At 40.7% G+C, this 144,179-nt stretch overlaps 1 protein-coding gene across 1 annotated transcript; it reads left to right on the plus strand.

Moving 5' to 3' along the window:
- Positions 1 to 17,769: 17,769 nt before the first annotated feature.
- Positions 17,770 to 117,116, plus strand: tafa5a (TAFA chemokine like family member 5a; the record flags this gene model as incomplete). The annotated part of the gene is made up of 4 exons (XM_083906799.1): positions 17,770 to 17,860; positions 70,863 to 71,012; positions 115,523 to 115,681; positions 117,046 to 117,116. 4 exons carry the CDS (start codon positions 17,770 to 17,772, stop codon positions 117,114 to 117,116), a joined length of 471 nt encoding a protein of 156 aa, XP_083762925.1.
- Positions 117,117 to 144,179: the final 27,063 nt, after the last annotated feature.

Here is a 144,179-nt window from a genome sequence, read left to right on the forward strand (position 1 = left end):
AACACAGCTGATGGAGTGGAGGCTTATTCTGCATTGCGTGAACTGATTTGACACCGGTTCGAATGGGACATTTGTTTTATTTTTGCATCCATATAGATTCTTCTTCGTTCTTTATAATAACCTCTTTGTTTCTTGTGTATTTTCTGACCTGGGCGATGATGTATATGTGTGTGTGTGTACTCATTGCCGACGTCGCAGGGACAAACAAGGCCGTATCATATTAAAGTGAATTACGTGGCTATGAGCGGGGGAAACAATGGATGCATTAAGTGCGTGAAAATGTATTTCAATTTCTAAAACACAACAGTAATGCTCACAGCTAAATGGGATGTAACGTGTATGTGATTTGTGGTAAATGGGCCAAAACGTGCAAAAATCACCGCAGCCTATTAAATTTGTCTTAAAGCTGCACTAATGAATTCTTTTATATTACCAGTGGATCAAATGACTGCGCGCAGTGTGAAAGGTCTTGTCAGTTAGTGCAAACCCCTGGAGAATGATCATACTTGGCTTCACAGCTCATGGAGCTTCTTTTTTTTTTTTGCATGTTTCAGCTCATTGTTTTGGTTTTATGGTCCATAGCTTTAGCAGAAACATATATATTCCAGATGCAGCAGGCAGCTGTTTTACTGCTCCATGGCTCTAATGCTTCATGCGTGCAAAGTTCAAAGCTATAGGTGACGAAATTAGTTGTTCACCGGCTTTATCATGAAACTATTACTCCGTTAATTGATTATTAGTCGGTTATTAAATTGATCGCCGAGTATTGTGATAAGCGATTCATTGGTTTGAGGTGATTTATGAATTTTCAGCTTCTTAAATGTGAATTTCCTGGTTTCTTTGCTCCATATGCTCCATAGACCATCATCATTTCCAGGTTTGAGAAACAACTGATCAACATGTTTCTACATTTTCCTGGCATTTCATGGACCAAAAACGATTACTCAATAAATCGAGGAAATACAAAAATAAATTAGTTGCCGCCCTGATGTGATGCTGTAACATCAGTGTTGAAGTTGAAATCTTCAGTCGCTGTCTTTTAACATCACCACAGACAAGATTATGAGGGTAGAAATGGGAATTAAAAATGATTTCGGTAGGTTTTTTGACAGAAATTGTATATCTTCTCAATGAGTACATTTGTATAAGTGTATAATCACTTCAGAATACATTTTATATGGTTTTCTGTAGCCTAAGAATAAGCCTTTTTATGTGCGTTAAACACTACCGTGTTTCTACAAGCCGGTGCATGACCTTCATCGTTTAAAGCTGAAATTACTAAGCAAATGGAAAAGGAAGATATAATTTCTGCAATGCAAACACTTCCTTAATTTATGTTCGTAAAAGGAGCGGCAAGCAGAGAGGTCCTCCATTTTGTGCAATCTGCCATTACATGTCACAGGTTTTGTCCTGGTGCTCTAGAGTAGGGATGGGAATCGTTATTGGTCAGTATCGGTCAGATACTGGTCAAAATCGCTGGGTAGGATATCAGATGTTGATGTTGAAATGTTGAAATCTGATACAATCCAAAATGCCTATGTATCGCATGTTTCACTATGTGTTATTTACTGTGAAAATGTAAACAAAAATCAGCAAATGCATTTTGGCTGAGTCGTGTTTGTGCTGTAGATACTCGAGTTTGGGATATCGATATCAGACACAAAAAAGAAGATATCATCCCATCCCTACTTACAACTCATTTCACATTCCAAACCTCCAGATTTTTCGTTACAGCATGGATGACTTCATCGTCACTCTGAAAAAAAATGGCGACCATGCACGTGTACATGATAACCAGAGGCGATTCTAGAGTCTGTAGGGGCCCTAAGCAAAAATTCCCAGGGGGCCCTTCCAACCAGTGTTCATCACCATTATGTTATAAATAATCTGACACCAACGAAAAATGTATGATTTCAAAATAATATTTTTTTTTTCGAAATGAATGAAATAACATGGAAAAACCTTGTGATTAAAAAGTATGTGAAAATACAAATGTAAAGAACAATAAAATACTGTAAATAGCATTTAAAAAACTATATAAACCCACATTATGAAACAATATAAATATATAGAACAATAAAATACTGTAAAAAAAAAACTGAATAACTGAAAAAAAACATATATAAACTGAGTAAAAAACACATGCATTACACTGTAAATAATCCTCTTCATTTTCCAACTTGCAGAACGATAACTAACACACAGGTTTACGTGAGGTGGGGCCCCTTTAGGGAGGTTTCCTACTGAGATGTCATTGCAAATCGCCCATTGTTTTTTAAGGGGGACGGGGGAGGTGGCTGGTCACTGCACATTTCAGTTAAAACAGCCTTCAGGCTCCGTGTGTTGGGGGCCCCCTATCAGCTCGGGGCCCCGAGCAGTTGCTTGCCCTGCCTGTTCACAAACTGCGCCCCTGATGATAACATACAGTTCCTGTTTCCAAGTGAGGCTGAAAACTTTTTCATGCATTACCCACACAGGCTAAAGGGATCCACAGAGCTGCTCTCACAACCAGCATTTATCTCATACACACAACCCTTTAATCCTCCATTTCGGTAATTATATTGATTGAAGCCGTTTACCCTTGATTCACAAGTGTCTACTTAAGAATTCAAATTTTGTCATATTGTTAGTTTCAGTGCTGATTTATTTATTTTTTTCTCTCACTGCACTACAAATTATAATTTTTGATTAGATCCACTTAATCTTGTGGGTTGCGTACAGTGAGACAACTACTAAGGCACGAGTAGAGTGCTATGCTAAAATGTAAACAAACTCAGCAAAAGTATTTTCGATGAGTCATGTTTAAGGGTGTTTATTTCTTCTATGGAGAACGACGTCTTTGAAATGACTCATATTAGTATCGGTATTTGATTTTGTGATATCATTATAGGACAAAAAATGGTATTGTCCCTTACGCTAAAGCCCCAGTACAGTGTGGTACAGTTTGGTACTGTTAATACCTCATACAATTGTTTATCTGTGAGTGTACCAAAATGACCAATTGGTACCTTCCAGTTTTTTGGCATCCCTCTGTTGGCTTACCAAGAAGAGTGGTGTGTCTTCATTAGTTTGTCATTGGAGAACTGTCACATACGTATGAGTGAAGAAGAAAATATGGAAGACCTCCTCCACTCTTGTTCTTTGTGGAATTTATTTGTTGAGCTACATTGGTTGAGCCACTACTACCACTTGGTGGTACAATGCACTTTCAATCCACTCGTAGTGTTGCTTCTTTAGTGGAGTGGTTGTTATGGAACCTCTGGAGTCAGTGATGATTTGAGTGGGAAAGATTTCATTGAAGACGGCTAAGATCGATCTGAGGAGAACTGAGTCTGACATCTGAACATTGAGGCGTCATCGCAGATTCTGGCGAGCAACATCCCAAGGTTCTGATACATCAAGTAAGACGAGAGACTGTATTAGGTCAAGACGCCTTCAGCCAACTTTAAGTTGAATTACTCACATATTCTTATAGTCAGACCATGGGCCAACACTTACAATAAGGCATCTTGAGCTAATTGTACAAATCTCAAGTCTTACGAACTACACTCTTAGAAATAAAAGGGCTAAGTAGAACCATATAAGGCTCTTCGGCTTGTTGGGTGGAACCAATCCTTAGTGTTACCAAGAACCCTTTATTCAGGAAAGGGGTTTTAAAGGGTTCTCAGGAACCATTAGTGTTACCAAGAACCCTTGAAAAACGCTTTCTTCGTGAAAAGGGTTTTTCAGATGCAAAATGGTTCCAGGTAGAACCTCAACCCTTGTAGAAGGACCCTTTTGGAACCCTTATTTCTAAGAGTGTATATATCAGACCTGGCATGCTGCTTGCCAGAATCTGCGATGACGCCTCACTCTTCAGATGTCAGACATTGTCTCAGTTCTCCTTGGATCTGAGCCGTCTTCAATGAAATTGTTCGACTTTGGCTCAGCACTGACTCCAGACTTCAATCAAAAGTCACGGTATCTAGGGAGGGAGGGAACCTTGAAAGGCACCTAGTTTGTGTTATATCATAGTAGAAGTTGTGGTGACAGACTCTGTGTGTGTGTGTGCGTGGGGGGGTGTGTGTGTGCGTGTGAGTGTGTGTGTGTTCTTGTACTTGCGGCATACTGAGGACCAGTGAGGGTTTTTAACCAACAAAGTGAGGTCATTTTTACAAAGTGAGGACATTTTGGTCGGTGCTCACTTTGTTTTCATTGAAATCACTTCCTTAGGTTGCTATAACATGCTACTCAATTTGTCAAAAAATATAATTCATATTTTGGGTAAAGTAAGGTATGATGTTTTTGTCAAATTTTGGACCAAAAACTTTTTTGTCAAAGATTTTTTCAAATTTTGGACGACATAGTATATAGTGTGACATTTTTGTCAAATTTTGGACCAAAAATTTTTTGTCAAAGATTTTTTCAAATTTTGGACGACATAGTATATAGTGTGACGTTTTTGTCATATTTTGGACCAAAAATTTTTTGGGTAAATATTTCTTTCAAATTTTGGATGACATAGTATAGTATGACGTTTTTGTCAAATTTTGGACAAAAAATAAATAAAAAAAAAAACAATAAAAAAAGTTTTCCAGCCCTTTTTGCTCTGGGGCTCCACCTGCAGTCATTTTATGGTACTGCAACCAGTAGTTCTTTGTAGATGTCAGTCATGAAGTAGATATTTGTAATTGTGTTGATTTATGAAGTGGAAATGCTGGTCCTCACTTTGTCAGCAACCCAGTCCTCAGTATGCAGCAAGTACAAGAATGTGCGTGTGTGTGTGCGTGTGTGTGACTCTTCGTGGCTGAAGCGTTGGCGCAAAAATTGTGAATCATTTTGCCCTTCGTGTCACTCAGTGCACTATATATCTGTCCCTTATGCTCTGAGAGACAAAAATGAGTCTGCTCATGTCTGAACCACTCCACCGCCGCCGCCACATTTCTGTTTTCCTCTATGACTCTCGTATTCCATTCTGCCACTTTCTTCTTTCTCTACATGCCCTCATTTAATAATCACATTTCTTTTTTTTCTCTCTCTCCCAGATGAATGCAGGCATGACAGGGTGACTCAAGGTTATAGCAATCTAAAAGGGGAGCCTTTTTTTTTTTTATATATATACCCCCCTCTTATTCTTCTTTCTATCTTGCGCCAGACAATGTTGCGAGCGAATATTATCATCATCTACTCGATTTTCACAATTGAATTCCATTTTAGCCACGGAAGGGCCGCAGCCTCCGCTGCTTAAGAGCTATTGCTGCTTTTCAATTTCCACCGTATTGCTTTTCATCCCGTGGCAGGTACACAGACGCAGTGCATTATTTATTTCGAGAAAAAAAAAAAGGGCTTAAAGGGCACAAAGAAATATCTACAAAGCGTGCTGTAAGTGGCTCGTTTGCTCTGTTTTCTGATTCCATCTGTCAAAATATCGAATAATAAAGTGGAATTGCTCCCGCTTAAACCGTGATTAATGTGTTTGCGCTCCAACGCAGTTGCATATAATGTTTTAATTACAAAATAAGCATGCAAGGAAAACCACAACTCGTAATCAGACTGTAAGATGCAAACAGACATTTTTTTTATTTTTGTTTTAAAGGAACAGTTCAGCATTTTGAGATTTTTCTTCCCAATGGTGTTACCAAATGCTCGCTAACATGAACATGTTTTCAGTAAAGCCACCATATAAGCATTCGAGTCTCCTTCAGCACCACACACACACACACACACACACACAACACTGTCACGTGTTTGCGTGAAGCGCCGAGCTGAAATATTTCACACACTGTGTTGTGTAATGTCCTATTTTTATTCCGGATTAATCATTGCAAAGGGACATGGTATCACCTGTTTTCCTGTTTTCTCTTCTCGCCACCTCCCTTCATTTCTCTCATCCTTACATTCCTCCACCTGCTGTGTGGCGCATTGTGTTCATTCTACACTTCTCTACTGTCAGTGTCTGTAATTGCTACCCCAATATGCGCCTGGATACGAGATTTTACTCACCGAAGTGAGGGCGTTCGCAACGAAAATTAAGTCAATTAACGCTCTTTCGGTCAATTCAGAGTGGAGTAGAAACTGTGGCTCGTTGCATGTTGATGGGATATTGATTTTCAATTACTCGTCAACAGATTGAATATGACACCGTCATTATAACGTAGATCAGTATTTAAATGAAGTCAGCGTTTTTCCCCCCCCTGAATTGCTTGTGTCAAACGTAAAAAAAAAACCAAGAGACTTTCATGTTGACACTAATACAAGATGATTTTTCTGGACTCTGATCAAGGCAGTTTTTCAGTGTTGGCAAAAAAAAAAAAAGGTCTTGACAAGGAAAACAAGAGCGAATGAGTGAGTAATATTGTGTGTATTCATTGTAATTAGACACACAAAACACTGTCATTTCTTAATTTGTGAAGTAATGCCATGTTGCCAGTTTAGAAAACATGATTTCAGACTGCTTTAAAGGGGTCATATTATGCAAAATGAAATTTTTAATCATTTTAATCCTCATATTTGGGACTCTGGAGGCCCCATCAGTTGGCAAAGTGTGAAAAAGATCACTCACTCATGTTTTTGTGATGCTCCTCAGTCTGAGTACAGGAGATAAACACGATTGTGACTTCCGTGCTCATTGGGATGACAAAAACACACGTACAACACAAGAGTGTTGAGGGCAATATCCGAAAAAAACGTAAGTCTGCAAAGTCCGCAAAAAGTTCTATTCTTGGCTCCACAGTTGCAGCACAGAGTTCTACACAAACTCACAGCCTCAGAGGATTTATCTGTCCAGTGGATACATGTTATATATGACGGCAATGTGCCTGCTAGAGCCTGCAAATGATCACTTTTCCAAATGCTAACGGCTGTTAGGTCCCAGTAGCCTCTTTGGCTGATGTAATTTCCTGTCCCTTAAGTTTTCGTTTCTTAAGGTGGACCTTTAAGGTGGCCCTAAAGAGATATTACTAAAGTGAGCGTTCTGAACAGGGCTGTTTTGGCAGGGTGATTGAACTGCTGTGGTGCTTCATCCTTATGGTATTTTGACCAAAGCATGCCTTTAATGTCTGTTTATGTTTTTTTATCATATTTAAACATTGTGTGTCCTCTGGGTGCTAATTCCAATAACTGTCCCAGGAGACGTAGGAGATACTTGGTAGTTAAGCTTGTGTTTGCCGTTGCTAAGACCTTTCTTTTTTAAAATATATCCATGGTACTGCTGGTGTTTGTTTTGGTTTTGCGTCCACTGAGATGGGGGATAAACATTGAGTGGAGGAAGCAGCATAAGCTAATGTCATATTCACTTTGGTCCTCGTTTTATACGTTTAACGCCTTTGTGTTCGCTTGACACATTTTTGCGAAGACATCGTGCAAATGTGATGCCAGGCACACTGAAAAAAGGAGTTGATTAAACTATCTACCTTAATTTCAAATTGACTAAAATGTATTTCTTTCTTTTAACCTACAAAGTTGGAGTAAATGTATTCCAATTACAGATGTCCATGAAATGCTGTAGAGGGAGTGGACTCAACACAAGAAGTTTGGAGCATATTTGGATTAATAGTCAGATTCTGATTGGTTCTAACTGTTTAATACTGTCAGTCAGTGTCAAGTTTTTACAGCTTTTGTTGCATTAGTATCTGAATTGGTTATATGACTGGAAAGTGTGATACTGGCAACTCTCCGTTGAGCTTTAAAATAGATAAACAGGATATCTTATGGAGAATTTGGTGAATGTGCCTGTTATTCTAATTTGTTGGACTCATAATCATCAGCCCTGAATGTTATAACTGGGGAATTTAAGTTGAACAAAGTCATTGTTCAATCAATTTTGTAGAGCAGAGGTTCTCAAGTGGATCACTGTTACAGCAAGATTATTCCCTGAATAAAATTTGTGTATCAAATAGCAAGACATTGTGAGTTTTAAGAAGTTCACCAGCTTGGTTTGTTCGCACAACTTGTTTTTTTCTAAAAATGCTGCAGAAAACATATCGTTTTCCACCAGCAGGGAATATCCCATTTTTTCAACCGCTGTTGCTTCCGTGCTTTATGTGCGACTCGCTTGGTAAAAGCAGAAGAAAATGAAGTTAATAATTAATCAAGTGAGATCAATAAAGTGCACGACATAGCACTGAGCAAGTTGAGCAGGCACTCCAGGCGAGGCCCGATAGATGGATGGAGGGGCCACACAGTTGGTGTAGTGTAGGGGTCTGCAACCTGTGGCTCTTCAGCCCCTCTGTGGTGGCTCCTTCTAACTTTGAAAAAGTTTTTTTGTCAAGTTCAAGGCATAAATCGAAGTGTTTTTGATATTTTAAACATCACATCCAATTGAAAAACCTCCCCCGAAAGCATATAAATGAATGTGTACATGAAGAAGTACACATTTGGAGTCCTGTCCATCTTTAGATCCATGTACTTGGGCCAGGCAGGTTTACACAAATCGTTGTTTTTCTACACTTTAGACAACTTGAGACAAACTGTAGTGCTTTAAATATAGTATATATGTGTTAAAAAAATGCTATTTTAGCTTCATTTTAAGGATCAAATAGGTTTTGCGGCTCCCATATTAATTTTATTTGGGTGGAGAGGGGACAAAAATGGCTCTTTTCATTCTAAAGGTTGCAGACCCCTGGTGTAGTGGTTAGAAAGAACACCCAGGTGCATGACCCAGTTGTAACAACTTGGGCCTTTCTGCATTGAGTTTGCATGTCCTCCATTAGGTAGCAACATTGTCTGGCATGAGTGCGCATGGTTTCTTCCCACAGTCCAAAAACATGCACACTTGGGGATTAGGCAAATTGTTCTTGGCTACCTTTCCAGGGTGTACCCCCGCCTTTCGCCCCGTGTGTCAGCTGAGATTGGCACCCCCCCCCACATGACCCTCATGTGGAGGATAAAGTGTTAGAAGATGGATGGATAACGATCATGAATATGTAGAGGAAGCTCCCGTATGTGTGTGTGCACGCATGTTTGTTTTTGCTCCGTCTACACAGGAAATAGAAGAAGCTTAGTGGAAACCTCAGGAGGATGAGTCTGTTGGTAGTGTTTGCCGGCTCAGTATATTGCCTATAATAAGGCTTGATTAAATGTGCGTCGTGTGTGTGTGTATGTGTGTGTGTGTGTGTGTGTGTGTGTGTGCAGAGTTAATAATAAGTAATACAATAACTTTGTAGCTTTACTCACTGTGTGGCACTGCTTTCAATTAAAATGAACAGGATCTATAAACATTTAAAATGTTTAAATTAAGTGAAGAAATGCATTTTATGTGGGCCGTATAAAAGAGTCAGTGTTTGTTTACAACAGAGGTTTTTTTGAATCACATTCCTGTGTTTTTTTTACACATAGTTCTTGGATATTTAAAATCTGTCAGTGGGATGAAATTCCAAATTGATTGATTGATGCATTTCTGACACGTCATTTTTCTTTTGACCGGAAAGGGAAAACCACACAGAAGCCTCCAAAAACACTAAAAAAAATTCAAATTAGCCCCAAGATGTTCTGTTTTAGGCTAACAATAAGCTATATTGATGGAACTAAATGGGCTCTAAATGACACAGGTAGGTTCGTCATAGCTCATATACTTCTGTCTTTCAATTTCCCGCGGTCATTTTTGTTTAGTATAATGTGTGACACTAGATAGAGTCGGTAAAAACACACAAAACTTTATGGCGTGGGAAATAAACTCATGTCCCGACTAATAAAAAGCGTTTCCCAAAATAAATACAAAGACGGTGAAGTTGACAGATGTCTCGGGTGATGTGTTTCTGATGGATTGTTTTGCCCGGCGGATACTTTTATTTCTTTCCTGTGGCTGTCAGGTGATTGACTCTGAGCAAAGAGTAAAGTCAAAGCCCACGCTGACATGGACAAACTCAGCCGGAGAGAGTCATGATTGAAAAGAAAGTCTTAGCAAAGTAGTACTTTGTGTTTACTGTGATGGATCATTTCACTATATTTACTGCTGGATGGTGAGCTCGACGTGCTACACTGAGGTTGTGTTTGTGGCTCAGCGGCAACGGCAATAATGTTTCTTGACTAAGATGGATCCATGATGCTCCGAGGTGTAGTGGCTTTTATGCAGATATGTACAGGAGAAGAGAATCTAATTTCTGTCAGGGCGATCCATCTTAGCCACAGGAGTGAGCCATTGTGCAGCAGTTTACTTGGACAGCGACATCAAACTCAATGTAATGTTTCCTTTTTCTTCTTTTTTTTGCCCATATTTTGCTTTTATATTTTACGTTCTGGCCATTATTTCCAGTTGGACTCATAAGTCAGAACTCTCAGAAGTCTTCTACCAATTTCCTACAGTTAGTTACCCTAGTTTTCCATTATTGCACTTATCTGATACTTCCATGTCATTAAATAAATAAGGACCACCTACCGCTGTTTGAGCGGCTAGGCTACACTCAAAATTGAATGTAATAAGAGGACATCAACATACATTAGTATTACGTTAATGACATTGCTCCCAGTGATGAACATGTGAAGACAAATTTGACAAGCAAGTTTAACAAAGCAGAACATTTAACCTCTATAGACGCAGAGGTTTGCCTCAGGAGATGGTGGAGACCAAAAATAGAGCTAAAAGACAGCTGCACTTAGATCTGTCAACTGAGAATAAGTATCAAAGTAAAGGAAAACCATATTTTGTTTATGCTGATGTACCACTACAGCTTTAAACAAGGTTGCAGCCTGATCTTATTGACGAAGGGTTTCAAATCAAATCAGCCCCGAGAATCGAGTGTTTTACACCATGTAGTTTCGTCATTTGGAAAACCTAACAACCTCCTGAACTTATGTTCTGTCACATCAGAACTAAAAAAGTACCAGGTACAAGGTACTATCCCTAATGGAAAAGCAAAAAAACCCAAGCAGAGTGCTAGAACTGTGTAGTGGAAAAGTGCCAATAGTGACTCTCTAGAAAGGTAATCAGCCCACAGAGGCTAAATACATGGAGCTTCCCACCTATTTGTAACTGAAGAAGCCTCTTGTATGAGCTGAAACAAGTCCATTTTCCTGAGGTTCTCTGAGGTAACGATGACCTTGATGACTAAAGGCGGATTTCCACTGGGGCGCGCTACAGCCACGGCACGTCAGCGGCGCGGTTTTGCTTCGTCCTCTGCCCGGTGTCCATTACCCACCGGGCGCGTTACGGCAGTGCAGCGGTGCCTTGGGAGCCAGCGGTATTCACGGAAGATCGCGCGATAATCCTGAAGGGACGTGAGTTCGCGAGATCCCGCGTTAGACTGCGTGTATAAAGGAACCAACAACAAAACACAGCTTCTTTTCATTCTCCGACGTGGAAGAACTGTTGATCTGGGGTCCGAGTCTAACCCTGAACTCTGAGTTGATCTACTCTGAGATAAGAAACTCTGAGTTTTCGGTTCCACGACAGCCGATTTAAGTTAGTTTGTTCAACTCGGAGTAGTTTCACCTGAAGTTAAGCGCGTGCACCACAAGTAAAAAAAAAGACAGCATTAATGGAGCCCCGTTTCGACGAGTCACCATGAAAACGGGGAAGCGGAGGGCGACGTTTTTCACCCACTGGAGTTGGAAAAGTTTTTAGAAGGAAGTGCAACGCCACTGCAGCAGCAAAAGAGTGGGAGATGGCTTCGGAGAACACTGCTGCTGATGCGAAAGCTTAAATGTCGTCCTTTGCACAATCACAATAATATTACGTGGGGAAACTGCTTGAGTGGTGGAAAGGGCTGTAACGATACACAATCCCACGATTCGATACATTCCAGGCTAAATGACCTGCGTAAGTGTTTTACTTTGATTCTGTGTCGGACTTGCTGTCTGGTGCGATCTTCTCTGTTGAGCTGTGCGTGACTCAGCAGCGGCAAAGGCAAAAATAGAACTGCACCCGCGACTGGTGGAAATGCTCACATTGATTAGAATGGAAGCGATCGGCAACAGCGACCGTGCCGCTGACGTGCCGCGGCTGTAGCGCGCCCCAGTGGAAATCCGCCTTCAGAATGTTCATAGATAGACATGATAGTTTTAACTTAACATCATAAACTTTATCGGAGCAACCAACTTCCATTGTTCCTTGAAACTCGGATTCCTTGGCGGCCTAATTTATGGATTTTGAGCAATTCATTCCATTATCTGTCTATTAGGTTTTTTTTAAGGACATTATTTACAGTCAACCTTGTCTTAGCGGCGCAACGGCAGCCATTGTTTCTCAACCGACAGGAGCGGTGTGTTCATCTGTCCAAATAATAATGGCTCCGCCTGTCGGAAGACAAAGTGGGTCACAAGGAAAGCCACATTGGTGGCTGACACCTCAACTTTTATCTCTGATTAAACTGTAAGAATCTCAGTGTCGGACACCCTACTGGACATAGGCCATATGTCCTGGCTTTTCCCTCTGATTAAGCCCTTCTTCAGATTTATTGACCATGGGAAATAATGGGAAACACAGCGAATGTAGAAGTTTTAGCCCATTACTCATGGCTTTTATTGGCATGGGCTCTGTCTGGCGCACAGCCAGTGACCTGCACAGAGGACAAAGCAAGTAACGCCTCTCCTGGCTTCTGGCAAGGAAAAGGATAGCGGTGAGTGGGTGGCATTTCAGAGGATGAGATGGTGCGAAAGGAGACGTGGCAGCAGCAGCAGCAGCAGCAGCAGCAGCAGCGTAGGTGGGTGGTGTGAGGATAGAGTGAAAGGAAATATTTTAATAATAAAAAAAAAGAAGACATAAAAGACGAGCGATAAAAAAAAAAAAAAAAACAGCATTCCTCAGTGCTCAAAAAAAAAAAACTTTTGTCGAAGCATTTTTGTTGTTTGCTTGTAATACAAAAGAGAGGTTACAAGCGAAATTAAAGAAAGCTTCTTTTTCGAGGTTTATAATGGAGTCTAGACAGGAACGAACGAGCAGAGCCCTTGTGAAAGTATACGATGTAAAAAACTGAGATATGGTAACTGTGTACGTATATCTATCTTCAATAAGTCCATTGATCATGCTGCTGATCATGACGTCAACCTATGTGCTGTCCGTAAGTGGTCTTCCTCGGCCCTTTGGTGACAAGTATTGATTCATTTGTCAAAAGAAAAAACATCCTTGTTACCCTTCTGCGCCACAGCAGTCCCAAAATTAAAAAAAAAAAACAAGGAATCGGCGGGTGAAAGGAATCTGTCTCTTACAGTTCAAGTGACTGAAATATGGCAAAGAAACAGGACATATTGTACAGCTTGTGCTGCCCCATGATAACTTGACCCTACAGCAGCACGATGCATTAATTGCACGGTGATGAAAGCTGCTTCTTCTTGGTCGACACGAACAGAAACAGGGCGGCATTATTTGTAATGCGGGGAAGAGGTGGCTCGTCATCAGTAGGGGGCGCTAGGGCGCCACCCCCACCTTTCCCACACGGAGTAAGGTCTTAAAGCCAGGATAGGCAACATTATGTATGTTTGGTGTTATTGATCCATACATTCATTACAGCCTTTCAGCATAATCTAAATGTTAATGTAAATTAATTAATTCATTCTTGTCATTGATAATATGAATATGTGACATGGAGCAACACATGGAGTCATTCGCGTACACACCGTGTCTAACTCAGGAGTGCAGATTTTTTTATTACGATTATTTTTTTATGCACCTTTATGACTCAGGACATCTGCCTGTTTTGAACCAAAAGTCAAGATGTGGGTCATAAAAATCTCATCAGTGAACTGAGAAATACTATAAAATGCTCTATAAAGCTTAGAGGAACTAGAAGGTCTGGTGGTGATAATGGGGTTCAGCCTCTTTCACATTATTGTAAATTTAATCAAATGAAATTGCAACAAACAAAATATCACAAATAAACACAATGATTATGGCCACTGAATAGATCTTAAATCTGAGAGCAGTGGGAATTGCTGTGACTGGAACATTCACGTTCATCTGCTTTTTTTGGCTTTTATATTTGCTCATTGTGATACTTAAACTGTAACAGCAGAGGGATATTATAGGTACAGTGGACGGCGGCAGCATTCATCCCTTTTTCCCGCAATCTGCACTTGAGTTTATATCTGTGTACTAATGGCTGCGCTGCTTTCAGAGGTTGTTCTGTGCCGAGTGGAGCTCGGAGGCATCTGACCTAAGAGTGGAGCCAATTTTGATCCAAAAAGCATAAACTGAATATGAAAATGGACACAGCCTTTCCAGTTCCAAAACAAATCCAAAAGCCCTGACAGTATTTGCGGGTTAGGATTTGACTCGTGTCATGACATCGTCACTTGCACGTTACATGAACTGCTGTCTGTTCGTGGAGTTTGGGTGCTGTGAGTGTGTGTAGTGAGGACACAATGCATAACAATGGCATCTTTGTGAATAGGAATAATAATGTAACCAGCTCCTCCTGCATTCACTGGAATGCTGTCATTGTTTCTTAACCGTTTCCTAATTATGCTCTACACATGATGCGCACGGTTATATTTTGCTAACCGTGCTATTGAGTGGAGTAGGCACATGCAGCAGATGATGATGTCAGACAAGCACACACACACACACACACACACACACACTTACACCGTCGCAAGCACACATGCAGTCATCCCACCCTAAATCCTTGTAGAGGTCAAGTCTTTAATTGCTTTCTGTGCCGTAGACGGATGGATCACACAAGCATTGGAGAGGACGACAGGTGGTGTCAGTTTAGAGAAAAGGTCTCTCTCTCTCTCTCTCTCTCTCTCTCTCTTGCTCTCTCTCACACACGCACGCTTGCACTTGCATTCTTAGTGAGGACACTCGAAGACTTAATGCATTCCCGAGCCCCTTATCCTCACCTTAACCATCACAAGTGAATACCTAACCATTAAAGGTGCCATATGTAAGAATGTGGCCAAAAACGGTTTCTACATTCAAATTCAAAATACAAAGGTCTTTAAGGTTTCGTTTTTTGACGTAACTGGCAACCCGCGGTTGCTCTGCAGCTGAGACTCTACTGACTGCAATGATTTGGTAGACGGCGGTAGGTGGCGCCACATGCCTAAACATGATTTCAAAACATAAAAATGATTTGCAGTCTGCAAAATGTTTTTTTTAATGCAAATATTTAGGCTGTACTGTTGTTGTTGGTGAGTTCAGTTTGTTATATGAACATTATTCCTGAGTCTCTGTGACATATTAGGAGGATTTTATGGCCAGTTGCTTTAGATTTATTACATAATGCACCTTTAACCGAATCCTAATAATCCTATAACCATGCATTAACCCATAAACGCGTCGTATATATCGCAGACCCTGGTGTACTCGCGTGTCAGGGTCCTGTCGTATCCCACTTCACCATCCGGTGGCGGTACAAGTCTGGACGCAGGGAATAGGACGTATTCCTACCAAATAAGAAGAGAACGATGCTACAGCTCCCTCGGCCACGTCTGGTTCACAAATTAAAAGCCCGTCAGACAGGCGAGTCGGAGTGTCAGTCAGGTCGAGGCTCAGATGACTATATCCTCCACTTCCTCTGCTGTTGTTGAAATTGTTTTTTCTGCTTGGTGCTCTTTGTGCAAAATATGGGCTGCCTGCGCGTTGATGGCGCAAATATTGTCATGCATTGGTCAACGCACCGTGCGTACGTATGTTAAAGGACTCATATTATCTCCTATTTCGACAAGTTAACCTAGTTCCCCGGGGTGTCCTACTAAACACGTCTGTGATATGCTTTGGTCAAAATACCTGAAGGATGAATCACCACAGCAGTTCAATCACCCTGTGGACCTGTCAGAATGTCCTCACTTTAAAAAAAAAAAATGTCCTCACAAAGATTTGTACAAGTACACACACGCATGCACACACATGGTGACATGCAAAAAGAAAGGCATGGAGATTTATTGCAGACGCACAGGCAGTCTGGCATGCACGCCAGCCAGTAAAGACTGTTATCAGCTAATTAGGCCTGGTAGCTGCAGGGGCCAACCTTATTGACACCGCAATGACAGTTCTCCGGTTTGAGTGGCACCATCAGTCGTCCAGCCATATCATTCGGATTCAATTATAAAAGCACAGACGCAGGAATAAAAACCACAAGTACCCCCAAGGAGGAAATGCTGGGCTTTCATATGCTGCCATCACTTGGACAGACCATATGGCTTATTGTGTGCAAAACTGACCGACCGCTTCCAAACGACTGATGACGGACGAATTAAGTGAACAATTCTGCGTCGCGCGAGCGCTAAGCAGCATGCGAATACACACATAAAACTGGAACAATGGCTGTGTTGGCACTCGGGGAAAAAAAAACCAGCGTGGAAGGGATTACACAGACTATTGTTTTGCCATTCAGTGTTGGTCCTACTCCAGCCGGATTGTTTTCACTCACTGGATCCCGACATCCGTTAAAAGATCACACGGAACTGGGCTTCACGTGTAATCACTTCCATGATTGCTGAGCCTCGGGCATGGGCTCTACCCAAAGCCTTCTCCCAATAACTGGGAGGCTTGGCCAATGGGCAGGATTTCTTTTTTTTTTGGAGGTGTGGGGGGGTGGGGGGGTTTTTGCAATTTGTTGGGATAATGTATGGACAATTTCGTTCCACAAAAAGAAAGAGAGACTAAAATAACACTGACATACTGTGTTTGAATTCGCCTTTATTTAGTTTTGCCATCTGATGATCACTTGCAGCCCACAGATTGCTCACTTTTGTTTATCAGTGTGAACATCCTGTTATAGCAGCTCTATCTCAGGCTTTGGAGCTGAAGGAGATTATTTGGGGGGGGGGGGGGGAGTTGTGACGTAACCTCGAAGTGGGGGGGGGTCGTCGATTTGGTTTGAGGAACACACACACACACACATACACACAGAGTGAGGGAGAGAGATGTGCTGACATGCATCTCTCGGATCTTTGGTACATGATCGGAGACCAAAACAGGACAAAATAAAGGAACTGCAGCATCCATTCGTCATTGCTATGTTTGATTTGCCTTTAGAGAAAAGACGGGTGGATTTGTGGGACACAGAGAATCTATTCGCCCCCCCCCCCCCCCCCCGTCCCCCCCGCAATGTTTCCAAGATGTGCGAGGCGCATGGAGATGCATAGTTTATGAAACTGGCTGTTGACGTGCGTAAATGGCGAGAGTTGCTTTGGATTGATTTTAGAGAGACAGGGAGAGAAGGAAAGAGAGAGAGAGAGGGAGGGAGAGGGAGAGACGGTGTGTGTGTGTGTGTGTGTGTGCCACGGAGAGAGAGAGAGAGAGAGAGAGAGTAAGGGAGGGAAACGAGAACTGCGAGGAGTCCTGGCTGGCAGTGTTTGCCTCTGCCTCTCCAGCAATGGGAGAGATGTGCGTAACGTGCAGCGGGCAGCGGTGATCATCATCTGCGCGCCGCATCGCAGTGGACCCCCTGTGCGCACTTGCAGACGGGGAGCAGCGCCGACACTGAGGGAGGCTTCAGCGCAGCGCGTTGGATCCAACCGAGGCGACGACAGACTCTTGACAGAAGAGAAGAAGAAGAAGGAAAAAAAAAAAAAAACACAGGGGAAGAGAGGAGGGAGAAGTGTTGCGAGGGAAGGATGTCAACCCTTCAGTCTGTGATCGGGGGTTAATCGCCGCTGCGTTTGGAGTCACTCTGACGCACCGGCGGCGAAGAAAGCGCGCATATTTTCCCTGTTGTTCCACGGATCCTATTGCTCTTTATCACTCCTAAAGCGGACTATCAAGTGAGGATTTTTTTTGTTTGCATGGAGAGGATGATTAATTTAGTGTCTGAGAGCTGAGGTGGAGCGTCTCTCTCTCTCTCTCTCTCTCCACCCCGCTGCAAGGCTCCCACGGTCCGCCACGGTTAGACCCCCCTCTCCAACGCCAGGATGCAGCTGCTCAGAGTTGCGTGGGCACTGACCGGAGCAGCGATGTGCTGCTTTCTCCTTCTCCTCATTCACTCCCGCTTGTTCAAAGAAGGTAATCACTTACAAGTCCACGCGGTTCACGTTGTCGTTTCAATGCGCCACCACATTTTCCTTGACTCTAATGAAGTTTTTCTGCTGCAATAATCCCAATGCGGAGTGTGCCACAGTGGCTCAGTCGCATTTAAATATCGACCCTATCATTACATAAATCATCTAAAAAAAATGAAGATTTATTTGCGAGAAGCATGTCTTGTTCTGCTTTTCTTATACTGATCTGTGCGTTTTCTTTATTTCCATAATCAACAAGTCATCTTGCAGAGGATAATCGATTGATTATATATATATAATGGCATGCGTAAATCCAAGATGTGTGCCATGTGAGAACAAGACTCATCCAAACCGTCGGGGCTCACTGTTTGCATAGAACACTGATCTGTTGTAAACGTTCTCAATAGATGGCACTAGAGTCTAGCTTTAGGGTAACATTGAGGTCAAGCGGTTCTAATGTCTCCCCCCATTTACCTTCTATTGTGTTTCCTGCCCCCTTTTGTGTTCAAGCCGACTTCATCCCAATCCCCACTCATCATCACACGCCTCCCTGTGAGAGCCTCACTGATTTAATACTCTGTCCACAACTGTCAAGATTGTCATGCTGTATGATGGTGCACAGCCTGTGGACATGGCTGCTCTCTCTCTCTCTCTGTGTGTGTGTAAAGGTGTTCATTCATGGAGTTGCACTTGGAGCTAAGTATATGACGTGTGGCCTCATGATGATACAGTCTATCATCAACTGCTTAAACTTCCACATACAGTGCAACATCATAAACACCAAACCGTGCCGCTCTCTCCTCGTGTGGCAACTGAAGGATTTACTGTACTGAATGAACCTGGTACACACGCAACCAGCAGTTTAATATACAGTGTATGCCCTGCAGCAAACATACTTGTGGAATGGTTGTGGGTAATTTTTTTTTTTTTTTAAAGAAGTGTGGCTTGGAATGGCCTGCCACACTCCCTCCCTGCCTCTAGCCCTATGGGTAAATATTCAGGTCAAGTGGGAAACTCCTTCCGCACTGTGGTGCGCCCATGATCAGCCAAAATGGGAGACAAAGGAGAGTTCAGGTTTTTTTTTTTTTTGGTTTTTTTTTAAATGGCACATGTCCTGAAGCCTTCCTCAGATTTTTAATTTACCATGGCATGCTGGCCTCTTCCAGAGAGGTCAAAAAGAGGATTGTGTGTGTGTGTGTGTGTGTGTGTGTGTGTGTGTGTGTGTGTGTGTGTGTGTCCACCTAACGGTACACAACGAACGCTGCTCATGGCTATGTTAATGCGAGCTGCTCTCATTAGATTTAGTCTGTCAGCACAGTCCGGACTTGTTGACTGGCAAGGCAATATTTTTGACCTTCACAGCCGTGTTGATTGTCTGTATCGTGTTTTGCTTTTACACCGAGTGGGGTGGGTTTTTTTTTTCCCTAAGCCTGCATTTTCTGTGCTTTCGGACCTGACACCCTATAGCCTTCGACTTTCGGGGGAAAAACCTGCCACCGGGTCGCTCAGCGGCAATGATGGTTTATAAGGTGCCTATAAGGGAGCTGCGGGGAGGTGGGTGAGAATGTGTCCACGTTCGGGGCCGCGGGAATGACCAAGGTCATAGCCAGCTGTAGGGGGCTAATAGCACAAACTGATGAACTGAATTCAAAGGGCCGTGTTAGTGACTGTCTTTTGGGAGGGGGGGGGGGGGGGGGGGCGAGGATAATGAAAGGCAGACGCAAGGGGCCTAAAAAGAACAGACCTCCTTTAACCCATTTAATCTAACCTCGCAAATGCCTTAATAAGAACACCAGTGTTGTGCAAACGCAACTCACTCTGTTGTAATAGGGAAAAAAAGGACCTTTCCATGTATTTACCTCCATGTCTTAGCCTGTTAGCACAGATTCTTCAATTATTATCATATTGGCATTGGCTTGTTAGCCGTATACGCCCGGTCAGTATGCCACATCGCATCAGACTTCCTCTGCGTAATATGACACGAGATCGCAGGCGCGCCGAGAAACGAGGATGAGGCGCCCGTGGCATCGGTAATGGAAACATATTAAAACATAATGCATAAGGAATGTGGATGAATTTTGCACCATCAATTTCTCGCACTGTCCACTTCAATAATTCAGGCAACGGAGCAAAATCCCATTTTGCCTCTTCATTGGCCGAGAGATTTGTCACAGGGAGGCAATAGGGAGCTTGACGAGTTCATTGAATAGTTTTTTTTTTTTTAGTGTTTGAATCAACTGGGCAACGCCTGGGCAATCTGGGTAAGAAAATGAAGAGATAACCATTTTTTTCACCCCCCCCCCCACAGTTAGAAAATAATATGGAGCAAAAAAAAATTGAGACACCCCATGGATATGCAATTAAAATGATGACAAGCAGCGGCTTTAAAACCTCAATATCCTGTAGTTATTTATTTATACAGCAATGAAATTGAAGAGTTATGTGAAGATTACCTTCACTTTTATTTATTGCGAAAGTGTTGAAATATTCAGAATGTTTTCCTCTCGGTGAACAACACCGTTTTTGGATAGAAAGCGTTATTCTTAAGTGCTGTAAATTATAAGGAAACAGGCCCACAGCCACAGAAAAGATAAAGTCAATAATCCTGCATGATTGATTTCCGTCTGCTTGATTGTAAGTTGCATTTTCAGCCTCGTCTTTATTTTGGATCAAAAAAAGAATTCGGTGCTTTTACCAGTGAACAGTCACGTTTGAATGGATGATTTCCGTGCTTTTCAGTGCTTAGGGAAATAATTTAGAGCGAGCGCTGGCCTAAAAAGACAAATTCTGTATTTTGATCTAAAGTGGATTTAAAGTAAGGAGGCACTTTTCGACACGTGACGTTCTAAAGAGAATCCCCGGGTTTATCCTTCCGCTGAACTCATTTCGCTGGAAGACACCATTGCTATTTCTTGCTCGAGAGAGAGAGGCAGATTGCCTATAATGCCTCTCTAACAATTACAAGTTAATTTGGAATTCAGACTGGGTTTTCTCTTTTTTTTTGCTCATTCACAAAACTACTGCCTGCGCACCCTGGTTGCTCTCTTGTCATCCTTTACCAGCAGTTTGCTGAAAAAAGAGTGCAGTTATCGATCCTCAGGTAAAACCACGGAGTGAGTGAGCTGTAATAGGCCAAAATGACAGAGATGTGTGTATTCACACACTGCTCCTGACACCGGGAGCTTTTGGATTGGAACGATGTTACTGAAAGTGGATCAATGAGTTTAACTGATGCATCACGTGCTATTACTTAATCATGTCTTGAATAAACCTGACATTTATTTATTGTATTTTTTGACTTTTTGAATAATTGGGGCCAATTCCAATTCCGATCTTAACCCTCAAGCTCAACCCTTAATCTTAACTGGCCCTCACAACCAAGTGTTGAGGGTTATTTTGTCACTTAGAAATGGGACACCCCTTAAATGCAGATACGTCTTCAGACTGTGGGGGGCAGAATAACGCGAAAGCTGCGTCCAGTCTGTCAACTCCAAAAAAGAAGAAGAGGAAGAACCCATTCATGTCACGATTATTTATTACGATCCGTTTGTCAGTCAAGTTATTAGGTTGTCAGTTAGTTATAAGATGATACTCATACAAATACCACAACTATGGACATATTCAGCTGACAGTTATCGCACACCACGACTTATTGAAAAGTAAACCATAGCAAACGATCGCTTGTCCCGCACCGGCCGGCTATCGACAAAAGATCGTAAAATAAAAATAAATGTTACGCAAAACAATGACGTCAGTAATCCATAATATGGGCCAAAACTAAGATAATACAATGGTTTTCAATGATTTTTATATCTCTATTAACAAAGACAATACTTAATTTGTAGTGTGCTCGTTTCGCTGCTTTCGGCGCCATATTTGTTATGTGAAAACACGCAATGCATTCTGGGAAAGCCCTTGCTCCCAAGGGTGGTCTCAGAAAATCTCAATATTGAGGGCGATACAGCCCTTAAAACTTTCCCCTCAACTTAACTTTTCTGAGAATCGGGACAGCACTTGCACTAGAGGGAGCGCGCATTTTTGAGATTGAGGGTTAAGCAAGGAATTGACAAACACAGGGGTTTTTTTGCCAGTTTTGTGCTATTGGAGAACCGGTGGCCAATTACCAACTCTGGAGTCACAGTTTGAGTTCCTCCATAGGACAGCTTGTTTGTGAGCGGCAATGCAGGCTATACTTCGCTGCTTACCATTCACAGCAGAGGTCATCAGGTGCGGGGCTTATTTTAAGAGCTACCTTGTGGGAACGACGCCTAATCAGGTCACCTTTACGAAGCTCTCGACTCAAAGCCCAGGCCACAGCAAGACAAAGGCCACTGCACTCACACAATGTCTCCAAATTGACGTGGCCTTTGTTTGCAGCCTTCGAGACGTGACCCCATTGCCCACCAGTGACCATTAGCCGCGTTACAGTACTGCGACTGTGGGTTTATGGGATGCGCCGGAGTTGACAAATAATGGTCAGTTATGTAAGACATTCAGAGACAGCGGGCGATGTTTATGGCGACAGCTCTTTGTGTTTGTCCTCGCGGTGCTATATTGTTTGCTTTTTTTTCTCCCCCTCGTCGCAGACGTTTTCCCTCTCCCTTTTTTTTTTTGTCATCGTGCCCTCAGTGAATGTTGTTTCATTTTTTTCCGGCAGAGCATTAATTCAGTTTGTGCTAAAGAAGCAGAATGCCGAATGTACCCCAGGCACAGTTGTTAAAAGGCGTAGCTGTCTGTCTGTCAGCCGTCACCTGCGTCTAAAAGATGTAGTTTTGTTTAATTACAAAGAAGGTCCAGACTGACGCTGCAGCATGAGGTCTGACTTGAATATGACTCCGAGTAACAGCAGCAGAGGTGTAATCATTAAGCATTTCTTCCCTTCTTAAGCGTCTATTATTAACCTGAAGAAAGGAGGGATTTTAGGGGGAAGTCGCCCCCCGTAGCACAGCTTTAGGCTCGGGTGACATGAAAATAATATGCACGTGTTTAATGCCGCAGTAATACTCCTTTAGCATACACAAGCGATGTCACGATCGCTGTGTTTTACTCAGCAAATCCTCGGCGATGTCAAATCCCTCGCAGCGATAACGCACGCAGGTAAGCGGAGCGTACCTCTAGCGCGTGATCTGATTTAAATTTAGCACAGTTTATCTTTAATGGTCAGCTATATCCCAGAGGGGTAAAATGCTCATTAATCAATCGCTTTAACTGATTCATTAGTTAAGGGCTTCGTTAATTAATTCACTTCGATGAATCAATCACAGTTGCAGCCGGTAAAACCTGTGGTGTTTTTTTTTCGAGGTAATCCAAGTCGACCCACTTGTGTCCTGTGTCCAGAGGCCCTTTTAATCTGTGCGTGTGTGTTTGCGCGTGCACACGTGCACGTACGTGAAATCCTCAATGTTTTCTCATGCCACTGTTTTTCACAGTTCTTATTGATTGTGGGACAGTAAAAAAAAAAGTGTGCACTATTGCACCCAGTTTTCCTAAAGTCCTATTGATTGCGTTTTGGCAGCGCAGAGGGACAATAAAAAAAAAAGGCAGTGGTTGGACTCTGATGAAAACCTGGCTGTGAGGATCGTCTCTAGCCTCCAGTTTGTTTGTTGTTTTTTTCCGCGGAGAGAGTCACTGGCCTTTGGAAATAGTGATGTCAGAGAGACATCGACCTACCACACTTCATTCCCGCCCTTCCGCCCGTGAAGTGCTTTCTGAAACTCCCCGAGGCCCTACTAAACCAAGCCTGAAGACACAGGATTGAGCTACTCCGCAAAAACCTTGAATCAGCAAGGACATGCAATGCTACGTCTTCCATCGTCTGGACCCATTAACGCAGTACAGATGCTGGTGATAAAATGTGTAACGCATGCAGTAAAGACGTGGTACAGGTCAGCGAGGTAGCGTCGATCGCTAGATCTGGTTCCTCCTGAATGTGCGGCGTGAGGAATCAAGGCCTGCATGATTTCAATAACCGCAGCTCTATCTTTAATTAAAGCCTCAAGCGTCAGCTCGGGAATGTGTTCTGGTCACCGTATAAATAAGTCATGTACACACATACACAGGATTGAATGAAGGAGGAGGGTTTGGCAGAAGACGCACACGAGAAGTAGTACAAGAAGAAGGAGGGCCTGCAGTTTGAAAGGTTAGAGAGTAGCAGGGCCATTTGTCTATCGGCTTGTCAGCTGGTGGGAGGGAGATCCTCTCAGATCAGCGTTTTTTTCCCTCTGTGGAAGGGCAGATTCCTCTGGGACCATTCTTGCAACACCGGCAACATGTCCGTCAGGACCATCTCTCAAAGAGAAGACTGTGTTCCCTCCCCTCGCTTGGTCCAGCCCAAGCTTACAGAACATTCATCTTTTTTTATACAAGCAGGAAGAGTGCTGATTTAAGTCGGAACTGAATCTTATTCATAAACAACTCCTCCAGATTATTGATTCCATGACCACCGGGGTGCTTGGGTGTGATACATTCACGCGTTCTCGAGGAAATGACAAGCGCGAAGTGTGCTTACCCCGCTGTGGTTTCAATTTGTGCTTTTTTCCCGGCGGTGTCAAAGGTAGAGACGAGGTCATCGGCGCGTTCGATCAATCGCCGTTTCTCCCTCTGTTCATCTCGCTGATCAATAGCTACTTAAGAAGTTTGATCTTCCTCGTGCGTCGGGGATGGGATGGGGCCGCAGTCATCTGAATGGATTTAAAGAAGACAATTTTTTTTTTCCCCTTTTCCGTCTTCACAAAGAAATGGCCCAGAGGCCAGCTGTGACTCGGATGTGGTGTCTGTGAAAACAGGCTTGGTCATGCTTTATTCCGATCCGACAGAAATGTAGGGTTTAATCTGACATTAGGTTGGCCACAGTGCATTAGCTTCCTGTGTCAAAGGGGCAGAATATTACCGATGCTATGCTGCTCCGCACTGAAACAAATTGCATGTTACTCTTCAGAAAAGTAATGGAGGCTTTATCGATTTCAAACAAGGCAAGCCACTTGCTTTGTCTCGGCTGTCAGAATGTGTCCAAAGTAATTTCATAAGGATCATTATTTTATTTCTCAGGATGTCCTGCAGCCAAACAAGATCCCCCTTTCGCCCGCGCCCGCCTCATGCACCGCTGTTCTCATGGTCCAATTGAAAAGAAATTAGAATAGAATGACACATAATGAAAATCACTAAAAAACATTGGCATGTCACATCCCCTTAGCTCATTGCACCCTTGAATAGATTGCTTGTGGGGTTCCAGTTCCTGTTCCTCAATCCTGAGCTGGGAGAAAATAGGTTTAGCTCACTGTAAAAGGCCAAGCCATAACATTATGGGTCATAACAAGCGTCATTTATCTCATAATGCCATTACAGGGCGGGGAAGCGAAGGTGCTGACATGGATGTTAGTCACGCAACAAAGCGAGATAACTCGACGCATTTGTGGCGCACTTGCGGAGATCATCGTTGACATAATTGACATAGCTGTCACATCATCGTTTATGAATTGGGTTCCAACAGGCTGCTGGAATTACAATACCGTGCATGTTTTCATCGATTGCGAGGCCTCGTTATGGGACGAAGGGCCAATTCCAATTCCTGTCTTAACCCTCAAGCTCAACCCTTAATCTTAACTGGCCCTCAAAACCAAGTGTTGAGGGTTATTTTGTCACTTAGAAATGGGACACCCCTTAAATGCAGATACGTCTTCAGACTGTGGGGGGCAGAATAACGCGAAAGCTGCGTCCAGTCTGTCAACTCCAAAAAGGAAGAAGAAGAACACATTTACGTCATGATTATTTATCAGTCAAGTTATTAGATTGTCAGTTAGTTATAAGATGATACTCATACAAATACCACAACCACAGACATATTCAGCTGACAGTTACCACACACCACGACTTATTGAAAAGTAAACCATAGCAAACGATTGATTGTCCCGCACCGCTCGGCTATTGACAAAAGAAAAAAAAAATCTTACGCAACAATGACGTAAGTAATCCATAATATGGGCCTAAACTAAGATAATACAATGGTTTTCATCATTTTTATATCTCTATTAACAAAGAAAATACTTAATTTGTAGCGTACTCGTTTCGCTGCTTTCGGCGCCATCTCTGTTATGTCAAAACACGCAAAGCATTCTGGGTAGCCCTTGCTCCCAAGGATGATCTCGGAAAATCTCGCGCATTTTTGAGATTAAGGGTTAAGCAAGGAATTGGAATTGACCTGAAGATTAATGCAATCCAAGTTTTAAGATATGTGAAACAGGAATTGCTGACTTTTGCATACCCATTTGTTTTTTTTCTTTGTGTTTGCTGCAGTTCTCAAGTTGGACTTTCCTCTCGTACAACAGGCCGACCCTTTCTTTCTTTCTTTCTTTCTTTCTTTCTTTCTTTCTTTCTTTCTTTCTTTCTTTCTTTCTTTCTTTCTTTCTTTCTTTCTTTCTTTCTTTCTCTCTCTCTCTCTCTCTCTCTCTCTGCAGTTGTTAATTGCTTTTTGTTTTTTTTCTTCCCCACAGCTACATTGTTGCTACATATAGTTTTATGCTCATGTTTACAGCTCTGTCGATACCACAGCAGGGCAGAGGAGTTAAAAAAGAAAGGAAGGGGGGGGGGGGGGGGGGGAAACAGTGGGCAATTCTGCTTCATCATAATCATCACGGTCTATTCCGCACGGGGAAAGAAACTTCATTATTGCACCTGCAGGGAGTGTTAAAAACCAAACTCATGAATACAGAAAGCTTTCATCCATGGTGTGTTGTTTCTTAACAGTGTTGCTGTTTGGGGTTTTTAAAGTCCCATTCTTCACTTGCAAAATAATACATATGCACGGGGTTACGTACTGCATATGAATTCACAAGTCACGCTCTGTGTTTAATAAACACGGGTGCTTTGTTTAAAGCTAGAGAAAAGAAATTGAGAGACCGATAAAAGTCTGTGTATAAGGGGGCCAACGGGTCACTGCTTTTTACATTTGATGAGTCTGGCGTACGTCTTCCACCCTTTCATAACAGCGGCTTATCTGTCCTCTCCTCTTGACACACGCAGTGCTGCTTCCTGTACTGGGTTATCATCGCCAAGAAATGTACAGCAGAGCCCCCCCCCGAATCAGACGCATATACACACACACACACAGAATCATATTATTATATAATGATATGTATTCAGCAAATGAAATGTGCCAGCTTTGCACATTTGCCTTGCTGAACAGACAATAAATTATACCTTGCTCACCGGCTCGTAAGCCCGAGGATAACACCACATCTGACGAGTCGAAGGGGGAAATGGGACTTATGGGATGCAGGTAACAGTCGGGTCCCCTCGCTTAAATGGAAATTGCGGGGAGACGAGACGTTGACGCGTGGCTCTTATTTACCTTCCGTGCATGTGTGTGTGTGTTTTCCGGCACGTTCTTACGACAATGCTGGCATGTAAACACACGTAGCTTTCTCGCTTCTCTCTCCAGATGAAGCGTTGGCCGCAGACATCCGTAGCATGTGTAGCGACAAATACAAATGCCGGCGAAAAGCACACGCAGACGGAGCTTGACAGGCTGTATACGCGCTTGTATCTTGTGTTTGCTTTAGTGCACTGCAAAATTCCTGTAGCTCCTAGAATAATTTATCAAACAGATTGTGTGTGTGTGTGTGTTGTGTTGTGCTGCACACGAACACACTCTTCAAGAGAAATAAATGTTGCGAGTGCAGATGTGCACTCACACAGGCACAGGGGGGAGCCATGTATGCATACACACAGAGCAACAGAGGGTCACGCGCGCGCACGCAAACACACGGGGCGCGACAGGTTCTTGTGGGACTGTGCGAGGAGGGTGATATATTGCTGCAGAGGCCACACACGTGCACACGGTCCACAGTGAAACACACAAAAAACACACACACATGCAAAGGGGTCATTGAAGCAACCTTAATAGATACGTCTTCTACTATGTCAGCAGCTTGATGAAACTGACAGGCATAAACACCCACTCTCACACGACATCCGTAACACCAGCTGTCATTTGGTTGCCGCTCATCGACCGATACAACACACACACACTTACATAGACGCATATTACACGTACACATCAGACATGTAAAGCAGACAAGGACGCCATGACTATAGGAGGCAGACTGGACGTGAAACTTGTGACATCTCAGCCTTAATAGTGTCTGATAGGTAAACAGAGCATAGCCACCCACCTGCCTTTGGCCCAGGTGGAACCACTTGAGCAAATTGCCTTCTTAATTGATGGACTTGAACTGGTTGGTGTGTGTGCGAGCTTGAGAGTGTGTGTGTGTGTGTGCGTGTGTGTGTGTGTGTTACTGCTGGGGCCTCTGCCGGTGCCTGTGGCTAGGGGAGCAGTAATAGCGGAAAGAGAAATCTGTCAGCCGGTAATGAAATAATTGGCACAAATGGTTACACATGCAGGCCACCGTACACACACACACAAACACACACACTTACACACACACACACACAGAGAGAGAGAGAGATAGAGAGGACGATGCATGCATTTTTTTAAATCACATATTCACAGACACAGTCTCGCAGATTTGCACATTCTTCATTGTGCACTTAAAGCTATACTTACCTCTCTCTTGCGTGTCTCACAGCACTTGAAAAAAAAAATTGGAACGTGAACACCTCCGCCTCCCTCAAAGTCCCACCCTCCGGCGGGCGGTGCGCATGCGCGATTCATTTGCAGCCTGGACACAGAGTGCACAGGTTTTTCCGTCTCTACTCCGACTGTAGGCTGGGACTGCGGAGGTTTCCGTTTCTTTGGGAGGTGATCCGGGGGACAACACGCGCTGCTCGTTGAGCACAGTAGCTGCAGAGCGATACGTGCATTGACGCGAGAGTCTCCGAACGCCACAGAAAGTCAGCCGATTTAGCGACAGGTCAAGTCAGTCGCCACGTCAGGTGGCGCACTTCTCTGTCAGAGATTGCGCGCGACTCGCAAGCCGTGACAGCGATCGTCGAGGCACGCGACAGATGACAGACAGGCGGCTCTGCGAATTATTTTATTCCGTCCGAATTTTATAATTGGTCATACTTTTATCATTATAATATGAGAATTAAATAATGATGAGTTTCAAAACCTGGTGGGTTTATCTTATGTTTCAAAGTGCCGTACGCTTATTAGGAGCAATTTAAGATTACAAAAAGAAAAGTGTAAAAATGCAAGAAAGGTAACGCGTCCCTCAGTCTTCCCCTAACCCTGACCTCGACTGTACCAACTAAAGTCTTAATCCTTAAGCTCCTTTAAAGTTGTGAACAGCCAGACCCTTGTCCCCGCAAGGTCAAAATGTCCTCACAAGGTCAAAATGTCCCCACATGGATTTGCAAATCTAAATTTGTTCTCACGACCTTTGACAGACACACACACACGCACGCATGCACAGGTTCACCCAGGAGTACAGGTAACAGACTTAGCAAAGGAGCCCCGGTGCACCGTTCCCTCTGGTTGTAGCTACAAATGAACTAACCCAGTGGGCGACGATGGACAGATTGTGACAGTAAATGAGGCGGAAAGAAACAGACGGATAAAGTGAGGCGATAAAGGAAGAGTGGGGAATATAAGACAAGGACACCATCTATACACCTATATGTATATATACGTGCACATATATAAATAAATATATGTACATATGTATATATATATATAGACACACACAGGAGTAAAAAGTGCAAGAGCGACTTGAAAAACACAATGATGACTGAGCACGAACGAGACAGACAGACACACAGAGAGAGAGAGAGAGTCACAGGTTGTTGCCGATGGGTTGCTTCTTGAAATAAATTCTTTTTGGGGGAGGGTTACCATGGCAACTCAGGTAACGGCAGACAAGACATTGCTTGTGCTAGTAACCCGCAACAGTGCAAAGAGGGAAAGAGAGGGAAATCATCTTCGTTCTAAGTGCAGCTTGTTTCCCCCTTAAGATTCGGTGCAACTTCTTGACTTAATCGGCACAATTTGGACTAAGAGTTCTATTAATTTACACTCTGATCGAGGATATGCTGAGAGCTAATAACTTTGTCGCGATCATGCTTTTGAGAGTGACGTAGCGGAGGTCATGAGTTGCATCTATTTCCTGCATCACCTGAGAGAGTTGAACTCCGTTATCCAAGAATAATCTTCAGCTGGCTCCTTTGAGTATGAATGGGAAACATTGCCTGTGGGGCATCACTGTAATGCAAAGCTATTCCATTATAAAATAGAATTTTGGCATTTAATAAATCACCTGAGTGAAATTATGGACACCATTTTCTGATAAGTCCCCGTTTAAAGCCATATTGAATAGCTTTATAGATGGTTCAGAAATCAATGCTGCATAGGTCAGTTTTGAGTCATTAATCAGGAAAGCTTTTGGGCTGCCAGGTTCTGGAAAATCACCCTCCAGCAGGACACTTTCCTCGTCTTTGAAACCACCTCTTAAACTCATCAGGGAGGCCCCTCCAACAGACTGTTCGACTGCTTTGCTTTTTTGAATAACGCTGCAGGACAGTCGGACCCCTAAAAATCTATTTAAAACCTGCAGAATGTAATTTAAGACTGAAACGGCCAACTTGTGCTCAGAGTTTGACTGCTTATTGACATGTGTTTCAAACAGGAAAAGCAGAAATGTAAAGGAATCGATACAGAAGTTGCATCAACTACAGACTCTTAACTCTTTCTCACCTAGGCCTCAAAATATCCGTCTGCACTTCTTTTTAAGTTATTATTTTAATCTTAAAAAGTGCCAGAAATGTGCTTTTGCTAATTTTTACAGAATAACATTCAGTATTTGGCAGTTATTTACAATTTACTGCATGTTAAAATAGTGTATTAAAGGTGCCATATGTAAGAATGTGGCCAAAAAACGGTTACTACATTCAAATTCAAATTCATTTTAGGTTTCGTTTTCTGACGTAACTGGCAACCCGTGGTTGCTCGGCAGCTGAGACTCTACCGACTGCAATGATTGGTAGACGGCGGTAGGTGGCGCCACTTGCCAAAACATGATTTCAAAACATAAACATGATTTGCAGTCTGCAAATTATTTTTTTTAATGCAAATATTTTGGCTGTACTGTTGTTGTTGGTGAGTTCAGTTTGTTATATGAATTTTTCAGCGGCTACGAGTTGCATTCAGTGACCCTCGCGCATTTTGTTACTTTAGTTGCTGCTACCTTTTGTTAATATGCACCACTAATTAGTTATAGCCCGTTGGACAGAGGTGTAAATAGGTTTCACCTTTTTCATCACTGTAATAATTGTTAAATCTTTATTCAGGCTTGTGTCAATAATCAATAATGTCATTTTGGAGATAGCACAAACCGTCAGTAATGTAAAATGTGCTCGTGCGTGTCGTCTGTGATAGATTTTTCCCGTGTTAAAGGGTTAAAGCCGCATTGTCTGTTGAAATCAGAGCATTTGGTAGAAACACAGGTAATGATATAAAGATGGTAAGGGCTTTTGTGTGTGTGTGTGTGTGTGTGTGTGTGTGTGTGTGTGTGTGTGTGTGTGTGTGTGTGTGTGTGTGTGTGTGTGTGTGTGTGTGTGTGTGTGTGTGTGTGTGTGTGTGTGTGTGTGTGTGTGTGTGTGTGTGTGTGTGTGTGTGTGTGTGTGTAGGTGGGTTTTCTCCTTGTTCTCCGTTTTCCTCCCACAGTCCAAAAACACGCAGAGGTTAATTGGACGCTCTAAATTGCCCGTAGGTGTGAATGTGAGAATTAATGGTTGTTCGTCTCTGTATGTTGGCCCTGCGATGAACAGGCCATGCTTTTTGCCCTATTTTCCAGCTGGGATTGAATAAATATTAGTAAAGCATTAAAAAACGGACGTCATTTTGTCATTTACGTGCATTTAGGTCATCTTAACGCAATCTAGCAACCCAAATAATCTAAAAAAAAATACTGATCTATATAGTAAATTGTGTATAATATAATAATCATAACAAATTCACTAATACCTTTTAATCCGCATGTTCTTTCTTTTATTGTCCGTTTGTTGTGAGGAAAGTCATCGTATAGCTATTTTTTTTCCACTTATCTGTAGGTGCTTATGCTTAATTTTTCCAATTAAAGGTGCATTATGTGATAAATCTAAAGCAACTGGCCATAAAATCCTCCTTATATGTCACACAGACTCAGGAATAATGTTCATATAACAAACTGAACTCACCAACAACAGCAGTACAGCAAAAATATTTGCATTGAAAAAAATATTTTGCAGACTGCAAATCATTTTTATGTTTTGAAATCATGTTTTGGCATGTGGCGCCACCTACCGCCGTCTACCAATCATTGCAATCAGTAGAGTCTCAGCTGCCGAGCAACCACGGGTTGCCAGTTACGTCAAAAAACGAAACCTAAAAGACCTCGGTATTTTGAATTTGAATGTAGAAACAGTTTATGGCCACATTTTTAAGATATGGCACCTTTAACATCTGGAAAACTTGCAATATCCTGTCGTTGTGGAATATTATAAAGCCTTCTGTCAAAAACAAAAATGATCCAAACTTCAAAAACATAAAGCTCTAATCACATGTCATTAGTGGTATCTCTGGGTGATATTGCTGAGCAATAAATCTCAGTGTGACATCAATTGTTTCCCTTCATTAAAATGGCCCCAGCATCACAGTAATCGTCATAAAAACATGCCGTTAACCACATTAAAGATGCATTGCTCCCAGTGCCTGCCTGCGTTTCCAGGGTCTGCCTGGTTATCTGAAAACTTCATCGTAGAGAAAAGTTTGATTCGATTGGAACTACAACGTTAATTTGAAAGCCTTTGTGGCATCCTTGTGTTCGCATGATTAGTAGCACAGAACAAATGTGCGCTTCAAAGCTTTAATTAATCTGCTTACTGTTTTCCCGATCGCTGATAAGTCCTGTCCCTTATGGCGCTACTTGTTCGGCTTTAAAGGCAATATATAAATAGTTACCTTGATGAATTCTCCTCCAAGCCCTTGTCACATTGTAAATTGCGTGTAGCCGCAGCAGTTGTAGTCAAGAGCCAGTCGCGTTCACACGGCATCCTCAAAATAGCCCAGTAATGGAGCTACACGAGTGAATCTGTCTTGCAGTGTGGCCCTCTGCAAGTGAGAGGAGACAGAAGAGACGACTGTGTGTTTGTTACAAGTGTGCTGTGGATGCAGATGTGAGGAAGCCGCACCAGTGGAAGTCTCCGCAGGGGTTGTTGTGTGAGGATGTGTCACATGCGAGTGAGTGTTTGCGAGTGTGCAGGCAGGTGTTCTGCCATGCTTTGTGTACACCTGTCTCCGTACAGTTGTGTGTTAGTATAGACGAGAGGTCCGTGATTCATTGTTTTAGCCAATTATTTGGCCCTAATTGCCTTTAAAGGTACCATATGTAAGAATGTGGCCAAAAACGGTTACTACATTTAAATTCAAAATACCGAGGTTTTTTAGGTTTGGTTTTCTGACGTAACTGGCAACCCGTGGTTGCTCGGCAGCTGAGACTCTACCGGCTGCAATGATTGGTAGACGGGGGTAGGTGGCGCCACATGCCCAAACATGATTTCAAAACATAAACATGATTTGCAGTCTGCAAAATATTTTTTTTAATGCAAATATTTCTGGCTGCACTGTTGTTGTTGGTGAGTTCAGTTTGTTATATGAACATTATTCCTGAGTCTCTGTGACATATTTGGAGGATTTTATGGCCAGTTGCTTTAGATTTATTACATAATGCACATTTAAACATTAATGTTCTCTCAATAACCAAAACAAGTGTTTGGGAAAAGCTAGTGTTATTAATGCAGGGTCCACAGTAGGGCTGAACAATTTAATCTAAATTGCAATAGAGCCTACTGCAATTTTCATCTTACAATATTGCTTAAAGCCAAAATGTGTGTCCAATTACCATTTTAGATTAAATATTGTCCTGACCTATACACATGATATTCTACAGACTGAATATGAATTTTTTTTAACAATCTGCACAAATATCACACCGTAATCATTTTTAAATATGTTGATGAAAAGTGACAATATTTACGTAAAAACAACCCTTTCATGTCAGGAATCATATCGCAATCACAAGCTCAGTCAAAATAATAGCAATTGTTAACTTCAGAGGAGCTGCTACGAGTTGCATTCAGTGACCCTCGCACATTTCGTGACTTCTGCTTGCTGCTGTTGCTGCTACCTTTTGTAAATATGCGCCGCTAATTAGTTATAGTCCATTGAACAGAGGTGGAAATAGGTGTAATCTCTTTCATCACTGTAATAATTGTTAAATCTTTATTCAGTCTTGTGTCAATAATCAATAATGTCATTTTTATTACAAATGTTCTTACTGCTATTTTTTGTTCCTTTGGGAATCGGCAGTTGGAGCCCTTTTGGATAATGAATCAACTATTGGCTTTTTTTTTACGAGTCACACTATTGTTAATCCATCAGCCCTTAAAAATACACTAGTGGTCGACCTCTGATATACACTCCAGTCAATGTGCGCAGCCACCGAGTCCGTGTGCATGTGCACACTCAGTTCGTCGATAATTAGCACATGCAGCAGGGGGAACACGATGAGAGGAATGAAGGGGAAACAACACATGGAAAATGGAAAAATAATAAGAGCAGCAAGTGCAGCCGAGTCCCCCAACCGACCCACCCACTCTCTCTGGTTACCGTGGAAATCCAGATAAGGATGTTTCCCCTCTCTCATTCTGCTAACAGGGCTCTGCATTGGCTCCGACAGAGCTTGAATACCAATTACACTAGCCTGGCACCTCCTCCACTGAAGATAGAGACCGAAATAGGGGTTTGTGGGAGCGACGGTGGGGGGTGGCGAGGTGGCGGGACAGAGAGCGACATACAGAGAGGGAGACGGAGGGTGGAGATAAATGCAAGGACAGAGGGACGCAGTGAAGGTACAGCTGACTATATAAAATGACGATAAATGGGAGTGCGCGGAGAAGGGGGGGAGAGAGAGAGAGAGAGCACAGCATGTGTCTGGGAATGAGTGAGAGGAGAGGGATAAAAGGAGGAAAACAGGGGGGTATGTGAGAGTTTGGGGAGCTTTAAACAAGTGACACTTAACTCTATCAACCCTCCCCTTTGCCCGCAACTTTTCACCCTCGGAGGTGGTTGAGGTAGCATAACAAGGCGTCCCCCCTCGCCCTTTACTGTCAGTGACCGTTCCCTTTATTCCCCCCCCCCCCCCCCCGCTCTCTCCTTCCGCGTCTGGAAAAGTGACGGCTGCCTATCGGCTGGTAATAATAGCGGAGGCCCCGACGACGATAGCTCTGGTGTTGAAGCCGCTGAATAATTTATCATTTATGCCGCGCTGCAGTGAGCACATAGTCTCCATTAAAACACATTGACTCTCTGAGCTCCAGCTCTGGCCCCTGGCTTTATTACCAATGCACACACACACACACACACACACACACACACAACAGAGAGACGCATTTGAATGCTTTCATAAATGGAGAACTTCCTCTACATGCTTGACATGCTCCTGTTTTTTTTTTTTTTTACCCCCCTTTACTCCCTATTTCCTCTTCTTTTGTTATGCAAAACGCCCGCCGCTACAGGAGGCATCGCCGCTTCCTCTGCAGGAGCAGGAGGGCCCGTGTTGAGTGAGGGATGAGAATAAAAAAAAAAAGAGAAAGAAACCTGGACGCGAGCACGCTCGGCTCCTCTGAGACGATCGACAATGAAGGAGGCAGTGCGACTCTTTAACTCCCGGCGCGCTAACACTGTGTCACCGCGTAGCACTGTGTGATATACAGTGCATTTTTTTTCCTTTGCCGTCGAGCGCTTCCCTCCTTGTTCCTTGTTCCCCACTCTCCTACGCTTTACTTATTTATTTACTTGCTCGATTGCAGGAGTCAATTGCCACGGCGCTACCCTTTGTGACTGGCACAAAGACCGAGTTTGCTTTGAGATACAGCGACCGCGTTGCGCCATCGCCTCCTGCTCCATTCTGTTATTATAGAACACTGTGTTTGCCGTGGAAAGTCCTCCTCCTCCTCCTCCTATGTGTTTGACCACGAACACTGTGTTGTTTTGTTGAATGAAACGGTGTATTTTTACACTGCGGTGCCGCATAGACGCGGCGGGATTAGGGTTGGAACAGCGGTGCTCTGTGGAGCTGAATGATTTGTATTCAGACTTTTTAAGTGTCTCTGTGGAGTATTACTGTCTAACATCTCTGTGGCGGCGGAAAAACAAGTGCGATCGTTAATTGCCTGTAAAATATTTAGCGCAGTTGCTTAAGCCATTCGCAATACATAATAACTTTAACTGACAGTGACATTTAAAAAAATAAATAATAATACATTTAAAAAAAAATGATTTGTGATTGGGGAATAGCCAGGACAGATGCTACATGCAGATAGATAGATAGATAGATAGATAGATAGATAGATAGATAGATAGATAGATAGATAGATAGATAGATAGATAGATAGATAGATAGATAAGGAGAGTATTAAAGGCCCTGGTACACCCTGGTATACTGTACGCATTAGTATCACACTTCACCATCAGGTGGCGGTACATGTCTGGATGCATTCCTATATTTCTACCAAAGAAGAAGAGAACAATGCCACAGCTCCCTTGGACACATCTGGTTCACAGATGAAAGGACCCGTTGGGCAGGGGAGTTGGGGTGTCAGCCTGTTCGTGGGTTGCCAGGTCAGGGCTCAGATGACTATCCTTGGCGATAGAGCTGCTACTAACAATTATTTTGATAATCGATCAAGTTTCTCGATTATTTTTTGGTCTATAAAATGTCAGGACATGTTGGAAAATGATGATCGGTGTTTGTCAAACCTGGAAATGATGATATTATACATACCAAAATGATTCAATGATCGAGTGATCGTTTTAGCTCTACTTGGCGACTACTTCTTCTGTTGCCGAAATGTTTTTTTCTGCTCGCTGAGCGGGACTTAATACTCAACCCGGCTTTGGGCGGAAGTCTACCAGTTCCTTTAAGAGACTTAAAGGTCCCATATTATGCAAAATCAACTTTTTAATCAATTAAAATCCTTATATCTGGGACTCTGGAGGCCCTACCAGTCACCAAAGTGTGAAAAAAGATGACTTTTTGTGGTCCTCCTCAGTCTAAGTGCAGGAGCGGAAACACGCGATGTTGACTTCCGCGCTCACTGGGCGGTCACAAGATGATAAATTCCTGGAATTGTTGTCTCGCGGAGCTCCTCTTTGTCCGTAAAACACACGAGAGTGCCGGCGAGGGCATCGGCATCCGAAAAGACCGGAAGTCTGCGAAAAGTTCTATTCTTGGCTCCACAGTGCAGCACAGAGTCCTAGACAAACTTTCAGCCTCAGAGGATCTATCTGTCCAGTGGATACATGTCATATATGACGGCAATGTGCCTGCTAGAGCGTGCAAATTATCACTTTTCCAAATGCTAACTGCCTCCCTAGCCTCTGTGGCTGATGTCATTTCCTGTCCCTTAAGTTTCGTTTTACTTAACTTGGAGAAAATAGGGTATAATATGGGACCTTTAATGCAGCAGCTTCACATTGTTTGTAAAATTGCGAAAAAGAACCCTCAAATACTTTTAAATGAGCATTGAGTGCTTTACCCTAAACCCAGTCAATGTATTCAATGCACCTTAGCACTTTTGCAACACCAGAAAATTACAGCTGCACACAACAAGACCTTCCCCCTCAAACTGAAATTGTGTCTCGGAGGCTTCAACATGGCGTCAATGCCAATCTGCTCCTCCTTCCTGCAGGGGAAATTCCAAACCATTTCACAGTACCCCCCGCCACCCCCCCTCTATACATCTCTCTCGCCCCGCCTGTCCTGCACCTGAGGCAAAAGTTTTGCGAGTTATCTCTGCAACCACAGGGTTGGTGGCAGTGTGTGTTATCAGCGCGGCACACTTAAAGAGGCACCACACATGCTCAAATGACACATACACATACAGTGAGCACTGCATTGCACAGATATAAAAAAAACAAAAAAAACAGATTGTGACATTCTCCCTTTCGTGGTGGACCTCAGGAGCAGAGGGGAAACAAACCGCTGTCATGCAGCAGCAGGTAATCGCCCCCCCCAAAATATAGTATCTGGATCTTTTTTCAATCTGAAATGTATTTTTTAAAATGTCTAGTATTTCACATATTTGTTGGTCTTATGCAGAAGCAAATTTTGTAAATGATGTTGCCAGTAAGAGGGAAGTAGATGGTAAAATACAGTACATATTAGTGTTGTTGACAGGATTGATGGGTTGCATTTGAGGTCTGCACTCTTAGAAATAAAGGTGCTAAGTAGAACCATATAAGGTTCTTCGGCCTGTCCTCATAGGAGAACCCTTTTTGGCTCCTGGTAGAACCTTTTTATAAAGGTTGCACCTGGAATCCTTTTGGAGGGTTCTACCAAGAACCCTTTAAAAACCCTTTCTTCTGGAAAGGGTTTTTCAGAAGACAATGGTTCCAGGTAGCACCTCAGCCCTTGTAAAAGGACCCCTTTGGGAACCCTTATTTCTAAGAGTGCGGTTTCAAAAATAGGTCAAATCGCAAAATCTCGAGCCTTTAAAGCGACTACGTGCACATGTATGCGGTCTATGAGTGTGTGTGCGAGTGTCTTAGATCCCACTGCTCTCCACAGCGGTATATCCTTAAGCAGACGGAGCTCGAGAATCTCCGTCTCCTCTCGCCATCGCTCGCCATCACTTTTATCGCATCCTCCTTCAGCTGATCTTCGTGCATCAGTCGGCGGATAACCCGCTAATGTTTCTGAGATACAGATGAGCGAGGTCGCTGTTCCAACTTTCGAGTCGAAAAACACTCTCGCCTTTCTGCGTCACCTCCAGAGGTGGCGAGCGTTGTCTGATAAAGTCGAAAACGTCTTAAAATATTTGACTGTGCAGAATCAAACCACTTCTATCTACACTGCTGTGCTTTCTTTTTTTTGGCCCTACTTCTTCATCTACACCTCACGCTGTATTGTTGTGCAAGAGCACACGAAAAATGAAACGATGAAAGAGGCCCGCACAATTTATTTTGGCCAAAAGGCACAGTTGTGAATCATTATGCTCAGTGAATGTTAATGTTTTAGGGGAAATGTCATAAAAAAAAAAATCTCTACGATTTGTTTGATAATAGTCAAGTTTGTTCAGGGGATAAACATCTTGGCAGATATTTAATATTCCAACATTTACTTGCATTCATGCTTTTTTCTCAGGCACGTGTTCCCCTCCGTTTTGCTCTGGGCATTCTCTCCATCTTACCAGTAGCCAGGTTATCTCCTCCTTTATCATTATCTCCTACACTAGCTCATAAATCTATGCGCTGATAGCCCTGCTCCAGCGCTCTAATGCATATTCATAACGCCACCGTCTAAATATTCATGAGCAAACGTCTGGCCAAACAGCCTTTCCCCACCAGAACAGTGAAATATAAGACACAGTTTGCCTTTTATGTGCTTGTTTTCACTGCTGTTTGTGGCAATGGGAGGTGGCGTTTTGTGGGAAAGGTGATGTATTCGCACGTCTAAAGGAGAATTATGGGGGAGCGCAGAAATTTTCCCCTCCAACTATGCAGATGACTTCACCGTGGTAGTTCCCATTTGATTTTTTTTTTTTTTTTCTTTTCCCTCCCTCTGTTCAGAAATCGTCCACAGGCTGGTAGTTGGTGGTGAAAAATGAGCGGAGTAACAACTTTTGAAAGGTTTATTTTCCCAAGATGGTGCACATACATCACGGCTACAGCAATAAATGACATATTACAATGCAAATTAGAGATGCATCAGCACCACTTTTTTACTGTCAAAACAGTAAACCGTGAAACGCAGTTTTAGCAGGTAAAAAAAAAAAGTTTATTTCACCGGGTGGAAACAGTATGTCTTTGTAGATCAGTTGCAAACCATTCATATATATGTTTTTGCATATATACTGTTTCATTCAGAACCTCCTACCATGTATAGTCTTCTCTAAAGTGCTTGTAGGTGTGAGCGCGAATGGTCGTTGGTGTATTGGCTCTGTAATCAGCCGACGACCTGCTGCCTCTTACACAATGTCAGCTTTCCCGGAAAACCCTCGGGGGAAGCAGAATAGATTAAGGCTGGACAATTATCTGGTTTGAGTCAAAATCTTAATTTGAATGAATGCAGCTAGTGAATCACATAGGCTGCAATATATAGCACACACAGAAGCACATCCATCCCAGATTATACTGAATATACAAGTCCTCAACTATAAGTTAATGCATTTTCAAATTGTTCTATACTATTTTGGAAATCTATGAAGCAGTGCATATATTTCAATTCTCATACACTACCGGTCAAAAGTTTAGGGTCACTTAGAAATGTCCTTATTTTTGAAGGAAAATCACTTTTATATTCAAAGAATATAACAATCAATTGATCAGAAATACACTATTTACATTGTTAATGTGGTAAACGACTATTCTAGCTGCAACCATCTGGTTTTTAATGGAATATGTACATAGGTGTATAGAGGCCCATTTCCAGCGACCATCTCTCCAGTGTTCTAATGGTACATTGTGTTTTGCGTTAGAAGGCTATTGGATGATTAGGAAACCTTTGAAAACCCTTGTGCAATGATGTTAGCACAGCTGAAAACTGTTTGGCTGGTTCTTTGACGAAAGGGCAAAATTATTATTTTGAATAGAAATCATTATTTCTAATATTGTCGATGTCTTGACAATATTTTATATTCATTTTGCAACTCTTTTAATGAATAAAATAGTGACTTTTAATGGAAAACACAAACAAATGGTATAGGTGACCCCAAACTTTTGAATGGTAGGGTAAATGCATGAAAATATAGTTAACTTTTAATTTTAAGATGTTTCTGAAAGCTGAAAAGTTGCACGATTCATTTTAGATTGTTAATACACTATTATTATGCAGTAAATTGTAAATAACTGCCAGGAGTATATTGTCTAGCCCTTTTATGGTTAAAATCAGCAGCAACAAGAAAACAGATGGACATTTTCAAGGCTTAGGTTTCAAAGGGTTAAAATTTGGATGGTGTCTCATGTAGTGATGCTCCAGCAAGTTATAGAATATAAATAAATAAATAAAATACACAGTGAGATATTTTCCCCAAATTGCTCAGCTCATGTATAAATGATAAATGTACCTGGCCGTTGCTGCTATGACATTTCCCATGTAGACAGTAATCGTAGACAAATTTGATCCTCGTAAAAATCTGAGACAGGAGAAGTTTTTTTCTTTTTTTCTTTTTTTTTTGTTCATTTATTCACCCACACTGTAATAAATTTCAAGGTGGTTTAACTTAGAAACTTAAGTTCAATTGCTGCCTTAAAAACGTGAGTAAACTCAACTTCATGATAAGTTTTGTTTCAACTCACAAACCAAAGTATGGCAAGTTGTTCAATTAATGTTCATGTATTGTTTAAACGTGTTACTTTGAGTTAAAACAACTAATAATGTTGCATTATCCATTGAAGAAAACTTACTTTCTCTTGTCAAATAAACACACAACTCTACACCATGTCAACTCACAAAGGTAAGTTATTGTCATTGTTCAACTAACGTTGATTTAATGATTAAACTAGATACTTTGAGTTAAAACAACTAATTATGTTACATTATCCATTGAAGAAAACTTACTTTCTCTTGTCAAATAAACATACAATTCCACACCATGTCAACTCACATTTTCAAGTCCAGATAATTAACTACATTCATACCAGTTAACTTCGTAAGTGATGTTAACTCATGTTTTTAAGGCAGCAATTGAACTTGCGTTTATAAATTAAGTAGACTTATTGAATTTAGTTTTTCATTTTTAACCCTTACATCAACTAAAAATTACAAGTTCACCAGTTTCCTTAAAGATCACATTTAAAACAACTCCTCTGTTCAAAGAATATTTATTTGAACAATTGTCTCAACTTGCAGCTTCCATGTCCTTTGAGTACACGCAGATGACTGAGAGAAAACACATTTTAAACGGTTATTACCTGGAGAAAAGTTGACCCCATCAACTCTTACTACAAGTGGTCCATCAACAATAACCACTTTAAATCCTGAGACTGTTTGCACAAGTGTATTTAACAAACAAAAACATTTCAATGTATGTAAGAAAATCATCTGCCTGAGAACAGTCAAGACCAGCTCTAATGAACCCAAAATTAAGTGCATCAGTAACAGTGATTCAAATCCTGTGCTAAACATTTGCATAAAGGCATTTAACATTCCTTAAACGTGCAATGTGTTAAATAAAAATCTACATGAGCAGAGAACAGTAAGATCACCACCCCTCAAAGTACATTACAATGGACCGTTTTTCCATGCATTTTGTCCTATTTTATTATTTACTTTTGTAATACTCAATTCTTGATTGATTTTTTTTTTTATTATATATTTTTGTAGTTCCTTTGAATACTGCCAGTTTTGTGTGTGAAAATGCATTGTTCTTTGAAACTAAAAAAAAATAAAATAAATTACATTACAGCAATGACAGAATACCATAAAAGAACAGTAAGCAACATGCTTGACAGGGAACTCTTTCCATATGAGAAGCTAAGTTAGAAAATGTAGACATGTTACAGTTTGTACCTCAGGATGCGGTTTCTTAACCCGTGTACTCGGGCAGAGGCTTGGTCTGGTTTGATTTTCATCACCACTCTCTGAAGAAACTCAAACGAATATTTCATGGCCTCTGGATACTCAAGATTCACACAGTAGATGATTCCCATAAGCATGGCAAAGCTCAATGGCACATCTTTAATGTTGTGAAGCACAATGGTCTCCTCAATTACAACAGCCACATCAAAAACCTCACGTGGAAAGGCATCCCGTTCAGCACCTTCATAGCCGATCAGTAGGCCGATTTGCATCCCCTTCATGGCTTCATCAAGAGTCTCACCATGAGCCTTGAAAAGCAAAAATAAGATGGTGAGATGATTTTTGTTGACAAGTACAGTACTTGACAACTAAAATGAACCAATACATAGCAAAATATTAATTAATTCTCAAAATGTCAACCCTTAAAATATAAATTGCAAAATCTAATTGCATTACAAAGAAAGTGATGGTCTTACATCACACATCCTGATGATGTCTGATGGATCTTCGCCTGATATGTAGCATGGTAGACCAAGCAGAGCCGCAGTCCTTCTCCTCTCATTTGTGTCCTACAAGACAAAGCTGCAGTAAGATGGAAATATTTTAATAAACAGTGCCTAATTTTGTGGACATCAGCTTCTCCACTTATGTCTTTCTCAAGGCAGTCCAAAATGTCTTTGAGTGGCTGCTTCTTTCCAGACCTAGTTGCTGTTTTGTACAGCTCCAGCAGTCTCGGGACCAGACCATCGAGTCCATCGAAAAAAGAATCCAGAAGGTCTATAGTGACGATTCTCTTGAATTCTGAGCTAATCTGAGGAGACGTATATAAAAAACATTAGTCAAACATATTTGTTAATAAGAGTATAAATTATCTGGCACAACATGCTTTCTGCCTCTGTGGAATGTACAATTGTGACTCAGTACCTGTCTCTCATGGAACAGAGCTGGCCATCTAGATATGACTTCTGTGATGAGTGGTTGATCTCCAATAATCTCTTTTCTGCGCTGAGAAAACGTAGCGACCATCAAGTCTTCCACCAACTGGTGATCAGGGTCCTTTTTCAGCATTTCAACCTCCATCAACTTACGCTTTACCTCCATGTTTTCAGTACTCTGTCCTTCAGGCGGATCTGGGCAGTAGTTGACCTCACCCTTCTTTGATTTCTTAACACCTTTGCCCTTTGTATGTCCTCTTCTTTTGTTAATTACCACTTCAGGGCATCCTGCTGCACTTAACTTTTGCCGGTAGTTTCCGAGCTTAAATTTCAGGCTGTGAAACCAGCAGTACCATCCCTTTTCAGACCCTGGCTCCTTCAGACTGGGATGCTTCGCCACGAGTGCTTTGGCTACACTCTCATAGTGATGCCTCTCAGGATAAGCACTTAGTTTTGACATACGGTCTGCAAGTGTGTCAAGGATATCAGTCTTTAAACCTTTAGTAATCACCATAACAGATCCATCTTTAGCATACTGACAATTTGCTTCTGCCAGCTGGAGCTCAACATCATGTGAGAACTCTGGAATTGGGAAGGGGTCAGGCCATTCGACAGAATCCCCACTACTGACAGATGGCAAGCTGCATGTATCCAATGTATAATCTGAGCTGTTATCAGCTGTGAACAGGACTTTTAAAGTTGCTCGGTCCACAGGAAGGTCTTTGATGTTTGACAGGTTGCACAACTGATTGTTGAAATCAGGATCCTCAAATTGCAAAATGAATCCACCTCTCAGGCCAAGGTTTGACCGCAACACCTGGTACAGCTCCTCAACGCTTGTGGGGATGTCTTCAATTGAAAGACGTCGGATTTCATTTTCTGATATGATGACTCGTAGCAGCATTGTTGACCACGTTTACCTGAAAAGAGAGAAAAACAAATACCTTTAAGGATAATATTCAGTATATAAACTGTTCAGATCAGTCTCCCAATCACACACATCTGTCTTTACACATTTTTAATCACAAAATAGGATTTATCCAAACTTCTCCTAGGCCAGACAGGCCAATATCAATGCACACTTTTCAATTTCATTCAGCCTTTACATGAATAATTACTTACAGCTCTTTATTTCAGCAAGAATGTCCTGGGAGTGACTAAAAGGCAGCCCTGAATGGAGTATGACACCAGTGGCATGCCAATTAAAATTGTTTTGGTTTTCGGTAATAAGAGATTAAACACCCTCAAATCCTCCATTTCAGCGAAGCTGGCTAGCAATACAGCATGGGCCATGTGGCTAGTTGCCGACACAACGCCCCACACACGCACCAAACGGGCCATGGCTAGTTGCTGACACGACGCCACACACGCATTTAACGGGCCATGTTTAGTTGCTGACATGACGCCACACACACACGCATTAAACGGGCCATGGCTAGTTGCTGACACGACGCCACACACGCATTAAACGGGCCATGTTTAGTTGCTGACATGACGCCACACACACACGCATTAAACGGGCCATGGCTAGTTGCTGAGACGACGCCACACACACGCATTAAACGGGCCACGGTTCATTGCTGACACGATGCCACACATGCGCATAGAACGGGCTACGGCTAATAACTTATACTCTTTCATATCGCTAACGCGGCTACAAATAGCACAGTAACTTCTCACACAAAACTTTTTCAAACCGCCATCAATGTGCTTTAGGAGAGGTTAATGAGTTATACTGCTAGTATTTTATTCTTAATGAAAGCAAAAATACTTAAAACACTGTAACTTTAGCTTAGCATCCACCACTTGCATTAACATGCATAGTTTACAGACCTTATAGTAATAGCTACTTATAATTTACAAAGTAAGTTTGCTTAAAAGTTCAATAAATGCAATAACTCACCTTGTTTCACCTGTGTCCTAACTGAAGTACACCGCAGTTGTCCCCGCCAATTGAAGTAAGTGAACAGATTTCAAATGGTCTCGCTGACAAAAGTAGTCATCCGCCACCTGCCTTTTCTGTTGATATCAACCTGCTCCGTCAACGTTTCTCCTCTCCTGTTAATGGGGAATAGCAGCGGAGGGGAGCGGCTGCTTTAATATTATAAAATTCTCATATCACTTTTCTCAATTCCTTATCAGATCCAGACCAAATTTCAGGACTATTTGCACCCACCGCGCATTGATATTGCCGCCACGCCAGAGAGATAGAGAGCGAGATCCGGTTCTCGTATTATAACTCAATATGTTAAGTTGAGTTGACACTCTGAAATTTATATTAAACTGAACTGACTTGCAAACCTGCATTTTAATACTTACAACTCACAAAATTCAGTTGAAAAGGCATAACCTATTATATTAAGTGGAAGTAAATTATTGCAATAAGTCATTATGGCTTATTGAGCCAATCCCTTTTTACAGTGCAGGTATGTTCAGCATAAATGGTTTGATAGTGGAATGATGGCAGGCGTCGAGAAAAGGAGGGAGATGAGGAATTATAAGTTGCCATGTACAGAGAGAGAGAGAGAGGCTGTCACAATCCCATCATTTCCCAACAAAAGAAAAGGGAAAATCATACCACAGTCAGTCACAGCACACTGACAGACCACATTTCAAACCTTACTTTATACTTAATACTCCACTTTTTCAACTTTGTGACTTTAACTTTCAGAGTAATGATCGGGGAAACGGTGTAGTTTGTCAGCACGCCGCATGTTGCCGAGGGAGCCGTCTCTTCTCCGAGTGTTGCCCTCCCGCTGACATCAAACGCAAAGTGATAACTCACTGGTCTGCTCCCTTTGTTTAACACTTAACTGCCTCCTTCGGCTCTCCCTCTTTGATTAGAGCACTTGAGACAATTACATCCTGGATATTGATAAATGAGCATCTTCTATATAAAAAAAAAACCTGATGATTCAAGCTTGGCTGAATGAAATGGCGCTGGTCTTATAAGATTGGGGAAACCGCTAAGAAGCGCGACCCAATTAACGATGCTCCGACAAGGGGGAGAAAAAAAGTCCTTAGGGGAATTCTTCTATTAATGAACAATTCTCGATTGATGTTTAATGTGCCCCGAGCTTTGTAACATCGAAAATTTATATCACATACTTGTGGTCATTCTATATGTTTATGATACATTAAAGGTGCCATATGTAAGAATGTGTTACTACATTCAAATTCAAAATACCGAGGTATTTTAGGTTTCTTTTTCTGACGTAACTGGCAACCCGTGGTGGCTCGGCAGCTGAGACTCTACCGACTGCAATGATTGGTAGACTGCGGTAGGTGGCGCCACATGCCAAAACATGATTTCAAAACATAAACATGATTTGCACATATGAACTATTTATATGAACATTATTCCTGGAGGATTTTATGACCAGTTGCTTTAGATTTATTACATAATGCACCTTTAAGTATAATTAAATTAGCAGTACATATTTTCCAAGGAGAAGAACAAGAGGACAAATGAGAATCCAACCCCCGCCAAATGTTCCAACAAATCCCAATACGTCACCAAAATGAATAATAAAACATATGATTTTTCAATTTACATTTTATATTCAGATTCAGAGTGTATTTAATAGCTCGCAGTCCTTAAGTCTGCCCATTTGTGACGTTTTCCTAATGCCTATTCAAAGCTGTCTGGAACCAGGACTGGGAGACCATGTTCCCGCTTGAGCGACTACATCACAGGTAGCAGCTTCGTCGTCTTGTCAGACGTGCGTTCTCATTTCTCAAGGGACTGTCCTGCAGGGAATGCAATGTTTGAACACTCCCGACTTTCTCCTCTTACTCTCCCGTCAGCTTCCTCGCCCAATCTCAGGGTAGCGTCGGCGTAATCTCGTGTGAGATCGCAGCAGGAGAAACGCTGAATAATCCAATAGCAAGTCAACCCCCCCACCACCACCTCCATCACCACCTCGCCTGGATAATATCTTTCTGTGTCATTTACAATAGCAAACTTCAGAGAACGTCTGGACCCTATTCTCCAATCAATTAAATCTTAGATTGTGCGCGTGTTTCATGTTACGTGTGTCTATTTAAGAATACTGTATACTGTATGTCCGGCATTAAATATGCATGGCTGGAATTCTGAATTATTAAAGGCCACATGGGGCGCCAAAAATACTTTCTAACGTAAACTCTGCCTGACCCTAACCTTAACCTAACCATAACCTCAGAATCAACTCGAAGGTCCCATATTATGCATATAAACTTTTTAAACATTTTAATACTTATTATTTAGGACTCTGGAGGCCCTACCAGAAGCCAAAGTGTGAAAAAAGATGACTCACTCATGTTTTTGTGGTCCTCCTCAGTCTAAGTACAGGAGAGAAAACACGCGATGTTGACGTCCGCGCTCATTGGGACGAAACAACGCGCTAAATTCCCTGGAATTGTTGTCTCGCGGAGCTCCGCTTTGTACGTTAAAACACGGGAGAGTGCTAGCGAGGGCAACGGCATCCGAAAATACCGGAAGTCCCCGAATTCTGCGAAAAAGTTCTGTTCTTGCAGCACAGAGTTCTACACAAACTTCCAGCCTCAGAGGATGTATCTGTCCAGTGGATACATGTTATATATGACAGCAATGTGCCTGCTAGGATAAGATATAATATGGGCGCCTTTAAACTTAAAATGTACCGTATTGTGTAATGTAATTTGACTGTGCATTCAGATTTAGGTTGCCACAACATAAGGAATACCAGGTACACACAAAAAGCGTTGTTTCTCCTTGCTTCACATGGACCTTGTGTCTGCAGAGTTCATCACAACAGGTTTTTTTTTTTTTTTAAATCTGCAGCAGCTTCATTTAAATTCAAGACGTATATTTCGAAGTGAGTTTGGAAGCCACTCAGGTCTAGTTTTTGTGCCCAGCAGTTAAACAACTGAAATTAACAATATTTGCATATTCACAGATATTCCATAGAGGTGGGGAAAGGAGCATATTTAATTTTGAGAGACTCTTCTCATGGAAAACAGAAACAAATTATCATTCAAAGCAGCATATTTTTTTTGGATGTCTTAAGACGTGCCTGTAGGGGAAATTCAAAAAGCCAACTTTCTGTATGGAAATAACACATGTAAAAATAGCAAATCAACATCTGTAAAGTGCAATGGAGATTTGCACGGTTGAATTGTGTCCTCTGTGCTCTCATTTCTTGAGGGTACGGCGGGTAAGAGTGTGAAGGTGATTCAACTATTTATTGTTCTTGAGAAGTTATAAATGCGGTAATTATTTAAGTTCATTATTTTTAAACAGAAATAGTTCAGCTCAATTTAACATCTCTAATAGAAAGATGCACGCCCTCTTTTTTTTTTTTAATATTAAGCTTTCCAGTACAGCACATCCTATTATTCTTCATGCCAAATACGAAAGCACTGACTAAGCAACACAGTTGTTGGTTATGGATTATTACGTCCCAACAGTTTAAACAACATTTTTCTTGTTTTTCTTATTTATCTATTATTAACTTAGTGTGGCTCAAATTATGACATTTCTGTTGATTAGATTAGCACAGACTGTTCAGTCTTGCTGCCTGGATCAGCCAGAGTATGTATTACAGCGTCATAAACTGTATACATAGATTGATTTTATGGTGTGTATTGACTTTCATTTACATAGCATGAAGTGTTCTAGCTAGGGGTGGGGGGAAAAAATCGATTCACATAGGAATCGCAATTCTAATCATCCACGATTCTGAATCAATTCATACATTTCAAAAATTGATTTAAAAATATATATATATATATATATATTTATTTATTTTTTTCAAGTTTCTACTTGAAAAACCACACAAAACACTCGTTTGTGTTATTTGTGTACAGTTTATTTTTGTAATTTCTGGTAAAAAAAAAAAAAGGCAGCTAGCCTAAGCTTTTATTCATGCAAGTTATTTTTTTGTTATTTGTTTTAAATTAATAAATGTTAACTTTTGTCTTAAGTTTTGATGTCATAATTTGCCTTAACACACTATGCATTGAATACATTTTTTAATCGAGAATCGTTTGAATCGAGATATTGTATGAATCGAATCGGTTGAATCGGTTTTGAATCGAATCGCGAGCCTGAGAATCGAATTGAATCGTGAGCCACCCAAAGATTCACATCCCTAGTTCTAGCTAGCGCATGGTAGCGCAGCGCCCCGTTACGCTAGGATTAGCGGCCAACCGTGCAAAATTGAGGACGCTATGCTAATTTTCAATCAGCATGCACATTAGCAGCACGTCAAATCTCCCACCCACCCTAAGTTTTCCCTACGAGCTATCGGAAACCTAGTTAATGTATGCTAACTTCATGATTAGCTGCACCCCCGCTCTTTGAAAGATGTCAAATTCACCAGCGCAGTTCTGCCGCGTCCTTTGTGAAGGTTACGCATCAAGAATATACGGTGTAAAAAGAACAATGTTCCCCATTGGGTACCCTTAGAATGGCCAATTTTCACCTTAAATTTTCAAAGGCTCCGCTTCTTTCTCCTTTCCCCTTTTTCATCTAACAAGCCCAAACTAGTCGACGGTGTGACGCGCAGCTCTGGCGGAGCGTGATATGTGTTGCGAGCGTATACACGGTATACATGAATGTGTACATGAATGAAAGCCACCGTTAACAATGGTGTGACATGAGATGAGCCGGGAGCTTTCGCGCTCTGGCGTCTCAGTCGTCTCATTGTCAGTCAGCTGTCGGCGGCATTATTGCGATGATTAGGAAAAAAAGGCCTTTTCGTTCAGACCGGAGAATCATGTCGTCTTAGCTCATTTGGAGGAGAGGAGAGGATGATAAATCCTGCTGAATAACTTAGGTCACTGCACAAGACCACTCAGTTATTTTTACTGGATTTCTCCCAATCTCTCTTTTGTCTTTTTGCCAACACCCCCCCCCCCCTCTAATTTCCCTCTGCCACATTTCTCACTTCCTTTCTCCCTGTCTTTGTCCATCATCTCTCTTTCTCTCCTCTTACCCCCAGACACTGTGACATCCACACGCAATAAAATAAATTGCAAAACTTTGAAGTCTCAATGAAGTGTCAGCTGCACGCTTCCTCGCTGTCTGCTTTGGCTTTTATTGGTGCCCTAACGTTGCACGATGGTAATTGAGTGAGCTGCTAATCAGGCACAGAATAGAATTTTTCTTCTTTTTTTTTTTTGGTACTATGACAGTTCTTCAGCATGAAAACAGAAGAAGACATATGGTAAATCACAGTGTCACTCCCACTCCCATATAGCTTCTGTTTCTGTGCTTGTTAAGATTTCAGTTTTTATGCAAAACAAATGCAGTTTTCAAGGATAACAGCGCTGGAGGTGTTTTCTGAGACTTTGTATATTGTGAAACGGCAGGACCTTGATTTTAGACGGGGATGCACTAAAGCACGTTGGTCTATTCTGGCCATCGACTATCAGTTTTGACAGCTGGAGTGATGATGACGCTTGACAGGTTGGCTTCGTTGAGTTGATAATGCTGAACTCACGAGGTTGACTGCATGAGCTCTGGCTGATCCTTTACAGTTTCAAGAGTTGTTTATATGAACATAGACTGACATAGACATCGACTTCCACATCTTTATCAGCTGATACCGACACTGAATTGTGAGCGGCCTGTATTTCACTTTTAATAGGCTACGTGCACAATGGAACTTCCGCCTAGCAACCGTGGCCTCCGGTGAGCTGGGCTGCTTCCGGGTACGTCGCGTTGTCGTTGTGATTTCCCCGGAGAGGCTAGTGAAGTGCTAAGTCGTAGAGTCAATTTTATTCGTAATAATTAGCAGATTTATAGATATTTGTGCAAATATGTCTTGGTACAATAGTACGATAAGCTTTAATAGGTGTGAGCCGAATGGATGGTGAGGGTACGGATACGTCCTCGTCCTCAAACTAAATGTTTCTGCTTTTTTAAAAGTCGTACCGCTATACAAGTAATTAATAAGCGCAAGTCACAAGCCTGAGCGCAGAATTTGTTGTTCGCTGTCTGGATCTCCGCTCCCACACGCTCGCCCTCGGTGTTGGGAATTATTCCAAGTATAAAGAGCAGACATGTATTGTATGAAAATGATGGCAAACATAGCTCATGCTACCCCAGGATAGTCGCAACTATGCAGTCCATTTTGCCGTTTTGATGATCTTATTCCTATACTAAAAAAAGTACCAGGTACCAGGTACTGTTGCTAATGGAAATGCAAAATAACTGCATCATGCTATGGCGAGGTGATTCAGGCTAATGGAAAAGGGGCTTTAGGTATGCTATAATGTTTGGTATGTTCGTAATCGCTTTAAAGTCAAATTTGTTTGTGTTTTGTAGCTTTAGAAAAGGCCTTTTATGTGTATTTTTAGGCCGGCATCTTTGTGCATGCCGTGTTTCTGGAGCGGACTGAGCCAACAAAACAGCTGGAGTCCACATTTCATGTTCTGAAGCATAAGCCTGATTCGCAAATGAAAAAGGAGCAGTTCTGCCCACACAAACCTGATGCATAAACTAAGAAAGAAGACGTGTCAGAGTGGAAGAGTGTTGAGACACTTTTCTAGTACGCAAAGACGACTGTCGTTCACTGAAGTGGGCGGGAAAATGAAGGGGCTGGCGCACGATTCTGCAGTCCTACCATTAGATGTCATCAGTTCTTACACACAGGACCTTTAAACTTCTGCAACAGTTCTATGAGATGCAACAGAGAGATTGGGGACTATCTACAGAACACAAAGGTATTCACATCCCTCGTCGTGAAAGCTTCCAATTTCCCGTGTCCCATTGTCCAGCCTCCATCATGGGGACTACTTTAGATCAGCATCTCCTGGCTTGTGGCAGTATTAACCAAAGTTGCACGTGTGTGATACACCGAACCTTTTGGAATCATTTAGTCTCCTCCTCTGACAACACAGACACACTTTTTCCATGTATCACAATGTTGAACTCTACTGCAGCTCATGCTGAGACTGCAGTTATGCAAAGGTCCTTGCATTCCCATTGCCTACTGCGTTGTTTTGTGCTTCTACTGCACCTAACACATAAGGACCATTATCCTTTCCTTTTGTGTGCTTTTGGGTTCCCGTGTTCATTCAAATGCATTTTCACAAACATCCTCTGGCTAACACCTGTTGAGTCCGCTTTTCTTTACTTTGAAAGATCAAATCATTTTAGTGATGCACAATATTATTGTCAAATAATGGCTTTAGCCCTTTAACACCTGAAAATGACCGCCTGGATACGCTCCATGTGTATTATCGGATATTGCCAAACACACCAAGATCTGCTGATATGACTAATGACTACAACCTTTATTCATTTTGCTCAATGCGACATAAATATGAAAAATATTATGTTTATTTTAGAGACTAAATGACCTTTGCAATTGGGTGCTGGGAAACAAACTTGTAAATATCGGCATCTGTATTGGTTATAGGCCCAAGCATATATCGGTATATCCGAGTCCAATATCCCAAGATCCCATTTCGTGCTAATCCTGAAAAATGTGGCCATCTTGTACTCGAGGAGATTTCTGTGAAAGCTTGCCGTGTCTATGTTGTTCAAGTTCCACTTTGTTAGCTTTATCATCGCAGGCAGTAATATACGCACACAATTGAGCAGCGCTCCAGGGTTTTTTCCCCCACTGCTTATCTCACTGCAATGAATTGGGTTCAAATGCTAATGGGATTTGCTAACTTCTGTGTAAAAATACAGCAAAAAAAATAAAGGGTTACCAACGCATCAGCAGAATTGAAATGGTGAAGGGAGAAGCTGTGGAGGCTGAAGAAAAGATGACATCTTATTTTCTCAAAGGCCTCAAACATACAAGGACGGGGGGGGCAATAAAAACAGACTAAAAAAGCCTTTTTGCTGCAGGTGTTTTCGTTTGATTTTAATTCCTTTCTGGAATCCTCATTTTGAGGATAAAGCTCTTAGAGCATAACTCCAACATTTAAAGAGAAACTGATGCGTACGATCGTCTTTCTAATTTTGCAAAAAAAAGTCTCCAACGGAATCTGGCAGTTCCACGATGAATGGTGGTTTTGAAGGTGTCAAAGAAATTACCAGATTTCAGGAGCGAGGATGCAGCAATAAGATGATCACATAACATGCTATAAAAGAATGTTTTATTGCTAAAGATAACTGCGACTACAACCCAACCCCCAGACCCACAACTGATCTTATTATATGCAGCCAGCAATGCTCCCCTTTGGCTAATAAAATAAAATGAATCACACGCTCAAATTGGAATTGACATGCACTAAAGTGACATATCATGAGGGGGGGGGAACCCAATCATTGCACTAAGGACACCTGTCTGTGTCATTGTAGATAATTAGGCGTCCCGTTTTTGTTTTTTTTCCCCGAATAGATTTTAAATTGGGTTTATTTAACCTTCTAAAACACACACAGACGATGGAGGACAAACTCCAAAAAGCAAATGAGAAGGAAAAAACAGCCAATCACGGACGGACAGAACGATGGGATGGGGGGGGAGGGTGGGCACGCACCAAACAGAAGGATGGACAGATCAGAGGACAGATAGGACCGGGAGACGCTGGCAGGCGAAGCAATGTGTATGTGTGTGTGTCTTTATGCCCCAGCTGAGCCTCAGCCTAGAGCAGCAGCACAGAGGCCAAGTTAAATGGGAAAGGGAGATTAAAGGCAGTGCCGGGGCCTGCAGCCTCAGTATTCAATCACCGCTCTCCCTCCCCCCCCTCCCCTCCACACCTCAGCCTGCATGCTGATCAAGCTGCAGTGAAAGGAGCCATGCACCCTGCCACTCCCATACACAAGTGCAAAGACTATACACTTATGATTACCAAAAACAAAAGAAAAGATAACCTTTAGTAATCTCAGCAGCCAGTGGCCACCTTGAGAAGCTGATCTCTTTGGTTTGATTTAGGGCTGTCAAAAGATTCAAATAAATTAACTATGTCATATTTAGAATTTAATCTAGATTAATCACCATTAAAAGTTTTTTTCTAATGACTAAATTAGTGGAGCCTGGTGACCCTCAAACCGGCTGACACCCAGACTCCCCTGCCCGACAGGCCTTTCAGCTGAACCAGACGCGTCCGAAGGAGCTGTAGCATCATTCTCGTCGTCTTTTGGTAGGAATGTGTCCTATTCCAGACTTGTACCACCACCCGACAGTGAAGTCAGATACTACCGGACCCTGACGCGCGAGGATACCGGGGTAGAACTTAGATTCTCTGCCCGAGCCCGACCCGAGATTTGGTGATATTTCCCGCTCTATCCTGGGGCCCTTGATCAAGCATTTGGGTTTTTTCTCCCTCGTCGTGTTTGCGTGGTATGGTATAGCACGTTGCATTGTGTGAATGTGTAAAAACATGCGGCCATGATCGCATCATTTAAAAACCAGGAAGTGTATCGTCATTAGCAACATATGGCTTCATGGAAGCGGATCTCAGCGGCTCTGTTGTTGTTGTAAATTTGACTGTGGCAGCAAGTGCAACAAGCTCCCACTGTGGGGAGGACGTGGACGTACGTGTACATTTACGGCTCACGTATTAAAAAATTGTCGAGTTTAAATCGGGCTCGTAATCACAGTTAATGTGTCGGGCCGGGCCAGGCTCAGACACAACGTGCACGAGTGTGGGTAGGGTCGGGCTTGATCTTTTTTGGGGCCCAAACTAAGCCCAAGACCAGGGTCCACGATACCTGAGATGTAATGCGACGTCCACTCCGGCATGAGTGGGGAAGTATACCTTTAGAAAAAGCCTTTTGTGTGTATTTTAGGCGAGGCATTGCTTCGTGGAGACCAGCGTCTTGTGCTTGACAGGTGTAGAAAACATGGCACATTTCATGTTTAGAAGCGTAAGCCTGATTCGCGAATGAAAAAGGAACTGTTCTGCCCACACAAACCTGATGCATAAACTACAGTAAGAAAGAAGACAGAAAAGGTGGCAGAGAGAGAGAGAGAGAGAGAGAGCTAGTGGAAGTGTTTAGACATTGTCTAGTATGCAAAGACGACCGTAGTTCCCTGAAGTGCGCGGTAATTGCATTCTAAATTAATGAGTGATCAGACGGTGTTCATTTCACACACCATTGTGAAATTGTATCTTTCTTTTAAAACAAAGAACTACACATACAACTATATGATTTCAAAGAGACTCAGGCCAAGTGTCAACCAGGTCGCCATAAAATAAAGGCTCAACATGAATGACTGCTGTCCTGTATGCAAGAACACTAGTGCAGTGCCCGTAGGAAGTATGTATTCCTATAGTGGGAGCTGAAGAAGATTTTTCAGTTATGGTAATGCATGATAAGGAACGTAAAGGCTAACATTTGTGTTGTGCCTCATGAGGTTGCACAGTGTTTGTATTATGTTAGCCCTACGCTAATGCTAACCGCAAGCTTACCTTTGGCAACAGTATCGCCAAGTTAGCCGCAAAGTAGTAGCATGCTAATGCAAAATAAATATGTGCCCCGCATATTGGTCCATGTTCTGTTGCGAATCGTGTGAAAATGTCTCACCCGCCATGAGGACAGCCTCTTCACTCCCACCTCCCCGCCCCAGACAGCGCAGCTGCTGCTGATGAGCCGCTGCCTGCCTGGTGTAGTGTGATCAGCGAAAATTAAAAGTGTGAAAATCAAGGATGCACACCATTGACACCAACGGTCACAGAAGGACAGACGGTCAGACGCAACTTAATTTATAGAAAGATGCGTTTACATCACAAAAAAGGGGGCACTACTATATAACTATTTTTTCCCAGCAGAATAGTCCTTTTCTTTTCTTTCATTCTTTTTTTTCATGGTTTGTGGGCAAGTCTGATCATAAGTGTAGTCCTGGTTTAAACGAACGTCCTTTGCATGCATTCTGAGTACTTTGTTGTACTTACCACATTAATTGCATTACCGTAATTGCGCGACGGTTTGTGCAATTCCAACGGCTTCTGAAAGCTGGGAAGTTGCAAGTCAAAGCCAACGTGTGGTTATTACACTAATTTCACTCACGCTGTTTCAGGAAGCCGGTGAATCGGAGTCTTAGTCACCAGAGAGGAGAGAGTTGGAAAAAAAACCACCTGTACATTGGGACAAAAACTCAAACAAATGTTATTTTAAAATATGTTTTATACTGTGCAAATTTCAATCTGGTCAACTAACATGCAGTAAATTGTAAATAACTGCCAGGTATTGAAAGTTAGTCTGGAAAATAGGCAAAAGCACTTTACAGGACATTTTCTGGCCTGTTTGTGGTTAAAAATGAGCAAAGAAGTCCAGATGGCTTAGGTGTTAAAGGTTTAGTTACAAGTTACATTTTGCCATTTATTCAAATGTCAATTGATTGATTTCTTCCACAGCTGAATTGCAATTGCTTTAGAATGTAAAGAAACACTGTAGGTCAAAAGTTTCCTCTCGTATTGATGCGTTAATGATGGTTTTGTCGCGTAGAATAGAGCGTCGATTCCCAACCTGATCCCAACGGGATGCATTGGTTTGCATTCGATCACCTTTCCTGTGGTAATCCAACACATATGTCATTGAGTACATTTGGCTCAGGTAAGGTTCAATATCATACACTCTTAGAAATAAGGGTTCCAAAAGGGTCCTTCCACAAGGGCTGGGGTTCTACCTGGAATCATTTATCTCTGAAAAACCCTTTCCCGAAGAGAGGGCTTTTCAAGGGTTCCAGTACGAACCATTTTGATCCAGAGAAGGCCTTTAAAAGCCCTTTCCTGAATAAAGGGTTTTAAAAGGGTTCTTTGTAGAACCTTTCTACCTGGAGCCAAAAAGGGTTTTCCTGTGAGGACAAGCCGAAGAACCTTATATGGTCCTATTTAGCACTTTTATTTCTCAGATCATATATCATATATTGCTTGTTGTGCTCAGGCCGGGCTCAGTTTCGACTCTCTCGGGTGGATTGGAACAGAATAATGTAGCCAAGTTCATGCTCTTTATTTTTAGTGCATACCATATTTTCAGTATATGTATGCAGGGGGACAACATACATCTTGAATTCCGTCTTAAAGCTTTGGTGGCAATTATTACCACGCATTTCTTCCAAGTTCCTCCTTTTTTGCCATCACTGCCGACTCCAGTCTCCGTGGCACCTGTGGCCCCAAAACTGCAGTTACATATCTGAAGAGCTGACTTCAGAGCTGACAGCACCGTCAGCTGAGCTGCAAAGCTTCTGCGACGCCCCGGCGTAGAAAACATCAATCCATTACTCTTTCCATGTTGGCGAGCATGACTTTGACTTGGAGGTTAGCTTCGTTTTTCCTCCCGGCTCTCCTCTCTCCACCAGCTCCACATTTTTCTTCCTGTCACGTTCGAAAAACGTGTCTTTACAGAATCCAAAGGATCCGCACAACAACAACGGGGGAGAATCTTCTTTTTGAGTTGGCGTTTCCTTTTAAAAGAAGAAGCTTTGTGCAGCTGATATTTTTTTGTCCGAGCGCCGGTTGTAAATTGTGAATTTTCCACCACCTGCTGAGTGGCCTGTGTGTCAGCTAGAGAATAAACGGAGGGGGGGGGGGGGGGGGGGGGAGATGGGAGGAGGAATACAAAGAAGTTCGAACACGTGCTTGATATTCAGGTAGCTATCGTATACACATGCATGAAGGAATATTTGCAGATGATCAGGAGCCTAAGACTTTCTGACATCCCTTGCTGCTCTCCCTTAGGAGTGCAGGCAGAGAGAAATGATTGGACTTTTGCACGTTCACCCAAGGGTCTTTAGTTTGCGAAATCATAGCAACATTTAAGGGACTTTACCTTATCATCATTGCCCTGCAGTGATGTATCCTCCAGGGGTGGAAAATGTGCTTAATTGCTGTAGTGTAGTGGCGCTGCTGTGCATGTGTATGCGTGTGTGTGTCTATTCACAGAAGCTTTTTTTTCCCCGTGTAACCAAGGGTTACCGGGGTCATTTGTTTTCCCTTTCCTCCCACCGTTTTAATTGATGATCATTCATTGCTTCATGCAAAGAACCCTGTTATTAAGCCGAGTTCATTATTCTAAAACACTAACGCCGGGGAGAAGAAGCTCCCTCAAGGGAAAACACCATTCTTTACATGCTTTACACAAGGTCACGGTAGAAAAAAAAAAAGAAAAAAAAGACGAGGCCCTTGCTTCATTATTGAGCTACACAGGGTCCTCGATTGAATGTATTCAATCACAAGTCAATGCATAAGAAAATAAAAAAAAAAACATGCTTTACAATGGTAATTATGTGTCGTAAAGACATCTCCTAATCTGTATTCATACATAAAAGCGAACCTGGATCCTGAGTGAGGTTTCTTTATACTCAGCTCTTTGATATTCACGATCGGTCGCGTAGTCTGCAAAATGGCGGGAAATGTTTTTATTTATGAGTTGCTAGCATCACGTGGCAGACAAATTGCTCGCTCTGTCCGAATTAAAGTAAAATTTCGATTCTAAAACTGAAATTCGAACAATCGTCGTTAGGAGTGCATCTAACAAGAACTCAGTAATTGGTAATTTTCTTAATTTTTGACCTATAAAATTAGATTTTTTTTATAAAAAATACCACTGCATGCTGCTTTTGTCATGATTGTCCTGACAGAAGAATATTATGTCACTTTTTTTTTTTTTTTTGCTTATGAAGGCCAATCTTTCCTCACAGTGCCCTCTACTGGACCACATGTTAATTACTTCAGGCAGTCCCATGTCCCTTTTTGAAGGTTTGACGTTTCCTCAACAGGTTGGAACAGAAAAATTCGATAACCGAAATTTCGGATTTAAAAAGTAACACCGTGACTGTAGAATAGTCAATGCACCTGAAAAATCCAAGCTTAAAAGTGTTGTCGGCTCTGTGTTGTCGTTTTAAAATCCGAGAACATGCAGGGGAAGAGAGAGCGTTTTAATGAAACGTGTAGGAAGCAGCGTTCCCTGTATTTAGCCGTTGCTGTGGCTGCATGACAACGTTCTGTTAAGACGCTGAGGAGGCTGGCTTCTGTGTCGTGGTTATATTTATGTATGCTTTTTTTTTTTTTTTTTGCTTCCATTCTTCATAAGTGCATGCGTTTATGCTTCAGTGTATATCAGGGCTACTGTGTTCCTGATGCTTGCCCAAGCATTTTAGAGAAAAAAGCAGCAAAAAAAAAAAAAAAAAAAACTCAAATCACTTTTCCGAGTGGCTCCACGAAGCAAACAAAGCTTCTAGAAGCTCGTTTCCCCCCCCAAAAATAGATCAGCCAGACCAGCCAGTTCTCTCTCTTGCCTCTACCCGGTCATTATGAGGAAAGTGCGCCCAATGAGAATTGTCTCCAGAACTTTCTCTGACTCATGGAAACAAAGGCAGGGTATTAATAATTTCAAGCCAAGCTTCATAAAGAGTTTTCGGTTACTCTATCAGTGCAAAGGCAGTGGGGGGGGGGGGAAATGATGTGTACGTGAGTCCTGACAGACTGAGGGTTCTTTATTTCTCTCAGCTATACTTGTTACAACATGGTGGAACTTTGCCATGGAGGGGTTTTCTCCCTTTTAATTTCTTTTGTAAGTACTTGGCTCTTTATAGGCACGAGTCAATTATATTCCTGCAGCTGCCGAGAAGCGAGAAGGACTTTGTCGCTCTCTGATCTCTACCTTTATTTCCAAAATGAGAAGACATCGCTCCTCTTATTAAAAAGCTTAACGCAGCTAAAAGGCTAGAAACACCCCGGTTCTGTTGGAAGTGAACAAAATCCACGTTCCACAAAACCTTCCGAGTCCCTGGAGACTGTAGCGCTGATGACCTACTTTTAGAGCACCTCTATTTCAGGAAGTAAATTTCCCCCATTTATTTCCTCAGTTTACTCTCATTTTTTTGACACAAGAGGTATTGGGGAGAGAAGAAAAGACAAATGTACAACACAGTGTGGAAAAATGATAACGAGTAAAGGAACTGCGCGTACCATGAACCATTGTAAATGATCCCTTTCAATGTGCCTCTTCTGCAGGGTTGTGATATGATAAATGGTTGCTATATGTTATAATCATAATGTAGTACTGAATTATCAGTTTATTTAGTAAGCGATGTTATTTTTGCGGCTGGTCTCTGCAAAACATTAATTATTAATAATTTTTTTTTTTTTTTTTTTAAACAGAATGGGAGAAAATGTATCATCCAATTACCTGCTATAAAGATACAAATTGATGTTGCAATGTCATCCAAAATGCATTATCTAACCCTTAAACGCTGATGACACGTTGGCTCAAGCGCACTCTGCATTCCCCTGTAGTTGTGCGACAGTTTGTGCTGTCGGGGAACAATTCCAACGTGTGTTGATTACTGTGACGGTCACTAGCTGTTGTTGCGGGAAGCCCACGAATCAGAGAGGAGAACACCTGTAGTTTCCATTTTGTGTCCTGTTTTTGCATGTGGAGAGACAAAGGCCCCGTCCCATATCTCCCCCCCTTAAAATTTCCACTTGGTTTGGAGTGCCCTCGACCGTAAATTCCCCTCGTTGAAGGAATTGGCTTCCCGATGCAATTGGGACACCGCTATATGCTAATTAGCGCAGTGAACATAACAAACGTGCTAACCTACGTCACATGTTGACAATTATACCGGTGGAGCGAGCTACTACGCTCTCGAAGCTCTCGGCAAATAGCCGCAATCTAGCTAGCTTGTTAGCTAGTTAGCGAGCTGCTTTCATAAATCGTCCGTTATTTTCTGACATTAGTGTTCAAAGCTCAACGGTCCTGTGGATGTATATCAAACCAACATATTCCAACACATGTCAACATTGTAACATGCTTATTTGCGAACAATATACTTACAAGGAACTTGTTCCTCTGCAGATGTGGCCGCCAAAAATCAGCCGGCTCGCTGAATTCGCAAAGCATTATGGGTCATTTCATCTTCCACTTCGTTTTAAGCCCGCAAAATCGCACTCCCTCATGCTCCCCCCTACACGAGAATGCACAAAATTTTGGGTTAGGGGAGGTATTGGGACGGGGCCAAAGACTCAAAACATGTTAGTGTAAATACATTTCATACTGTTCCAATTTTTTTCCTTTATTTTAAATTGTTAAAACAGTATTTTAACATGCAGTAAATTGTGAATAACTGCCAGATATTGGAAGTTATTCTGGAAAAATGGACAAAAGCACTTGGTTACAGGACATTCTCTGGTCCAGACGGACATTTTGAGGGTTAGGCGGTAAAGGGTTAAACTGCACACCTGTAAAAAAAATGAGGGACACCCTATATTTTCCCTCACTGTCAAACTCAAAATAAGAATATAAATAAATGCATACTCATTGGTTCTGTACCTCCCTCCCCTCTTGCACGTCATCGTGGGTCCCTGTCGACTCTTTTCCCTAAAGCAGTACATTTGTCTGCTGTGCTCTCCTTCCTGTTCCACCATGCGATGTTCAGTTGGCTTGAGCAGCCTCTGATTAGGCTTGTTAAAAGGATTCATTTAAAAACTAGCCCACTGGGCCTCAGGGTAGAGCAATGACATCAAGGTTCTACTAATGCAATGTTTGGATCCAAAATGAGATTTCAGACTTGCCGTCTTGGCGCCAGACTCTCTCTTCTCTCTCCTTTTTTCGAACAGCTGTGGCATGCTGGAGGAGTGATATAACATTTTTAGTTGGGGCAAAATGTCTAACTTGCACCTTCACTGTGCTTTCCAGCAGAACAGATGTGATGATAGTTTGCGGCTACGTCAAGCTGCCTTCTATAGCGTTAAGTAGAAAAAATGGTAAAGGGATTTTTTTGGTTTCAGGGCTGTTTTGATGATTAGAAAAGAGACGTTGTGCATTACAACTCACACAAAAAGACTTTTACGACTTTTGAAGACAAAAACCCCCATCATCTGACTACATTTAGGTCCCCACAAAACTAGGCCAAAAACATCCAGCACCCTCAGAGACACCATGACAACAGTGTTGGTTAATGCACACATCGATACGTTATATTTCAGGACTTATAAGTTCCTCACCTTACACAGCGTATTTTAAGCCACTGACGACTGAGGACGTCAAAGTCAGTTCCTTATCGTGCAAGGCGTAGAATAGCTCCTGCAGGTTTCTAATCAGCTATTTTACCATTAGATTGTCCACTATCAGTGCAGCAGAGTGAGTCCATTAAAAAAAAAAAGCAAACCTCCATCTGTAGATCTTCATCGATACTTTGACATAAGCAGTGTAAACAAATAGATTATGTACTATGTTGTTGACTCTTATCACACACAGACTGCCAGGTACTGCATTTCACTGTTGTCAGATATATATGGATGACTGCATGACTTTTTCTTCAATGGCGTTGGTAAATATTTCTATCCACAAAAAGCAATACCTTGTATCCGAGGCTTTCAGATATTTATATGGAGCCGTAAATCATAAATCACTCAAATGTATATGTGCATATACTCGTATTCACATTATTTTCAACCAAGTGTGACTTTCACTTTCTTGGGATACCATTGTCGGCACTGTTCGTTGGAAATAATTGCTCAGAAAACTGAATCATCGATATGATATTGCCCCTACGAGTCGTTGCAGAAAGATGTGGCATTGTACACGTACATAACTGGTAAATAAGAAACACCTGCCTATAGCAACATTTTTAAAATGCATTTCATTTTCTACAATTCATGAATTAAAGACCAGAGGACCACATTTGATCTCTCCGTGATTTACATTACAACTTACAGATCACGGTGGATCTATAAAGGCACAAAACATTATGATTACATTCTGTAAACTGTCTGTATAATGTACATTCTACATTCTATTTTAACTCATTTTTTGGTAATGCATGTTTATTTTTTTATTATCTTTACTCTCTTTGCTGCTGTAACAATGTAAATTTCACCACTGGGGGACAAATAAAGGACTATCTTATCTTAATAATTATGTTAAATTTTCACAAATTTATCCTGCGGACCAGATTGGAACCTCTGGTGGGCCGGTTCTGGCCCACGGGCTGTATGTTTGACACCCCTGATATAGACTATAGGCCACATTATACTTCTCCGACTGCGTAACCGCGGGTACCCCTCGAGCCTTCATAGTTCTCCGTCGTGGTGCCGGATACGCACTGCAATTTCCCACCCTATCAGTAGGGGTCGCTACTCAAGGTTGTTGTGCTTTTGGCACTGTTGAAGACTGTTGTTGTTGTTGCAGCGGAATAACATTGAATCACTGGTCGTTTCTCACCTGTAATAAATATTTTTCTGTCCCGAAACGCAGTTTTAAGATCATTTGAGGCGAGAAATTGGCCATTTAGAGTCTAAACATGGTGGTTTGTGTATGACGATAATGACGTATTTATAGTTTGGCAGCGACGTTGTCGGCGGTGATCAGCTCCGTCTCTGTGGACGCTTGGTGCGCACTGTGACCCGGCACACAGCAGCGTTAGCTCGGCCTGTCCTAAGGACCAATCGCAGCCCTTGCTGTCTCCGTTGTCCCTTCACAGAGTGACGGACACTTGAATACACACACAAAAATATTTTGTCAACTTGAAACCTACAACTTCACTGACTGACACAGCAAAAAAAAACTCCATGAATTCCATGAAGTCCGTCTAAAAAGTTGCTGTTTACAATCTTGTTTTTGATCATAGAAAGATTTTTGAATTTTTCTTCATTATCTTGACAGTCAAGCTGTCGGTGTCTACATGGTGAGCCAAAGAGCCAGTTGGATCACACCGTGGTCCTTCATCAAGTAGAGTGTGCACTAATTGGCAGAAAACAGAGGGTGCGTTCACATGTAAGGTGGATTCTTCTCAGACTTTCCTCAGTCTGAATCCTCACGCCACATACAGCCCGATGTAAAAGCGTCCAACCACCACTGACAGCGATGCATTCCACTCACTCAGAGCGAGATTAATGTCATTTTAATTTCTTGAGATCTCTCCGATATGGTGTAGATTTACCATCAGCAAACATTTATTTGCAATGTTTTTTGGACCGAAGCCCGAAATCCTTCACGCTGGCACGAGTTTGACTGTAAAATCACAACTAATTTAAATGCCATTGACCGTTGGAGTATTTTCAGTTTCTGTTTTTGTGGCAGATTTAGAGAGACACTGTTGGACAAAAAAAAAAAAAGCTGGTGCTAGTGCGGCACAGTATGCAATCCCAGTGTGTCTCTAGCACACTGCAGCTTTTCAAAGGACAGAAAAAAAAAAAAGAACTATACCTACCCCCCTCCTACTGAGCCGAAACCACACATTTCAAAAGTGTCTAAGCATTTGAATCAGCACATTTAGGCTCTAAAAAGCAGCTCCTAGTTGTGTTTTGATATTTTGAACAGCAACAGCAAGACCCAGTTTTTTTTTTTTTCTAAAGATAATATCATATTAATATAATCTCATGACATCTGGGGAAAAGATGGAAGCAGAAGAAGAATGAGGAAGAACGTCTTCCACCCCTTCATTGCCGTGTATGGCCGAGCACTTGTAATGTACTGAGGAGCGAGAGGAGAAATAATAAAGCAAAGGAGCATGTCAATAACATTTCATTGTATTAAGCCATACGGTCAGCCACATAAATCCATCTTCTGCCACAGTCGGAGCTTTCATTTCACTCTAGGGTGCCCGCACATACATTTTAATCAGCCATTTGGCTGGCCATGCTGACAACTGCTCGACAACAGTGGCTGATAAGGGCGATGATAAATCATTGCACGACTGCTACGAGTGTTGGGATAGTTTCTGAGAATACCTGGTAGAACAGTTTTTTTTTTTTTTTTTTTTTTTTTTGCACTATTTGTGAAAGAATTCCAGAATAAAAGGATCAGTATTTCCTCTCTTTAGGATGAGCTTTGCATGGAAATTGTATGTTAAAAAAAGAATATTGGTTGTTTTCTGGACAAAAATCTAGAGTTGCCATTTCTGGACAGCGGAGTAATCCTGTGATATTCTCTAACCTTTGCTGCAGATCCCTCCAAGCCAATAGAAAGAGAAAGAATACATTCTTTATTTATTTTTTAGGAAAATACATTTCATAGAAGAATAAAGTCAACTCTTACTTTACCAGAAGACCAAAACCAAGGTCTCTCTCAGAGTATTTTAGACTGCTTGGTATCTTAGAATGATTGTTTCTGAAGCAAAACCTGAATGTTTTTTTTTTTTGCAGTTCTCTAAAGACTAATGTCTGTATAATCTCAGGTAATCTATATTCACCACTCAAATTCAGTAGGCTGTGCAGCGTAGACTGGAAAAAAAACAGATCAACATTGCATTTGATGCTAGTTTTATTATCCCAGCTTAGTGATGCTCATGTCAGGCCGTCACTTTGGTCCAGATTAAAACAGATTAAAAGTTGTTGGATGCATCATGCAGACGCACATTGAATGTTAATGACTTTGTTAATCAACTATGGGTTGAGCTTAACAATTAATAGCATTCATTTTAGTTTAATTGATCTGTTTTTCATTGTTCAGTGATGCATGCCAGTTAAAAAAAACCCCCAAAAAAACAATACCTAATGGAAACAATTCACATCTTGAATCTCATTGTTGCATTGGAGTGCAATACTTTTTATTGTGATATTGCTGTGCTATGTTTATCTGCATCTTTTACAGTCAATTGAAGCTTAACTTTAAAACTTAACATTTGCAAAAGCTGTTTGAATAACTTAATAAGGAATTACGTACAATGTATTGTATGTTAAAATAGTGTATTTACAATTTAAAATCAAGAAAAACACAACGTTTTAGTTAGAACAAAAGAAAGAAAACTATTCCCTCCACACATTTCCCTTGTTTCTATGGCCTTTGTTTGTTGTTGTTGTTGTATGCGAACGTCCAGTAGGTGGTGCGCTAGGCACAGGCATCAGTCGTTTGACGCGGGGCACGCAGCGTGCGTCATAGAACGCAGCGTGCGCGTTCATGGGCGTTTACGTGATGCCGGTGACCATGGTACTGACAGCGAGAGTACACCTTGTTTTTGCAGGTGAGTGAACGATATGTACAGAAGTGCGAATGTGGAAGGGAAGTGGGATGCAAATGCGAATGGCCGTAGTGCCTGTGTGTGTATATACGAATGTTTGGTTCTGTGAATGTACGAGCGTATGAATGGGGATGAGGAGGTTAGCTTTATGTGCTATGCTAACGGTCAACTCGGGGCTCGGCTCGTTTGTGACCGCAACCGCAAGTGTGTTGTTTAGTTTACCGGTGATGTGACGTCTCGTGTTTAATTATAATTGGCGTTCAGTTAACAACAGCTCATTATTGTGTGCGCATGCAGCGCGGAGCGATATAGAACGAACGCACGTGCGTGCGTGTGTGTATATAACATTGTTTGGTTATGCGAGTGTGTGAATGTATGAGCGTAGAATGGGTCTAGGAGGCTAGCGTTAGCTGCTATGCTAACGGTCAACTCGGGGCTCGTGAGCGTGAACGGGAAATTTGAACAGTATAAAACATATTTCATATAACGTGTTTGAGTCTCTCCCTCAATGTCCAAAAATAGGCAAACAATGTAAACTATATGACTTCCTGCAATAGCGCGAACGAAATTACCGTAATAACCACATATTGTCTTTGACGTGCAACTTCTCAGCTTTCTGAAACCATTGTTTTTTTTTTTCTAATAGCACAAACTGTCGCGTATTTACGGTAAATTGCACTTTTGGGTTAGCCCTGCAACATTCCAGATATCCTGAGGATTTCGAATTTTCCCACGATTCTGTCCTTAACTCATTGTTGACTGATACACACAATGCCAGCAATACACTCTTATTGAAATCCTTTTATAGGACAGTGCGCAACTGTCATATTTTTGTAAGAGGTTTAAAATTAGAAGATTCTTTATCACCCCCATGAAATCAGTACAGCTCTGTAGAAGACAAACATTGCAGAACAACAACATTCGGTTTCCCAGCAGCTACAGCTGTGACTGTAAAAACAAGGCCACCGTTTGATGAAATGCAGGCATTTAATGAGCTCCTTCCACTAAGAATTGCAGCATCAAATCAGCCTTCAGTCTCTGTGCCTGTCAATTACACACACAAAAACACACACGCGCACACACACACACCCTTAAGTGCTACAGCCGTGTGAGTACCTGAGCTATCCGAATGGTCTTTTTGAGCTTCTTAGGAATATAAGAAAGTTCTAAAGGACGTGGAACTCACAAAGAGAGGAAGCTGGGAGCAGGGAAGGGGAGAAGAACATCTGCTGAGATGGTGGTTGGGGCTGAATGCATGAAGCAAACATGCACACATGAACAGATTCACACACACGCACACATAGGGCTTACATGACAAGTCATTATCCAGCATCAGCCAAAGATGACAGAAGAGTTGCAGGAGGGAGTTGAGTGATAATTTTATTTTGGGGGGAAGATAAATTTCTCTCACACACACACACACACACACACACACATGCTCTCTGACAGTGACAGAATATACGCATATAATTAATTAGTACATTTTTTATGTCTGATACCGATTTCGCAAACTCATCATTTTTAGACCCTTTATGAACTGTGAAGCTGTTAACAACACATTTGTGCCGAGTCATTCCAAAGACATAATTCTCCATACTGTATAAACAGAGACTGTTTTTACCGAAAAGAAGAACTAGACAGCCTCAAACATGACTCAGCTAAAATGCTCTTGTACATAGTGAAACATGCGACATGTAGGATTTTTGTATTGTGTTAGATTTCACATCTGTCCGATACCCGTACCAGTGGTTTTTCAAGTGCTGGACCGATATTGACAGATACCGATTCCCATTCCACTTTGATCAAATGATTACCAAAATAATGAGTTTCATTAACCAGCTAACTAATTGATTAATCTGGAAAATATTCGACATAATAAGTGTAAATAACCATTAGGTGCATTCCTAATATTTATGGGGGGAGAGGGGGTGCAATTTTGAACAAAAGCATCCAGTGTCGAAGGACCAGTGTGCGTGGATTTGGTGAGATGTGTTGGAAAGAGATTGCATGTAAACATTCACAATCATGTTTTCCTTCGTGTATAATCACTGGAAAACTAAGCTTCATTCTGCTTGTATTACCTCACAATGAGCCATCATCACGAGGGAGCGTGTTCACTTCAGTTGGCCTCGGATGATAAACACAAACACAACTTCCATGCAAAGTCCTTTCCTCTTTTTTAAATAGGATTCCTCGTAAACATTGTAAGTTTATAGATAAATCAACAGGCCACACATAAGACACAGAATAAGTGTCACATTTTGAAGTTTATGATACGTTTGCTTTTTCATAAATTAAATATGTGGTCCTTTATGGACTGACAATAATTCTACTTTATCTAGACCACTGCTTAATAGACCATTTAAAAACAATTAGACCATCACAAAAAAATTTAATGAGCGTATTTTCTTAGCTCATTAACAGTTGACATTTTGTAGATGCATGGTTTTCATTGTCCAGCTATTGTTGGTGTTAATGGTATCACTACATTTTTCTTCATGTATATCAGTGTGTCTGTAATCAAATCAGTTCTTACGTTGTCAAATTAATTGTTATTCCAACTTATATGCAACAAAAGGAGCCAGTCTTGGTATAACAACATGACATTTGGTCATTTTCGTTGGTCTTATTCTACCTCAGTTAAGGTATTGTGAAGAAAAACATTTGTATGCTGTAAAACTATCAGACCTGACTGAAAGAACGTTTGTTTATACAGCTTCACTTCATTGTTTTGTGTTTGTGTCATATTCCAACCTGTTTCCTGCTGTGTGGCTGGACTTGCTTGAGATGAGTTGAAGACGTTTCCATCTCATCGAAAAGGCTTTTTCAGTTCTGGCGAACTAATGGAAAGAAGCAGGTATTGAACCCCTGGGACCTTCAGACGTAGGTGGACAGCTGAGTCTTGTGTCCTTATGCACTGGCACTTCTGTGCGTTTATGCAGTACCTGTTTGGTTTCTGGTTTATGATGCTGGTCACCGATCGTGGCAGTGCTGTTACTAAATACGCCAGACTCCTCCGTTAAAGGTCGAGATTTTAGACTTTTCCCTGGTTAATGTTGCAGATTACAAGATAATGATAAGTGCTGGGACAGAAGATGCTCTTGGAAGAGCTGGGTTTTCAAGAGCTTCGTGAAGATAGACAGGGATGCCCCCTTTTTGGTAGCACTCACTAGGTCATTCCAATCTTTGGATGAACAGAGTAGTCGAGGGGTAGCATAAGCCTTTATGAGAGCATTTGAGTAGGTGGCAGCAGACCCATGAGGCTTACATCAGTGATTTGAATTTAGTGGAAAAACACCATTAGACACATTCTTATAGAGCTGATAGGCTTAATCAGCAATGTGCAAACCTATTTGACAATGGTTTGAATGTAATGGATATTTATTCATATTCAAAAAGTTATGCACTGCAGTTTTAAGTGCAACTTTGCACTGATGTTATTTGCCATTGGTTAATTTTTAAAGCATACTGTATTGTCTCCCCATATGGCCACAGCCACTACAGGTACCAATGTGTGGATGAATCCTGATAGATCCCCATTACCCCAGGTGTGACCCCTCGCAGCTCAGTTCATTAAGCCAGCCACCCAAGTGTTCTGGACTCAAGTCCAGATTTAATCACAACTTCCATCCTCTTGCCAATCACAATTAGCTCCTGATAAGCCTCTCAAGGATGGCACCCGAGGGCCTCAGCACAGAGACAAAGGTTAATTTGCAAGCAGCAAGGGCCTGGCTACTGGAGCAAAGGTCACTCGATTGAATACAAGGAGGATGTGTGTGTAAGACAGGGAGGCGAGGCAGCAATTACAAAGTTCATCAGTATTCATGCCTTTCATTTGTGTCTAATGGGTACATTACCTTGAAAGAGGTGGGCTGATAGGATGTGGCTCTTGATGAGAATTAGCTTGTGGGTCGTCTTTAGATTTGGCGGAAATTTAAAAGTAATTTCTTCACCATTGTCTCTTAAAGAAACCTGAGGCACATTTGTGAACCACTGCAGTGTTTCCATGCGGGACACTGAGGGATCACTGAAGCTGTCCGGGGTTTTTGAGAGTTTTGTATTTATGACACTACATATGGAATATTTGGTGGGTTTTTCAGATATGGCGTTGTACAGTAATGCTCTAAATAAAGTTGTATGATCTCCTCATGACTTCAACGTCACTCGTCAATAACTCGGCAATAAATCACACTTAGTAAATTCACTCTTTTAAATAAACAAAAGGGATTTGAACATTTCAAAACATTATGCATTGATAATTATTGTCCAACCCGTATTTGAGATGGGGTTGGTCAATATGGATGAAAACAAATCATCTCCCTGTATATTTTGGCTTGTTAATTGCATCTTTGATCACCAACTGAAGCATGTGATAATAAAGTAGGTGTTGCTTATGTGTGTTAGCGAGTTGGAAGGGACATAATTGAACCAAAGCTTTATTAGTCATGTTGCTTTAGGACTAAATAAAATGAGTAAAAAAAAAAAATGTCCTGTGTCTCTTGGTACAAAAAAACATAAGTGTTGTTCTTTACTTTAAGACCATGATACACATGATGCACTGATACAGTATGCACTCGTGTGAGGTGCTGCAGTCCGACCTCAAAAGAACTGTCCTCAGTTCGGCTCCACAAAACAAATCTAACATGAGAGACGGGCTAGTTTTGTTTTGCCCTGTTTATGATTTCGTGCCTCTGACCTCCCATCTTGTGGTGTAATTTCGTTTCCAGGCCAGCTGGCAGCGGGGACATGTGAGATTGTGACGCTGGACAGGGACAGCAGCCAACCACGGCGGACCATCGCCAGGCAGACAGCCCGCTGCGCCTGTAAGAAGGGCCAGATCGCTGGAACTACAAGAGCCCGGCCTGCCTGTGTGGACGGTAAGGGGGTTGTCCTGGCTTAAATCTCGCATTTACTCTGATAATGAGAATGTTTTGTAATTTTTGAAGGCATGTTTGACATTTACAGTGAATCGTGTAAAATTCTACCAAATCTCAATGTTAAATCCAATCACAAGGCTCAGGGCAGTTAGGGTTTGGCCTTTTTTTTTTTTTTTTTAAAGTCTGGGATTAAGGTGGATAAACCTATGATGTGAGGCAAAGGGGGTCACGTAACTGTCTTTGACAATGACTTTTCAAGCCAAAAATACCACTGTGCCAATCTCAATATCTCAGCCCTCTATGTCACTATGTTTAGATTTTTATTTAAAAAACGCAGTTTAAAGATCTGCAAATTAATATTCCTTTCTTACAATTCTCCAGTACTTCAAATGGCAAACGATTAACTTTCATAAAATTGATCTTTAGAAAATAATCTTGTCTGCTACCGCTGCTGCTGCACACCGTAATTAAAATGCAATTCGAGAACATAGGTAGGAGGCAATTACAGAACCGTAGCTGTTAAGTAAATTCAGACTGCTTTTTTTTATTATTGTTACTATCATGTTACCGTATGTGTCATGTGTGCAGATTTAGATAGAGAGATTAAATTTATTTGTATAAAATGTAAATACTGAAAAGGTATAGGAATAAAGGACAATGCAGTAATCAAATATGGAAATACACTGAACAATAACAAATTGGTTGGTTCTATAAGAATTTGGGGTACATTTTAGGGTCAAAGTTTATTTTCGGGTCAAAGTTTGAGCGGCTATCGATATTCCTGCTAAAAAAGTAACAGCCTAGATGGTATGACTCTTCTTTTAATTGACATAGCAGCCCTGATTTGCTAATTGCATTGATTAAATTGCGATTCCACTTTTTAAAATGAACAACTCTACCTGTGTGGCGATAATTTAAAGTCATCAGATGGGGCCACTGTTCACCCAACCTGGAAATGATGATGTTCTCGAATGCCTTTGTTTTGATTTAGTTTTTAAGGATTTCTTTGTTACACGGAGCAAAGTAACCAGAAAATATTCACATTTAAGGAGCTGCAAAATCTGAAAAGTTGTTCAAATCGATTATCAACGTAGTTGACCATAATCTTTGAAGTCCTAGTGACTCTGAGATTCCCCTTCTTCTTTTTCTGAGGCTGCAGCCTCTCACGGTGCTGTCAACGTGTCTGCCTCACTTGACGTTGCCCCCAACCTGTGAAGGGAGTGGAGGCCAAATGCACAGGTCAAGGCAGAATCAACAGCTCTGTTTGTTCGAACGATGTTGAGGTCTTGTTTTACCTTTTTTCGTGAAGGCACAGATGTATCTGTGATTGAACGCTCAGCGCCCTGTGCGGCTGGTTTCGCCGGGCCGATCTTAGGAGGCAACGGATTTTTGCGCAACATGCGAGAAAGAAGGACAGAAGGTTATGCCGGTTTGTGTGACAGGTGGAGCCCGAACACGATTTAAGAGGTTTTGACCTTTTTCAACTGATTTATTTCCCTCCTTTTAACCAAACGGCTACACACTGAGATTTGTGTTCTTCCCTCTAAGTCCTTCAAAGGAGAATCGGGATCTCTTAGAAAGGATCAGTCAGTCTTCTGTCCCCACTCTTATGCCGGTGAATAAGTCGCATAGATATAGCATAAAACCACAGTACCCAGATTTTATCACGAGGTATTTGTCGCAGCGGGCGCTTTGTGGAGCACCGTAGCAGTTTGTTCCCGCTAGATACTCCTCATCTTTTTTTTTTTCTTTTTGAAGAGCTTCGGCTTATCAGCTGGCTTTTTAGAGACCCGTGCAGGTGGATAGCAGCTGTAGAGGTTCACACAAGTCCACTGGGAAACACAAATAAAAAAAACCCTGAAAATGATATTCATTCTCATATTGTTGATATGTCTTAGGGGACGCGATAATACAGCAAAATCAAAACTGTAAAACGCCCCGGTGCTGTCACAGCGGAGGCGAGGAAAAGGACTCTTCCTGTGCGGAGCCTATTTCATATACATAAGCAATTTAAAGCGCTTGACAAATCACATTAAGGTTATAAGTGTAAGGTGAATGGACAACATAAAAGCCATTACACTACATTTAAATTGGATTTTAAATCATGGATGGTGGTCCTATAGGGTGTTATGTAGATCCGCCGGCGAACAATGCTAATTAAAAATGTGTTTTATGACACTCTGAAGGCCAATGTTTGTTAGAATAACTTTTAGTCATCAAAGATATTGTGATTTCTTGCGACGCCATTTTTGAAAATTTGAGACAAATCAATGTTTTATTACGGAGAGTTACGGTAACTCTCCCGTACGACAGAGTATTAGCTATAAACCTGTGTCAGGATGAGAAACGTAAATTATCTATTTTAATTTTAATTAACTTAATTTTGTTTGGCACATCAGCTCTGCGTTATCTTGAGCATCAGGGCTTTTTAAAAAAGTGGGCAAGAAACTGAGTCTGTTTGGATGAAATAATCACACACACTTGGAGGAGCTATTTAATAATAAAACATTAGATAATGATTAAAAAAAAAAGAATCTCATAATATTACAACCTTATTCTCACAATGTTACTTTATTCTCGTAAAATTATGACTTTTTAATATTACAACTTTATTCTCATAATATTATGACTTTATTCTCGAAATATAAATTTTTTTATTTTTGTTTTCCTCTTCAGTTTGGTCCTAGTACTTAGTTGTACGTGTAATTTTTCTTGTTTTATAATAGCTTTTGCATAGCTGTCTTCAGATACTCTTTTTGTCCTACCCGTGTTGAGTTTGAAAGCATTTACATTAAATTAAAAAACGGGAACCACACACACTTGGATTTTACACCATGTAGGACAACGGGTGGGGGATGTTTTTGTTTTGCGAGTTTAATATATGCACATGCTACACTTGTATGTACAAAGAGGTGCATCTGTTTGTGCATACTAACTATGTCAGGGTGTAAATTTACAGTTTCCTTCCATATTGCTTCCATAACACACACACACACACACACCCTTTATTGCAGTTTATATTACAAAATCTCACAGCTTGATATTATTGCCATGCAAATCTGAGATGCGCGTCTTCACAAATGCAGTGTTATTTGTTTACTCTGCTGTTCATTTTGAGGACGTGCAGAGTGAGAGAGAGAGACAGAGTGAGAGAGGTAGATAGATGGAGAGAGAGAGCTGACATAAAAGACCCCAAATGCCACAAATGGGGTTTCAATCAATTTTAATCTACTTGAGTCCTTGAGGTCTGCTCTCTGTTGTAATATGCCTTTGCCTCGGCTGACACGATCTGTGTCCTTCATGCCTCAGTCTCTGTTCGCGTTGGTCCGTCCCGTGCATGCAGGATAATCCATAGCTCCATCAGCGGTCTCACCCAGCTTCCGGGGCAGTATGAGGTAATAAAAACAGAGTGCGCAGGGGGGGTTGTGTAGTCGATGTTGTGTCTCCGTGATGCGTTTGTTGCTTTGCGGAGACGACAAAATGGGAATGAATCCTGCGACACGTTAAAGTTTCTCTCTGTAGAAACACCTCTCTCTCTCTCTGACCTTTCCCTTTTTCCTCCCTGACTTATTTTTTCCTGTCTGTATCCACTCTTTGCCTCACTCTCTCTCACTCCCCGCTCTTTGTCTGTCTTTGATGGCTCTAACCATCTGAGGCCCATATCACAGCCTCGTATCGCATAAGTGCAACCTCTCCCATCTCGCTATTTCATGCTCTTCAGCCTTTTTACCGCTGTGCTTGATGACTTCTAAGGGAGCTGATATTGATTCTTATTAGAAGAGTGAGAGACTGAGAGATTAGAGGGAAGGAGAGAGACTTTCCCTCAGTTTGCCCGGCAGCTGCAGGAAAGAGGGACGGGGGCTGGACTGCAGAGATTTAGAGGAGCTCGTTGAGGATGACTGTGGCGGCGGCGCTGACAGCTCTGCGGGGTGTCGCTGTCTGAGGTAAACGTGTTTGTGTTTGGCCGCTTCTTTTTGCTCTTATGCTGATTCTGATGAAAGCCTCACAGGTGACCAGTTTGCGGAGGCTTTTAGCCTGCAGGTAATACTTTGATGGTGACAAAATCGCTGTGAGCAATTTCGTTTGCGAGAGAGAAGAAGTGTGACTCAAACACTGGCTACGCCTGAATAAAATACACATTTTGACATATTTATCAGCCATTACCTTGCATTTTATATACATAGACTATTTGAATGGCCAATATTATACTTATCTGTATGATGTTCATACTCACAATGTAATTATTTAACCAGGTATCGTGATTGTGATATGATTCATATTGGTACAAATACAAAAAATAATACAAAATTGGCATCTGTTAACAAACATCACATTTATTTTGAGGGTGCGTAAATTCCTGCAGCACTTCAGAAAGCAATTAATATGAATGGTTCATTTTACTTTCATCAAATTAGTGTTTTCTATTTAGACCTTGCACTTTGTCAAATGATCTCCAACATGACAACCATTCATACGATCACTTCCTATATGACCAACAAAGTAAAAGCACAAGATTGCGAGCTTTTAATCTGAAATGTCTGTATGTTGTGTTGCTGCATGGGTGTGCAAGAATAAGTCTACAATATATACACTTTTATCAGTAGCAGAAACACTGTATTACTCGCAATGTAAGGACAGCTTCATGTTAATAAAAACAATATATATACATTAAAATAAAAAAACTACAGAGCTTGAAATGCAAATCATACTCACATTAGGCCTACATTAAACCATGTGAATTAATTTCAAATATTAGGCTAAAAAATGGCACATTCTGCACACTGACCGAAACCAGCTTTTGACCCACCTGTTGCTCGGTTGCCAGGTTTGTACGGATGCCCACAAAAGCAGACAACCAAATGTTTTCTGTGTTTCCAAAACAAATTGTAACTTTAACATCTCAATATTTGAGAAAATTAATATCCCATAAGTCATAGTAATTGACTTGACTCACTGATCACGAGTTTCAAGTCCACGTCAAGTCGAGTCTTTTACCAACGTCAGTCGAGCAAGTCTCAAATTTGCGAATGAAGTCATACTCGAGTCGAGGCACGTGACTCGAGTCCCCCACCTCTGCTTTACAGTTAAATTTTTCTTTTCATAAAAGTCATAAAATGTGCCTCTAAACTATAAAACAAAAATAATGCTCCGTGCAAAAGCCCTTATAAAAATAATAAGGTGCTGTGAAAGTTGAGGGGAAAAAAACAAATCTGTTATATTATGTGCTGTTAAAAACACTATAGCTGAAAAATGCTAAACCTGAGGTGAACTGCAGGTAACAATTCTCAGTAGTTTCATTACCGCAAGCCCAACCTGTCACATTACCATATTTCATACATTTTTATTACAGAAATATCAGTTTCTGTCTCTTTTCATTCTCTTTTGTTTTTGCAAAGCAATCGCCTCATCTGTTCCTTTCGCTCGAAACCGCAAGACAAATATCTACAAAACTGTTTTTGCAAACCATAAAAATTCACTCTCATCTCCTCGGATGCACATTTCTGCGTATGGATATCATGGCACAGGAGGTTTTGAGTGAACGAGGCAGTGATGGAGGCAACAGTATGCATCATATTCAGACTCTGGGCTATTAAACAGCACCGGCGCTGCAGTCGTACTGCATCAGCCCTCTGGTTTGATTTGATCCATGGAGGAAAAAGATGGAGGGAGGTGGGGGGGGGGGGGGGCTATAGTCTGTTGGGCAAACATGTCATGTTGGCTCCAGCAGCCAGTTAGCACGTTAGCTGCTACCACAGAAGTGTCCAGAGGGAGCGGGACTGGAAGAGACGGTCCAGTGGTGAATCTGTAATGTGGCTCCTACCGTCTTTCAATTTTCCCTGCCCTTTTTTCTATCTTTCTGTTTCACACACACACACACACACACACACACACACAAAGACTGATGACCATGAGCTGTGGCCTTATCAAAGAGAGAGAGAGAGGAGGAGGAGGAGAAGGCGGGCAGATTGGGACAGCAGCCTGAGGTTGGGTGCTTCTCCTTGGGTGTGCTGGTTGTAGCCTCAAAAGTGGAGCAGAGACACAAATCAAATAGCGGCTTTTTATATATAGGCTACCGATTACACCCAGGATATTTTTCTGTTTGCATCCATCTTCTCTTATTTATATACCGCGCCCGTATTCCATTCCAGAAATCTCCACTTTCTATTTCAGTATCGTTGAAATATCCAGACTGGAATAATAGTTTTTTTTTTTTTTCCTGTCTTTGCGTACAATTTGCTGTGAAGTCGTTGTTCTGTTTTTGTTTTTCCCCCTCACATCACAGACAATTCTGAGAAAGTACATCTGAGTCCGATATAGTGGATTATTATTATTGTTATTTTTTTTGTTGTTGTTGCTGGCATCGTGTTTCTCTGAGCATACTGTCACCTGTGATTTCAGAAAATGCTTCTCGGCAAATAACAGCCATTACGATAACAGCATTGAGTCAAAAAAGAGGGAGAAAAAAAGGTAAAATATAACATCATTAAGGTTGTTATAGACAAAAGGGACTTATTTCTGCTCTGCAATGGAGCTCTTTCAAACCGGATCTTATTGTAAATGTGTTACTAAAAACCTCAAAAATGAGGATACAAACTATGTAAAAGTGCCAGGATCAAACCATTTGCTACACAAACATGTAAAGAAGTGATATTTTCACCATTTTGGTAAAAAAAAAATCCTTATCCATATACAGGAGAGAAACTGTTTTCAGTCTTTACTCTAAAGTCGTAACCAACGGCTGTTTTTCGAAAAATATCTGTGTGAAGAGGAGAAGTTCTGCATTTGCTTTGCATGCCCTTAAAAAAAAAAAAAAAAAAAAAAAACTTCTAAAAGAAATAAGTCTACTTTATATTCCCTTTGTAAATTACATCTGATATTAAAGTGCTACAATAAGATATAGTGAGGTACGATTCAGTATCTGAACTATCCAGACTGGAATAATAATAGATATTTCTGGCGCTGTTCAAAAGCTATAAAATATGCTGTGAGGTTTGTTTTCCCCCCTCACTTCAGAAACAATTTTGAACAAGTACAACTTTGTTGATGTAATGGATTTTTTTTTTTTGTTTAATCTCCCATTTTGGCTTTGTGTCTCTCTGAACATCACGTCGCCTGTGATTTCTCCCCCCCCCCCCCCCCAAAAAAAAGCTTTTGTCAAATAACAGCCAATGAAATAACTACCATTATAGAGTCAATAAAAAAAGTAGAAAATAACAGAAGAAGACTAGGAGACGTGATTCAAATAAAATATAGCAGCATTAAGGTTATAAGTTACTTATTTCTGCTCTGCATAGATGATGGAGCACTCTGAACCCAGAAGTCTCTTTTACATTCCCTTTGTAAATTAGGTCCAATATGAAAATGCTACAATAAGATATAGAAAGGTTTTGCCCAGTTTCAAAGCATGGATGAAAATTTAATTTTTACTTACTTTACTTTTGAAACACTAAGGACTTTGTGTTGCATAATTTAAATCCATGAATTTGTTTAATTTGTATGGCTATCAGCTACTTTTAAAAAGTTTGATATTGGCTACTGACTATTTGGCTATTTGAACAAATTAAAATGGTACCATAATGTGGAGTTTTTTATGGGTGCTTTAGGATCCTGGTTCCAAAATGAGTTGTAAATTTGACCTTGTAAAAGGTCTATGGACACAACATTATACACCAAAGTAATACAGTATATTATTTTATAGCCTCATGAATTTTTATTTTTAATTGATTGTATAAAATATTCTGTATCCTATATGTAATATGCCAAAACTTGAAAATGGACTGTACATTTGACCTTGTAAAAGGTCTATGGACACAGCTTTATACACACAAGTAATATATTATTTTATAGTATTTTATTTAAAGTTAATTTATTCAGGCTTTTATAACATATTCTGTATCATATATGTAATTTGCCAAAGCTTGAAAATGGACTGTAAATTTTACCTTGTAAAAGGTCTATGGACAGAACATTATACACAGAGGTAATACAGTATATTATTTTATAGCCTCATGTGAGTTTTTTACTTATTCAGGCTTTTGTATAATTTTCTCTATTGTATATGTAATTTGTCAAAGCTGAAAATGGACTGTACATTTGACCTTGTAAAGGGTCAATGGACACAGCTTTGTACACACAAGTAATATATTATTTATAGCCTCATGTGATTTTATTTAATTTTTAAAAAAAAAATGTATTCAGGCTTTTATAAAATATTCTGCATCCTATATGTTATTTGCCAAAGGACCGTAAATTTGACCTTGTAACATGTCTATGCACACAGCATTGTACACATACGTAATATTTTATTTTATCGCCTCATCTGAGTTTTTTTAATTTGATCTAGCTTTTATATAATATTCTGTATTGTATATATAATTTGCTAAAGCTTGAAAATGGACTGTACATTTGACCTTGTAGAAGGTCTATGCACACAGCATTATATAAGTAATATGTTATTTTATAGCCTTGTGTGAGTTTTCCTTATTTTTTATGTATTCAGGCTTTTGTGCTTTACAAGTTAACACTGGATTTGATTGGATATTAATTTTATTGGGGGGGAGTGGGGGACAGGAGTTATACAACTCCATTTGATTCAAAGTCACAATGTCGAGAGAGAGTTAGGAAAAGCAACTTTTTTCACTCTTGTCAGCTCCTCTCTCTCCTTCCCCGCACACCTCCTTAACATTATCGCGGCAGCTTGCTCCAACTGTCAAGTCATTGCTGTCAAAGGCTATGATAAAGTGTGAGAAGCAAAGTCCCAAATGAGAAGTGTCTCTATCTTTCTCATTCCCCCTTTTTTGTGTGTGTGTGTGTGTGTGTGTGTGGGGGGGGGCGGGTTATTGCATTGTGAATTTTGGGAAATAATAATACCAGGCACAACCTCCTGAGTGACTGGTATCAAAACAGTTTCTTTTGTGGCTTCACACACGCGCATGTGTTTTTGCTGTGTGACAGAAATACAATAGAAGGAATGCTTGTATTTTCCCTGCAGGGTGGGAAAATAAGCTGACGAGTGGCTCACATTAACATAAAAATAATGCAAAGTGTCATGCTCTGGCTTTCATTTGGTGGCAGCGTTACAGTAAGTTTTTCCATCCATTACCCTTGCATTATGTTGCTTCTTTTTTTTTCTTTTGCCTCCTCCCTGTTGGATTCCACAATAAGGAAACTCTATTGCAAACGGACACAGAGGTTCGCATTTAATTTGAAAGTCCCTTTTCACATAATACAACATTAACAATCACTATTAAAATGAAAGTTGTCTAATCTTTAAAAATTAGGTTCTTTAAATGGGTAATAATTAAGCTAAAGCATTTGATTTTTTTTTTTTTTTCTCCAAAAACACTGTGTGCCGCCTCTCCCTTTTCTCTAATGCAGCCAAAGATGAGTAAGTGGTCCACTTTCTGTGTGTGTGTGTGTGTGTGTGTGTGTCTGCATGTGCATGTGCAGTAATTCCATATGCATACATTGACTGTAAATATTTAATATCCCAGATGATATAGCTCATACAGATGCCATAATGCATTCAGGCAAGTCGTTCTGCTCCCTCTTAATGAAGCTGCATTATCCACATATCCCCTCTGCCCAGAACCCACTGCACACTACGTTCATAAATCTGCAGGCACGAGGTGATGAAGTGGACCCAGGTGTTCCAAGGTTCTGAGATGTTGATAACGTCAGAGGTTATTGATGCCCCATTGTTGTGCATCTTGCTCTCTGTGTTTTATCATAATTAATTCAGGTTGAATGAGAAAGAGGCCACTAAAGTTCTCTTGAGAAGTGCTCGATAAGCACATATGGATACAATGAAAAGCAGTGGCATAAACGTGTTGTGCGTTTTCACTTTGATGCAGAGTATCCGCAGATGGAGTTTATCCTAAAGGGAATTTTAAAATGTTTATTTTTGTTAAATTCTGAAGTTGGTGAAGCCCTTTAGCTGAACATCAGCGGCGCCCAAGTGTTCAGTGTTCACGAAGAGGGATGTTTGCTCGGGAGAATAACTAAATCCACCGCATCTGGCTTTCAAATAAGCCGCCAGACCCTTGTGTTGAAGTATAATCTCGCTCTATAAAGAGCTGGCACACCAATCACTTGGCTCGCCACAGTCGTCCGAAACATCTCACCCTTATAAATCTTCAAGAGCTCGTGCTGCACGTCCTTAGCTCAGCTGTCTCTCACTCTTGCCTTGTCTTTTAGACAGAGTCTCACATGGGGGGGATAGATATAAATGTGTGCTTTAACAGTGCACACAGCTGCACTGGACAACACATCAGTCTTTGAGTTTGAATATTGTCCTCTTGCGACAAGAAATGAGCGGCATTTGTTGTGTTTGAAATTCCCCCTACTGTCGCTGCCATGGATGCCGGTCCTTTTTCCCCCTCACCCTCCTCAGTTCACTAATCTTACTGTAAGAGAAAATGTCCTCCTGCTGTGAACGTTTGTCTAAAGGGGCTGTGTGTGTTTGCAAGGCCATGAACAATTAATTAATAATTACTGCCTCTAAGGAGCCCCTCAGGGCCCATGTTGGGATTTACAGCAGAAGGAGGATGTCACTTCAGCGTGGGTGTAGACTCCACTGCTGCTGCTGCTGCTGCTGCTGCTGCTGCTGAAATGGTGTTGTTGTCTGGGGTCTACGTACTGTTTGCTGCCTTGATTTTCTCATCAATAGACTTTCACAAGCCGTGACTCATTTCTACGGGATGTTGTGTAAGTTGCAGTGTTCACATTTTGTGTGTGTTTGCACAGCAATAGATGAATGATAAATCTAAAATAAACCTGAACAGCAGCAAAGCAAAAATGTCAAACAAATATTTGAATTACTGCTAGAAATAAGGATTTACATTGCCTATATATAAAGCACAATAAAAGTTACATTCATATGAAGAAAATGTAAACATAAACCTATTTTACTGTCTATAGCTATGCTGTAAGAAGTCGGGAATAACTGAATAACTTCCACAGTCAGATCTAAAAGTTTCTACTGTGTACGATATAATTTAGCCACTCCCAAATTTAATAGTTCCACGGCCCATTTTAAATTTGCAAACATCATTTACAGCGCTCCAAAACCTTTAATGACAATCCTTAATCCCACATCAATTACAAAAGATTAAAGTTCCAGTATGAATATGAGGGGTCAACTCCGGTGTCACCTTTTATGCACTATTTAAAATCCCACTTTTATTACTTCTGATCACTTCTTAAAAATGTATGGAGACTAATTTATGGTTAAAAAAAAATGACCTTACATTCACCAGGTGGCCGTGGCCCACACTTTAGGTATCACTGATATAGAGAAATCTGAGAAGGCATTTAAAGTGGATTTTTCAGGAGCCAGCAGAAGAAATTAAAGGTCTAAATCTGCTGCCTCAGATCTGTATGAAGCTCTTTCACAGCAGTGTCTTTATGTAGTGTGTTGTTGTTTTTCCCTTCGCACACTGTACAGTTTGAGTCACGCTTGTGTCATCTCCTCTGACAGTCGCAGCTTTAGAAATCAAATCATTACAAAGAAACTCATTAGTGCAATGTAGCAGTGATTTTGTGTTGTCACACACACGCACACACACACAGCACAAATATCATGGCACTGGTAACCTGATGTTAAAGATCAATTGATTCCATTTAACCTGGGAATAATACGTCTCTAAATCAGTCAATCGTCAATTCTAAATAAATAAAATAAATAGCAGCATTTACAGCTTTATGATGCACTCGTAAAGCTGTAAATGCTTTCATTCTCAAAAGTTTCAAAAGCCCCCCCACCTTCTGTAAGCAGCAGTTTTGTTTTGTCCATGAAATCACCTCAGGGACATGCATGAAAAACAACCGTTGAAGTAACCGTTAGTTGTTTGTTGCTGCTGTGATACCGCCGTGTTTGTCCAAATGTCAGTCTGCAACGAGCTTGATGGAAACATGTCAGCTCATGCTATATATATACTATATATATATATATATATGTATACATATATACATACGTATCTATATATATGTATAATTTCTTGCCGCAAAGATGGAGGAAAGCTGCTGAGGAAAAAGTATTCACTCACTCACTCACTCGCTCACAGACTGCCCCAATCCAGCGCACTCAAGCCCATCTGGCACTGGGAGAGAAAGCGCTTTCCCTTTTTAACCTCCATTACTCACAAGGTGCTGATTTCATATGATGGGTGTCAGAGCCCTGCAGTGTACATCTCTACTCCCCCAGCACCCACTTATCTTCCTTTCATCTCTTCCTTGTGATTACAGTTTCTTTCTTTTTTTTTGTTGAGCCTAAGGGAATCAGATAGTCCCCCCTCCCCCCCCCTATATTTTTAGCTGAGATGGATGGATGGATGGAAACATTATATTATTTTAATGTTCTCCCCCAATTGTTAGTTTGATGCAGCTAACAGCTAAAACTTATTTGAAAGTTATATTTATAAGTGTGATCTGCAATCATTGCATCAGCAGATGCAGATAAAATGTACATGTTATGTATCTAGTCCAGAGGGAATTTTTTTTGTGATAATATATATAGGAATGATGACATTACATAGAATTTCAAAACAAAAGAAATTATAATAAGAATAGTGACTTTATGACATGCACTGTTTTTGGAAATTTGACTTTCTCAAGAGATGTACTCTTCAGAAAGCAAACAAAACTTTTTTTCAAGCAAATGAAATATCGATGTAATCATTCAGAAATATAGAATTTCATTGTTTGAAAACAAAACTGCGCTTTGGAGCAGTATTTAACGTTAGTTCAAGTTAGATAATTACAATTATTTTGTCGGATGTCGTCATACGAAACTTGGGGGGAGTGAATTCCAGGCGGACAGCGACAGCGATTCCGGTCCATTGAGCTGTCGTTACAAAACTCAGTAGCCAATCAGCAGGCAGCTTCCTAAGGCCCGCCCATGGTTAGAATCACACAAATTCTATATTGTATTGACACAAATCTAATTCCATAAACAAGAAAATTCTGTAATTATCGATAAAATTGAATCACAATAGTTGTAGAATTGCAATCAATATGAGTAACAATACACATGGAAGAGCAATTAGCAAATGACAAAGGCTCAGTGTTTACTTTATGGTCAGTAAAAGACCCTAAAAAATGGAAGCAAGTTATATCTTTAATTTCTCATCCTTGCATGAGAATATACAGTTGTTAATAATTTATTATTTATCAAAAGAGTTGCAAAATGAATAGAAAATAATAGTAAAGACAATGACAAGATTAGAAATAATGATTTTTATTCCAAATAATCATTTTGCCCTTTCGTCAAAGAACCAGCAAAACTGTTTTCAGCTGTGCTAGCATGATTGCACAAGGGTTTTCAAAGGTTTTCTAATCATCCAATAGCCTTCTAACACGATTAGCAACCTACCTATGTACATATTCCGTTAAAAAACACATAGCTAAAATAGTTGTTTACCACATTAACAATGTATAGAGTGTATTTCTGATTCATTTAATGTTATAGTCATTGAAAAAAGTGCTTTTCCTTAAAAACTAAGGACATTTCTAAGTGACCCCAAACTTTTGACCGGTAGTGTATGTTCAGAGCTCGAGATGGTGGTGGGGATATTAAACAGAGGGAGTTAAAGGAGCAGGTGATCTGCTCTCGTCTTTAGTTCCACAGGGTCACAACAGAGTGAAAGCGATCGCACGTTGCCTTTTAACAAGCTCGTTTCCAGCTTGTGTTTGCACGTAAATAATGGACAAAAGTGTGCGTCATTTTTTTTTAATATATATATATATTTTTTTTAATGTGTATAGTTGTTTAAAAATGAGGGGACTGTGACAGTGTGGCCCGCACATGACTGGGATGTGGTGTCTGTCTGTGTGTGTGTGTGTGTGATGCTGCAGTGGGAAGTAATTTGGTGGTGACTGGATGTAAATATAATGCGGCTGTGATGATCCTCCTCATTAAAGCAGCGGAGGAACAGCTGCACGAGTACACAGGGCAACTAAAGAAGGGAGGCACTCTATTGTGACTGAAATGATAAAAAGCATAATTAGGTAGTCAATGTTGTGTTCCATCTCTCTCTCTCTCTCTTCCTCTCTCTTCCCCTCCCTAGCCCTCGCTCTGTCTTGCGCTGATAGGTGCAACTCCGTGTTTCCTCTCCATTTTCAGAAATGATGTTGTTCATTAATGCAATGCAATTTCAGGCCGCGCCGTCGCTCTTCTCCGCCGATGCGTTTTGTCTTTGGTAATTTACCTTTATTGGCTGGCTTAGCAATTTCGTCTGAACACGGGTTCATTTAATAATGTATGCGTCTGTGTTGTCGCGCACTGTTTCAAGCCCCACCTGTAATTGCCACGCAGCTGGCTCCGATGGATGTACCAACTGAATGTCTGTGTGAACAAAAAGAACAAGAAAAAAGACAAAATAGTCATTATAGTAATAATAAATCCAATGGTTCTGTGCTCTTTTAAAAACAAACAAACAAAAAAATCAGCTTTGTTGGTTGATCTATAGCTGTTTTAATGTTGAATTTTAATGTTTGTTTACCCTGCAGTGTGAAGTGTCTTTTTCGTTACCATCGAAATGAGTAGATGATTGCTTAATATGCTGTGAATGTATAGATAATGTTCTGTGGAGACTAAGTAGCTCACTTAGTGGTACTCTCATATGGAAAATAGCATTTGCATTTATGAAAGAGGGGAGGGAGTGGGGGGAAAAAAACTGTGCATTCATCTGAGCTCCCGTTTGTGTTTGTTCGTGAGGCATTTGTCTGCAACTCACAATTATCTTCATAACCGATTCATCTGTGTATGATTATTTACTGAAGCATCTTGATCGGTGCAATTTTGTTGTTGTACGGAGCAAAAATCTTGAAATATTCACCTTTGAGATGCTGAAAATGCAGAAAACTCATCAAACGGATGATCAAAATAGTTGATTAATTTAGTAATTGATTTAAAATCTCAATACCAATACCACTCTGTGTCCAATACAGTCTTTCTACAAACGTACACTAATCTGTTTTGCTGTTCTTTCCTCTTATATTTTAAAATATGTCCATAATTATCAACATGAACACTGTATTACTGTGGCAGATGTTTATTTCCCACTCACATTCTGGTCACGTGACATAAATGACGCACATTCCTCTCTTACAGTCTGTGCTTAGTGAAGCGTTGGGTCATATTAAGTTGTGTTTTTTGGATATCCGATCCAGATATGACACTAAAAGTGTTTACTCATCCCAAGTAGTGAAGTGAAAGATGCTAAATTAGCATAGAATACAAGGATTGGACACAAAGATCAGAGGGAATTATAAAATATCTCTTAAATAGGCTCAAATAGGCTTAAATAAATACTTTTACATCTATATTTTCCCCCGATTCAACACCTCCCATGTCCTTATTGTGCCGTGTTTGCATGTGCATTTATGAGTGCGTGCGTGTGTTCTGTGTGTCCTGAAATACAACGGCAGTCGCCCTCCGCTCTCATCTAATTGTTCTGCAAAGCCCCGTGAGGAAGATTGTGGTCACAGTTGTTTTTGTCCTTGGGTTTGGAGCACCACTGGCTCACCTTGCCGGTAATAAAAAAAAAACAAAAAAAAAACAGAGCCGTGCCTTCTGTTAAGTGCTCGCTGACATTAAAAAAAAAAAAAGAAAAAACGAGAAGTGTGTTTGTAAATGTTAGAGTGTCCCTTAGAAGGAGGACAGACATCATTATCCTCACCCTTCAGTCCACGGGAACCTTTTAATCTCCCTGTGAACAAAATGACAAGAATTAAGTAAAATTGAACCCCCCTCTTTCTTCCCCCCCCTGCGGCCACCACATGGGGGCAATTTTTATAAGAGCCAGTTAGGGGGATCACATGATCAAAATATTATTAGTGTGGCTGCGACAGGCATGTGAAGCCAAGATGAATCTAGGATAAAAATAAAGGCAAATTAATACAAATAGTGTCTCCTTCACCGAGAGGGGGAATAAATCATATGTGGACTAATGTGGTGTGTTCCCTCTCCTTCTCTCACCATCACACAAGCACCCACCCCTTCTCTCCCTCTCTCTCATTGCTTTTCATTCCGCGACTCACTTCATCTGATTAAGTTACCTACGGTGTCCTTCTGTGTTCATAATCCGCTCTGAGAGGTGAGGTTGAAACTGGTGGCATTTGCTCTCTGCATGTGTCAGAATGTCACTGGGGGAGGGGAGAAATGCAGCTAACATTCTTTTTTTTTTTTTATATGAAATGAGGGTTCGTTTTCTGTGTGGACATACCTCAGTGTTTGCTTCTGTGGTGTGTTGGTAACAAAGCAAGAAGCACACAGATAAAAGCTCTCTTATTACCGGAGGCTGCAGCACCGCTCTGAAGCTACAGTAAAATATATGGCCCTATAATAATCGGTACATGGTGCCATAGTGCTTTTAAATATAATGAAAACAACAGAGGCAGAGCCATCTTGAACTGACCACATTGTGTTCCTTTTGAGGTTGAGGGGGATAAATCAATTGGAGTTCTCCCCTTAATTACTGTTCCCTGTCTCGGTAGAAGAGTATTTACTAAGCAACTTTGCTCCGCAGGTTAACATGCTGGCATATGGAAGCTGGCTTGACAGTCCCTCCTTTTTGGCATGACTAATCCAATCCACATGATTCCCCGTGTCCATCTGTGTGTGTGTGTTAATTCCATTAATTCCATTTTGGTGTTGGTGTGGATTAAAAAAAAAAACACATCTTCTGACACCTCTTTGAATGCACAAACATGGAGCTAAGCCCAGCACAGACTACAGAGTAGGCCACTGACAGGTAGTTGAAGGACCTGAAACAGTCATTGTGACATTTTTATATATTAATGATTCATGTAAGGCATAATTGATAAATGTGGGTCATGGCAATCTGTTGAATTATTTACTTTAGCTTTACTTTTTTTTTTTTTCTACTGTAGCCTTGTATAAAAGCATTTAGGATACTGTGCATATGAAAAAAACTCATGATAAAAAGGGCAGTTTATAATTTAAAAAATGGTTAAAATATGTGCTGAAAAATATATATAATATGTACAATTTCAATTTCACTCTAATGAGTTTGAGAGTCCATGATTTTGGAAAAAATCAATTCATTGGCCGTGTAAGTCTGACTCTGCCTCCGTAGGTGGCACTGATTCTCTCTTGAATCAGTTTCCTGTTGACTTTTACGTCACTGAAAAATAAACAAAGCAAGCACATAAGCAAATGGTGAGATGGATCGTGCCGTAGTTCTGTATGTTGAATATCTGCTGTACTGCAGTTTACATACAAGTTTGACTCCAGTCCGACTAAGCTATACATGAAGGAGTAATCAGACTATGAATCGCATTATCCAGGTATGTTAGTCAGACTAAGACTAGGACTTTAGTTGGAAAAGAAACTTAAGTTAAAAAGCATTTGTGGATAATGGTTTTTGCTCGATTTTAGTCAAGCTAGTCTTTTAACACTTGTTTTTACATGCACGTAAATGCACTGAACGTACGAGACATTTAACATTCTGTCCAATAAGAGTGCTTGTTTCTGCCTGTTTTATTAGAGGAATCATTATTAAAGAACTACTCACACCACAGACTGTATATAAAAGGGTAGATATTCTCCCATTTGTAAATCAAACTCCTGCTCGGAAGCCTTGACATTTGCAGTTTGATTGGCGCCTACATTATCCCTCTTCGGTCAGTTCACTTCCTTTCACATTAGCCTCACTCCTTTTATAAACCATGAGTTTTCATGAAGTGTCGTTCATGAGTGTCGGTGACACTGCTGAGTCAAATTGGCAGGGAGATTTTCTAAGACATATTTTTAAATCAATATATATACATATATATATATATTTGGCAACAGCATATAGATGATCATATCTCATTAGTCAGGATGTTAGTATAATGTTGCAGACAAACCATATGTCTCATGAAGAGAAGGTGACAGTGATTGATACTCCATAACTCTAACTGCCACTCGGGCTGGTTGGCAAATACGATCAAATTTGAATGATTTGGAAGAGTATTTATTGTATCCAGGGTTACTGGTCGTGGGGGAAAGTTTTCTTCTCTGAACTCTTCTCTGAAAAAAAACTGCTACCTTGGGACTGTAATGGGACTGGGCTAGACTGATTTGATGGTGCAGAGGGCACGTCCCGATTGACGGATGGAAGGGGAAGGGTAAAGTCTGGCCTCAGGTGATTGTGTGTTGCGCGCACACCTGCGGGCAAGCAAACCTTGCTCCCCGACAAATCTCCGTCAGTCTAAACTGAGGCCAGAGGTTCTGTCCCTAGGGGAACAGCACTTTGTATGAGTACTTACTGTGGATATAGCACTTATAAAAGGCCACGACTTGTTGAAATGTGTTGTGCACCAAAAAACAATTTTTTTGTGTGTGAAATTCATACATTTGATGGATCGCTGTTGAGAAAATAATTGTAGTTTTAATACAAAAAAGTTTTGCACATTTGAAGTGCAAAAATGTCATTATATTTTCTATGGATTTGTTAGAGACCATCATTTCTGGTAATCCGTGCATTGATTCGTTGTCCTCTGTCCCTCCATGGCAATGCGCTATATATATAATTTACCCAAGAGAACCAACAAATTAAAAATAAAGCTTTTATATTTGACTGCAGCCATTATGGAAACTTTTTAAAAGCCTTGGTAGGTGCCGGATGAAAACAAGTCAATCCGCAAAAGAGCATTCATCCTAAATTGCAGGCCCCAGGACAGAGAGTCCTGCTGCTTTTAATTCTAGCCATTCTGTCAGACATTGTTTTACACCTGGGATGTCAGGTGAATGCAATTAGCCATTATACGCTCGAAAATCAGCAGCACTCGGAGTCCTTAAGGCCAAGACAGAAAGCCATAATTGCCACAAAGTGATAAGATTCCCCTTGAAATTCATTGTACCACTAAAAACAGTGAAAAGAGAAGCTTTTCTTGGCAATCGCCTTTGTAATTATACTATTTGGCATAAATGTATCAGGATTTATTGATGTCAGACAATAAAGTGAGGGTTAACAGAATAAATCATCATGGAAAGAAATTCCGAGACCCATTATGGACCAGGCCAAAAGTGCTTTGTTCCTGCTATGCATTGAGCAAATATTATGCCAAGATGACATTTTACATTCTCGTAAGTGAAGGTGTCCTCTGCTTTTCTTGCATTACAAGAGTCCACAGTTCTAGTGGACTCTTGAAACAGGAGTGCGTCTTAATGGGTCTGTAAACAGTTTGGAAAAATGAATCACTCACGGAAAATCAGCCTCCGACATCAACAGCTTCAAAACAACATGGACACAATTGTTCACCGAGGCTTGTGCGGTTACAGGATGGGTCAATAACTCCTCTTATTCATTCAAAATGGCCTCATATTCCACAGCTATTTAGGCAAATGGACGGACAACATATAACACACAGTGGGCTTTGTTTTCATTGACGTAAATGACAAAATAACATCAAGGGGCAAAAGAATCTTTAGTTTTAAGATCCACAACTGAGAGGATTCACTCTCTGGCTATACATTGTGCATCAATAAACATGTTTTTATGTACATGCTATTATTCAGCATGTAGTCCATTTAGGGTGGAACTAATGAGTGTGCCAGTGGCCCCACCCCACAGTTATTGGCAGTAATTACATGATTTAATATTAACAAGCTCATTTGCATGACTACAACGAGAGGAGAGGAGAGCAGAGGAGACGAGATCCACCTCTCATTATAACATTATGAAAGTCTTAATGTTGTGATTTTATTAATTGTAATGAAAACATATTATTGCATGTAGTGTAATGAAAGATTGAGGGGAGTCTGTAAAAAAGAACAAACTGAGAAAATAGTTTGTTCTAATTCAATCGTGGAATATAGATGCAAAGAAAAAATTGACTGTATGTAGAATATCACGTCATTATCATCCATTTATCATACAGACGTTTTTATTAAATATAACATATATATATATATATATATAGGCAACAACAGCACGTAATTTATATGCATATGATAACCCACCTCGATTTTTCATAACTAAACATCGTATGTCATATTATCAATAATAAATAAATAACATTGTAGGTGTTTAAGCAAGGGAGGCAGCAGAATATACAAACTCATAGACTGGGAGCTGGTGGGTTCTGGGCGCGCGCACACACACACACACACACACACACACACACACACACACACACACACACACACACACACACACACACACACACACACACACACACACACACACACACACACACACACACACACACGCACACACACACACACAGGCACATAGAAATGTGGGTTACTTGGAGACAAGAGGATCCTCCTGAGACAGTGAAAAAGTCAACATGGTGAGTTACAGAGTCCATAGGGAGCAGGCCACCAGAGACCAAAACTATACTGATGGATAAAGACAGTGAGGGAAAGACAAGATATTTTATTGTGTGTGTGTGTGTGTGTGTGTGTGAGGGAGTGAGAGAGATTTTCATCATAAAAAGTGGTTATAGTCTTCATGTTGTCATGAGAACATCTACTGAATAACCAGCAGGGGGAGACTCTGTTGGTTGCAAAAATAACTTCATGGGGAAAACAAGCCTCTCACTTCTCACTGTATTTATAATGTCAGTAAATATTTTCCTGAAGAGTTAAAGGTCACTCACTACTTTCAGAGCTTCTCCCAAAGAACATTTAGTAAATTATGTTCCTGTTCCTGTAGGGAACAACTGTTGACACCACCCACATTTTTATCATGGTAGCCCCTTAAGGAGATACATAAAATGTACTGCCTTGCCTCGCCTCTACACGGTTTGGTTGTGTTTCCATTAGCACGGCTGCATGAATCTGCCGTGACTTTGTTTTATACGCGACACACACAAGTTGGTGACTTGTAAAGCAGTTGATTTTGGTGTACTGAATCATAGTTTAGTACTTCCTCCATGACCGGAGCACAGAGTCTGACAGACTGAACACAGCGGCAGGGTTTGTGATGTGGCTCAGCGCTTGCGATTACAGGCTTTTAGCAGTTGCTGTCACTTAACACACCCGAGTGAGATTTTTCCGTGCTAAATGTTGGAGATTAACCCATGTTTTCAGGATTGTTAAACTTCCCATATTATACCATATTTCTCCAAGTTAACCTGTGTCTGTGACATGCTTTGGTCAAAATACCATAAGGATGAAGCAACACAGCAGTTCATTCACCCTGCCAAAACAGCCCTGTTCAGAACGCTCTGTTAAGTAGTATCTCTTGAAAAAAAAAGTAAAACGTTACAGGAAATTACATCAGCCATAGAGGCTACTGGGAGCTAACAGCAGTTAGCATTTGGAAAAGTGATCATTTGCAGGCTCTAGCAGGCACATTGCTGTCATATATAAAATGTATCCTCTGAGGCTGGAAGTTTGTGTAGGACTCTGTGCTGCACTGTGGAGCCAAGAATAGAACTTTTTGTGGGCTTCCGGTTTTCGGATACCGTTGCCCTCGTCCGCACTCTTGTGTTTTTTAGGGACAAAGCGGAGCTCCGCGAGACAACAATTCCAGGAATTTAACGCATTGGCCATTCGCTAATGGAAAAGCAAAATAACGAGTCGAGTTGTGCTAGTGGTAACACGCAAATAGAGGCAGCGCTACTATTGCCAAATCCTTTTAGAGTCACTGTTCTACCTTACAGCAGCAGCAGCAGCATCCCTCCTCACCGTGTTTATGTCTATATGTTAAGCTGCGTCAGAGCACTCTGTTGTAATCCCATTGGTCAGCACAGACAAGGCTATAGCATTCTAACATGCAAGACTTCCCGTCTCGGTGTCATGGAGCGTCCGAGGCGTTGCTACGCAGCATTGCCAATACGTCATTCCCAACATTCATAATCGGGTCCCACACTGGAAATGTGTCATGCTTGAAAATCGGCCTGAATTTGTGTAGGGTGATCCATGGCAATTTGAATATGTGCTTAAATTGCAGTAAATCTGTCAGTCATCTTTGTTAAAAAAAAATGCATAGTCTGACAACATTAAATACAGGGTAATGAAAATATCGTCAATTTCAACTTTATTTTCTGATGCGTGTGCACCACTCTAAGGTTAATTTAATTTGGCCCTGTCATTCCACCAGCGCTCCTGCCCAGCTCACTGTGTGTTGTTTGGATGTTTGGTGCTCTTATTTTTGAGGCATTTTTTAAATTTTCTCTTTATATCCACACAGTGCTTTGCTAAACGCAAGTCTCTCCTTTTTGCTGATTTACTCTGAGTGGCTATTTCATCGACAGTACATAGCTATAATAAACTTAATTTGCTCTCCTCTGTGTACATGTATCCATGCCCTCTTGTATATGTGGGTTTTTAAATGAATATTTCTGTAACAGATTATCAAACACACTGCAGGGAGTGAAGTTTTCAAAAGTGTAATGTGGTTGTTTATAACGGCATTTTTTGAATTAACATTTACACTTAAATTGACAAAGTTGTAGGTGGACAAAAATGGGATTCTTTATGCTATTATGTGCATCTACTTGTAATAAAACAATGGTGTCTATGCGTCACAGCTGCAGCTAATGTTTAAGAGCTTACCGGCTTGAGATTGAGCCACAGCGATGCCTTCCAGCAGCTCGTCTGACTCACCAGATGTACTCTCTGGGCATCAATCTCAGGTGGCATTCACTTTGTCATTATGCTTCCGGCCTGCGTTTTTTACATTTACAAAATGACATTTACTACTCGAATCAACACCAAACCGGCGCATGAGATGAGGCCTACTGAAAATGTCAACTTGTCAATTTATTTGCGTTAACAATTTCTCTCCCACCAGGACACTATTTTGCACGGCCATTACTGTTGCAGCCTTGGCGTGGTTGCCGCTCAGGAAAATTGTGATTGGTTTAAACAAACGAACCAGACATTTTTTATACCCCCATATGGCAGAATGATAATGGGTGCAGCCAGACCATTATCTAGTGCTGATACAGCAAATTAACTTATTGAGTGACAGATGTGAGCTTCCAGATCTGACTTTGGCCTTCTCTAAGTGGTTAGGAAGGTGAAGCATTTTCTAAAACTTTACAAGTGAATATTTCTGCATTAACCCTTTAACACCTAAGCCTTAAAATTTCCATCTGGACATTTGAACCATGAAAGGGCCAGAAAATTTCCTTTGAGTAAGTGCTTTTGTGCCTTTTTCCAGAATAACTTTAAACAATTTGAAAAGTTTTTATTTAAAAAAAAGTAGTAATACACAAACTTTTTGCGTGTTAAATTAGAACATTGAACAGTAAAAAAAAAACATATTTAATATAACATTTGTTTAAGTCTTAGTGTCTCAATGTCCAAAAACAGGCAAAAAAAATGGAAACTATGTACAGGTGTTTTTCCAACCCTCTCCTCTCTTGATTTGCTGGCTTCTTGCAACAGTGGGAACAAAATTACCGTAATAACCAAGTCAGCCTTGACATGCAACTTCTCAGCTTTCAGAAACCACTGGAATTTTTCCGATAGCACAAACCATTGCATAATTACGGTAATACAAAGTGAGTTTGTGCAAACGTTGTATGCGATATGCTCGGTGTTAAAGAGTTAATGCCAGGCAGTAGCTTTGAGATCAGGCGTGTTGTATTTGTTTGTATTTTGACAAGGACAAATCAATGGTGTGTAATTAAATACCAGGGTTTAACATAGAGGTAACACAAGGTTACATTTCGACCTGATCTGATCTAATTCAGCAGTCAACACGCTAGAAGATCTTGGTGTATCTGTTGACAGAGTCACTGTTGTTTTAATAAAAAAAAATAATCAATAATAATTGCAGTAACAGTAAATAGTGAGGCCATTATTGTCAAATTAAATCCCAGGTGGGAGTCTTACACATCAACACTAATTGCTGGGGATAATTACAGACCGTAAACACACTATGTTACAATTGCAGAGAAAAAAATGTCAGCCATTAAACGCCAGAAAAGTTTCCTGGTTGTGTGAGAAATATAACACTAATTGTTTCATCTCTGTAAAGCAGCTTGAGTCTCTAAATAACTTTGATTCATGTTCAACATTCAATGCATCTCGTCATTGTTTATGAGTCTGAAGAGCCCTAACCGCGTTCCAGCTTGTCTTTGTTCGCCGCTATCATGTTCACTCGTCGCTACTTGATCTCAACCCCCGCAAGCTCTTATGTAGACGGCGAAGCCAAAGCTCAGGAGAGGTAAATGTTTTGTACCAACAATTTGGAACGTTGCTGCGAAGAGAGTTGTTTGTGTGTGTGTGGGCGCCGTTAAAGAGAGACGGAAAGAAAGAAAGCAAGAACGAATGAGAGAGAAATGATATTCGCCACAGACCCTGTGGTAAAACCTGCAGGGCTTTGGAGCAAGAGTTGCTTAAGGGATGGTGTTAAGGATGGGATGTCCACCATTTTTGGGTGCACTTTGTCAAAAAACATCAGCAACAGCGACAGAGCATGACTTGATTGGCGAGCACGAGCTTGGAAAGTTTAACAATTCTCAACTTTTGCGGCAACTAAGTATTTCAGGAGATGCCTCTTCTACTGCATAGGTGTAAATCAGCTGTTGGGAAAATAGGGGAAATGGTTAAAGAAGAATTGAAGAGAAAGATGGACCAAACCTTCTTGTTTCCCCCATGGTGCCTAGATGTTTGATGTGGCTGCCTTTAAATTTGTCCTGGGACAAAGCGGCACAAGGTATAATCCACCTGCCAGTCCCGTTCAGCATCAGCAGCACTCTGGCAGGAACATTGTGCTCCCCCACTTAAACACAAAATACCATCAGTGCGAAACTGTAGCACCTATTCTTCTCTTCCTCCGTCTCCCCCTTCTCTGGATTACATTGCACCACCAGATAGTGACGTCAGTGTTGTTGTAGAAAAACTAGAGAAAGAGACAAAGTCAGAGAAGAGAAAAAAAAGCAATCAAGAGGGTGTTTTAGAGGCAGAGCAGGTATTAGCTAGAATGGAAAAGAGATGAGCAAATAAAGAAGATAAGACACAGGGGAAGAAATGAGTGAAACAAGGGGACGGAGTGCTTTTTCCGCTCCTTCCCAGCCCTGCTCACAGGCGAGGAGACCCCACGAGAGAGTCGAGATTGATCGGTTCATTTGGATTGGAAAAGTGGATCTCTCCCACCAAAAAACGTGTTTCCTTCTAAACCAAATGACAAATGAGCTATCGATTTGTTGTTTACAATCTGGGGTTGCACAATGCCCCCACAGCGTGCATGATGGACCTCATAATGGTCAGAGTCTCGAAGGTTTACCCCCGCCGCTAACTGGCAGCTCTCCAGTTCACACACACAGTGCCAACCACAGCACCGTGTGTGTGCAGCCCCTGTTATTATATCTAAATGGCGTGTGTTCTGCTCGGCTACACGCAAAATGACAAAGGCTGTGCTGAAAGAAAGTCTCTGCGGTCAGGAAAGAGGAGGTAGACAAATACAAGAAGTGGTGAAACACTTATTGTGGCTTAAATGAAGTGAAAATAAGACTCTTCGTTTTGGTGGTAAGATTACAACCCTGCACCTATTTCACTATTCTGTGTGTGTGTAAGGAAGAGGTTAGAATGAAACAAATCCTGGATGGACACAGATTATACTGAGAAGGTGGACAGACTTTGTGTTCCGGGCATCACAATAAGCTGGCGGTTACCATTTCCCTGACCTTTGCTATTGATCGTTGCCGATCCTTGGGAAATGTCAAGTTTAAAACTTCCTCACACCTCTGTACCACAACAGTATCCACTCGCAGTCATGCACCAGGCGCACTCGTCCTGCTGGAGCAACAGTGTAAAACATCATTTTATAGGGTTTTGTAAGGGGAGTACATCAATGGACACAATGCAGTTAAATTAATCTTTTGTGTTCCTCAAACATTCCAACATTGTTTAATTTGCATATCGCACCCAACCAGGGTTTCCGTTAGCCGTTAGCAACGTTTAGTCGTTGTCACATGAATTTGGCTGGCAAAAATGTGTCAAAGACAACTGATGACAGCTCTGCGTTGGGGTATGGTCCCTTGTCCTGTGGCCGAATGTGGATTCTCGCTCCAAAACCGAATCAAAACAGCCCAATGAAGCCGTCGCAGAACGCAAACGGAGACATAAACGGGGAATTGTGACATTTCGACCGAGCCGTGTGCACTAATTTTCCTTACTTTCATAATTTATTATGAAGTTGTCGCAAGAGATAAGCGTGTAAAGTCATCTTGAAGTTGCATTATGTAATAAGTCTAAAGAAACTGGGCATAAAATCCTCCTAATATGTCACAGAGACTCAGGAATAATATTCATATAACAAACTGAACTCACCAACAACAACAGTACAGCCAAAATATTTGCATTAAAAATATTATTTTACAGACCGCAAATCATGTTTATGTTTATCTAACGCCGTCTACCAATCATTGCAGTCAGTAGAGTCTCAGCTGCCGAGCAACCACGAGTTGCCAGTCACGTCTGAGCTACAATGGCGGAGAAAATGAAACCTAAAAGACCTCAGTGTTTTGAATTTGAGTGTCGTTTTTTGACCGCCACATTCTTACATATGTCGCTTTTAAATGTATTTCTGATGAATTCAGCAGCATATGTATTGTTTATATCTCATTTTAGTTTATAATAATTAGATTTTGCCTGCTCACTTTACAGGTTGTGGAATGTTTGTTTTCCAGAATTCAATGAAAACTTGTTCAATCTTAGATTGTGTCTGTCCGGCATTAAATATATACGGCCGGAATTTTTAAGCATTAATGGCCATATGGGCCGTCAAAAATATTTTTTAGCGCAAACTCTACTCCCAACATGGCAGTGAAAAGTCCCTGTGTCGACAGCAAAGGCTAATATTCGGTTTACATTGACATTGTGGTGTCAAGTTTCAAACTTATATCCAGAAAATCTGCAAAACAGATGTTGTTTCTCCATCTCTCTTGGAGGTTGCCATTAAACCCTCACAGCATGTTGAAGTTTTCATTAGTTTTCATTTTCATTATTTTTTCTTCAGCGGAATAGAAATTAGTGGAGATTAATGTTGCAGTTGCTAATTTTATTTTTAAGTTTGTGCAGTTATTTGCCATTTCATAAAAATAAAAGTGAAATTTGGATAAAAGTGGGGATGCTCTGTCGGAAACAGCTTTTCATGAGCTAATTAGCTTAACAGTTTTCTCATAAAAAAATGTCTTAATTTGAAAAGTAGACAGAAACTGTAACAGTCACATAACATTAGTGAAAATGTGTTTTTATGCTTTGAAATTAACTATTATTTAGTATAAAGTATCAGAAAAATACAAATGACAATTAATGCGTAGTTAATGCTTTCCCATCACTGTTATTATGCCCCGTTTAAATTCATTCAATATTTGACTGAGAAATGTATGGAATTTATCTTATCTGGACAGTTTGATACAGAGAATAAAAGAAAATAAAAGGGGGAAAAAGATAGAATCAAGACCAGAGGCAGATTGGCCAGATTTTGATCTGTAACTCAGCACTTTTCTGGCAAGAGGCTGAGTGTTGGAGGGGGAGGTGAAGGAATTGTCTAGTAGTGAGAATTAGATTGCTTCCTGATTCAGCTGCTATGCCAGGTCGGGAGGAAATGACATCAGGCGTCAGCGGAGAGGGAAAGTGAGAGACGGAGGAGGGGAGCAAGAGGGGGCAACAGAAGAGGTGGAGAGGTGGAGGATGGATCCAGAGCTCAGCCAAGCACTTCTCTAAATACATAACTAATGTTCCTTGCAGTGCAACTAGAGTCCTGGCTCATTTATTGTCTCAATAAAGCTTGTCTGACAGCCTCTGCGTTGGTTATCAGTCACAGAACCGTCTTAACTGGGTCAAGACCGCTGGGGTGGAGGAGGGGAGGGGGATCAGTTCAGCCCCCTCCCTCTCTCTCTCTCTGTTTCTCTCTGTCTTTGGAGCTGTTGTGGTGGTGGTGGTGGTGGTGGTGGTGGCAGAAAGCACAGCTGGGGCCCTGTTATCACTCACACTTAATGGAAAGAGGTCTCGGAAATTCAGAGTACCAGGACAGATATATTTGGGGCCGTTTATCCTTTGAAATGCACACATGCAGCTGAGTGAAGGACACCTGGTGCATGCCGGATGTGCGAAAGTCAATATTTTTAGGAGTATAAACTCCCCAAAATTGCTGCTGTGCTTTATTTTCTTTCTTCAGAGGGGCATAAAATGATGCTTCCAAACTGCTGCTGTTACTCAAAGTCCCCCATTTTACATAAACTTTTTGTGTGCGCTTCAAAAACAAACTCTTTTTTTTATTTTTCCATGCTATTGTCTGTGCAATACAATGGTTATATTCTCTATTAAAAAAAAAAAAAGCAGAGAGAAGCTTGCAAAAAGAACAAAAAATGATGTGCAAATTGTGTACAATAATGTAGTGTGATTAGTGTTTGTTATTACAAGGGAGAAATGGGTCTTTAAAAAAAAATGAAATCAACATTTAGGAAAAAAGGAAATAATTCCCCCTAAAGTACACTTAAGGGCAGCATTCAGTACAATGAACAACAATAACAACAATTAGAGTGCTGAGAAAAAGGGTAGTTTTTCATAATATATACACAGGGAGATTGGGAATATGAAAGGTAATTTGTTGTCCTATTGAAAATACAAATTGCATAACAGTGGCGTGTCATCGGGACAAACAGAGATCGCTTTGCTTTGCCAAAGTGAAACCCAACACTGCTTTAACGCACCTAATATTTGTTTTCTTACTCAGATTGCACGATAGTACACATGCACAGAATGTGAATCGGAAAAATGTTGTCTGCCGTGACTTAAAAAAAAAAAAAATGTTAGACAGAGCATACAGTGCACAATTAAATGTTTGTACCGTTAAAACAAGTAAAAAAAGTTTGGTATGATGTTTGAAGAAGCATAGTTCCCTGGTGTCCCAATGAACATGTCTGTGACATGCTTTGGTCAAAATACCTCAAGGATGAAGCACCACAGCAGTTCAATCACCCTGCCAAAACAGCCCTGTTCAGGACACTCTATTTAGTAGCATCTCTTTAGGTCCACCTTAAAAAAATAATAAAGTCAAACGAAACTTAAGGGACAGGAAATGACATCAGACACAGAGGCTTCTGGGAGCTAACAGCAGTTCAATGAGTGCGGAAGTCAACATCGCGTGTTTTATCTCCGGTACTTAGACTGAGGAGGACCACAAAAGTCAAACAGTCATCTGAAATATATCGCCATATGTGATATAAAGTAGCAATAATTGTTCAGAAGTTGCACAATTATACTGTTTTTATTCTATTTTTCTTTATAAAAAACACTTCATCAAATTGTCTATAGGTTGTACTGAAAAAAGGATATTAGACGCTCTATATTGCAGATTCTCAAGCCTCTGTGTATACTGTACGGTTTTCACATAATAATGGCAAAAAGCAGCTGAAATGCTGTGTTCTAAGGGTTAATGTTAGCAGTCGCACGTAAACAAGCAAATTACAATGGGATTTAACATCTCAAATTGATGGAGATGGAGATGGAGAAACTGATATTGGTACAGCAACAGATTACCTTTGTGCCCAAACTCTCTGTATCACCTGTTTCATGATGAGCTTCTGTTCAGCAATTTAGATTTTCTTTTATTGTTGTTGTTGTTGTTATTTCCCTAAATCAAAGCTATAAGATTAAATATGTGCCCGACATAAGCCACCTTTTTTTTTTCTTTGTTCCTTTGAAGGCAATTATCTCAAGTTATTGTTTTTGGTTCAAGACATCACATATTCCATTTCGATTTCATTTTGTTTCCGTGCACTAATTATTAAATTATCATACAATGTCGCGTCTGAATAGTCGACGAGTTCGCGGCTGATGGTAGAAAAAAAGATATTTACAAAGCCACGTAGCACCTCATTTCGTCGCCCACCACAGATCCTGTGCAGCTTGAATGAAATGACTACAAGCTCCAGGTGAAAGTGGAACCAGGTCTCTAAATGTTTTATGTGCCATTTTAGCTGAAACCTTTAATATAAAAAAAACACATTTCCTTGGCTGATTTTCTGCAGATTTATTTAGCGGTAGAAGTTTCAGGGAGGAGATCAGAAGAAGTCGTATTTTATCTTTTTTTTTGCTGAAGGGAGTGTACTCCTTTCAGAGAGCACAGATGCTTCCCTTTTATCCCAGAGCCTCCCTGAGCATGATTGATTAATAAAACAACTGAATATTTAACAGTTCGATACAAAACAAAGTGTTGGATCGTTTTGTTTCATGTGATGTTTCTTTGTCCTGTTATTCCCAGAATTAATGACTCAACTTCTAATGTGTGCATAGGTGACTATTATTACATTATTTAATGTAATATGTGAGGGTTTTATTAGATTACACCATTTTCAATTCATTACGCATTGCCTCTCTTGTTCATTAACGATGGAATGAGTTGTAAAAACTCATTATATTGTTGTGAGATATGAGGGAGAGAATGTGTGAGTATGTGAGTAAGCCCTGCGTCCAACCCCATTCATTTTTGTTCCCATTCAAACTTTTATGGAATCACATCGCATTTTTAACCCTTTAACAACAGAGCATAGTGAGACGACATGTTACGTTGTTACACGACGGTTTTGTTCTATCTATTTTAAGGTCGGGACTGCAGATGTAAATTAGCCTAAGGCTAACTCTGGTGCAATACATCAAATGGCGACATTTATGTTTTAATTGCACATGGTCCCTTATAAAATGAAATCAATCAATATCGGAAAAAAATTCCATCGGTCAAAAACCCATGTGTGGTTATTGCGGTAAATTCACTGGAGAATCAGCGTCACCAGAGAGGAGAGTGTTGGAAAAATGCCTGTACATGCGGTAGTTTCCATTTTTGGGCGTGTTTTTGTACATTGAGACAAAAACATTTACAAATGTGCTTCTCCGTATCTGAGCGGGCTCTCTGTATCCAACGCAGACTGGATCATTTCATTTGATCTCTCTACGCGCTGCTTTATCCCCACATCAAAATAATGATCTTTATGTCAAGGATCAAGTACAGTTGGGATGAAGTGCAGTGAACGTGGTGAGGGACTCTTAAGAGCAGAGCGCACTTTTCATTGTTTTCACTCCATGGTCTCAACCTTTGTGTAGAAAACACTTCAGTGCTTCAATTAAGGGATGAATCAGATGAGCTGATCTCCCTAGAGTTCATAATCTGCGGCCAAGTTTCGCATTCGCGCAAATAGACTTTCCAGCATTTAATAGGTGCTGTTCCACAGTGTACTCACATATTGTTGGAACCATTTTATTGGTGGTGAAATTTCGGCCGAATTTTTGGTACATCCCTAAATATAACATCTTTATCGACAATAACAATATAGCCGTATTAATGATGTATTTGTGACTTGGGTTTCAATCAGCATCCTGGACGTTACATGGGTGTGCAGCGCCCTTGTTCCCCGGTTTAGAAAAATCTGTGGTGTATAAAAAAAAATATCTTTAAAATAAATAAACAAGTAACACTTAGCCTGGCGGGGGGGCAAGTAAAGCCTGGCAGCCCACCAGGCTTATAATGCACTGGGGGAAGCCCTGCAGTAAATTGTAATTAACTGACAGAAGTTATTCTGGGAAAATGGGCAAAAGCACTTAGTTACAGGATCATTTTCTGGCCCTTTTATAGTTAAATTAAGCACACATTTTGACAATAACGTTTATAAAAACATTTTGATAATATTGATTTTAGACTAATAAGTGCAATCACAGGAATAAAAGAATATTAGAGAGCATTAAACAATCAAAGAGCATACAATGCAATGAAAACATAACGATGTACATGTGTAAAATGAAATATAGTGTTGTATTTTATGTATATGCACTGTAAAACAACAAAGTAAGTTGTAACTGTAGCAGTGAAAATAATTAGTGTGTGTGTACAAACGCAAAGAAAACATTCATACCTACGTGCACATGGACGATGCACAAACACAGTGAGAACACACACACGTGCACTACGTACTCGTAAAGACTAAATGACCTGAAAATAATAAGCACTAACCAGATTCGAGGGAAACCAAACAGTCTCCCATAAGCTGCCTTATACATAACAGCGATGAGCGCACTCTTATCTGCTTTGGGGACTGTACAGAGTTGAATTATCATTCATGCTGTATTGCTGTTTTGCTTAATTGGAATTTGTTTAGCGGGCTTTGTAAGAGAGCAAACAGGGAATAAACAGATTTATGGGGAGCTCTGCCAAGTAAAAGGTTATGCATAATTTAAGGCGGATTAGTTTGGATGTAGAGGTCAATAAGGCTAAAAAGACAAGTATCATCAACGTAAAGGAAGGCCTGCACCGGCTCTCAGACGCTTTATTAGCAGACACTATATAGCGTGCTCACATGCCCACATTAGCACACGCCTCGCACACACCTTTGTCATACATCAGCGCACATATGAGCAGCCAACGGAAGGAAATGCTATACGTGTGCAGACTAATTATATGTGTTTATTTCTGTTTGCAGCCGCAGGGTATTGTTCTACTTTAGTCCGATGTCGTTTATCATCAGCTTCAACATAATAGTCACCTTCATTGTGATCGTCCACATCACGATCACAGCTGTCGTCGTGACCCATCAGTCCGGCGCTATACGTCCCTGCCGCTGTCCCCTACCGCATGTTCATTTGTCACATAGCCTTGCTCTTTGCGTTGCTTACACTGCATTCACTCAGCTGCTGATAATGCCAGTGTAAGCAAACAGCCTTTTTATCCCCCCTCTTATTATTAGTTGCCTCCGTCAAACAGTAGTTGAGTCTGGGCAACGTGAGGACAGCGTCTTCAGCCTTATCCAGGCATAAATAGTAGAAAAATTAAAACCCACCATTTCTAATCTCGTTACCATGCTTAGAATTGGTCACTTTTAATTTTGCATCTCATTTTAAACAAAACTAACGCCCAGAGGAGCTTGTTACACAGTCATTCAAACACATATCATAAAGAGCAGACATAGTATTGTGGGTGCAAAAGAAACTCCCTTTGGAAGGAACCGGAAGTTCACAGATGTTAACTGCAAACCAGGTGCCTATTGGAAGATACCAGCTGTCAATCACATTTTCCTTTAAATAGGAACATAATTCACAAAATTAACATCAAGTTTCAGGGCCACGTTTGGCGTAGTGGCAAGTGTTCTTGCCTTTGCAGCAAGAAGATGCTGGTTCGAGCCCCTGTTGGAACAAGGGCTTTTCTGCATGGAGTTTGCATGTTCTCCCCATGTGTGCCTGGGTTTTCTCTGGGTTCTCCAGCTTCCTCCCACAGTCCAAAAACATGCAGATCCGGGGGATGAGACAAATTGGACGCTCTAATTTGACCATAGGCGTGATTGTGAGAGCGGGTGGGTGTTTGTCTCTATGTGTCCCTGGGATGGACTGGTGGTCTGCAATTGTGGCAAAACTTGCCCGCCAGCTTATCTTCACAAAAAAATTACATTTCGTATCGAGTTCAGAGCTTTTATTCTAAAAAATCATGAACAGTTAACCTAAAGTAAATGTTTGGTTTGAAAAATACAAAGGTACAAAGTTGTTTAATAAAAACACTGCTGTTGTCATGAACAGCCAGGTTTGGGGAGTAAACCTAGTCTGTAAAATAACTACTTGCATATGGTTAGGCTCAAAGAAAAAGCAGTAATACTTAAAATTGAAATGATGCACAATAAATATTAACAGTACGAGTACGTAACTCACATGCATTTGTCTTGGTAACAAGCTGCTGGTTAAAGACAACATCCACATTACTGTTAGTTTAAGGCGGCAAACATGGGTTTTTGTTCCTAACTGAAGACACTTTGCCTGATGAAGATACAATGTTTTGGCCCAAATATTCAATTGCTTACAAAGACATTGGCGCTCGGCCACATTTACTTGATCCCTGCAGTAGAGGATGGATGGACATCATGTTTTATTGAAGAAGACCTTGCTATTGAAGCTATTATCTCCTCAGGAAAATGAACTCAAGTTTGTCATAGACATCTATTCAAACTGATTTATTTCACGTCCCGGTGGCTACTTCGGTCATACTTGCTGTTCTTTACTTTTCAAACCAGAAAACTACACTGATTTTTTTTTTTTACATACACTCTATGGTTTTTGAGCATCACCCAATAGCTTTGCAGTAGAAGTATCACAGTAACACAGTCCACTGAGCCTGTGGTTTGATCCTTTAGACCTTTTTGAATTGTTGGCAAGACCTCAGCTGCTGCAGCACAGGTAATGGAAACAGTGCACTGCTCATCCATTTCAACAATATTACATTTTTTACCACACATGGGATGGGAAGAGAGAGCGTGGTTTTATCTGGATCCGAACAAAATTGTGACCATAATAAGAACAGGATAAAACAGCCTGTATTTTGCCCATGATTACTTTATATATACTTACTATATTCTATTCATTCTTACATTAACCTCTTAACCCTCAGAACACAGGGCATTCAGGTGGCTTTTTTTTTCCTATTACTGTATGAAAACGTATAAACAGAGGCCATAAGAATGTGTAATATAAAGTCTCTTATATCCTTTTTTCATCATCATTTTCACCAACATTATAATCTCACAAAAAAGTAGTAATTTGAATTGGTGAAATTAGGAAATACTACCAATAAAAATTGGCTAGTTTTTTATGAACAAAATGAAAGAAAAAACTATTTATTTTGTGACTTCTGCACAGTTATAGCAACTCACGTTTTATTTTATTTTTTGAATATGTGATGTGAAATTAATCATTACTTTGACTCATCAACACATAAGACGAGAAAAAGTTGTGTGTTATTCCCACAGCAATTCATCAAGCAAATAAGGGGTAATTGGTAAACCAGAAGATAATCCACTTTTTAATTTCTCTGTGTGGGCTTGTTTGTGTTTAGCGGCTTCTTCCAGGTATAAATGTCAGGGTTTACCCGTTCACACTGGTGTCTCAGTAGACGCTGGTGTTAAAAGATCTCTGTCCCACAGACTCCTACTCACATTGACATTTCCTCCGCTGGCTCACGGCACCTTTTGGCTCTCTGTCTTTGTACACATGTGTCTGGTGGACGCACGCCGCTTGTGTGTGTGCGTGTACACAAATGTGGGACTGCTGTTGGCGTCAAGCAGTAGAGGAAATGTCAGAGCACATCTGTGAATGAACGATAGCAGTACCTGGTGGCCAGTACACACAGACACACACACACAAGTACATGTGCACATGCACAGATACAAACACAAACACATAAACAAGCCCAAACCATTGGTTCACCATTGAAGCTTCCAGTTAGGCCTCACACAATACCAACACAACGTGACATGTGGACTACAGAGGAGACATTTGGACACAAGGGGACAAAGGAAGTCTAAATTGGCAGCAAACCTTAGAATTTTAAACCAATTTTAAACATTTATAACATACTCTATCTCCTATATACTGAAAATAACAAAGGAATACATTACATGAACTTGCTTCTTGGTTGTGTATTATAAGGAATATAGCATAACAATTTTGCCACTGCTATACGATCCACAAGATAGCACACGATATCGGCAATATGGAAAAAGAAGATACGAAATAAGAATATTACTCTGAATTACAGTCTAGGATTATTTTACATGTGAACGCTTTGGGTTTTTTTTTTAACTCCACAGAGATGTACACAGTTTTGATTCATCTTTAGTAAGTTCTCACCTTACACCGTTTAAAGATACACAACCTTTAATTAAACTTAACTTCTTTCAATTTAGAAAACAAATATGTGAAACACAATTATGGAGGCGTTTTATTCTCAAAGAGACGCAGTGTTTGATTTCAACCTTCAATTAATGTCGCCGGGATTATTTTTGATGGCACATCAACTCATAACAGGGTGAATGTCACCTCTGTTAACCCTCTTATGACCATCATGATAATCGGGGCCGTCTGAATTTATTTTGATCTTATGGCTGTAGAATTGTTAAATATTAAGATTTTAGAAATGTATGGACATTAACGTATGTTTTCAGGATTTTAAGTTTTTTTTTTTTTTTTTTTACCGATTCTTGTCTCGGACGTCGCGCTCATGACTCTTCCAGTGACGACACTTTCAGTCTGTCGACATCACATTTAGTATGGGCTCAGCTCGCTTGGAACCTCGCCAGAGCAGGTACTAAAAAAAGTACCAGTTACCAGGTACTATTGCTTATGGAAAAGAAAAAAAAAAAAAAAAAACACAGTATAGTATAAAAAACTGTACAATGGAAAATATATAACTTCTGGTTTTGGGTCTGCACCACAAAAAGAATTACACCACTCACAACATGTACCGCAAAAACTAATTTAGAGATAATTTATGTTGCAAAATGTAGACTTATTTATCCATTGTTGGTTGCAATATACAATGTAGCTGGTCACTATACTATATCTATCACTATCTAAATATTTCATTGGAGGCCAAAATGTTGATCACGGTTTAGGACCTCACATATAATACACATGACACACATTAATAAAAGACAGCCTCATAAGCATATTTACACACAGACACAACTCTGAGGTCTGCAAATGTCATGGAGTGTGCTATTTCATTATTTCTACCTCTTGAAGTTTCATTACAGTAGTAAAGCCAATGTATTTGGGACACAAATTTTCTCACAAAAAAAAAAAAAAATTAAAAGTGGGGCTTGACAGCATTTAGTTCACAGGAACTCATCACGGCCGCCAAACGGGTGGAATAATCTTGTGAATATCAGGCAAAGCAATAGACTGGAAATGAACAACCTCGGGGAAAAAAAAGACGTGAAGAGACAGTAGAGGGGAGATGAGATGAAGTGAGAGTAGAAATAGAGGGCAGATATGAAAGGACGGAAAGAGAAAATAGTGCATGCGAGAGAAGGGTGAGATGAGAGGGAAAACAAGACAAGAGAAAATGAGCTGAGAGGAGATGAGCTGCGGGCAGAGGGGAAGGGATAGGCAGCTGGTGGCTAATTACAAAGCACAGGGATTTATTTCTTTGCATTAGGTTCTTCTCTCAAATTCCGCTGAGCTTCCTCTTAATTCCTGCTCAGCTCAATCCAGGTTTAGGGAACGTCTGCCTACCATGGCAGGTCAGATAATACACTTAATTATCCAGATCCTAGATCCACTGTAAAGGGAGACACGGTAAGGGATTTCTGTGATAAAAGCAAATCTCAAAGTCTTAAAGTGCACTCATTTGAGCTTTGTCTCCTGACATGTCAGTTAAGGGTTTGCTTAAAAAAAACATTTCACATAAGTGTGCATGCGTGTGCTGCTGCATCGTTATTACCACAAAGTAGGAAAAGTGAAACGCAGTGTGATTCATCGCCAAATAAAAATGATCTATAGACACTTGTTATATGTAGGTACAGTGTGTGCCCAAGGAAAATGTATGTCTGAGTAAACTCTGACAGATTTGTGAAATGAAGACGTGGGGAGTTTGTTTAAATGACTATTGGACTCGCCATCTATGGGGAGCTTAATTATGATGCATTACAGAGAAGGAAAAACTGAGAGAAAATGTATATGAACATTTGTGTACGAGTTGTTTTTTTGTGTTTAGGGGAGTGTGTGTGTGTGTGTGTGTGTGTGTGTGAAAGCTCTATTTTTATAAAAAGCTCATTACCGTGAATCAGGAGGGATGCTGATGTACTTCCATCAGACAGCAGCCGAGTGTTTCCACAAGGCACTGCTAACTAATATGAAAGTGAGGCAAAAAATACAACTATGCAGAATTGTTTTTTCTTTCACTCATTGTTGCACTAAGTACCAAAATGTTGCGCATATGCTTCGTACTTAAAAAGGAATTCAATGGATTCCATCAAGTACGCATATTATGACTAAGTACCCAGGGTCCCCCCAAAACACTTAGACATTCAATGTTTATTTTTTATGTGCAATTTTTCAAATGCTGCAGCATGTTATCGGCATGCAAAGTAGTTCTGGAACTGGGATCAATAAAAAAATGATAATCCTGGAGACTTTGAAGCAGTGGTGACCTTTCAGTACAAGTACATTTGGGTCACCAAAAGAATAAAGATTGGAGTCATGAGAGGGAGCGAGAGACTGTTTCCAAGCAGTTCGGCAGTTGATTTTTATGACAGGATAATCCCAGTGAGATTACAAATCTCTTGTTCAAGGGCGTTCTGGCCGAGAGGCAGCAACAACAAAAACAAAGATCTGCAACAAAGACAAATGAAATTACAATAAGACAATAGCAGACATTAGAGAGCCAACAGGAACCTAAATCCTTAAGAATTAATTAAAATGATCTCGGGCTGCAACTAACGATTATTTTTGTTGTCGACTAATCTGTCCATTATTTTTTCGATTAATCCCGATTTTCTTCATTGGCACCTATTTTGGACTCACGCGTGTACTTTAATAACACGACATTTATCACAGTTTAATACCTGAAACAAATTATGACAGATTTCTTACATTGAATTAATATGCTCCAAATCACACAGTTGATAAGTGAAAGAGGTTTACAATTCATTATAAACGCTAGTATCGACAGGGGCTGAAATTAAGTATGTCAAAGCATCTATGCCTGTAATTCACCGATTACTGCCGTAAAGTACGCATTAACGTAAGTGAATTAGTGTTCGCTTATTGACACTTCTTCCATGATTTTCCGACTGATAGACGTACGACACGAACGTATTATGTACTTGCATCATAGGCTTAGACTTTTCTGCGGTACGTGATGATACAGCGGCTCCGGGGGATGTCGGCGTTTAAGGTGTCCGTGCATCGCCGTAGTGCTTCCATGGAATGAGAGTTGCGCTTCACAGCGATTGTGTTTAACGTGTAACCGAGTTTGTACCAATGAGACCTTCAGCCAGAGCAGGCCGTCCTACCCCGAGAATAAAGCTCACAGTGATGAGTAAGAGCTTTGCAATTTGTGATGAAGCGAAGGGAAGCATATGGGATGCAGAATCTGGACTTTGCAATACCTGGTCTGGTGCATGCATGTATAAGACATAATCCAGGATAGGCAGAAATGAGGCAGTCTTTTCTGGGCCTTAAAGGAGAAACATGACTTATAGAAACCAAATTTGAGTGCCGATGTCTTTTTGTATAAGCTTCAATTAATATTGTCCTCGGGCTCAAACCTTTTTAGCGGCTTGAAGGTGGCATTTTACACCCTAAACAATACTGGTTATTAATTCAATACAGTCTTTGGACCAGTGAACCTCTTACAAAGACCTGTGTCTGCCATTACATTTACAAAATCTACTTTGTGCATGTGCTAAATTCACTAGCCGACGCTCTTGTAATCGCTGACATAGCGCCGTGACAGTAAAACATCGACAAGTCTGTCCATGTCGAACTCGTTAAGTAGCCACTAAAGCTGTCACTTTTTTAGAACTGGGCAATCACCAATTGGAAATCCACCAAATTAATTTGAACAAAAGGTGATATCTGACTCCCGTTACCTTCTATTATGTAATACCACCGTCCTTTCTCAGTGCAGGGACTCGGTTAAATGTCTTTCTATCTTTCTCATACACTCTTAAATTAAATTAAAAAAGCTGCTATCGTCTTAATTTGACATGTCGCAAACTAACCCGCGTTTCATCTAATTATTCTATTAACCATAGATGCATATGCTTATTTGTGTCATTTAGTTGTGTGAGTGTAGCAAGTGGAGACGGCAGCTTTAATGAGGCTTCAATTAACTGGCTGTGAGTATGTATTTTCAATCCATTTCCTTTTTTCTTTTTTTTTTTAAATAAACATGCTTTTGTTGTATTTATATTTGGTGTCCAACAGCAGCAGCAGCAGCAGCAGCAGCTGATTCTGGTGCCTGCTCAGGCCGTATCTGATCCATACACTTTGTAATTATCTTAGTGCACGCTCTTATCTTAGCAACAGCTCAGCGAGGTTGCCGCACTGCATTTGCTACACCAGATCTGATCTGTGTTTAAGTCGACTTCCTCTCTTTTTTATGCCTGTTTGCGTGTAATCGTTCTTGCTCTTTTATTTCCCTGTACACACACACACACACATATATATATATATACACTTACTAGCCCATCATTTTCCCTGCCATGTCACCCATAGCGAGGCATTAGACTGAATTTATTAGACCAAGATGCTGGCTGTTGACATGAGTGTGATCTACCATTAGGTATGAAGATAAGTGTGCCATGGAGGGTGTAGTATAATCTTCTCTCACTCTCTGCACCTTATCCTCCCGCTGATCAAAATGTGGATGATACCTTTCCTTGCACATAACATTACACAGTACGGTGCATGTGTGTGTGTGTTGGTTTATATTTTATATCACCCTCGAATGACGCTCGTTTGAACACAAGCCACTGCCCTCACATCAACACGGCCATATTGTCATCAGATGGTTATAGATACCATAACGGTTATCCAAGAGGGTCGTCTAAACTCTCCAAATGAGGGCTTTAACTTGTCTTATCTTTATTGTTTTAAACCAACATCAGTCTTTTCCATACATATCAAATATTAATTACCTTTTTTTTATATATTTACCCTGAAAATGCCAAGTTTTTCATTGTTTTTGGCTTGATTATTACAGCCTGGTATGTGTGAAAGATTAGCAGATTTGCAACCAATTCCTTTGCAATATAAAGAATTGTGAAAATCAGTCTAATAGTGAGCATGAAAATATGCGTATGACAGAAATCCTTTTGAAACGCCACAGAAAGGGTCCCAGCTCAGAATTAATCAGGTATTTTTGTATTTAATTATATTTCAATTTGATTTAAAATGGGTGATTTGCTTGGCTCAGTACGTTCAGGTTATTATTATTTGCCATAACATGAAACTGTTATTACAAATACACAGCTTCCATTTGTTCTTAGAGTTCAGACAGGTTAATCGAATGCTAAATTATTTCTTCCCACATATAATCTGCTTTAAATCCTCATTATACACTCTGCTCATTTTTGCCCAGGTGTAGCGTTGGTTGTTGATGAAGTTTTTAGAACTTTTTTATTTCTTGCTCGATATAGTGTAGTGTGATTCAAGAATAAAGTTTAGAGCTACCAATTAGTGTGGCTTACTGCAAATGCTGGAAAATGGGAAATCAACGAAACGCTTTCTGTAATAAATTCATATTAGCATCCTTATACCTTGTGTGGTGGTTGCAGAGGAAGTCGGGTGTTTGTTTGTTTTATAACTGTATAATGTTCTTAGTGTAATGCAGCTACAATGCACCTCATTTGTGTACAAGGGAGTGAGAACATAATGTACACTTGGTCGTAGAAGGTATTCTTGTCTCTTTTAAACAAACTTATTCAGGGAGGATTGAATTGAAATCATTGTTAAAAATGGAACTAGAAGTAAACACCTTCAAATGTATCTTTTGTCAGCAACAAATAAGTGACATACTGTTGACCTGGGGCCTTTGGCACAGGACGTTAAGCCTATAGTCCCAAATCAGGGTTTTAACATGGACAGTCCAGCTTTTTTTCCATTTAGAAAGTAAACAAAGATAAACACATATCCTTTCAAAACAGCTCTTTGAGACTCTTTGTGTAATCTATGCCAGTGGAACAATCTTCCACTACATGCCCCCTCACAAACAGATCTTAAAACACATTTTTACTCTCCCTATAGGAGACGTTGGTTTTATCTTTTGTCTAGTTATATTGTACGACTTATAGTGGTCTTGTGGTCATTATTCATTATTATGCACACTCAAAAGGGACCATATGACCCAATGTACTTCTGGATATCCAAAAATGGACAGCCATTCTTTTTCTTCTTTCTCTTTTCAGATTTCTGAGCTTTCTTCAAATTGTTCCCCATGTTACTTTGTCCCTGAAGTGAAAATACCCCAGTCACACACAGTATACTATTTCACATCACTCGCGTGCAGCTAGCCTTAAGGCGAACCCGAGCAGTGCCAAGCAATTCAAACTCGAGTAGTATGTCAGCAAAATGCACTCAACAATAATAATTCTTTACACTGATGTCAATTCCCAGCTCAATTTTCACTTTGCTGACACAGTGTTCAGAGTACTTTTATTATTTAGCCATGTAGTGCTTGAAAAAGGTATGCATATTTTATGGATTTACTGATATAAAGATATTGTTTATGGTGAACAGATTTTGGGAACAGTGTGTATAGTGCTCGCTGATAATCAATGCGTATTTTATAGCCTGTAGTGGTGCTCTTAGAGCAAATATACATAGAGACTGTAGAGGAAAACTTAATTCCTACTTTTTATGAGAGAGCCAGTAAGTCATTGATGCCATAGTGTGTCGCAGTGTGACCATTTATCATTTTATCAATAGTCCTTCCTCCTGATATTCCTGTTGATCTTAGTTTTATGAGTCACATGTTTACATCTTAATGAGGTTATACAGTGTTTTTTGGAATAATTTTAGACTTGTGTGAGCCATCGTCAAAAAAAAAAAGCTAAAGACATGACATTATACGCCAATGACTTTCCTGCTACTCCAGTTACTCAATTACACATGACGCCAATTACGTCCTGTGACACCTGTCCGGAATACCTGGATTGTGGGGATGAACTAAATTAGTTTTTTAATGGCTAAAATTAAAGTTCGCTGTCATCCCATTTTTGTCCATATGAACACAATATCTCAGGAGCACCCTAAGGAAATCCAGTCAAATGTCATCCTAATGATGAATGGAATAGATTTTTGGTTGTTAAACATCGTTTATGTGCCTCGCAGCACGACCACGTGTTTTCTTGGCATATTATTCTCTATATATATATATATATATATATATATATATATATATATAAATCATAAATTGGTCTATTATTATTTTTGGTCATATGTTGATGATAAAATACATTTTTATTAAATTCCCTTTAAAGTCTTTGCTGGGTATAATGTCACGGTGGACAGATGGTTATGACACCTCAAGGTGATAGTTCTGGTTTATTTCTGTTTTTATGATATTATTACTTTTCATGATCATTGTATCTTCTAGAACAATAAAATTTGCTTCCGAGGAGCAATTACAATAAAATGTCATTAGTGTAGCTTTACTTGTTAAGCGGTGGCTGTGGATGAGTAGGTTGAGAGTGTGGTCTTTCACCAAGGTCGGTGGTTTGATACCCAGCTCCTCTACTCTGCATGGCAGCATATTCTTTTTTTTAATCTTGGTTTGATTATAGCTCTATATAGATTCTGCTAAATTAATGTGAGAGTGGTTGAAAAAAATATATTCTGTTGGTGATATTTTAGAGGCATAATTTGCCCCATTTCTATGGAGCTCTTTATTTGCTCTAAAGTAGGGCTAAAGTTTTTTTTCTTGATTAATCAGATACTGTCAAGTATGAAGTTTGGTCCATAAAATGCCAAACAATGTTGGTGTTAAATGGTTAATTATTTGTTTATGTTAAATGAAGTAAAGGAACCACAATATATTCACATTTAAGAAGCAAAAAAAACAGAAACAGCTTGTTTTCATTTAGTAATTTATTGATCAAATAGTCATTGCAGCCCTACTTGAAATTTGTATTGCTACAAATGTGTTCAACTAAAGTTCTTTCAAGCAATATTTATATAATTCTCTATTTTAGTCTTTGCATACAAAAGCAGATTTTAAGTCAAATCTGCTTTTGTATGAGATTAATCCCTGCGATTTGAACCAGGTATCCATTACTTCCGTGATTTTCATTTTCCATTCCAATTCCTCTGCTCTGCTCGTGTGCACTAAACTGCTTAGTGTTGAGGTGTTGCAAGCTCAATTATGTGTGTTTTTTCCCCCCCAAAAAAACAAATACAGCATATGTATGCACAGTATTTGTTGCCAGCTCGTAATATCTGGGTTTTTTTTTTTTTCAAGCAGAACGCATATAAAAAAACACGTCTTAGCACAAAATGTGCTGCCAAAATCATAAAAAAACAGTTTCTCCACACACAAATTCCATCGTCACTATATAAATATACTATAGAAATATACAGTATCATTATGGTTTAGTACTTTAAGTGAAGCCTGTAGGGTGAGTGAACGTAATGGGCTTTAGACTGAGGCTCATCTGGGACTTGCTTTAAGTGTGGTCTAGAACTTTAAATAAAGCAAAACAGATTGAGACAAAGTTTGCGCCCGAGAAAGTACAAATTACAGCTTGCTGTTCAGACAAAGGCTTGCGCTTGTGCAGTGAATGTCGCTGATTGTTAAAACTTGATATAGCGTGTTTCCATCGTCACCGTTGGTGGCTCGTGCACAGGGCGTACACAAAACATTTCATTCTGTTTTGAGATGTTGCAGGATACAAGACTCCACTATAAAGCTGCTGAATAACATTTGTGATGTGTTTATCTCATTAACCTCACTGGTCACAGCTTTCTCCATTTCTCTCCATCTGTCTGATTTTTGCCATCTCAACTCCATCTCTCATCCCCCCTCCTTCGCTTGCATCTCTCACTTGTCTCTTTACTTCATTGCTCTTCATCTACACCTGCATATCTCATCTCTCAATCCACCCATCGTTCCCCATATTCCTGCATACATTGCATTCACATCTCCCCGTTCTTCACAATCTATCATACAAACACCTACTCACTCCATACATTTCTTGCATCCACCTCTCTGGCACTTGTTTTCATCCATTTATTTCACCTTTCTAATGATTCTGCCTCTCTTTTTTTTTCGTCTCCGCAGCTGGTATCGTTCGGAAAAGGCAGTGGTGTGAGATGGTGCCGTGTTTGGAGGACGAAGGCTGTGACCTGTTAGTCAATAAATCTGGCTGGACTTGTACACAGCCTGGAGGTCGAGTCAAAACCACCACGGTGAGTTCAGGATCTCTTTTAACCCCCGTAGGTAACTCGGCCCTCTCACAAACCAGTAGGTGTGCAGTACATTATGCACCGGTGGCACCAAATGAGCTGAATAAAACATTATATCATTCTGTCAGTTTGTTCAAGGAGGCTGCAAAGAGTCAAGCTTTAGATTATTATTATTATATTATTATATACATTGCATACACTGCAATGTACATAATAACCACAAAAACCACACTGCATATAGCCCAAACAAAGGTGAGTAAAGGTTCAAATTATAACCCGGAAAATGCACCTTTAAATTCCACACACCTAAGGGGAAAAATATTTTTTTATTTGTTTCTATTTTTATTTTTTTAAATAATAAATAAACTGACATGCAAATTAATTGCACAGAAAAAATGGCCCCTGTGCGTTGTGACCTCTACTCATTTGACCTGGTGCTAATATGAAAATATGAAATTAGCAGAGCTGTAAAAACCATAATCAGGAAGATCTTGGGTATTGCAGGGAAATGTAATGCTCCGTAATTGCTACTTGTGGCTCCAGTGGTTGCTGCTTAAGTAAAATGACATTGTCCTTTCTTTAATAAATGACATTATAGTCAAATATATGGAATTTACTTGGCCATTTCAGATTCATGATTAGGCCTTTAAGCACTACCTCCAACTGCTGCCATATTACAGCACTCTGTGCCAGCTTGCACACTGTCTGCCGCAAGCAGTTCCCAGTTAAGTATTTACTTCACAATCCCCTGCAAATGTTTCCCTCCCACTCTCCTTGTCGCCGGCTCATCTCTACAAACTGTATGCGTTGTTTACTTCCTCGTCGCCAGCAATTAGCTTGAATTAGGGACGCTCTTAATGTTAATGATAGCAGCAGATGTTGTGTCGCCACTTGTATTTCGCTAAAGATGCCGCCCATTCATTCACCCGCTCGTCCTCTATACTGTATAACCAGCGCTCCGGGTCTCCTTCTCACCACTTCAGCCCAATATCAGGACACACACACACACACACACACACACACACACACACACACACACACACACTAACCCCTTCCCTCCTCCTTCCTCATACCTTCAGCTTCACTCGACACATAAACCCCATTGCTCTGTACTGTAGCTAACTAACATTTCTGCCTTAAAATATCCCTGTATAGTGCAAATGCGCCAAAACAACAATTCCCATGATGTCATGATTCTTTTTGATCTTGGATGCTAATTTCCATAGTGCGTTACGAGTGTTTCGACGACCCACCCCACCCAACCAGACAAACCATTCAGATGCATCAACTCTTGCTGCGATGAGCCTGCATGTCTCTGTTAGTTCCCCTCCACAGCAGCTTGTCATTGGTTCAAACATATTATGGTCTCACTTCACATCCTTTTCCTCTCGCTCTCAGGATCCTCTTTGGTTAAAACTGCAGATAAAGTCCTACACAACAGAGAGGAGGCTGGAGTCTTCCATGTATAGCTATATATATGTCGTTATGCTGTGTAGTAGCACTACTGGCTACTCTTTAAATTGGAAACACATAAATATATCAGGGTTCTAGCCAGGATTTTATTTCAGCGTGATGGCGAAGGAGAGCAACGACCCAAGCAAGGGGGTTGGTTCCGCTGTGAGGAGCTTTTGAAGATTTAAGGTGAAAATTGTCCATTCTAAGGGTACCCAAAGGGGGAAATTTTAATTTTTACACCATATATTTTTGAAGGGTAATTTTTATACCTTTGTATCTTGGCAGTGTGTAACCTTCACAAAGGCAACCTCAGATGCAACCCAAAAACAGAGGTAACACTCTTGAGTTTGTTTCCTTTACCTCGATACAAATAATGCAATTCAGTGGGGGCGTGCAGCGTTGCGGCGGAGAGCGGGGCGAAGCACGCTTCCAAAGTTGTTTACGCCGGTGAAATTGATACACGTCAGCAACCGGCCTGGCCTTCCAAATATGCCTAATGTATGCTAACGTCATGATTAGTTCTTGGAATCTAATGTAACGCGCAACGCTGCTGGGGATGGTTTCCATGGGCTTGGCAGTTGCTATGCAGTGATTGACATGGGTGCGCCTTTGTTCTGCTCGCTCGTGGCGGGAAACTTAGAGTGGGAGATGTTTACGTGCTGCTAATGTTGTGAGTTTTGCGGATGAATGTCCATGGTATTCCCGAAGGTGTGTGCGTGATATATAGCAAGAATTTCGATGTCGATACTAGTGGAACAGTTTCAACTTGGAAACAAGTGAAAGCTCCAAGAAACTCACTAACACTGCCCGAGACCAGACAGAGTGGCACCACACCTGCCAATCACAGTGCACAGACTTTCAAAGAGACATTAATACTCTGCCCCGATGATTTGTATTTTGGCCATCCCAAAACAACGTTTTTCACATTTGATCTCAAATTGATCAGAAATCATAGCATAACAGGCCGATAAGCTACCAGGCGCTAGCTAGAAGCCTGTATGCGGATGCTCCGAGAGCCATGTCTGGGTTGGGAAACATGTTATAAAAGTCAGCACGCACAGCACAGCTGCCCTATCTTTGAATGTCAATGGGTGAACACTAAGGACCGGCGGGGCATCATTAATGCATCTGTCATGATTTAGTCATCAGCCGACTAACTTGTCTATGCCATCCTGCTGAAAGACAAACACACATAAATAGCAGATAAATGCTTAACGCAGATGATGCAGTTTGTTATCAGTCATCTGCTGCTCTGACTGCGCTGTGAGTTGTGTGTCTCTCTACGCACCCCTGACACCACCCTTAATATACCTGGTTGTGGTGATTGAGGTGACAGCTCTTACATGTTACGCCTACAGTGTAATTTGTTATCTTGGCAGGCACACACACACACACACACACACACACACACACACACACACACATTTATGCAGCATTCATTGTGAGGACACATAGACATAATGCATTTTCTAGCCCCTTAACCGAACGTTAACCATCACAACTAAATTCCCAAAACCTAAAACCAAGCCTGAACCCTCAAAAATGGCCTTTTAAGGGGTACCAAAATGTGAGGACCAGCCAAAAATGTCCTGACTTTCCCAAAATGTCCTCACTCCCTTTTAGTAGGGAGATGTTTTGTTCCCCACAAAGATACATACATACAAAAACTTTTATTATACATTTACAGACGGATATGATACCAAGTCTGTGTGTGTCTTAAAATTGTTTGCTATATATGCAAATATGATGGACACTGAGTGTTAATTTTGCAAATACACGACTAACATTCTTACCTGTGTGTTAACACGCTGCTGCTGCTGCTGCTGTGTGCTTCTAACTCTTTGCATATTCATAAATATGAATGTGTGTCGGTGCCTGGCCTACATGTATTTCACACATTCTTCCCAGGATGTCAATCATTGCACCTCTCATCAGCTTATGCTGACAAAATGCAGGAAGTGACAGGTATTTTCTTGCTTGCTTCATTGGCCACTTTAAGCTCAGTGACAGCAAGTCAAATGGCTGGACAGCTATGTGCACTCATCTGTGCCCAGTGTGTGTGTCTGCATGTGCATGTGTGTTTAAGCAGCTTTCACTGTCAGGAATTCTAATAGCCGGCAACAAGCAGACTCGGTTCATTGTTTAAATTTCATCTAAAAATTTCAGTGTATGTGATGGATGCACTGGCCTGATGTGACCAGTCGGTTTCATCTCAAATTGGGGGAAGTTGGGATGATTTAGGTGCATTACTTCACAACCATGCATGTAACCAAAACAACATTGCCTAAAACGCTTTTTAAGGTTAAGGCTGAATCTCTAAAAACAGAAATTACATAAGTCTCTTGTTATCTGCAGGCCTAAGGGAGAATCGTGGGACAAAAACAAACAAACGATTTACTCCTCCGCCTCCCTCTGGTTAACTCTGAATAAATGGCCCCTTCCCTAAGGCTTTTCAAGGTCAAACCCAAACTACAGCCACCGCCGCAGTATTGCGCATAGGGATGACTGTTGGCTGTGCACAGTCCAGTGAGCATGTCCGACCTGTCTGTCAGGTGTTTGTGCGAATACATCAAATGCAGACGGACAGATTTCCCTTGGAGCATTTGACTTAACCGAATCCATGTGACTCAGCCCCACAGCCTCATAAAGGGCTATTTTGGACAAAATGTCATGAGGTGGTTGGAGTATATTGGCGGAATGTTTGAGAGTTAGTGTTTCCCTCTGTCACACAGGAGGGGAGATTGTTGTTCGGCATAACACTGCTGACCTATTCTCTAACTTGAGTCAGCAACACGGCTCAGTTTGAATTGCAAGGTGCAGTAGATATATGCTGTTTGTCCTCCCTCAGCAGACATAATGTCACTCAGCTCAGCAGTCTGATATGCTGCTTTTTTATATATATATATATATAATCCCCCTTTGTTTTTTCCTCTTCCTTTTTTCTTTTACATGTTCTTTCCTTCGCTCTGCCCCTCTCTCCACACATTTATCTTATTCAGACGCTGCATTGACGAGCACATGTTGGTCCGGTCAATAAAAAACAGACTATAGATTTTTTTGACAGCCGTCTCAAGAAAACACATATGAAGATTGATATGTACATTTCTTGATGTTGACAGTGATGTTTTGAAGGAGGTTACTTTTATTACCTGCACACATCAACCACTGCAGCAAAAAAAAAAAAAAAGGGGGGGACACATCAGACTGAGGTATACTCATTTAAACCTCGAGCACATACAGTGTTTGTGTCAGTATCACAGTCCCGCTGATTGTCGCTGACACTGATGATCCATATCAAGCTTGAGGACCATAAATGGGTTCATTTAACTGTTTTAATTAAAGTGTAAAATATGCGTGGACTCTCGGATGCAAGACACATCAGTCACTGCTTGATTTTCTGCCTTTACCTAAGTATAGGTTGCAGCAAACCGCGAGAGCACCAAAAAATTATAATCACTCACGGACATAAAAACACAGCTGATCCGATCAAAGCTGATGCTAAAGTCCAAATTGAAAATTAAATATGCACGCATTAGGTAGAAGCAGAGACAGTACATAAAAAAAAGTGCAGATCGTCTTAATCCAGTTTGCAAGGAAAGTCTAACTGGTAAGGAATAAATTACCTAATGGCCACTCTGGGGCGATACTACTGGCTGCTAAAAGAACTGCATATTAATGTTAATATTTGGGAAAAGTAGCCTACTTTGTACTTGATTTGTTACATCTTTTTCCTAGATGGCAAATGATGTCAATTTGTAATTTAGACAAAAAGATAAAGCACAGAACATATGAGCTGACACCTGTCTGAGTGACAGCTTGTAGAGCTGGTTGCAACATCTTTGTACTCCAAAAAAAGCTACTCAGATTAAATACCAAAAAATCTATGTATAAATTATACTTCAGTAAACACAGATTTTAAAGGACTCATACCCTATTTCTACAAGTTAACCTCATTCCCTGGTGTCCTAATGAACATGTCTGTGACATGCTTTGGTCAAAATACCTTAAGGAAGAAGCACCAGTGCCTGTCTCTTTAAATGCAAATGAGACACAGGAAACTACTTCGGCGTTTGTCAGGTTCCGACAGCTAACAACAGTTAGCATTTTGGAAAAGCGATCATTAGCAGAGTCTCGCAGGCACAATGCCGTCATATATAATGTACAATGTATACAATATAATGTATCCACTTGACACGTAAATCCTCTGAGGTTGGAAGTTTGTGTAGAACTCTGTGCTGCACTGACTTACACTCTTTCGGATACTATTGCCCTCGCTGGCGAGCCTCACGCTCTTGTTTTTTAGGGACAAAGCGGAGCTGTTTTTCTTCATTATAGGAGCAGAATCTTTCTTATACAGTTCTGTTTTAGACTCGACTGGTTATGACTAGGTGGTAACAAATGGGTTGATAAAAGCTTGGTAGATTAAATAAGGACTGATATCAGTATTGGTAGCCAGCCATCCTGGATCTCTATAGCCAGCACTGTAGGAAGACGAGGCAGATGCTCTCTAACCCCCGGCCACAGACTTTTTCACACTCGCACCATCTGGCAGGCCATACAGAAGCCTCTTGACCTGTACCTTCCTTTTACCCGCGCACTAACAGGCTACCGAACTGCTGACATTTTACACTTGTACATGCACTGTACACACAAAGCTAACAGGATGTCATAGGTTTGCTCTCACTGTAGTCACGGGATCATAAAGACAATCTACGGTTAAGATGGTTTTCACCTACACTATAATTCAACATGACTTCCTTTTACCAAAAGAGTGATTTTAATTGAGTTTGTGTAGCTGAGTTGCTTTACAGTGAGCGTCATTACATCACTGTACTGCAATAATTTCATCATTAGCGAAGTACATTTCCAGTGGAGAAGTCAAAAAAACAAATCTTACAGCTGTGTTGCTTGTGTGGATTTGATACTCACCCTAAACCTAGCTCTCATACTGTAATTATTCTGACCAATTGGAACAACGTATTTCTTCATGTTAAATGCAATGTTCACAAAAATGATCAAAATCCTATAGTTCTGTCAACCAGCAAGACATTTTCTCACCAGAAGAGCAAGATTCGTGGGCCCTTGAATTCTTGTCGCACTGTAGAAATAACAAATAATTGCAGTGTCCTTTGAATGGGATACTGCACTGCTGGATATTGTAGTATTTTGAGATTCATTATGAAGCCCTGGCTGCCATACTGTAGCTGTAGTGTATCATCTTTTAGCACGGTGTCATTTTAGTACCGCAGATGAATATTTAAGGAGATTTTTAGGTTGTCGTTTAAAAATGTAAAAAAAAAAAGTCAGCTGTGACGATTAAAAAGTCAGGTACAGACAGTGGTTTTAAATGACCTCCTGTGTTTTCACAGAAGTTTTTGCTGTTGAGCTACATCTTACTTATCAAAAAAAAATCAGCTGGCAAGAGAGTCATCAGCCCACAACATTAATGAGCGGCTCATATTTGATAGCTATATATACATATACATATACATATATTTATACATATAAGACTGTCAATTAAAATAAAAACACTGAAAATAGAAACCCCGTTATGCAAAGTTAATTTCCCTCTCCCTAAATACTTCCCTCTGTGTGATGCTGACATATATGAATATGCATTTCATCACACAGTTGCTATTGTCAGGTGCTGCCGTTGCCATTCCTCCTAAATGCTCTCTTTTGGTAAAGCGATATGTAGTCTCAGCAGTCATCTCCTATACCTCCTCCTCTCCGTAAAAGGCTTACTGCTGTCTCTCTCCAGAGAGGAGGATGCGCCACGTTCTGCCCTCCACCATTTTAGACTGGCAGATGAAACGGCACAAGGAGCTATATCTCTCTGCATGTGCCGACGCAGGGAGCTCGGCGGGAAAAGAGCAGAGTGAGTGCGCCATTAGGAGAGAGAAGCGAAATCACCTCGGGTTATCTCGCGGCTTTTGTGACAGACTGATAAGACGAACAATTCAAATACAGAGACAGAGAAGCAGCGTGAGAGAAGTAAAGAGCAATGTGAGGGAGAGACAGAAGAAAAGATTCAAGCCAGTCACAGACACACACACACACACACACACTGCTTTGTAAAATATTAAGTCATTTTCAGTTTGGTGCCCATTAGGCAGTAGCTCCTTGTCAAGTCTTTCAGTCGCTGTTTTTGCCTTTTTGTGACAGCTGTCATGCTCTTTATCGGACCCTAAAGGATACCCATACCTTTGCCGTTTTCCAAGTGATTAGAGCTCTGCAAGTCACTATAAACGAGAATCGTTCATCTTGATATCCCGCAGAATGCGTCTAGTTGTCTTGCTGAGTGCTTTTCATATGTAAGAATACGCCATCATTATCAGACATTGCGGGAAACACTGCAAGTACAATCACGAAACTGAAATCCGAAAAAAAACGTAATCACACGCTCCAGCAGGTCGGTCCGGATTTGGTCCATCTACATTGTGAATAGTGTGCTATGAGCAGAAGAGGCACCTACTGAGAGAAGGACTGTGATTACTGTAATCAAGACTTTGTCACTGAAGAGAGGACATTAGATTAGTCGATAGTATAGTCTTTATACAATGGTCCAATAATCTTCAGGTCATGCACAAGTTCTTTATTTGGCTTGGCAATAATTAAATAACCATCTTTTGTGATCTTATTTTCTTTAATGACATATGTCCATAAAGAAGTCTAAGACCACAATTAACTGGTTTCTTGGCAAAAACTTAATCTTTAATTATCTGACGTTTTATCACATTAATGATAAGGTAAAAGATAATGGAGTGGTTTCGAAATGCATTCAAGAAACCTCGCAAGTTTATCACTTCTGCAAACACACTTGCAGTCCAGTAACCCAACGTTTGCTGCTGCTGCCACTTTGTAGGAATATACAACACAAATTAGAAATACTTTTTTTCTTGTTATTAATTCAATGTCAAGTTTTGTATCTTTTTAACCCTCTTATGACCATCATTATATTCAGGCCGCCTGGATTTATTTTGATAAATATAATCAAGATAACTTTCACTTTCGATATCTGACAGTTATTCAACAGTTTAGGAATTACGGTACTGAGAAGGTGAAGTTACAAACGTGACACGCTGGTGAATCTCAATTGTGATTGGACGGTCATTCCGCAGAAGTCCTGAGGGTTACCGCAATGACAAGTTTATGAGCGCAAAGCTCTATTTCTCTGATTTCTGGTCTCCATCCACCCATCTTCTACCACTTAATCCTCCGCATGAGGGTCACGGGGGGTGCTGCGCCAATCTCAGCTGACATAGGGCGAAATACTTGTAAATCCATCCAGTCTCCATAGACTGTATATGGTCATTTGTATGGAGCTGAAGGCTGTTTTCATTCACACAAATAGCCTTTTTTTCTGCAGTTTACACAAGACAATCCCCCAGGCCAGTCAGTGTCCTCCTGTAAGCTCCGGGAGTATTTACGTGTTTAGACTTCTGCCAGTGACAGCATGTGTTCGTCTGGGTATGAAAAATCTCCTTTGACTAGGGTTTGTAAGCAAGAGCTGAGAGCTTCCCCCCACCATCCCTCTATTTTCACATTCTCTCTGTCCCTCTGTGGAGCCGGCTCAGCCTGGGCCTGATGGGACGCCCAACACCACCATCACAGAGCACCTCCCCCCCCAAAGGTTCTGGGTTGGTACCGGCCCTGGTAATTGATCCCTTTGGGCCCTCTAGGCACATCCAACAGTCGGTTGAACAGAATCACCACTAAAGAGACAGCTGCTTGGCCACCCTAGACAAGCCGAGAGAAAGGGAGAAAGAGAAGGAGACCCTGTTGCTGCTAACCATTAGCTCTGTCTGCCAGCTTTCTTCCAGTGAAAGCCAAGTCAGCACATTGTTTCGGCTTGGGAGATACCAGGTTTTACATATTTGGAACCTGGGAAAAGATACAAGGGTAAGGACAAGAATGAGCAGGCCAGTTCTTTTTGATTCCATCAAAAGCCTAAGAACTTGTGGGATTCATTGTTAAAACCCAAATTCTCTCCTGGCTGATGAAGGCATCCTTGTTTCCAAACGTATCAACACTGCCCATTTTCATGTGACCGAACAAGGTAATTGATTTCATAAAGCAGAGACTGATTGCCGGGCAGCCAGCACACCATTTTTATTTGTTTATTCCTACAAGCAGGCAATAAACGGGCAACACAAAATAAATTGTACCAAAACATCCTGTGTTCAGCAAGAACAGAGAAGTACTTGTCTGTGGTGATGTTTTTGTCATGCAATCCAAAGGGTTTTAATGGTTCATAGGGTAAAATACTGACACATAAATCACTTGAGCCTTCAAACACCCAAATTTAGAGATGAATCATATTGGCTAAAATGAAGCCCAGCAATTCAGGCAAATTGATTTTTTGACCTTGTGATATCACTGGACAAAACATTTGAAGGGTCACCTTCTGAGGATAATGAATGTTGTCAGTCCATCCCAATAGTATGCCTTCACATAGCATATATAGCAATAAGAGACCTTCCAATAATGGATTGTGGATGAATTCCTCTGCAAGTTGATGATAGTACAAAAATGCATTTGTGTCCTTGCACTCTTGTTATGCAGAATATGTCCCTGTTTTACTCCCACATTTCTTTAACACACAAACACAGAGCAGTTCCTCAGTTTCATACAATGCAAAGCAGGCGTGTTTTCAAGACACCTTGTGCAGACAAATCACTAATAGTGGTGGTGATGTTGCTGGAGGTGTGACTGTTTTTTTAAAAAGAAAGTCTGCATCATGATTTTGAGATAAATAAATAATGAATAACCTGCCTCCTCTTCCTCTCCCTCTTCTCCCCGTTTCCACTGCCTCTCTTCCCTCAGGCACTATGACGTGACAAGAGTCCCCCTCGACACTCTTGCACTATGGAGAGCATTGATGACCCTTTGACAGACAGCCAAACACCATCGACCACCAACACCAACACCACCACCCTCACTACAACTCCACCCAAACCCTGGTCCAGTAAAGGCAGGAAGCAACATAAGAGCACCAGCAGCCTCATGGAGGCAGCAAGGTACAACAGAAACCCCTGAGCATGAATCTCTTAACCTCAATTCAATCGAAATTGTGATTTATTCTTGCAGGGTTTTGTTTGTTTGTATAGGACAATTGAAAATCCTGTCTGTTCAGTGTTCTAAGATCCATTGTGTAAAATTAAGGTGGAATTATTTTTAATATATCAGCGAAGGTTCTCAGTCATCCAGTTCATAATCTTCACAAGGAAACGGCGCGTACAGGACCAACCTCACTCCAGACCAGATCTGCTCTCTGCTTGACCCATGCCTGACCACCACCTACTTCTAACCAACAACGAAGGTTTCTTCAGGCAAAATAAAAAGTGTTGGACTCGTACACTGGAACTGCGTCTACCCACTGGTTCAGATATGAAGACGACACCGAAGTCAAGATCAGAACACAGGAACTGGAACACTTTACAGACCAAAAACATCATATTCAGCCAAAGACAACACCCTGGCCTTGTTGGACTGTGCCACCAGTACCTGCTGTTCGACTCGCGTGACCGAAACTGGCCGTTTATAAAAACTTACAAAAGGAAAACATCCGAGTCTCAGGAAGATCTTCAACTATAGATAGACTTGGAAGGGGGAGGGAGAATAAAAGGATAGTCACCTTCGATGTGCTGCAAAATTGCAGTATTCTACACACTGTACCTTTAAGCAACATGTCTAAGAAGAAAATAGATAAACACAACAAAATTGGCCATGCCTGTAGGTATTATTACGGCACACATTCAGCTCACCCAGATTATATCACTCGGATTTAGACGTGCTTCTTATCATAATTATCGCAACATTTAATTAAATTTATTACAGTATATATTCTATTACGGGACACATTCTCGCAGCATTCAATCAACACTAAGCATGGGTACAAACACAAGCATATGGTCATAAATAACCTGCCTGTTTGTTTGATATCTTTATTTGCTTTACTTGTTTCTCCGTGAGCTCACAAATTCCCTCGCGAATGTTTAACCACAAAAAAAAATCCATGTGTGCAGTAATACCAGTAAAACCCACCGGGCTTATTTGCAGCTCGCTTTCGCTCTGTTGTTAATATTGTCTTTAAAGTATTGTATGTCGGACCGGAGTCTGTTCACTCTAATAAAAACAGGCGCCAGTCAGAGCCTGATATTAATGCATGTGACTGGGAAGTAGAGAGTGGCCGCGTAGTAAATTTAGGGCACAGCGCAATAAAAGTGATGAGGCCAGAGTCGTAAAAATGCCCGGTTTCGTTGGCCCCGCAGAGTTTCTGAAAACCAGGGCTCTTCTGTCGCTCGATATTGTTAGCATTCATGGCTCCTGCTATGATTCACTTTTGAGGAAAATGATCTGATCCTGCTGCTTTTCAATCCAGACGGCGTGTCTTCAGAAGACATGAACACTACAGCGCGGGGTGAAATGCATACAGTGTACTTACATCCTGTCACTGTGCATCATATCGAAGATTATTGACCGTTTACTCACGGAGGAAGATAGATTTAAACATTTGATCCCCTTATACACAGTACAGCGTTCGTCTGATCTCAAATGGCGCCAAACAGCACAGTTACGTTATATAAATGGGTATAATCTATACATTCTAGTTTATTAAGGGCAGCGTCTTCATGTTTAAAACAAATAAATGACATTTGTTATTCCTGTCTGATCCCGCTGTGGTTTAAAATATGTTCTAATGTTCCCTCTCGAGCATTGAATTTCTAATCATATTGCAGAATGCAGATAGTGAGGCGTGTTTGCTTTGATGTTCTGAAGAAATGTAGTACAAATGGACTGATAATGACGCGACACTCTGGATAGCTTTGAACTTCTTCCTTAATGTGGAATGGGGCGTAGCGTCTGGAGATCCGTGTGCATACATGTTCCTGTATTTTTGATCTCGGTATCTGCTCCAGGCATTATCCAACTTCACAGCATGTAATGAGCGATTTCCCTTTTCCCTCATTAACCTGTGGATCATTTCTAACCCGCAAGTTCATCATGAATATTCATGGGGCTGCCGTTCGTGTGACTGGCACAAAAAGGGAAGAGCGCTCGACAGCAAAGCTAAAAACAAATAGGCTTACCAAGAAAGGCTGTGTGTAGTCCAAGAGCTGAGATTTCGGCAGCTCTCTGCTTTAAGCTTCCAGTCCAGTTTGATGTGAGAAATCATCCAATTATACATTGAATAAAGCAGATTATATATATAGATTTTTTTTTATTTTGGCTTTAACTTGTCAGCGAATTGCCGCTGATGTTAAAACTGATTACAAAATTGCAACGTCCGCATTTATATCGGCCCTCTAAAAGCTCTGTGTCCACCAGGATCCAGTTTTTGTGGAAAGATGGTGCTGTGCTTTATTATTATTATTATTATTATTATTATTATTGTTATTATGAACATGTGTTTGTTGATTTGCAACCAGCAACCGTATGTGCACATAAAGGGAGGCGGGAAAAGAAAAATCTGTTGGTGTTGGCAGGAAAAGAAATGTACACAGATCGATAAAAGCCAGTGGTTGAATACAATTTTTAATCAAGCTCAAGACGGGATGCCAATTTATCTAGGAGCGTCCCTCCTGATTTGTCACTGTGTGTGTCTAATTTTGTCCAACTGTGGCACATTGCCCAACTCTTTCAACCGAAGTTTAAATACATAGAATAAGGGAGTTTTTTTTGGGGGGGGGGGGGATTTAAAGTGTTGCAATATCTGCCGCTTTATTATCTAACGCAGGGTTTTCAAACTCAAATGACCCTGGGGGACAAATGAGCATGTAGTTTGGTCAATGGGGTACCCGGGGAAATAAGTGTGAAAAAGTTGTGAATGGGCTTAAAATTATAATAATGCAATATTCCATCATGATATCGCAATATTTTACAGAATTTCAATGTAAAAGTGCTAATTTTGACATTGAAGGATGCTTCACAATAACGTAATGAATATAATGTGAATTATTTTAATGTCAAATACAGTGAAATAGATAAAAAATTAAGTGAATATTAACATAACAAGCTTATACACAGGACATATATGTAATTTAATGTTAAACTGAATGTCTTGTTATTGTTTCTATAATAATTATAATATAATTAATATAATTAGCAAAGTATTTAGTACTAATCCATGTTTTCATTATAACATGATATTGGTTTACACCTCTTTTCTAACGTTTACCCTCGACACTGATTAGCTTTTTAGTATAACTATAAAAACTTACCTCGACTGTAAAGACGGTACCTTTGTATTTTCCCCCGTTATCTCTAAAATAGTTGATTGTTTCCTCAGGAGCTGGTGTTGTGCCATAATCGGCCTCTCAAACACCCCCCCAAAAACAGCCGAGACTCTCAGGACCTGCATATTTACGGGCGTGTGCCGCTGCATCTTTTTACAACAGTGACCAAAAACAACAGCACCTGCAGCCACCGGGGACACAGAAGTTGTCTGTCGCCTCTTTAATTAACTGCATACACCTGAGAATTTAGCATTTGATCTATGTAACCGGATAAAGAGTTTGGAGAACATCAATATTCCTTCTCTTTTTTCTTTTTTTCCCCTCCGCGCCTGCCCATTCACACGTTCACTATGCACCGTGTCCGCACTCTGACATTTTGATGGGGAGTGAGCAAGAGTTCACACAGAGGAAATGTCAAGCCGGGGCCATATGGTTTGGGTGATTTGCTTTCAATCCTCTAACTCCCAGCTGGCGAGCGACTGCATATGTATTGTGATTATAGTTTTCTTCAGCTCGAGCAGATGTGGCTGCGTGCACCTTCACTTGAATGCACACGCGAAATGCATATGAAAGCAAGCACAAATGCAATTTTTTTCCTTTTTTTTACATGGACGTTTTACAGCTTTGCCCAGAGACAGGAGGCTTTAGCAAACCTCCATAAAATCAAATGTTCTTCCTGTCCTCGACTGAGTTGCTGAAGTGTGCGTATTGATATTCATTGAGTGGATCACAAGACGGCACAAATTAGATGCTTGCACAGACAGTTTCTGTCCATGACTTCCCCTTCTGTTACTGTAACACCTCCAGCAGGTATTGCTCTCACTTCAAAGTCTAATTCTCTTCCTGGACACCAAAAATGTGTCCGTGTGTTCAGCAGCCAAAGCGCCAATGCATCACATTTTCTTTTCAGCTCTGCATTCCCCCAGCACCGGAATGTAAAATATTCCTTCAATATTATAAGATATGAAATAGAGTAATGTGGTCGTTTCCTGATAAACCCAAGGTAATAATCACCTAGGGCCTGTGAATTTTATTCATAGGGTAAATTCAACTAATATTCATCCAACATTCGTTCCCCTTTTTAATAGAAGGCTTGCATTTCCGTGAGATTAGATTTGTGTGTGAGATTTATGGGGAACCATTTGCCACAGTGTGGGTGTTAGAAGAAGATAGAGGAATATAGAGTGGGGGTGTGAGAATTGCCATGTCAGACCCTGACTATTTGGTGGCTTACATAAAACAAGACTACCTACAGGATGCCTTTCATCTGTTTAAAGCCATTTTGTAATCAATTCCCCTTTTTTTAGATCTTAACTACATTGATTCTACACAGTCCTCCCCACGCGGTACAACCTACCCTTACTGGCAGCGCCGCCTTCTGCTAGTCGTGGTAGGCTACATGGTAGTAGCCTCGCATTAATTATGGTTCAAAGGTTATATTTGCTCATTTAAAGGCCACTTTTTCACCATCCCTGGAAACAAACAAATACAAACTCTAGTGCAATCTAATGTGAGTAAGTCAATGTGAGTTAAGAGGAGTGTGAGGTGCATTCAATGGCCCTTGAAAATCGTAACATTTCCCCCAAACACATGCAGTCCGCAATGTCATGAGTAAATTTCATTATAGTTCAGCAAACACAACATGCAGTCCACTAAAGAAATAATGCTCGCTGCTGGTGCCACCTTGTAGAAACAGGGAATCTGTTTTCATTTTAATTTATTTATATCAATCATTAAAACTGAATAATTTTGGTTTGCGGACAAAACAAGACATTCGAGAACATCATTTCCAGGCTTGACAAAACACTGATCAAAGTTTCTTAACATTTTCTGACATGTTATGGACCAAATGATTCATCGATTAATCGAAAAATAATGGACATTATTAAATTATTACTGTTACTATGTTTACTATGTCATACATATGTTTATATTGTCAGAAAAAGACATATTATAATTTCCATGTCTTTTTCTCAAAAGGTTGGCCTTTTTTTTTTTACTTCACCAGCCCTTTACTGACCAAACTAGACACTCAGTGGCCCTTAGGTAATTTGAGTTTGAGACCCCTGGCTCCACACAGGACTGAGGCAGAACAGTCGTAGAGCGATCACCACTGTTCATTCGGTCAGGAAAAGGAAGGAAATTCACCTTTTTTTAATCGGTGCAATCACTGACATTGACTGATGTTTTTTTTTGTTTTTTTTAAGGAGGCTATTGGCCAATTAATTGTCTATCAGCTTTTTTAATGCTTCTAACTACTGGCCTTAAAATATCTGTATTGTGAGCCACTGACAGTAGGGAAGCTGTTCACAGCAGGATTAAACACCTGCCACAGTTAGCACAGTCATGCCCCCACTTTAAGCTGTTATATCGTTGGGTTATTTGATGCCCAGTCCAAACAAATCCCAGACATGTATTATTCCCACTGTATCAGACACTGTCATAGTGTGAAACGTGCTACCACACCGTCCAACCAAGCCCGACTTCATGGCAATTTGCACCCTGTGAAATCATCGAGCGTTGGTTACTACGAATGAATGCGGTGGACTTGGAAGGCATCGGCGCCTCTGTCAAAGTTGGCCGTGTGACTGGCGACGGCCAGATGGTGAAGAGGCTTCCAGATACATCTTTCGGTGGTGGATTAATTGTTTCTCAGACTCTGTGCTGTGAGACTTACTTTATTACTGCGCTTCACCCGCTGACAATTTCCCAATATTCGACTCGCAAAATACTTGATTTGACAAAGTGGAGCTGGTGAAATGTTTCCTTAATTACTGTTGCCACAGGACACCTCATATGAGCAGCTATGGGGTATGTGTATGAAGTCACGTTCCTCATAATAAACATTATCAGGGCACTTAAAAGCAGAGGTTCATAGTTTGAGTATAAAGTGTAATCTATTTTCACATTTTCAGATGGACATCACAATTTTATGGAGGAACTTTTCACAGTACTTTTCTCTCTCTCTCTCTCAATGACAGTGCAACTTCTCACTGCATCAGTAGAGCAGGGGAAATGATTCCATCATGGTCATCGTCGTCTCTTTATGCTGCTGTCCTCAGGAAAGCGGTACATCCAAAGAAGCATCCAAACCTGCGCACGGAGACTAATGAAACGTTTCTGCCCCTGGGCCTTCGGAACCCTCAAGACTGCATAAATCCACAAATATAACCATTCATTTGAATCTATTATTAGACGCGGTTAGCATTTATGTGCAATAACCCATGAATAAGTGTGGCCTCTTTTCCATTCCCGCTCTTACCCCGCACCCTTGTCCTTGCACTATCTGTGTTTGAATAGTGGGCACAGACACTGTGTGAAGTACATACTTAAACAGTAATGCTGAACTGAAAGTCTCCGAAGTCGTCAGAATGTTCTTTTTCTTTTACAGCGACGCCGCGTCCCCCCCCCCGCGAAGCTCGCATTGGTGTTGCTTTTAACGTTGCTAAAACAGTCACTTTTCTGTTTGTCCTGTTCTTGTTGATCCGCAGGTCTCATAACACAACCCGAGGCAGTAAAAACCAGCAAGTGACTGTTTGAGGGAGCCAGCTTCTCCCCCCTGGACGCTGGACAAACTACTCACTGTATAACAGTTCCTATTTCCTGTGACCGGCTCCTCCGGGCTTGTTTCTGCTCCCTCCTGCTATCTGTCGTTGGGTCAACATGTCGCATCCACCTCCTCTCCACTTTCTCTGCCTGCTCTTTTGAAATTAGCAGCGCCTGCTCGTGCCACGGAGGACTGGACACCGTAAAATGGTTTTTGCCTCACTGGAATTCCTTGTGTTTGGAGCTTCTAACTCTTTTCAAGCCTTTAATGCAGGAGTTCCAGTGCATCGAGGGGGGGGGGGGGATCATCACAGACCGGACCCTGTTGCTTCTCACGCCAACTCGCCGGGCCGCAAATTACCGAACTGAGCGCTCTCTGCTGTGAATAGGCCTTCTGCTGGAGTAAACCTCTCATATTTTTATAGACCAAAGAGCAAAACAATGAATCCGATCATTTTGACAGAGTGGACCATATCTGGCAAAGACGCGCCGGAGACTCTGTAAACTCACTTGTGTCGACGCCGACCAATGACTGCTCTCCCACAGAGACACGGCGCACAGGAGGACAAGGCCCCGCGTCCCGTGGCACAAGTACCGTGCAAAAAATCAAAAAAGGAGTGCTTTTAAAACCTTCTAGACATTTTTTTTCTCAGACTAAGCCCACCACTGTATTTTGAAACTGGAGATATAGGTACTACATATGTATAACTGTGTATCAAAAAAAAAAGAATTATCTGATTTGCATTTTTCAGTAGCTATGGTTGGGGACGTCTTACAGGAAGAAGGGTCAGGGCCGGGTCGCGGTGAAGGATCGCACATCTTCTCAAAGATATGGTGAATATATACAGAGAGAGTATAAATGCTGTAGAGTCTGAAAAGGAGCAAAGACATGTCATTAAATGTATTTTGAAAGGCCCTAAAAAGTTATATATTTAACAGTTTTATATGTTGTACCTTTGTAGAGACGCTTATTGGACTTAAAATGTGGTCACAATGGCAGTTTAGTAGGACGTGAACAAAACGCTGTTGTTCTCATGACTGCTGGCTCGTAGTCCCAGGTTTTCTGTTCACACCTCAGTAGCCGCTTTCTTTTCATGGTCGTCAACAAGTCACTGTCTATCAGAACCATTCATGGAGGAGAGGAAAAAAAAAGAAGGAATGCGACAATTTATTGAGGACTGATCTGCAGCCAACTGAACGTTGTAAATCTATGGTAGTCAGTGAAAGCCACCAGTGAAATTTGCTAATTTGCTATGATACTGTATTGTACATGGTGTGGAATACTGAGTCATTTCCTCTCTATGGGTTTTTGATCTCTTAATTTATTTTTGTGCTTGTGTTTGTTTCGCACAAATCCGGCCTCTCTCCTGTGGCGAGGGGGGGGGGGAAACGACGACGACGAGGGGGAGAGCGAAAGAGAGCGGAAAGGAAACGCTGCAGAAGTGTCAGAGCATTACATTTTTATCATGAAAGATTTAATAATAAATATAAATACATGAAAAGCAATGTCCCCTGCAAATTTAGACGGCCTTGGCGTTCAAGGTCGTCGACAGATAACACTTAAGTCTCACTTTTGATGAATGTAATGTGTGTGTTCCGTCACAAAGGAAGTGACTATAAATGGAAGTTTCCTTTTCTGTTCCAGGTGAGGAGCTGAGTGTACGGACGGATGGGGAAATATATAAATATATCTCTATGGAGGAATTCCTGAGACCCACTTAATCCAGGTTATTCTGTATCTGTTGCAGCGTTTAATTAATCATGGTTGTCTTTGACAAAGCCGGGTATCGGTGAAGTGCGTAACGTTAAAGGTCCCGTGTGTGACGTCGATGCCGTGTTCGCAACGGATGCGGCGCAAATTTGTCGTGCGACATACAACTATGTGTATGCAGCTTTACACACAAAGTCAACATTAGCAGGAATACGCATTTGCCGGTAGCGGCGCAAAAAAATATTGCCCGTCGCGTCTAGCGCACAGATTGCGTCTGTTGTTTGCGAAAAATCGTGCTAACGCAGCAGCACTACGGCCAGTCGGCATTGACATTCTCCTTGCTAGCAACTTATTATTTTGTGTGGGAACACTCGTCGTCTTGTGTGGTATCACTTTTCACCGCTAAACTCGGGAGCTCCTGAAGTTAGCGATGAAATCCGTATGGAGTTGTTGTGAAACCACACAAGACGACGTTTTCCGCTCTGCAGACGTTTCCACAACAGAGAGAGCAACAATGCTTCGGTTGATGGTGGGAAAAAAATACGGGGACTTGCGGCCGGCGCTCCCATCGCGTCACAAAATGTACAAAATGATCCCACGGCGAGCATTCGGATGGTTTATTAGCAGAATTTTAAGTTGCCGTTACAAGCATTGAGATTCTCCTTGCAAGTGGCCACACCATACTGAGGGGGTTGTACCTATGTTCCCCGGGTCCTATGTTCCCTGTTTTTCCCAAAAAAGGTCCACTTTGCATGTGACAGGGGAACATAGGACCCTTTTTTTGAAAAAGGGTAGGGTTAGGATTAGGGTTAGAGAAAGGGTCCTATGTTCCCCGGTCACATACAAAGCGGGGAACATAGGACCAGGGGAACATAGATACGGTCCCATACTGAGCCACTGCCGGACACGTTAGCGAGTTTCACCGCTAAATTTCGGGAGCTCCTGAAGGTAGCGGTGAAACTTGACACGTTGTGTTCGGCTCCGTATCGCGTTGTTGTAGGTTGAATGCGGCCGGCACTCCCATCACGTCGTAAAATGTACAAAATTATCCCGTGGCGAGCATTAGGAGGGTTTATCAGCAGAATTTTGAGCTGCTGTTACATGTTTGTTCGTAAAGCTCTGAGACGCACTTGCTTAAGAGACCTCCTCCGTTTGCAGTCACAAATTCTCACACACGGGACCTTTGCAAAGATGCTTTCTAGAAAACGACAACCACCCGATTAAAAGCCTTACATATCTTCATCTTTTTTGGCATCGTCAACAAAAATGGACTGATTTTACGATCTCTCTTTTTTTCGTTTTGTATTTAAGAACATGTACCAAATGGTTGAGATGTCTGACTCTATAGAAATAAATAAAAACATGCACCTTTTTAACTTATGGATGTGATATGTTCTGCAAAGCATTGATGACTTGTGTTCAGACACGTTTGAAAATACTTAATTGAACTGAAGTTGAACCAGCTCTCTTGCCCTTTGAATCAATATTGCAGTATCAGCATATCTTACGTGAAAATATTTTTGAGATATATGAAAGTCTTACAGATATAGTTTGTCTGAATGTAGGACAACCCATATTATAATGCAATTCCTGTTTTATTAATTTTTTTCCCCCCCAACACTGTTCTTTTTGACAGTCTTGCCGTTTCCATGACATACTTTTAACGAGAGGAGAAGAATCCCCCAACACTGTACTCATCTCTCTCTCTTGTACAAGTGGAACATAAAATACAGTTATATATATAAAGCCCACATTTGTGTATCTTGTCTGTCAGTCTCAGACTACACTCGCTCCCATCAGGCTTTCGCAAGCTGTCAAAATCACTTCCTCTGACAGTTAGTACTTTTTTGGACTTGTCTTTTTTGGAGCTTTTCCGTCTGCGGCAGTCGTGCTTCTTGGCTCTTTGACAAATCTTTTTTTTAAATTTTATTTATTTATTTTCTAATCTGCGGCAATTGACAACCTATAATTCACTTATTTCCTTCTGTGATATTTGGAACAACAGAGTCACAATGTCACTTAATGTAAATTTGGATTACACATAAGTAATAATGAATGCTTCAACTAATTAATAAAATGATTATTCCATCAATTGACATCTCAACCAAGTGGTCAGGCATGTTTTTATAAGATTATTGTAATTTTTTTTTATTAGTAGTATTTTGGTGACACTTTGCATTACAATGGAGTTACAATATAGTAATACTGTGTATAATGTTGTGATACTGAGGCAATATCATGATAATACCATCTTATTTGATAATATGACAATAATACCATGTCATTTCCTTAAATAATATCCATAAATGAAAATGTGTGTGACCCAGAATCGATAATTCATCCTCATCCTATTTTTATTTGTTATTACCAGGCTTTAAGAGGTGATTACTACAAAAAAATAAGATTGTATTATCATAACATAGCTTCCCTATTACAACATTATGACCTTACTATAACCATATTGCCACCCTATTGTAATGTAAAGTGCTATTTTTTTTTGTTTTGTTTACATAATTCTGTAAACCATCTGAAAATAAAATACATGAAAAACATATCAACTTACATCTGCCATCAAAAAAATGGGTATAACACTAACTTCAATTTTCTAATACTGTTGATTTAGAGATGTCACTATTCTGATGCCCTGTGTAAAATGGACTGTTGAGTTTTACGCATTTGTCTTGTTGTCATGGCAACGTCCTACTAAAGATAAAGCGAAATCTTTAATCAGGAAAAATGTTTCAGAAAAACATGTCAGATAATGCCTTTGCAAGAGGATACGAGTTGCACGCAAGGTAAGTCAAAAATGAAGTGCATTGTTCCACAAACTGTATTTGTGTGCTTTGCATTTGTGAATCAGCAGTGACTTCTGTTAAGAAAACCACCTGAAAACGCTCCCTGCACAGAGGAAAAATTGGAAAAACCATAGGAGAAGCTAAAAAAAAAAAAAGAGACAAAGTCATAACGGATATTTAATGCACCGTATAAATACCAGCAACTCAAGCAATCAGGGCTTAAACAATGAACCCATAATGTCTGTGACAGCGTTGAGATGAGTTTCCACGAAACACCGTAATGTGAAAGAAAAATGTCTGGGAACATTAATCCATATACGCATGCAATTATGCATATCACGGGACTCCTTTATGCGATGATGAATGCTGTCATGTGGTTTCCCAATTTCCAAAAGCCTTTGAGTTGACTTCACTGGATGACACTTGAAGTCATAATTACTGTATTTCTGCCGCTGACTGGGGCTCATTATAGCTTTGTTTTTGTTTAAAACTCAGGCAGTATACAATACAGCAAAGCACATTATTAATGGACATATGGGTCAGAGGTGTGTGAAACCGACTGGTTATTAAAACTATTCTAGTCTATTTTCAAAAGAATGTTGGGGGGGGCGGGGGTCCACAATCATGGTTAAAGATGGAATTCTGGGTGTACCCTGTTTCCCGTGCACAATATTTTATGATTTAAAACTACAGTGCCTAGCATTTAAATATAAAGGAGGGTGCTGGCTTCCAAAGACTTCAACTCCCACAATGTGCAGGGTCAATTCGTCAAATCATTAGCTAGCCCCTTGCTATTTTGTTACATGGTTTGTTTACATTCAAACCGAGTTCACACGATGACGGTTAAGATCCACACAACTCTCAGTTTCTCACTGTAGTTGTGTTTAGATCGTGTCACCCGGTGACATTCCCGTGCTGCAATCAGAAATTTCAGAATTTGCTTTGCGTCAGGACATTGCGCTAATAAAGTGAGACGGCTTCAAACTGGTTGGAGTTTGAAGGTTTTAATCATTTTAAATCCTTATATTTGGGACTCTGGAGGCCCTACCAGTCGCCAGTGTGAAAAAAAGATGACTCACTCATGTTTTTGTGGTCCTCCTCAGTCTAAGTACAGGAGATAAAACACGCGATGTTGACTTCCGCGCTCCTTGGGACGTCACAGTGCGCTAAATTCCTGGAACTGTTGTTTCACGGACCTCTGCTTTGTCCGTAAAACATGCATGCTGTCAAGGGCAATTGCATCCGAAAACCCGAAGTCCACGAAACATTCTATTCTTGGCTCCACAGTGCAGCACAGAGTTCTACACAAACTTCCAGCCTCAGAGGATTTATCTGTCCAGTGGATACATGTTATATATGACAGCAATGTGCCTGTTAGAGCCTGCAAATTATAATTTTTCCCAAATGTTAACTGCTGTTAGCTCCCAGTAGCCTCTGTGGCTGGTGACATTTCCTGTCCGTTAAGTTTTGTTTTACTCAAAAAGTGTTGCCCCGCCTGCTTTTGTGCTGCTGCTGTATACACACAAATGCTTCCTCAGTCAGGTCTGATAGTTTTGCTTGACTGAGATGGTTTTCAAATGAAGGACGGAATAGCTCTTGTTCACAAAGACCAAGGCAGAATAATACAGAAGTCATGCACTGCAGCTTTAATGTTGAATTTGCTCTGTGTTGCTCTTCAAAAGTGCACACAGAAAAAAAAAAAGTGACTTTAGGCAATTTTCTGAGTATGCAGGTATTGTTTCAAGTATCTGCTATATTTGACATTACACCTGTGGGAATAATGTGTGAACCCTCTTGAATGAGGAGCAGAGATCCACTTAAATCCCATCTGACTTCAAGCAGAACACAAAGTCATTCGATCCCCAGAGAAGCCAAAGTCTAAACCGTGGCTTCTGCTTTTTCTCACTAAATCCTGGTTTGAAAACCCCAGCTTGGCTTCTACTCTGAGCACTGACACATCCTGTGTCTGTGTGCAGAGGAATATCTAGGGCTCAAAATGAGTTTCTAAAAGAAGACTTCATTTTTTTTATTTATTTTTTTTTTTTTTGAATCTCTTGACTCCATAAAGAGACTGATTGTCGGGCAGAGGGGATGGAGATAATTACATCATTGCTGCTCAAATACAATAATCTGCTTCTTATCCTTAAGGGTTTTTTTTTTTTTGGTTTTTTTTCCCTGACTGTTTGGAGTCATGCCTAGACATGGTTTAATTTGATTAGAACAGGACAATGTGGGGGTTTCCCGGAGCAACAACCGTAAGCAGGTACTATCGGAAGGGAACCCCGCAGAGTACGACATCGCAATTAAGGCATCCATAGAAGACGCCGGTCGCCTTAGGTGGGCATGCTTCAAAGTTTCACGTCTCTACATTTTCCTTTTTCAAAGGAAGGATACACCCACTCTCGCTCCCGTATTCGCATTTCTATGCGTTTCGGTTTACTCGTCAGTCACCGACTCCTGTCACAGAGCAGAGAGGTGGGCTGTGTGTGTGTGTGTGTGTGTCGCTTCACAGCCCGCAGTATAAAGTCCTGCAGGTGAAAGATTCTCCCTCCATTTACAGGCCCCCGCGAATAAATCTCTGAAATACCAATACTGCATCACGCCGCACAAAATATTATTATTATTCGCCCCTTGATGGATAACACTTACCTGCTAATTCAAATTTCATACCGTGAGCCTTTGTTTACAATATAAATCTAATTAAGTGTCGACCATCACTGCACAAGGCGGATCGATACACAATATGGCCAGCTCAGCTTCTTACCTCACGAGGATGCTGTTCCCTGCCAATATTTTCCACCCTATGAAACTGTTTGGGTATTTTTTTTTTTTTTTCGTGCGGCCAATAATCTGTCAAGGTTAGGCAACAGAGACAAAGCATTACCTCAGTGGGTGACACGCTGGTTAGACAGTGTTTGCTCTCTAAGCAGGATTTATCTATTCTATATAGGTTTATTCTCTCTCTATATGTATATATATATATATTTAGAAATATGACACATACTTCCAACTCTGCATGCTTAGATTTAAAAGGCCCCATTTTATGCTACGCTTTGATGGATTTATTTATGTTTAAAACCTTGAAGGAGGAAATTAATACTAGAGATTGACCGATATGGTTTTTCAGGGCCGACACCGACATTTGGAAAATTTTGAATAATACAAACGCCAACACTTAAATTTGATTAAATGCCTTTAAGCATATGTTTATTAAACAGCTTTTCAGATTTAATCTTAGACAATAGACATCATTTTTTGTTTTCAAATTCTAACAAAAAGTGCAGGAAGCTCCCAGGCTCAGCAGCATGTCTTATAAAGTTAAATGAAAGCTTAAGCAAATAAATAGCTCCCGAAGGTTTTCTACAGTAAACAAAGTTTTCCAAAATTGCAATATAACTGAAATATATATATAAATATTATCTTTCACTGATTTTAGTTTTAAGTTCAAACAAAAAGCACAGGGAGTTCCCAGGGTCAGCAGCATTTCTTATGAAATCATTGACATTTTTAATTAAATAAATATAATAAATTGATCTCTTATCGGCCGTTGGATTAATAAAAAGGGCAGATGCCGATATGCGTCAAAATGCCCGAATATCGGCGCAGATCATTGGTCTATCTCTAATTAATAAAGTGCAAATTATCACCAAAATATAGAGAAACATCATTAAATTGGTCTGTGTGCTTCATCATGAAGCCTTTAAGCAGATCTGATTAAGCCTGGGTTTCATTTGCATATGATAATCTGTTTAAAAAAAAGAACAGTATTATTTTTGATTATTTTATATTCCATGTCTGCCAAAAGGAGAAAAGAGTACCTAAATCTTACGCACTGGTGTTTTAAGATCTTAAATTGAAAACTAGGGATGAGAATCGTTATCGGTCCGATACTGGTCAAAATCATTAGATCGTTAAAAATCTTATACGTCGCATGCTTGACCATAGTCAAGACTATAAAAATGTAAATTAAAATCAGCATTTTTAGCTGAGTCATGTTTGGGCTGTTGATGTCCTATTGTTGTGTTTTTGAAATGACTCATAAATAGTCTAAAATTACTACTATTGCACTAGTATCGTTATCGGTAGATACTCGACTTTGCGATATCGTCCCCCTCCACTTGGCAGTAAATCCTTGACATTCTACCTCACTTTGGCGTCACTGCTGTGTGGAATTAGACATGTAGAGTCTTAAACTCCTGAGCACCGTCTTTACTCCCGTGGTCAACTTTCTCTGTGGTAGACGGCTCATTGTCAGCCGAGCGTTCAAGCTCCATTTAACTCTAACTAACTGCCTTTAGTCATTATCACTGCTCATTAATGCTGCTGCTGGTGCTGCTGAGCCGCAGCAGAGGTGTTCAACTGACAGGGCCATACAGGAGTGAACATGCTTTTTTATCTTCTTTTTTTTTTTTACTGCAATTCCTTTAATGACATAAATGTAATCCAAAAAAGTGATATTTACAACAAAGTCCAGGGTTTCTTATGTCAGAGGGGCTTCCTCATCTGTTAACTCGAACGATATGGGTTCAATTCAGTCTACACTCTTAGAAATAAGGGTTCCAAAAGGGTTCTTCTACAAGGGCTGAGGTTCTACCTGGAACCATCTGTTTTTCAAGGGTTCTTGGTAACACCAATGATTCCAGTAAGAACCATTTTGATCCAGAGAACCCTTTAAAGCCCCTTTCCCAAATAAAGGGTTTTGAAAGGGTTCTTGGCTCTACCTGGAACCAAAAAGGGTTCTCCTATGAGGACAAGCCGAAGAACCTTATATGGTTCTACTTAGCACTTTTATTTCTAAGAGTGTACATGTCAATGTGTCCTTGGGCAAGACACTTAACCAGCATGTGAATAGTATGAAAGATGAGTGAATGGGTAAAACTGTAGTGTAAAGCAGCTTTGAGTGGTCATCAAGGAATTGTGCTTGTAACCGGAAGGTTGCTGGTTCCCCTGGTTGCCCCTGAGCAAGGCACCCACTCCCCCATTGCTCCATGGGTGCAGATAAGTGTTGCCCACTGCTCCTGTGCCCAGCTTGTGTGTGTGTGTGTAAACAATTAGTAATTCTAAATTCTTAATGCAGAGTCGATTATGAATAAAACAATTCATAAAAAAATATACTTTTGTGTATCCATAAAAGGTGATTATAGAGATATACACTACCGTTCAAAAATTTGGGGTCACCTAGTCGATTTGTTTTTGTGTTTTCCATTAAAATTCACAGTTTTATTCATCAAAGCAGTTGCCAAATGAATAGAAAATATAGTCAAGACATTGACAAGATTAGAAATAATGATTTTTATTCAAAATAATCATTTTGCCCTTTGGTCAAAGAACCAGCAAAACTGTTTTCAGCTGTGCTAACATCATTGCACAAGGGTTTTCTAATCATCCAATAGCCTTCTAACGCCATGAGCAAACACAATGTACCATTAGAACACTGGAAATGGGCCTCTATACACCTATGTACATTAAAAACCAGACATTTGCAGCTAGAATAGTCGTTTACCACATTAACAATGTATAGAGTGTATTTCTGATTCATTTAATGTTATATTCATTGAAAAAAAAGAGCTTTTCCTTCAAAAATAAGGACATTTCTAAGTGACCCCAAACTTTCGAACAGTAATGTAGATATGTGGTGTACATGCACACAGTTAGTGATGCTGAATGTAGTTTAAATATTAAAGGATAACTTGTCAAAGTTACCATCGGCTTTGATACTTGAACGTTTTAACACTTGTCTAAAAGTAATGGTGAGCATTATAAATGTTACTCAAAGTGTAATAACGTCCAGATGTTAAAATGATGAGACTAATGAGTTAAAGCTTTGCAAAAGAGAGCAAAAAGTTGAAAAAGAATTCACTTAGTCACAATGTTAAAATGCTGTGTTTTAAGGCACATCGCACAGAAAAAGACATAAGCTAAATCACGAGCGACAGAAGAAAAAGACATAAAGAGAGTGAAACGTATCCTCCGCCCTGTACAGCGCAGTAAACACGATGTTGCCCGTCCGTATCCGTGGAAAGGTTGGGGGATGTAGGGTGACAGCTGGGGGGAACCTTGCAAATACACTGGACCACTAAATGAGAAAAATGACCAGCTTTCAGCGGCTCTTTTAAAAGCTAATTTACATCCTGTCAGATTCCATTATGGCCGGGGACCAGCAGCGGAGCGGCAGGAACAGGAGCGAGAGCCTGAGTGCACTGACCGTGCCGGGCCAAACTCCTATCAGCCTGACCCGCCTCACCGCTCCAGCAGACAGCTGATTCTCCTGTGTCAAGGTTTTTTTGTGGCTTCTCTCCTTCTTATTTCCTGCCCGTCCCTCAATTTCCCACAGTGGAGTTGTGCTCTTGGTGAAAAGCAGCTGATTATCAAGAGTGGCTGAAACCCCACTTTTACTTTTTTTTTTTTTATACAATTACTGTACAGTGTGTGCACCTGAAAGCATCGGCAGAGAAGATTAAGCCCTGCTAAATGCTGAGTCTTGAATAAATTATATGCTTGGCAACGGGGGGGTGGGGGGGGCGTGAGTGGAAAATGAAAAGCAAGTGGATTCAGCTTTTCAGAATAAAATTAGTGTCGTCAAAATGACTTTTTTTGATGTCCATTATTGAGGCCACGGAATCTGAGTTCAGTTCTTTTTGGAACAAAATATAATTATATAATAATGATAAATATTCACTAAATATTAACATGATGGAAATGGAGTGGGATAAATTCAGTTTTGTCAGAGCAGAGACATTCATCAAACTGTCCCCGACTCTCTGCTGCTGTGAATAACACAACCTG

This window comes from Microchirus variegatus (genome assembly GCF_963457635.1).
Source record: "Microchirus variegatus genome assembly, chromosome: 20".
NCBI lineage: Eukaryota > Metazoa > Chordata > Actinopteri > Pleuronectiformes > Soleidae > Microchirus > Microchirus variegatus.